A 144179-nucleotide genomic window follows, 5' to 3' on the forward strand; every position below is an offset into this window, starting at 1 on the left:
TCATTGCATAGTCTGCCACACTGAGGGAGTCCTTCCGATGCTGGAGTAACTTCCGGGCAGCCTTTCTCCAGGACACTGGAGCCTCAAAAACTGTTTAATCCTCCACCATGAAACCCTCCAGACTGAAGCATACGGCCGACTGTTGCTCCCAAATGGCCGTAGCCCAGGTGAGGGCCCTCCCGGACATCAGTGTGATGAGGTACACTATCTCAGAGCGGTCCGAGTGGAAGGAGGAAGGCTGCAGCTCCATGACGAGGGAACACAGAGCGAGAAATGCCCGACAGGTGCCCCCCGACTCTCTATCAAAGCATTTCGGGGGAGGTAAGAGGGGTTCCCAGGAAACAGGGGGGATGGCACTGCTACCAGCCGGGTAACTGAGGGGCTGGGAGGTTACCGTGATGGTAGGCTGCCTAGTACACAGCCCATGAAATTGCTCCTGCAATGTGTCCAATGCTAGTTCATGACGTTCAGCCACGGCCTGGAACCCTTCCATTAGACCACGAAGCAACACCTCTTACCTACCAATGGTGGCTCCTTGGGAAGAGATGGCATTGCAGAGCTGGTCCAAGTCTTCTGTGTCAGTCATGGCCAGTTCGTACTATCACGTTATAAATCAAATTAATTTATATAGCCCTTCGTACATCAGCTGATATCTCAAAGTGCTGTACAGAAACCCAGCCTAAAACCCCAAACAGCAAGCAATGCAGGTGTAGAAGCACGGTGGCTAGGAAAAACTCCCTAGAAAGGCCAAAACCTAGGAAGAAACCTAGAGAGGAACCAGGCTATGTGGGGTGGCCAGTCCTCTTCTGGCTGTGCCGGGTGGAGATTATAACAGAACATGGCCAAGATGTTCAAATGTTCATAAATGACAAGCATGGTCAAATAATAATAATCACAGGCAGGGCTCAGGTCCTCCGAGAGAGAGAAAGAAAGAGAGAAAGAGAGAATTAGAGAGAGCATACTTAAATTCACAAAGGACACCGGATAGAACAGGAGAAGTACTCCAGATATAACAGACTGACCCCAGCCCCCCGACACATAAACTACTGCAGCATAAATACTGGAGGCTGAGACAGGAGGGGTCAGGAGACACTGTGGCCCCATCCGAGGACACCCCCGGACAGGGCCAAACAGGAAGGATATAACCTTGTAAGGTATGACCCAGGTGCAGACAGTGTTGAAGAAACAAAAGTTTATTCGTTAAACAGGGGTAGGCAAACGACAGGTCCAGGCAGGCAGGGGTCAATAATCCAGGGAGGGTGTAAGACACCAGAACAGCAGGCGGGCTCAGGGTCAGATCAGGCAGAGGTCGGTAATCCAGAGTAGAGGCAAAGGTACAGGACGGCAGGCAGGCTCAGGGCAGGCAGGAAAGGTCAAAACCTGGAAACTAGGAAACAGGGACTATAGCAAAGACAGGAGCAAGGGGAAAAGCTGGTATTAACTGGCCCAGACAGAAAACACAGGTATAAGTACACAGGGGATAATGGGGAAGATGGGTGACACCTAGGGGGGGGGGGGGGTTAGAGACAAGCACTATCTCTACGGTGAAGCATGGTGGTGGCAGTATCATGCTGTGGGGATACTTTTCAGCGGCAGGGACTTGGAGACTAGTCAGGATTGAGGGAAAGATGAACGGAGCGTTGTACAGAGAGATCCTTGATGAAAACCTGCTCCAGAGCACTCAGGACCTCAGACTGGGGTGAACTTTCATCCTCCAACAGGACAGCGAACCTAAGCAAACAGCCAAGAAAATGCAGGAGTAGCATCGGGACAAGTCTCTGAATGTCCTTGAGTGGCCCAGCCAGAGCCCAGACTTGAACCCGATTTAACATCTCGAGAGAGACCTGAAAATAACTGTGCAGTGACGCTCCCCATCCAACCTGACAGAGCTTGAGAGGATCTGCGGAGAAGAACGGGAGAAACTCCCAAAATACAGGTGGGCCAAGCTTGTATCGTCATACCCAAAAAGACTTGAGGCTGTAATCGCTTCCAAAGGTGCTTCAATATTGTACTGAGCAAAGGGTCTGAATACTTATGTAAATGAGATATCAGTTTTTAATTTGTAACAAATAAGCAAAAATGTCTAAATACCTGTTTTTCCTTTTAAAATGGGGTATTGCGTGTAGATTGATCATGGGGAAGAATCTTGGGAAAAATGAAGGCGAATATTTTCCGAATGCATTGTACATGCCCTTATACAAGTTATTAATAAAAAAACTGTGTGTCTTGTTCTGCTTCTATTAACTGCTCCTGCATTCGTCCCTTGTCATCAGCAACAGAGCATTAAAAAAAATATGTTTAATTTAACTAGGCAAGTCAGTTAAGGTCTAATTGATTGGTGTCCCTATACCGGGACAGTTGTTGTTAACGTGCGCCAATGTGACTAGATGTTGTTAACGTGCGCTAATGTGACTTGAATGATGTTGTAAGTAACTTTCCAGGGCTTATATGTGCAAAACGCTTAAATTATTGTTAATCCTACTGCATTGTCCAATTTACAGTAGCTATTAGAGTGGAAAAAATACCATGGTATTGTTTGAGGAGAGCATAACAACAAAAGCATTTTATCAACTGGTTTGATACATTCACCTCTGAAGGTAAATCATGTATTTACATTCAGGGGCAGCAAGTGGTTAGAGTGTTGGACTAGTAACTTAAAGAATTAGTTCTTAACTGACTTGTTTAGTTAAATAAAGGAATAAATATTCTTGCTCTGATTTGTCATCCTGGGGGTCCCAGAGATAAAATGTACCACAGTTTTGTTTGATAAAATCCATTTTTATATTCAAATGTAGGAACTGGGTTCTACAGTGTGAACCCCTGCTGTTTCTGGACCCACAGCCACTGCGCCCGGCCATCTAGATGTGTGAAGGTTAGTGTATTTGAAGGTCAGTCTGTTTCTTGTAGAGAAGCTAATTATCCATCATGTATGTCCTTCCTGGTAGTGTGTAAACTTACATTTTTTATTACCATATAATTTTTGTATGTTCTCTATAGTTATGTACTTGAAAATGCATCAATTGACCAATTCGGGACATTTGGGCAGACTTGATTTGTCAAGTTCTGACCTTAGTTCCTTTGTTTTGTAATAAATAGGCCACTATGTCTGAAGCCCATATCAAATCAAATCAACATCAAATCAAATCAAATGTATTTATATAGCCCTTCGTACATCAGCTGATATCTCAAAGTGCTGTACAGAAACACAGCCTAAAACCCCAAACAGCAAGCAATGCAGGTGTAGAAGCACAAGCATATGATTTGATTATGTAAGGTGAGAGTCAGCCCTGGCAGGTGGATGGGTTAACCTGTGGCTGGGACAAACAGGTGCTGAGTGATATGAGTAATGGTGTTTCCCTTTATGCTCAGCCAAAATGCAAATCCCTGAGCAGGCTGAAATTGCATATGTATGTGTGCATGATCGCAGAATAGAATTTCTAGGTAGAATTTCTAGCCAAATAAAATGACTTCATGTAAACTCAACATAAAATTTGTGCTCAATGCACAAAGATTTGTGTATGTTAACTTAAGCTGCATTACTTGTTCAGCATTATAGGGTATGTTATTTTGTATACAACGTACAGTTGAAGTCGGAAGTTTACTTACACTTAGCTTGGAGTCATTCAAACTTTTTTTTCAACCACTCCACAAAATCTTCTTAACAAACTACAGTTGTGGCAAGTCGGTTAGGACATCTACTTTGTGCACAAGTCATTTGTCCAACAATTGTTTACAGACAGATTATTTCACTTATAATTCACTGTATCACAATTCCAGTGGGTCAGAAGTTTACATACACTAAGCTGACTGTGCCTTTCAAACAGCTTGGAAAAGTCCAGAAAATGATGTCATGGCTTTAGAAGCTTCTGATAGGCTAATTGACATCATTTGAGTCAATTGGATGTGTACCTGTGGATGTATTTCAAGGCATACCTTCAAACTCAGTGCCTCTTTGCTTGACATCATGGGAAAATCAAAAAGAAATCAGCCAAGACCTCAGAAAAAAAATTGTAGACCTCCACAAGTCTGGTTCATCCTCGGGAGCAATTTCCAAACGCCTGAAGGTACCACGTTCATCCGTACAAACAATAGTACGCAAGTAGAAACACCATGTGACCACGCAGCCATCATACCACTCAGAAAGGAGATGCGTTCTGTCTCCTAGAGAAGAACGTTCTTTGGTGGGAAAAGTGCAAATTATTCACAGAACAACAGCAAAGGACCTTGTGAAGATGCTGGAGGAAACCGGTACAAAAGTATCTATATCCACTGTAAAACGAGTCCTATATCGACAAAACGTGAAAGGCCCCTCAGCAAGGAAGAAGCCACTGCTTCAAAACCCCCATAAAAAAGCCAGACTATGGTTTGCAACTGCACATGGGGACAAAGATCGTACTTTTTGGAGGAATGTCCTCTGGTCTGATGAAACAAAAATAGAATTGTTTGGCCAAAATGACCATTGTTATGTTTGGAGGAAAAAGGTGGAGGCTTGCAAGCCAAAGAAAATCCTCACAACTGTGAAGCACGGGGGTGGCAGCATCATGTTGTGGTGTGCTTTGCAGCAGGAGGGACTGGTTCACTTCACAAAATAGATGGCATCATGAGGTTGGAAAATTATGTGGATATATTGATGCAACATCTCAAGACATCAGTCAGGAAGTTAAAGCTCGGTCGCAAAAGGGTCTTCCAAATGGACAATGACCAAGCAATCTTCCAAAGTTATGGAAAATTGGCTTTAGGACAGCAATGTCAAGGTATTGGAGTGGCCATCACAAAGCCCTGACCTCAATCCCATAGAAAATGTGTGGGCAGAACTGAAAAAGCATGTGCGAGCAAGGAGGCCTACAAACCTGATTGTTACACCAGCTCTGTCAGGAGGAATGGGCCAAAATTCACACAACTTATTGTGGGAAGCTTGTGGAAGGCTACCTGAAACGTTTGACCCAAGTTAAATAATTTAAAAGCAATGCTACAACATACTAATTGAGTGTATGTAAACTTCTGACCCACTGGGAATTTGATGAAATAAATAAAAGCTGAAATAAATCATTCTCTCTACTATTATTCTGACATTTCACATTCTTAAAATAAAGTGGTGATCCTAACTGACCTAAGCATGGGAATATATACTAGGATTAAATGACAGGAATTGTGAAAAACGGAGTTTAAATGTATTTGGCTGAGGTGCATGTAAACTTCCAACTTCAACTGTATGTATAATATTAGCACAGGTTGTCTAGATATGGGATTAGACCTATTCATTTTGTCTCAGCATAATGGAATGTCTTTTTCTTCATGTTATATTGTACTTTTGAACTTAGATCCTTGTCTGTCACTTAGATTGCACAATGTTGTTCAAATATATGGGGGCTTGACTGTGGACGATCGTCTTAACTTGACTAATAGTGTCATCTTTATGCAACATTCTGGCCCTGACAGTTCACACAAAAAAACGTGGACCCACCTGATGTAAACTTTGGCTATTTGAAAGGCAGATTAATGTAAATTCAAAAGACAATAAGGTTGTCGAATATAGGCTACTCTAGATGAGTGTCATCTTGTTTGAGCACTCTTCACACCATAATGTTGGAGCCAAATCAGAATCCCTGGACAAAGGCACAGACGCTCATTCCTCCCAGATAACAACAAGCCACAGCAGGTACAATGACAACTCAATATCTTACCTTGTCTTGAAAATCCTCAGGCAATGTTATCATTTTGTAATAATAACATTGTCTATTCATGAATATTAGCTTACTTCCTGTGAGGATAAACTTATTTTACACTGTGTTAAACCTCTCCAGAGGTTACTACTTACCTCTTCTCTTGATTTTCTACTCTCCCCCTCTTTGACTTAGAACACAGATCTACCTATTCTTCAGAGAATAAAGTAACAGAGGATATGCAGCAATGAAGGAACCAAACTCCTATTTTCACGACTCCCAGACTTAAATGAATATGATGGTCCTGGGTGTGTCCCACCTGTCTGCCAGTCTAACTGGGAACAGAGGTGTTCAACTGCCTCCTGGCCTGGTCACCAACAACTGGTACCTGTGGCTAGTGGCTGGCGGCCCTTCGGTCCAGGTGAAACAGGAGCTCTTCAACGTCAACCAGTCTTGTCATGAATCTTCTACACACCACTATTGGTCACCAATGTCCTCTTCATCAAAAGTTTGATCATTCATTCGGACAGGGTACACTTTTGTCTTTGCTGAGTTTGGACCTGTTCCAGTGCTGCATCTGTGTGGCGCTCTACCTGGCGGTGATCTACCCTGTGGCCTCCTTCAAGTACAGACCCCTGAGGTACAGGGAGGCATGTGTGTGGCGCTCTACCTGGCGGTGATCTACCCTGTGGTCTCTCTCAAGTACAGACCCCTGAGGTACAGGGCTGCATCTGTGTGGAGCTCTACCTGGCGGTGATCTACCCTGTGGTCTCTCTCAAGTACAGACACCTGAGGTACAGGGCTACATCTGTGTGGAGCTCTACCTGGCGGTGATCTACCCTGTGGTCCCCCTCAAGTACAGACCCGTGAGGTACAGGGCAGCATCTGTGTGGAGCTCTACCTGGCGGTGATCTACCCTGTGGTCTCCCTCAAGTACAGACACCTGAGGTACAGGGCTGCATCTGTGTGGAGCTCTACCTGGCGGTGATCTACCCTGTGGTCTCCCTCAAGTACAGACCCCTGAGGGACAGGGCAGCATGTGTGATCATAGCATGGTTGATGACACTCGGCCTCTTCAGTTCAATGGGTGCTACTGAAGGCTGCATCGAGTTCAACGCTGGTATCTTCGCTGTGATTCTGTTCACTGATGTGTTCTGCAGTGTCTTCATACTGAGCGCGCTGATCAGGTCCGGTAAAAAATGTACTGTCACCTCATGTTCACAATTACGACTTATTCCTGACTGTTTTGCTTGGTTTCACAAGATCTAACCATAAAATATATGTAACACAATTTTAACTTTGCAATGTCATCTCTTAACTTGTATTACATGCTGTATAGCCAGCCTGGTCTCATAGACTAGCCATAACATAGTAAATAGGGCACACTCATATTAGTATGATATTTTACATTTTGTATAGTTACATAAGACAGAAGGTTACTTGATGGGACATTTGAGAAGTGTCTAACTTCATATTCATCATTGCCAGCATCAACATACTGTATGAAATTACTTATTTTTTTACATTTAAACCTTATTTAACAAGGCAAGCGCTACCAATGACATTGTCAGTGTGAATCACATGATTTTTTACTTTTATTTAACTAGGCAAGTCAGTTAATTAAGTACAAATTCTTACTTATAATGACCGACCACCCCTGTCAACTGGGACAAAGCTGGGCTAACTGTGTGCCGCCCTACAAGACTCCCAATCATGGCAGGATGTGATACAGCCTGGACTCGAACCAGGCACTGTAATGATGCCTCTTGCACTGAGATGCAGTGCTTTAGACCGCTGCGCCACTCAGGAGCTGAATCACTTATGATTGGCATTGCCTACTAATTGGATACTAATTGTGTACTAAATACCTGATGATGTCATTGGAAATGCTTTTCTTCCTATATATTTCTTACTACAAAACAGAAGCTCACAATTTTCACAATTAGAAATTTGGAGGTACTGAACACACTTCACAGCCATCTCCTAATGAACCGTCCGTCCATTATCGAGAACCACATAGCAGATGTTTTAACAGGGTCATTAGCAATTGAGTTTTACAGGTATTTCCTGCACCTACCTAGCTCAAACTCTAGACTTCGGATTAAAACTAGTCTATAGAGTCCATAATGTGACCATTGGACATTTTTTTTGAGCTTTTCCGACAATGCTAACACCTTTGTTGGCTGATAATAAGTCATAATAAGTGTATGGAACAAACCTAGGCTACTGTATATAGCTAGCTATATGGTGGTATTCATGCTGAGGTTAATCAAGAAAGGAAAACTAATAATTGTATTAAATAGGTAGATAACATTACCTTTTAACCTATGGCAGAGGTTAAAAAGCCATAACACATACATTTTCTCAACAACAGGTTATTGTCAAAAATATCAAAGGCTGCACTGAAATCTAACAGTACAGCTCCCACAATCTTCCTATTATCAATTTCTTTCAGCCAATCAACAGTCATTTGTGTCAGTGCAGTACATGTTGACCGCATTTTCTCTATAAGTATGCTGAAAGTCTGTTGTTAATTTGTTTACAGAGATATAGCAATGTATTTGGTCAAACGCCATTTTTTTCCAAGAGTTTGCTAGAGCTGGCAGCAAGCTGATAGGTCTGCTGTTACAGCCAATAAAGACTGCTTTACCACTCTTGGGTATCCAAATGACTTTGCCTTCCCTCCAGGCCTGAGGACAAACACTTTCCTATAGGCTCAGATTAAAGATATGACAGATAGGAGTGGCTATAGAGTCAGCCACCATCCTCAGTAGGATGGTAGCTGACGTCTTTTTCCACCCATCTTTTAACCTATATCCAATGACATAGTTAACAGTTTTTGTGGATTGCACTTTGGATACACGTTAACTGACAACACCCAACTTTAAATCAAAACTAGACTTTGAACTGTGCCCAGTGGGAATGCCTAGTTCTGGAGTTGATTCTGATCTTCAATATTTTTGTGTTTTAAAGGAAAACTACACAGAAAAAAAAAAGATTTTACTCAACATGTCAGTGGTTCTGGGACCCTTGGAAATCAAAAAGGATGTGGTTGTCAGAATTTCAAACATTATGTCACTCCATATTATGGCTAATCCTTATGCATGTCTATAAACATATGAATATTATTCAATAATCATTACCATGACTGAATGACAAGCTACTCCTTACTAGCCTACATAATATTACTTTATTACTGAAGTATAACATACTATTAAAACGAACTACACATTTCACAAATCAACTCTCTATATAGTATTATAACGCTAATATTATTAACACTACAGATATGTAACTATATTTTAGATACATACATTTAATAAAAAACATTTCACTCTTTTGAAAAAGGGCGTGTGTTTAAACATAGAATGTATGTTTTTTAAATGAACATATCACATATTGTTTACATGTATGTGAAAATCTATACTGTATTCACTGTGTGATTAGAGCTCCAGAATCCAAACAACAGACTAATACTATGTATGGCTGAAGTCCATATGATTTCATTATGTAAGGTGAAAGTGTCAGCCCTTGCAGGTGGCTGGGTTAACCTGTGGCTGGGTTAGACAGGTGCTGAGTGATGATGCTTATTCAAAATGCAAATCCCTGAGCATGTTGAAATGTAATCTGTGTGTGTGTGCGTGCGTGCGTGTATGTGTGTGTGTGTGTAACATATGCATTTAGGTAATCTGCCTTTTGTTCATGACTAGCTTGCTGTAAACAAATCATACAATGGTGCTCAATGTATCAATGCACACAGATGTGTTTATGTAAAGAATGCAACACGTGACCTGTTAGGAAGAACACAGGACATTGGCTGAAATCACTCATACATGTAGCTGATGTTCGACCGGGTTGGACACAGCCTTCTGAAGGAGAGAGAACCACAAATATTGTGAATCAGGGTCTGACTTACCAAAACAATTAGGGTAGGTCATTTTACATTTTAACATCTCTGAGGATGTTTTCTCATGCTAATTGTTTTACATCTCCTCTTCATGTTTCCGTTCAAACCTCCTGAGACAATGCACAATGCTTTGACTGACATGACAAGAGACATCAAAGTATATTTTATGTATCTTTGCAACAGTATATTGCTTCAGTATTTTGCCAACAATATATTAAAACAAGTCATTCTGATCTTCAATATTTCCGTGTTTTACAAATAATCTACACACAGACACAAATAAACTAGATTTTACTCAACATGTTAGTGTTTTGGGGATCATTGGAAGCATAAAGCATGTGGAAGTCAGAATTTAAAATCTAATGCTTTTCTCTCTATTTACTGACAACTCCTTATACATGTAAACTGAACAGAAACCATGACTGAATGACAAGTTACTACTTACTGGCAACTCCTTATACATGTAAACTGAACAGAAACCATGCCTGAATGACAAGTTACTACTTACTAGCCTACATAATATTACTTTACTACTGAATTATAATACCATACTGTTAAAACTAACCACACAATTCACACATTAACACTGTATAGTATTATCACTCTAGTATTATTAACACTACCGACATGTAGATCTTGATTAATATATTTAATTAAAAAATATTTAATTTGTTTGATTTCTGGTGTTTAAACATAGAATGTATGGTTTTAAATGAATATATCACATATGGTTTACCTGTAAGTACAAGCCTATATTGTATTCACTATGTGATTAGAGAGAGATCCAGAATCCAAACGACAGACTACTAATGTGTATGTCTGAGGCCCATATGATTTGATTATGTAAAGTGACAGAGTCAGTCCTTTCAGGTGTCTGGATTAACCTGTGGCTGGGACAGACAGGTGCTGAGTGATGATGCTTAGGACAAAATGCACATCTCTGAGCAGGTTGAAGTTCCTTTTGTGCGTGTGTTTGTGTGCATGTATGTGCTTGCGTGCAACATATACATTTTTTAATCTGTGTTTTGTTTATGATACGTTGTAATCTGATTCCTTGCAAAATAATGACTTGATGTAAACTAATCACACAATTGTGATCAATTCATAAATGCACACAGCTCTGTTTATGTGTGTGTGTGTGTGTGTGTGTGTGTGTGTGTGTGTGTGTGTGTGTGTGTGTGTGTGTGTGTGTGTGTGTTTATGTAATTAATGCAACATATTGGCTGAAACATGTAGATGATGTTCTACCAGGTCGGACACAGCCTTCTGCAGGAGAGACAACCACGAAAATAATAAGAAAATATCTGATTTACCAAAACAAGTCGGGTAGGTTATTTTACAGTTTAACATGTTATGTTCAGCTAACCATTTTACTTCTCCTCTTTATGTTTTCATTCAGACTTTCTGAGACAATGCACAATACTTTGACTGACATAACAGTAGACCTACGTATATCTAAGTATTTTATGTATGTTTACATCACTATATTGCATCAGTTTTTTCAATATATTAAAACCTAAAGTGATGAATCTTGTAATCTGCCCTCTCTCATATCTCAGTGGGCCCAGATATTGTTCCACAAGGATGAATGACTCTTCAGGAAACCACACTGACCTTGACAAATGGGATGTTTGCGTTGACCAGGGCTACGTTGTGCCAAAGCTGTCCGGTGCTGTCCAGGCCCTGTGCTCCTTACTCGGGATACCAGCTCTGGTCTGGTGTCTCTGGATCTCTCTGAGTGGAAGTCTCTCTGGAGGTCTCAAACCCACCCAGGTCTTCCATATTAACCTGTTTGCAGTGGAGCTGGTGTTCTGTGTCGAGGGTCTCCTAGATGTGATCAGCTACCTATTCATCCTGAAGGCTATAATGTTACGTCAGACTGTGTATTTCCTGTATTACATCTCCTGGACCTGCAGGCCCCTGGTCCAGAGCTGCATCTGTGTGGAGAGATACCTGGCGGTGGCCCAACCTGTGTCTTTCCTCAAGTACAGACTCCGGAGGTACAGGGTGGCGTGTTCAACCACGGTCTGGCTGCTGTCTCTCGCTTTTGCATGTTCTCCAATCGCCTCAATTGGTTATGAAGAAACCTCAGGTTATGTGATCAGTGGTGTCTATTGTCTTGGGGTGGCCATCATTTCTCTCTGCTGCTTCTTCATCCTGCGTGTGCTGAAGCAGCCTGGTCCAGGAGAGGTAGAGGGGGGCAAAGGGGGAGAGAAGAATCAGGGGACAACAGACCCACATAAGATGAGAGCTTTTGGGATCATCTTAACCAACCTTGTGGTTATCTTGGCGAGCTCCATCCCAGTTGTCGTTGGTTACACCACCCTGTCATCCAGTCTTGACTACAACTGCAATGTCATCCCCATGTTGCAGATTGTTAACATCTTCAGTGTCCTGGTCTCACCCCTGATGCACCTCTACAGAGAGGGACGGCTGTCATGCCATAGAGGGCCAGAGACACATTAGACTTACTGTTGCGGGCACTAAAAGCATGTTTTATTTTGACCAACTAATGCTAGGACACGACAGAGCATTGTGTTAAATATGCATTGAATTATAACATTTCTGTCAGTTCCGCTGCTCAGTCTAACTTCTTAGTGCCTGCAACCGTTGAAGTAGATGCGGCGAAGACGTAGAATCCATGTCTCTTATCTCTTATTTGATCCAGTTCTTCTTGTTTTAACAGCCCGTTATCATTAGAGTTGTTGTTAACTAAAGCTGCATCACTTGTTTAGCATTTATAGTGAATGTCTGTTTGTTTTATTAATTATTCATTTGTATTAATTATTAATGATACAGTTAGTACGGGGTGGTTTGATAGGGGATTAGACCTCTTCATTTAGCATCAGCATTAAGTCATGACTTGTGTTCTTCTTAATGTTATGTTCTACTTTCAACTGAGGGTCCTTGTCTGTCACTAAGATGACATAATGATATTTAAATGTACGGGGACTGACTGTGCACGAAACTTGGCTGATGGTATCATTGTGACTTAACATTCTAACCCAGACAGTGTACACTCCTAGAAATACATTTGGGATCCATCTACTCTGGAGATAAAATAAAGTGTGGACCCCCCTGATGTAAACATTGACTTTTTGAATGGCAGATGCATTTCAATTTAAATGTCTATACATTACTCAAATACAGTGTAGTCTAGGCTAGATGAGTGTCATCTTGTTATGAGAACAAGTACTGTAGATGCCAGATCATAACGCCTGGACAGAAGTATAGATGTCCATTCTTCCCCGATAAGAACAAGTTGCAGAAGGTACAGTGAAAACTATTGTCTTGAAATGCCACAGTAACTTCAGTCAATAATGTAATAATGACATTGGCCAGTTCAATTCATTGACCTGTTTTCATACTGAGGGTACTAAGAAGGTCCATGCGATGGAGGGAAGGAGAGAAAGGTTGAAAAAGAGGAGGGAAGGAACCTGAGGAAGAGAAGAGCCTCCTGTAGCGTCCAGATCATCCTACGGACCTTGATACCATCCTACGATCGTCGGCGAAATCATTCAGGATCATATTTCTTAAAGACCACTCAGGTGTATTCTGACTCCAATTACTTTCTCGTTCAACATGTTGGTTAGCTTTACTCAGCCCCTCCTCTACCTCCACAGGACTGGGAAACTAACCTGCATCTGGGGTTAAAGAGAAGGATACTGCACTGTAGGGGAATGTTTGTCTTGCATGTATCAGGTTATCATTCGGTTCTATTTCCTTTAATCACATTGTTCCTGCTATCTAGAGGTTTTGACATGTGTAAGAAGTGGTTCATCATTCAAATAAACAGTGTGTGTAGAGAGAGCAGGGCATAGCGGCTGATTGGTGCGTCTGTGAAATGTTTATCGTATATAGGTGTTAATTAATCTAAGTGGAAATTAGGAAGCTACATTGTGAGAATTTACTATCACCTCATGCTCACAATTCCAACCGATTCCTAACCTTTTTGCTTGGTTTGACAAATTGTAACCCCAAAAATACATACTACTCTTGTTGCTTCCATACTATTGAGTGGTGTTCTCTATTAAATTCTATTGCTGTTTGTTTTATAAGAAGTGTGGAATAAAGGAAATCTGATTGATTCAACAGTTCAGGTCCCTGTCTGTCTGTCACATACGATTACAGCATCTCATCAAACATGTATCGCCCGTCAGTGATGAATGCACCTGTATTGGCTCATAGCAGGATTTTAACAAAACTTTTTTTTTTTTCCTTTAACAAAAATTTTAATAAACGCAACATGCAACAACTGCAAAGATTTGACTGAGTTACAGTTCATAATGGGCTCCCGAGTGGTGCAGCAGTTTACTAAGGCACTGCATGGCAGTCCCATACAGCGGCGCACAATTGGCCCAGCGTCGTCCGGGTTATGTTTTGGCCGGGTTAGGCCGTCATTCAACCGCTGGTGGACATTCCTGCTGTCAGCATGCCAATTGCATGGATCTGGAGAAGGTCTGAATGGAGGAGTGGGCCAAAATCCCTGCTGCAGTGTGTGCAAACCTGGTCAAGAACTACAGGAAACGTATGATCTCTGTAATTGCAAACAAAGGTTTCTGTACCAAATATTAAGTTCTGCTTTTCTGATGTATCAATACTTATGTTATGCAATAAAATGCAAATGAATTACTTAAAAATCATACAATGTGATTTTCTGAATTTTTGTTTTAGATTCCGTCTCTCACAGTTGAAGTGTACCTATGATAAAAATTACAGACCTCTACATGCTTTGTAAGTAGGAAAACCTGCAAAATAGGCAGTGTATCAAATACTTGTTCTCCCCACTGTATATACTGTACCAACAATTTTTTTTTTTTTATCCCCTTTTTCTCCCCAATTTCGTGGTATCCCATTGTTAGTAGTTACTGTCTTGTCTCATCGCTACAACTCTGGTACGGACTCGGGAGAGGCGAAGGTCAAGAGCCATGCGTCCTCCGAAACACAATCCAACCGCACTGCTTCTTAACAGAGCGCGCATCCAACCCGGAAGCCAGCCGCACCAATGTGTCAGAGGAAAAGAGGAAACACCGTAAACCTAACCCAGAGTTTCTGGTGGCACAACTAGCACTGTGATGCAGTACCTTAGGCCACTGTGCCACCCGGGAGGCCCATCCCAACCATTTCTATGTTATAAAGCACCTTTAGGTCAGTTTTAAAAAAGTATTATTTGTACAGCATAAGTGTTAAGGTTTGATGTGATGTGTTTTAGAGCTCTAATGTTTTCTGTGTTGTGAGTTAAGTAGCCTACACCATAATGCAAATGTTTCTAGCAATCACGAAAGCCCTACTCTAACTTCAGGGATAATAATGTTTGCTGTAATAATTATGTTATTAATCAGTTTAACATTGATATGGTAGCGCATGTAATGCTAGAGCAGCCACTCCCCCCTGCATCTATTTCTATGGGTACTGTTCATGACACAAACTGTTCACACACCTCTTGTTGGCTGAGAGAGACAACATTTTGCAGGTTTAAAACATTTCCTGCACTTTTACTCATTTTGCCATGCCTAATGTGTCTACATGTGATATTTGAGTGTGTCAAACATTACAACAAACTCTATGGGCTAAATAACATAGCTAAAAACGTTAGCGTGGGGATTGAAAATGATTAAATTAAGTTAGAAAACATAGGCATTTACATTTTTTGTCTCTTCATTAAACAGTTAGCTTAAAAGTTTTTTTTATAATAATTTCAGGAGTCAGGAGTTTTGAAAGTAACGTTCACAAGTTAAAACGGGTCCCAGTGCAGAATTGTGTGCAACGTCATGTATTTGGTATGATGCTAATCCTACGTCCTTCTGAAATGGTCCTGTCAAGGGGATGGAGAGAGAGGGGAGGAGGAGGAGAGAATTCAAATAAAGGGGTGGTGGAAGAAGAGAGCCTTCATCACCATGTTATAAATACAGAGCTCTGTACCTCAGCACTTTGGATGGTTAAAGTGGATGGTTAAAGTGCAGACTGTCAGCTTTAATTTTAGGGTAAATTTCCCAATGTACAATGTGTCACTGTTCCAATACTTTTGGAGCTCACTGCTCACTTTCCTGAATACGGTTACTCTCACCAAACATGTGTCCTTTTTCCTAGGATTATCTATGTCGAGGCGGACCCTGTTCTAGTGCTTTATCTGTGGGGAGCGCTACCTGGCGGGGGTCCACCCTGTGGTCTTCCTGAAGTACAAACCTCTGAGGTACAGGGTGGGGGGCACATCTGTCGTCTGGCCCAGGGTGCTGTCTTTCTGAAAAAGGTTTGTATATTATCTACCACAATAATCTGTACTATTTTTGTTCCCCCAAAAAATACTTTGACTTTGAGGAAAACCAGCCCAATCGGCCATTATTCACGTGTCTAAAACGGAATCCTGAACTAATAATGTGGGGGGTTTTGTGTTGTTTTGGCATTTTGTTTTACTTTGGACTTTTGGACAGTTCTGGGTACTTACTTATGATATTTTTTTCTGGTTCTTTGAGGTTCTTTTGGGTATCTTTTTTGGGGTTGTTTCAGGTAATTTTGGGTTTGTTATGAGTACCCATTTGTGTTTGTTTGGGGTTGTTTTGGGAACTTTTAGGTTGTTTGGGCTTGTTTTGGGTGATTAGTAGAACCCAGGGAGGGTTCAAATAACAAAGCAAAATCATATTGTCTCTCATGCTGTCTAAGGCAGTAACCTACAGTACATTCCCTTAACAATTTGTTATCCTCATGAAAGATTTTATTTATTTATTTATTTATTTTACCTTTATTTAACCAGGTAGGCAAGTTGAGAACAAGTACTCATTTACAATTGCGACCTGGCCAAGATAAAGCAAAGCAGTTCGACAGATACAACGACACAGAGTTACACATGGAGTAAAACAAACATACAGTCAATAATACAGTATAAACAAGTCTAAATACGATGTGAGCAAATGAGGTGAGAAGGGAGGTAAAGGCAAAAAAGGCCATGGTGGCAAAGTAAATACAATATAGCAAGTAAAACACTGGAATGGTAGTTTTGCAATGGAAGAATGTGCAAAGTAGAAATAAAAATAATGGGGTGCAAAGGAGCAAAATAAATAAATTAATTAAATACAGTTGGGAAAGAGGTAGTTGTTTGGGCTAAATTATAGGTGGGCTATGTACAGGTGCAGTAATCTGTGAGCTGCTCTGACAGTTGGTGCTTAAAGCTAGTGAGGGAGATAAGTGTTTCCAGTTTCAGAGATTTTTGTAGTTCGTTCCAGTCATTGGCAGCAGAGAACTGGAAGGAGAGGCGGCCAAAGAAAGAATTGGTTTTGGGGGTGACTAGAGAGATATACCTGCTGGAGCGTGTGCTACAGGTGGGAGATGCTATGGTGACCAGCGAGCTGAGATAAGGGGGGACTTTACATAGCAGGGTCTTGTAGATGACATGGAGCCAGTGGGTTTTGCGACGAGTATGAAGCGAGGGCCAGCCAACGAGAGCGTACAGGTCGCAATGGTGGGTAGTATATGGGGCTTTGGTGATAAAACGGATTGCACTGTGATAGACTGCATCCAATTTGTTGAGTAGGGTATTGGGGGCTATTTTGTAAATGACATCGCCAAAGTCGAGGATTGGTAGGATGGTCAGTTTTACAAGGGTATGTTTGGCAGCATGAGTGAAGGATGCTTTGTTGCGAAATAGGAAGCCAATTCTAGATTTAACTTTGGATTGGAGATGTTTGATATGGGTCTGGAAGGAGAGTTTACAGTCTAACCAGACACCTAAGTATTTGTAGTTGTCCACGTATTCTAAGTCAGAGCCGTCCAGAGTAGTGATGTTGGACAGGCGGGTAGGTGCAGGTAGCGATCGGTTGAAGAGCATGCATTTAGTTTTGCTTGTATTTAAGAGCAATTGGAGGCCACGGAAGGAGAGTTGTATGGCATTGAAGCTTGCCTGGAGGGTTGTTAACACAGTGTCCAAAGAAGGGCCGGAAGTATACAGAATGGTGTCGTCTGCGTAGAGGTGGATCAGGGACTCACCAGCAGCAAGAGTGACCTCATACAGAGAAGAGAGTCGGTCCAAGAATTGAACCCTGTGGCACCCCCATAGAGACTGCCAGAGGTCCGGACAGCAGACCCTCCGATTTGACACACTGAACTCTATCAGAGAAGTAGTTGGTGAACCAGGCGAGGCAATCATTTGAGAAACCAAGGCTGTCGAGTCTGCCGATGAGGATGTGGTGATTGACAGAGTCGAAAGACTTGGCCAGATCAATGAATACGGCTACGGATCATTTGATCATTTGATCATTTGCCTTCTATGGACTACCTCAGACATCAGTATGTCTGTTAGTTAGCATCAACATAACTATGATCTGTGGGTTGGTGCAGCCCCTCACCTACCTCCACAGAGCTGGGAAACTACCCGGCTGCCTAAGGGGTCAACGAGATGCTAACTGATATAGAACCTCCCCCACCCCCCTCTCTCTCCGTCTCCATTCCAGTTGCTAAAATCACAAATCCACATATCATCACAGAGGGATAAATAAACACCCACACACAGGTGTTCAGGCTGTTGATGCATTTGCCTAATAGACATGTGATTCCTCTCCGTCAGAAAGATGTAAAGTAAATGTGACACACCTCACAGGAGAGACAGGTTCCCACAACACAGGTATGACACATTTTGGTCTTGTTAATATCATGATATTAAGCTGTATGTTGTAATATGAATAGTTGATGTGTTGTACATGACTTGTGATTTAGTACACCCTGTTGAAGAGAAACTCGTCTTGCGTACGTAGACTGTTTTTTGTACAATATCTACTTAAGCTGACTGTATGATGCTACGTTTATAATGTACCATTTTTTGCTGATACATTTAATATTATTACATTACTATTGTTACAAACTGCTAAAGATAACCTATTCTCATGTGTGGATTGGGTTTAGTATACAAAACTGTATGTCTTTGCAACATATATACAGTTTGTTTGTAGTTGAAAAGTTGTAAGAATATTCATTGAAAGGCAATATTTTTTTACATTTGTCTTAATGTTGTACATTTCAGTTGAGAAAGATCACAGATCGAGGGGTGCTGTTGGCTCTTAGAAATTTGAATCAGGGATACATGGGTCATTAGCCAGGTGAAAATGTTTCTCAGTAAATCATTTTTAGTATGAGATGACAGTGTTTACATGTGATTCATGTACATTACAAGTACGTGGCAGTTGTGAAGATATCCTGCCCAGCTGAAAATAATAATAATAATCATATCATCCACTTCAAAAGATTAAACAGTCATTTTCCTCTTCCCTCAAAACAGCTACAAACAGAATAATAACAAAATGAACTCCACCGAGATCAGTTCTGACCATCTCCAGCCAACCAACAGCACTGTTAGCCTGTTGAATTGTCTAGGCTCCCGCAGCTTTACAGGTAGCATTGTTGTCATGATGATAGACTTCACCTTCGGTGTGCCAGCCAATGGGTGGTCTCTCTGGCTCATCTCTAGCGGCGGGTGGAGTCTCATCGAGTCCGAAATCTTCACTTTGAATCTGGTCTCCATGGAGATGGCCAGCACTCTCTTGTTCATGTTGTCGATACTCAACATTTTCACACTGCGTAACCTGTCCTTGGAATTGGCTTTTAATTTCATGTATGGTGTGGTCTTTGCAGCCCGGCCTCTGTTCCAGTGCTGTATCTGTGTGGAGCGCTACCTGGCGGTGGTCCACCCTGTGGTCTTCCTGAAGTACAAACCCCTGAGATACAGAGTGGGGTGTTGTGGTGTAGTCTGGCTCTTAGTTCTGGTGTTCGGTGTAATAAACTACAAAATATTATCTGTATACAATAACTTGGGCATATTCCTCCCTGTACTGTCAATGGACTTGTTCTGCAGCCTCTCCATTCTCAGGGTTCTTAAGAAGCCCGGCCCGGGAGATGGAGGGAAGGAGAAAGAGGGGGGAAACCTGCAGAAGACGAGAGCTTTCAGGATCGTCTCCATCATGCTGGTGATGCTGCTGGTCAACTATGTACCAACGATCATCATGGCACCAATGATACATCTATTTTCAGAGAAGGAAAACCTGTGTGAAATAGCCCCACCCCTTGTCTCCTTCTCCATTATGGGCAGTTCTGTCCAGGCCCTCCTCTTCCTCCGCAGGGCTGGGAAGGTGCCATGTCTCTGTGCAGGCTGGGGTAGCGGGGAGAACAACTAGGATTGTAATAAAGGTAGACTTAGCATATTTGGCCAAATTCCACAGAATGACCCAATCGAGAGGCTTATCTTCTCAGCCCTTGTTGTCACGCAACTATCACATTGAGTGAAGCAAACGTGCATGCGTTCTGAGTGGGTACCACACAAGTGCTGCCTCTTACATCGTGTCAACTCTGTAATATCTGTGGTTCCCACCACTGCTCATATCACTGAGTCTACTTAACGTAAACAGCAGGAAACAGATGTAACTTTAACAGTAGCATGTTTCTGTGGATAACTACAGGGGAATAACATGATAATATGTGACGTTATGTAATTCATTATGAATGTAGAACATTATAATAATCACTTGATTATGTGTAGCGACACTGGTGTTTGATAAGATGGCTATACTTTATTAACTGGGTTTGTTGTCATTGTTTTATCATTTTACGTTAAATGATTTGACAGTTTAAGTCTATACAATCTAAATGAATCATTTCCTCACTACATGAGGTCTTCTTTATCGTGTGTAGTCTCATTATTCATGTTTGAACTACTCATGTCATGCTGATGTTTGGTGTATGTTTGATAATGATGAAATTCAATTGTGAGCTAGAGAAAGATCTAGAATCTGTCTCTTTTGTATTCCTTTTTGGAGCCTTTCTTCCTCAAGTTTCTTGTATGTTATTGTGGTAGTAATGTCAAGCACAGTATAATATAATGATACTGTGTTAAATATCACTGCCCTTTAGGCTACAGTATATGATTACTAACAATACTGAATGATGACACGTGTATTTCAGGGTTAATATGGCATGAATTATTAACTAATACGCCTATTTACACACTTTAGTACTTCACTTGAATCTATTGCATGAGGATACTGTATCTTTACAAACACACAAGAGTTTTTTTCTAGCAGTGATTTGCTTATTTGGCATCAATCTTTACTCAGTCAGAGAGATGCAAAATCTACACCTCTCACTCAGAGGCGATGGGAAATGTTAGTTAAGGTGTGGCTTAATTGAACAATATTAAGCTTTAAATGTGCGGTTATTGGTTGAAATTGCGAGCCGTCTTTGTTCATTTTGTTCGTTTTACACGAAAATATTGCAATGATTTGACTGTTTTATGAGGAAATCAGTGACTGGTTAAATTTCTCGCATAGTAATATTGTGGGTTACTGAGCAGCCTTCATACATATCATTCACAGCATGTTGGTGGTGCCTTAACTGGGGAGAACAGGCTCATAGTAACGGCTCCAGTGGAATAGGTGGAATGGTATCAAACACATCAAACACATGGTTTCTATTGGCTCCGTTCCAGCCATCATTATGATCCGTCTTCCCCTCAGCATCCTCCTGTGACATCGTTACTATATTTGTCTGTACACAACGATCCTGAATGCTCATTGGTTAAAACCGTATACACATAGCCTGGTTCCTCTCTAGGTTTCTTCCTAGGTTTTGGCCTTTCTAGGGAGTTTTTCCTAGCCACCGTGCTTCTACACCTGCATTGCTTGCTGTTTGGGGTTTTAGGCTGGGTTTCTGTACAGCACTTTGAGAGATCAGCTGATGTACGAAGGGCTATATAAATACATTTGATTTGATTTGATTTGATTGATGTATGCAACATGATGGTTTTATGAATGAATGTGTGAAGACAAAGATCAGCCTCAATATCTGTCTATATCAGTCTGGATGAGCCCCACAACTATTCCTGCTGTTATCCTTCTCTAGTCAAAGTATTGTAGTAGTAGTACTAAGAATCACAGGTAGATGGCGCCTAACATCACACACCAAAACAGCAAGTTGCACCTCATCACTCAAAGTAAAAACAACTGAAAACTCCTGACTGTAGGCCTATACTGCCTAATTCCATTGGGTTTGGTGATGGCAGCCCTTTAGTCACCGCACATTAGCCTAATAATATCAGCCTGACAGGTTGGCAGAAGGGAAAAAATATATTTGCATGGGATCGATTACACAATGCTCTCTGCCGAGTAGGCCAAAATGCAGTGTGCTTTAGTCCTTTAGCCTAATGAGTAGTTCCTCCCTTTGCCTAATGGGTCAGTCCTCCCTTTGCCTAATGGGTCAGTCCTCCCTTTGCCTAATGGGTCAGTCCTCCCTTTGCCTAATGGGTCAGTCCTCTCTTTTGCCTAATGGGTCAGTCCTCCCTTTGCCTAATGGGTCAGTCCTCTCTTTTGCCTAATGGGTCAGTCCTCCCTTTGCCTAATGGGTCAGTCCTCCCTTTGCCTAATGGGTCAGTCCTCCCTTTGCCTAATGGGTCAGTCCTCCCTTTGCCTAATGGGTCAGTCCTCTCTTTTGCCTAATGGGTCAGTCCTCCCTTTGCCTAAAGGGTCAGTCCTCCCTTTGCCTAATGGGTCAGTCCTCCCTTTGCCTAATGGGTCAGTCCTCCCTTTGCCTAATGGGTCAGTCCTCCCTTTGCCTAATGGGTCAGTCCTCCCTTTGCCTAATGGGTCAGTCCTCCCTTTGCCTAATGGGTCAGTCCTCCCTTTGCCTAATGGGTCAGTCCTCCCTTTGCCTAATGGGTCAGTCCTCCCTTTGCCTAATGGGTCAGTCCTCCCTTTGCCTAATGGGTCAGTCCTCCCTTTGCCTAATGAGTCAGTCCTTCCTTTGCCTAATGAGTCAGTCCTCTCTTTGCCTAATGAGTCAGTCTTCCTTTGCCTAATGAGTCAGTGTTCCTTTTGCCTAATGAGGGCAGTCCTCCCTTTTCCTAATGGGTCAGTCCTCCATTTTCCTAATGGGTCAGTCCTCTCTTTGCCTAATGAGTCAGTGTTCCTTTTGCCTAATGAGTCAGTGTTCCTTTTGCCTAATGAGTCAGTCCTCTCTTTACCTAATGAGTCAGTCCTCCTTTTGTCTAATGAGTCAGTGTTCCTTTTGCCTATTGAGTCAGTCCTCCCTTTGCCTAATGGGTCAGTCCTCCCTTTTCCGAATGGGTCAGTCCTCCATTTTCCTAATGGGTCAGTCCTCTCTTTGCCTAATGGGTCAGTCCTCCCTTTGCCACATGGGTCAGTCCTCCCTTTTCCTAATGGGTCAGTCCTCTCTTTGCCTAATGGGTCAGTCCTCCCTTTGCCACATAGGCCAGTCCTCCCTTTTCCTAATGGGTCAGTCCTCCCTTTTCCTAATGGGCCAGTCCTGCCTTTGCCTAATGGGTCAGTTCTCCCTTTGCCTATTGGGTCAGTCCTCCCTTTGCCTAATGGGTCAGTCCTCCTTTTGTCTAATGAGTCAGTGTTCCTTTTGCCTAATGAGTCAGTGTTCCTTTTGCCTAATGGGTCAGTCCTCCTTTTGTCTAATGAGTCAGTGTTCCTTTTGCCTAATGAGTCAGTGTTCCTTTTGCCTAATGAGTCAGTCCTCTCTTTTGCCTAATGAGTCAGTCCTCTCTTTTGCCTAATGAGTCAGTGTTCCTTTTGCCTAATGAGTCAGTCCTCTCTTTGCCTAATGAGTCAGTCCTCTCTTTGCCTAATGAGTCAGTCCTCCCTTTGCCTAATGGGTCAGTCCTCCCTTTGCCTAATGGGTCAGTCCTCCCTTTGCCTAATGAGTCAGTCCTCTCTTTGCCTAATGAGTCAGTCCTCCCTTTGCCTAATGAGTCAGTCCTCCCAGAAAGCCATGAAGAAACACACACCATTCTCTAAATGACTTCACGTTTTGTTATTAAGTTCATGCAGTTTTATGTTCTCAAAAAATTTTAAGTTGCGTGATGTTTCCACTTACCTGTGCTCTTGTCGATCAACACAAACGTTTTTTAAGTGCATATTTAGTTTATTCAGGTCTAGTTAGATTCAGCACCTTCTAGCTATTGTCATAATGTCATAGCAGCTTAAAAACAGGTGACAGCGCAAGAGAACACACCCATGGGACAAGCTGTAGGCCTACCTGCTGGGTCAACCAGGCTTCTTACGTAGAAAATGTGTATGAATAAAACCACAAATGTTGCCTTATTCCACATTAAAACGAATGTAGCCTACTTTCAAATAACACACTTGAAATTTTCAGTCAATGTCAGTTGATCTGCTGCACCACATTCACACACAAGGCACGTCACTCACGTCACTCACGTCACTCACGTCACTCACGTCACTCACGTCACTCACGTCACTCACGTCACTCACGTCACTCACGTCACTCACGTCACTCACGTCACTCACGTCACTCACAGCTGCTGAGCTAACAATCCTCTCCTTCTAATTGTGTCTGTATGGTGTCTGTGTGGCAACTAGAATTCTTCAAAGACTTACAAATCATTAACTCTTTATTTGCACACTCAAGGAATAGTATACAGTTACCGCACTTAGACTTTATGTTTAACAGCATAACCGTGAGGCGGATCCTGAAGGGGACTTGAATAGGAGAACCAGTAAAACGGGTGGTAAGATCTGTGTACCTACATGTACGTATTACCTCAACTACCTTGACTAACCTGTGCCCCCGCACATTGACTCTGAACCGGTACCCCCTGTATATAGCCTCGCTATTGTTATTTTACTGCTGCTCTTTAATTATTTATTCTTATCTCTTACTGTTTTGGGGGTATTTTCTTAAAACTGAATTTTTGGTTAAGAGCTCGTAAGTAAGCATTTCACTGCAAGGTCAAATCAAATACCTGTTGTATTCGGCGCATGTGACAATTACAACTTGATTTGATTACATTGTTTAAGCTCTGTGTACTTTTCCTCCAAGACAGGACACCATTGTAGTTGAATGTGCTCGGAACCACAAAAGCCTTACCTCTCGTGATAACATTTAACAGGTGTAGCCTGTGTCTCGCCAGCCTAATGATATGTTATTAGACCTACACCGCCAGCCACCCTCTCACTCAAGAGTAAACACATGTAATACGGTTGTGTGCGTCAAGGGGCCACCATCTCTGGGAAAATGCTACCTCAGTTATGGGAGTTTAGGCGAGAGAGTGAAGCGAGGTAATGCTAGAACAGTGCCATGAGTTAATCCTTACAAATCCTTTAGAGGATGTCAGACAGGTGTGGAAAAGGAGAGAGAGAGAGAGAGAAAGAGAGAGAGAGTGAGAGAGAGAGAGAGAGAGAGAGAGAAAGAGAGAGAGAGTGAGAGAGAGAGAGAGAGAGAGAGAGAGAGAGAGAGAGAGAGAGAGAGAGAGAGAGAGAGAGAGAGAATTAGACACATACCTGAACCTGGTCGGCACACCTGTCTGGCTGGTTGGATTGGCTGAGGGAGGGAGGGAGGTACCAACTGTAAAGTCTGCAGTTACTCCATCATGATGACAACAACCTCAGTCTAACTCTGGATACCTGTTGAGAAAAGACAGAAAGAGAGAAAAGGGGAAAAGTGTGTAACAAGGAACAACAAGATAGAGGAGGGAAAGACTGACAGAAGACAGGACACTGGACATTATCCACCTGGAAGTCTCAAGGACCACAGAACAGGTACTAGGTCCATCTCAAAATGATAAAGTCCTAGCTAATAAGCAAGCGTTTTGCATATATTTTCATGTGGGCCAGTGCATTGTGTGTGTGTGTTTCTCCAATACTAGCCTATTGTACACCTGTCACATGATGGATCACAAGTGGGTTTGTCAGTGGTGCTCAGTTTGTAGAATTGGTATGATAATATTATATTGGAGCTAGCTCATTTCCATTCTCAAAATATACACCAGGAGGAGCCATGTGAATCTGTGAAGAAAGCATAAGCATATGTAAATGTGGGGAAAGTCTCAGGTGGAGACCCAAACTTAGTCCTGAAAAATGTAGAAGTACTGAGACCAGGAAGACGTAGCTACTTTGCATGTGTCTCCTTCAATATCTAATTACATTAGGCCTCAACATAGATGTCACTTAAATATCTAGCTAACAATAGCTAGCAGTAGAGTAAACTCAAAAACACAGACTATTTCCCTAGTACTATTCCACAGTAGGGCTAGCTCCTTCTAGCCAGCTAGCTACTTCTCCAGTAGGTAGCTAACTACAGTATCTAGGCAGGGCTCCGAAATGAAGGGTGTCCTGTTGTCCCGGTGATGATAAAATGTCTGGAATGTCTGGGAAGATTCAAACACTCTGGGACAGTTCTGGGAGGATATATCTAAATTCATACAACTACTGTACATACAAAACACGTAATAATAATACGCTGTTAAAGCTAATGCAAGAGATTAGAACCTTAGCTTAAAATGTTAATGAGCTGTTACGTTTGCACATGTTGAGCGCAGCTATGCGCACTAAACAGTAGGTTATGTGTCAATGTTCCAAATGCAATTCATGGGAACACACTGTTCTAAAGAGCTACATTCAGGCTACACAGAATAGATGTACATACGCTAGTATTCCAATGTTGACCTTTTTACAGGCAATTTTTATGTGAATTTCTGGCTCAGCCCCATTTATCTATTTCAATAGTAGGCTACTCTTATTAGCAAATTCAATTACTGTGAATGACCTAGGTTCTCGAGTAGACCCTCTCTCTCTCTCTCTCTCTCTCTCTCTCTCTCTCTCTCTCGCTCTCTCTCTGCCTCTCTCTCTCTCTGCCTCTCTCTCTCTCTTTCTCTCTCTCTCTCTCTCTCTCTCTCTCTCTCTCTCTCTCTCTCTCTCTCTCTCGCTCTCTCTCTGCCTCTCTCTCTCTCTGCCTCTCTCTCTTTCTCTCTCTCTCTCTCTCTCTCTCTCTCTCTCTCTCTCTCTCGCTCTCTCTCTGCCTCTCTCTCTCTCTGCCTCTCTCTCTTTCTCTCTCTCTCTCTCTCTCTCTCTCTCTCTCTCTCTCTCTCTCGCTCTCTCTCTGCCTCTCTCTCTCTCTGCCTCTCTCTCTTTCTCTCTCTCTCTCTCTCTCTCTCTCTCTCTCTCTCTCTGCCTCTCTCTCTCTCTCTGCCTCTCTCTCTCTCTGCCTCTCTCTCCTTTTCCACAGCTGTCTGACATCCTGTAAGGATTAACTCATGGCACTGTTCTATGTTCATATCAAAACATTAAACCCAATATGTAGACTATTTTAATTTGGGATGGTTCATCTTCATTTTGGGGCGATTTAAATTGCACTTCAGAACGATTCTGGGATGGTGATAAAAACGGTTAATCTATTGGCAGCGGGCAGCAGCAGGCTGTCTACACTCACTGAGAGCTCCTGAGTCTTCCTATGGTTGGCGGTTGCAGTAAAAAAGTACTAATTATATACCACATACATACTGTACATATAATATATAACCCTTGAACTCAACTCTGGATCTCAAAGCCAGTTCCATTGCATTTGTTCATTGATCCCCTCATATTTACTGATTGTGGCTGGATCCGGCACCGACAGAGATGGCCGCCTCGCTTCCTAGGAAACTATGCAGTACTTAGTTTTTCTATGTATTATTTCTTACACTGTTACCCAGGAAATCTGAAGTTTTATTACATACAGCCGGGAGGAACTATTGGATATAAGAGCAACATCAACTTACCAACATTACCACCAGGAATACGACTTTCCCGAAGCGGATCCTCAGTTTGGTCCACCTCCCAGGACAATGGGCCGCAGAAGGGGCAGACGGAGCGGTCTTCTGGTCAGGCTCTGTAGACAGACACATCGCCCACCAATCCCGAGTATACTACTCGCCAATGTCCAGACTCTTGACAACAAGGTAGACGAAATCCGAGCAAGGGTTACCTTCCAGAGAGACATCAGAGATTGTAACATTCTCTGTTTCGTGGAAACGTGGCTCACTAAGGATACGTTATCGGAGTTGGTACAGCCACCTGGTTTCTTCACACAGCGCGCCGACAGAAACAAACATCTCTCTGGTAAGAAGAGAGAAGGGGGTGTATGCCTTATGATTAACGAGTCGTGGTGTCATCATAACAACATACAGGAACTCAAGTCCTTTTGTTCACCTGACCTAGAATTCCTTACAATCAAATGCCGATCACATTATCTACCAAGAGAATTCTCTTCAAGTATAATCACAGTCGTGTATATCCCCGCAGACACCTTGACGGCCCTGAAAGAACTTCAATGGACTCTATGTAAACTGGAAACCACATATCCTGAGGCTGCATTTATTGTAGCTGGGGATTTTAATAAGGCTAATCTTAAAACAATGAATGAGCGACCCGGGCTGGCACACTTCTGGATCATTGTTACTCTAACTTCCGCGACGCAAGCAAAGCCCTCCCTCGCCCTCCTTTCAGAAAATCTTACCACGACTCCATTTTTGTTGCCCCCAGCCAGGTCTGCTCAGGTCTGTTCAACGCTGGTCAGACCAATCTGATTCCACACTTCAAGATTGCTTCGATCACGTGGACTGGGATATGTTCCGGATAGCGTCGGACAATAACATTGATGTAATTGCTGATTCGGTGAGCGAGTTTATTAGCAAGTGCATCGGTGACGTTTTACCCCCATCGACTATTAAAAGCTTCCCCAACCAGAAACTGTGGATTGATGGCAGCATTCGCGCAAAACTGAAAGTGCAAACTACTGCTTTAAATCAGGGCAAGGCGACCGAAAACATGACCAAATAGAAACAGTGTAGCTATTCCCTCCGCAAGGCAATCAAACAAGATCAGCGTCAGTATAGAGACAAAGTAGAGTCACAATTCAACGGCTCAGACAAGAGAGGTATGTGGCAGGGTCTACAGTCAATCACGGACTACAAAAAGAAAACCAGCCCCGTCGCGGACCTCGATGTCTTGCTCCCAGGCAAACTAAATAACTTCTTTGCTCGCTTTGAGGACAATACAGTGCCACCGACACGGCCTGCTTCCAAAACCTGCGGGCTCTCCTTCACAGCAGCCAACGTGAGTAAAACATTTAAATGTGTTAACCCTCACAAGGCTGCCAGACCAGACGGCATTCCCAGAGCATGCGCAGACCAGCTGGCTGGTGTGTTTACTGACATATTCAATCAATCTCTATCCCAGTCTACTGTTCCCACATGCTTCAAGAGGGCCACCATTGTTCCTGTTCCCAAGAAAGCTACGGTAGCTAAACCACTATCGCCCCGTAGCACTCACTTCTGTCATCATGAAGTGCTTTGAGAGACTAGTCAAGGATCATATCACCTCCACCCTATCTGACACCCTAGACCCACTCCAATTTGCTTCCCGCCCCAATAGGTCCACAGACAACGCAATCGCAATCACACTGCACACTGCCCTAACTCATTTCAGCCCTCTCCTGTACTCCCTGTTCACCCATGACTGCACAGCTATGCACTCCTCCAACTCAAATATCAAGTTTGCAGACGACACTACAGTGGTAGGCTTGATTACCAACAATGACGAGACGGTCTACAGGGAGGAGGTGAGGCCCGCAGAGTGTGGTGTAAGGAAAATTATCTCACACTTAACGTCAACAAAACAAAAGAGATGATCGTGGACTTCAGGAAACAGCAGAGGGAGCTGCTCCCTATCCACATCAACGGGACAGTAGTGGAGAAGGTGGAAAGTTTTAAGTTCCTCGGCGTACACATCACGGACAAACTGAAATGGTCAACCCACATAGACAGTGTGGTGAAGAAGGCGCAACCGCGCCTCTTCAACCGCAGGAGGCTGAAGAAATGTGGCTTGTCACCAAAAACACTCACAAACTTTTACAGAGGCACAATCGAGACCATCCTGCCGGGCTGTATCACCACCTGGTATGGCAACTGCTCGCCCACAACCGTAAGGCTCTCCAGAGGGTAGTGAGGTCTGCACAACGCATCACCGGGGGCAAACTACCTCCAGGACACCTACACCACCTCTCACAGGATGGCCAAAAAGATCATCAAGGACAACAACCACCTGAGCCAGTGCATGTTCACCCCGCTATCATCCAGAAGGCGAGGTCAGTACAGGTGCATCAAAGCTGGGACTGAGAGACTGAAAAACAGCTTCTATCTCAAGGCCATCAGACTGTTAAACAGCCATCACTAACAATGAGTTGCTGCTGCCAACATACTGATTCAAATCTCAAACCACTTTAATAATAACAAATTGGATGTAGTAAATGTATCACTAGTCACTTTAAACAATGGCACTTTATATAATGTTTACATATCCTACATTACTCATCTCATATGTATATACTGTATACAGTATATACTGGCCCTGGTCCCTTGTGTGTTGGCCTATATAGTAGTCTACCACATTTTGAGTTCTATCAACTTTAAGTCCTGTGTGACTGTGAGTCTTGTCCCACAAAATACGTGTCTTTGATAGCCAGCTCTGTACATTTATCTGCATCCCAATAGATGATGGAAATGGAAGTATTATGTCATTGATTTCACGTTGCCTAGTCACCTGATAGTTGATGATAAGTAGTACTCAAGGTACAGATGCATGATAAGAGAGATGGCAAGTACCTGTGGATTTTCCTGCAAGAGAACATTAGTATGAGATAACACAGTGAAGGAAGTGAAAAAGTGCATTCTATTTAAACCAGTATGGCTTTGGGTGACCAAAGCCAATCATGTCATTCATGTCATGCATTTTATCAACAAATTCAAACACTACTAACTTATAAAACAAAAGGGCTGATTTGTCCCAAATTTTGATAAAATATTCCGACCTGTCACTTGCGGTCACATTGCGCTTATGAAAATATATATATTATCGTAAGGATGCGGTAGCCTAAACCTACTGGTGATGTTAAACACGTGTTCTTCAATCATGTTTAAGATCTGACATGCCATGCAGCCCAGTGCAGCGCAAGACATGTCATAGGCCAATGGTTAACCAATCATATTTTTCAAATCCTGAAAGGCAAAATTCCAGGTAACCTTGGAGTGGAAAGTTATGCCTTACCAGTTTGCTTCTGAGGAAGAGCTGAAAAAGAAAGTAAGTAGCTGTATTAGGTGGAAATATAGAAGGTCATTTCGTCCAACTTCATTCAAAATATAGATGTTTTTCTTGAGACAATATGTGTGGGTATAGGCAGATGTAGGCAGGTATAGGTATAGGCAGATGTAGGCAGATATAGGTATAGGCAGATGTAGGCAGATATGGGTATAGGCAGATGTAGGCAGGTATAGGTATAGGCAGATGTAGGCAGGTATAGGTATAGGCAGATGTAGGCAGGTATAGGTATAGGCAGATGTAGGCAGGTATAGGCAGATGTAGGCAGATATGGGTATAGGCAGATGTAGGCAGGTATAGGTATAGGCAGATGTAGGCAGATATAGGTATAGGCAGATGTTGCAATTGGAGGATGCATTTGGGCATATTCTATAATGAGATTCAATAGGCTACATCTGTCCGTACAAACGCTGGGAAATGATGACGTAATTAAAATTTGTATTGCTCTCTTCCACCTTAAACCCCATGAGCTCTCTCTCTGTGTGTGTGTGTGTGTGTGTGTATGTATGTGTGTGTGTGTGTGTGTGTGTGTGTGTGTGTGTGTATGTATGTGTGTGTGTGTGTGTGTGTGTGTGTGTGTGTGTGTGTGTGTGTGTGTGTGTGTGTGTGTGTGTGTGTGTGTGTGTGTGTATGTGTGTGTGTGTGTGTGTGTGTGTGTGTGTGTGTGTGTGTGTGTGTGTGTGTGTGTGTGTGTGTGTGTGTGTGTGTGTGTGTGTGTGTGTGTGTGTGTGTGTGTGAGTGAGTGCATATGGATATTTTACATGTGGCACCCCTAGTATTGCTACTGACATTAACCATAAACAAATGAAAGATAATAATAAGTACTAAGAGCATGATTTTGAACATGACATTGTCTAGGTAGTGATTTGTGAAAGTAACATTGTGTGAGCCCCAAATAGCAGTTTAGGTTACAGAGTGCAAACGAGTAAGTGAGGATTACTAGCAGTCTTATTTTGTATTTTAAACATATTGCCTAATTATAGTGCATGTTTAAAGATGTTTCCTGTCAGGCAGAGGCTGTGGCCTATTGATCCTTGTTTTCTCCAACCAGACCAGGTTGTTTTACCATGTTGCCATAGGCGACAGTATCAGCGCTGGTTGAGGTCTCCTCTGTGCTACCGGTCCTACTTCATTCCACCCCCTGTCTGATGTGACAGATACAGGCCTACTGTGTGAGCTAACTAGGGTAAACATCAGTCAGAGTGCACAGACCACATTCTTCTACATTATCTCACAGGCAGCCATGCTTGACTGAGACAAATGTTCCTCTGTGGAGGACACAGTCTGTGTGTGTGTGTGTGTATGTGTGTGTGTGTGTGTGTGTGTGTGTGTGTGTGTGTGTGTGTGTGTGTGTGTGTGTGTGTGTGTGTGTGTGTGTGTGTGTGTGTGTGTGTGTGTGTGTGTGTGTGTGTGTGTGTGTGTGTGTGTGTGTGTGTGTGTGTGTGTTATGTAATACAGTGTTGACAGACATTACCTAAACAAAAGTGACATTTACACATACTCTCAATCCACTTAATACCTGGGAGCTCCTGTCCCCTAGCTGCAGAGATCCAGATAAGTAGCCCTACCAGCCAGCCTTAGCGTCTCACCGGCCCCAGCCTCCAGCCCCAGCCCCATCCCCAGCCCCAGCCTCCAGCCCCAGCCTCCAGCCTCCAGCCCCAGCCCCAGACTCCAGCCCCAGCCCCAGCCTCCAGCCCCAGCCCCAGCCTCCAGCCCCAGCCCCAGCCAGGCTCCCTCTGGGCTGGGAAGATTCCTCTCAACAAACTTTTTAATGACACCTAACACTTGTGTTCTATTGCCCCCTAGCTGCAGAGTTCCAGACCAGTAGCCCTACCAGCCAGCCCTACCGTCTCCCCTGTAGAGCTCCAGACCAGTAGCGCTACCAGCCAGCCCTACCGTCTCCCCTGCAGAGCTCCAGACCAGTAGCCCTACCAGCCAGCCCTACCGTCTCCCCTGCAGAGCTCCAGACCAGTAGCCCTACCAGCCAGCCCTACTGTCTCCCCTGCAGAGCTCCAGACCAGTAGCCCTACCAGCCAGCCCTACCGTCTCCCCTGCAGAGCTCCAGACCAGTAGCCCTACCAGCCAGCCCTACCGTCTCCCCTGCAGAGCTCCAGACCAGTAGCCCTACCAGCCAGCCCTACCGTCTCCCCTGCAGAGCTCCAGACCAGTAGCCCTACCAGCCAGCCCTACCGTCTCCCCTGCAGAGCTCCAGACCAGTAGCCCTACCAGCCAGCCCTACCGTCTCCCCTGCAGAGCTCCAGACCAGTAGCCCTACCAGCCAGCCCTACCGTCTCCCATGCAGAGCTCCAGACCAGTAGCCCTACCAGCCAGCCCTACTGTCTCCCCTGCAGAGCTCCAGACCAGTAGCCCTACCAGCCAGCCCTACCGTCTCCCCTGCAGAGCTCCAGACAAGTAGCCCTACCAGCCAGCCCTACCGTCTCCCCTGCAGAGCTCCAGACCAGTAGCCCTACCAGCCAGCCCTACTGTCTCCCCTGCAGAGCTCCAGACCAGTAGCCCTACCAGCCAGCCCTACCGTCTCCCCTGCAGAGCTCCAGACAAGTAGCCCTACCAGCCAGCCCTACCGTCTCCCCTGCAGAGGTCCAGACCACTACCTCTACCAGCCAGCCCTACCGTCTCCCCTGCAGAGGTCCAGACCAGGAGCCCTACCAGCCAGCCTTACCGTCTCCCCTGCAGAGCTCCAGACCAGTAGCCCTACCAGCCAGCCATACCGTCTCCCCTGCAGAGGTCCAGACCACTAGCTCTACCATTTTCCCCAGAATGGCTCTCTCCGGGTCGGGTGGCTTCCTCTCTGAGGATCAGTTCATCTGTTCTATCTGCCTGGATGTGTTCACCAACCCAGTCTCCACACCTTGTGGTCACAGCTACTGTCTGGACTGCATCTCCACCTACTGGGATGGTATGTATTGTGGCTTTGTATATACTTTACACTAGCTGAAAAATAAGTGTTTACATAGGTCTATATACTGTATATTACCTGAAACAGAAATGTTCATAGGCCTATATACTGTATATTACCTGAAACAGAAATGTTCATAGGCCTATATACTGTATATTACCTGAAACAGAAATGTTCATAGGCCTATATACTGTATATTACCTGAAACAGAAATGTTCATAGGCCTATAGACCCTACCCAACTTGAAATATAAATGTACATTTGTTTGTATGTACATGAGCCCAATACAGGCAACAACTTACATCCATGCAACCTTATTGGTTGTTTCCTATTAGTAGGCCTATTTCATCACATCCCCATTCAGAGATCAAATGTATTCCGCCATGTGAATGAATGAAATGAACTGTAACTTGTTGTTGAAGGAGGAGGAGGGAAGACGTGTGTGTGCCCGCTGTGTAAGGAGAGCTTCAGGAAGAGGCCGGAACTTCACATCAACCGCACCCTGAAGGAGATCACCGAGCAGTTTAAGAAGATGGCGGACGGATTGGACCGGGGGGCCATGGTGTTTGAAGGAGAGATTGAGAGTCAAGGTTGGGGTGGCGGTGGAAATGAGGGGGTGTCATACGGGGTTGAGCGTCCTCCGGTCCCTCCAAGACCCCCAGGGATGGGTGTGATGCCTGGGGATTTGTTGTTGGAGATGAAGACCAGGTTCCAACGACCTTCGAACTCCAGAACCCCTCCGCCCGTCCTCCACCCCCACCCGCCCTCACCCTTCTCCTCCAACACCACCGCCCTCTCGCCCCCCGCCCCTCCTGTTGTCCCACGCAGATACACCCTGAGCGGGCCGGCTGATTCCTCCACCGACGCGCCTCTCTGTCCTGAACACCAGAGGGGGCTGGAGTTCTTCTGCCGGACAGACCAGACGTGTGGGTGTGCCGTGTGCATGGAGGGAGAGCACCATGGACACCAGGTTATACCAGCCAAGAGAGAGTGGCTCATTAAGAAGGTAGGGAGAGGGACAGAGGTGGAGGAGCAGAGGTGTGTGAACTAATTCTGATGGAGATGTAGGGTACTCCATTTGCAATGCTACTACTGTAGAAATGAAAACATACTGTATTAACCAAAGCTATATAGTCAGTTTAATCAACTCTACACAAAAGAGACTGGGTGTTTTAAAAATATTTAAATTGTGTTAATCACATGCTTCGAGGTAGAGGTAGATATGTACATACTAGGAATACGGAATAAGTACATTGCAGTATGTTGACTCCGGTCTGTTTCTGTATGCAGTCTCAGTTGGAAATCACAGAGGCAGAGCTGAGGGACATGATCACACAGAGAGAAAAGAAGGTGGAGGACATCAGGACATCACTGGAGAATATACAGGTGGGTGTCTGGAACACACACACACAGACACACACACACACAGACACAGCACACACACACACACACACAGACACACACACACACACACACACACACACAGTAAACACACAGACACAGTACACACACACACACACACACACACACACACAGAACACACACACAGACACAGTACACACAGTACACAGACACAGACACAGTACACACAGAACACACACACAGACACAGTACACACACAAGGACACAGAACACACACACAGTCACAGTACACACACACAGTACACACACAGACACAGTACACAGTACACAGTAAATCAAAATCAAAAATCAAATGTATTTATATAGCCCTTCATACATCAGCTGATATCTCAAAGTGCTGTACAGAAACCCAGCCTAAAACCCCAAACAGCAAGCAATGCAGGTGTAGAAGCACAGTGGCTAGGAAAAACTCCCTAGAAAGGCCAAAACCTAGGAAGATACCTAGAGAGGAACCAGGCTATGTGGGGTGGCCAGTCCTCTTCTGGCTGTGCCGGGTGGAGATTATAACAGAACATGGCCAAGATGTTCAAATGTTCATAAATGACCAGCATGGTCGAATAATAATAAGGCAGAACAGTTGAAACTGGAGCAGCAGCACGGCCAGGTGGACTGGGGACAGCAAGGAGTCATCATGTCAGGTAGTCCTGGGGCATGGTCCTAGGGCTCAGGTCCTCCGAGAGAGAGAGAGAGAGAGAGAGAGAGAAAGAGAGAATTAGAGAACGCACACTTAGATTCACACAGGACACCGAATAGGACAGGAGAGGTACTCCAGATATAACAAACTGACCCTAGCCCCCCGACACATTAACTACTGCAGCATAAATACTGGAGGCTGAGACAGGAGGGGTCAGGAGACACTGTGGCCCCATCCGAGGACACCCCCAGACAGGGCCAAACAGGAAGGATATAACCCCACCCACTTTGCCAAAGCACAGCCCCCACACCACTAGAGGGATATCTTCAATCACCAACTTACCATCCTGAGACAAGGCTGAGTATAGCCCACAAAGATCTCCGCCATGGCACAACCCTAGGGGGGGCGCCAACCCAGACAGGATGACCACAACAGTGAATCAACCCACTCAGGTGACGCACCCCTTCCAGGGACGGCATGAGAGAGCCCCAGTAAGCCAGTGACTCAGCCCCAGGTAATAGGGTTAGAGGCAGAGAATCCCAGTGGGAAGAGGGGAACCGGCCAGGCAGAGACAGCAAGGGCGGTTCGTTGCTCCAGAGCCTTTCCGTTCACCTTCCCACTCCTGGGCCAGACTACACTCAATCATATGTCCCACTGAAGAGATAAGTCTTCAGTAAGGACTGAAAGGTTGAGACCGAGTTTGCGTCTCTGACATGGGTAGGCAGACCGTTCCATAAAAATGGAGCTCTATAGGAGAAAGCCCTGCCTCCAGCTGTTTGCTTAGAAATTCTAGGAACAATTAGGAGGCCTGCGTCTTGTGACTGTAGCGTGCGTGTAGGTATGTACGGCAGGACCAAATCAGAGAGATAGGTAGGAGCAAGGCCATGTAATGCATTGTAGGTTAGCAGTAAAACCTTGAAATCAGCCCTTGCCTTAACAGGAAGCCAGTGTAGAGAGGCTAGCACACAGTACACTGAACACAGTACACAGAACACACACGCAGAACACACAGTCACAGTACACACACACACAGTACACACACAGAGACACAGTACACACATACATACCACACATACAGACACAGTACACACACACAGACACAGAACAAACACACAGTCACAGTACACACATACAGAACACACATACAGACACAGTACACACACACAGACACAGAACACACACACAGACACAGCACACTGTACACACACATACAGAACACACACACAGACACAGTACACAAACACACAGACACAGTACACAGAACACATACAGACACAGTACACATATACAGAACACACACACAGACACAATACACAAACACACAGACACAGTACACAGAACACACACAGACACAGTACACACACAGAGAACACAGACACAGTACAGACACACAGAACACACACACACACAGACATCGTACCCACACACACAGAGCGTACTGTGCAATTAATTTTCTCTCTCTCTCTCTCTCTCTCTCTCCCTCCCCTCTTTGTCTTTCCATCCTCTCACCCTGCCCCTCATCATCCCTCTCTCTCCCTCTCTCTCTCCCTCCCCTCTTTGTCTTTCCATCCTCTCTCCCTGCCCCTCATCATCCCTCTCTCTCTCCCTGCCCCTCATCATCTCTCTCTCTCTCTCTCTCTCTCCCTCATCATCTCTCTCTCTCTCTCCCTCTCCCTCTCCCTCTCCCTCTCCCTCTCCCTCTCCCTCTCCCTCTCCCTCTCCCTCTCCCTCTCCCTCTCCCTCTCTCTCTCTCCCCAGGTGTGTGCGGAGCATGAGACAGCAGGCAGCATGCATGTGTTCTCTGCCCTGGTGAGCTCTGTGGAGAGGAGCCAGGCAGAGCTGTTGGAGGTGATAGAGATGTCACAGCGGGCTGCACAGCACCAAGGACAGACCCTCATCAGAGACCTAGAGCAGGTCTCTTTTTATTCGTTAATTTTATTTGAGTGAATGGTTTATTTCAGAGAGAATGGTTTATTTCAGAGAGAGGACAATAATATCAATAGCAGCGAAGGCAGAGCTGACACAATATTATTAAAACGTATTGTACTAGATTTGGGTAAACAGCTCATTTGCATCTTCAGTAGGTGATCAATAAAATACATTCATGCCGCTATCTTTTTTTGCTTCTGATATTGGTGATTGTTGTCTTTGTGACTGTGTTGCTGCAATGGTTGACAAACCAATTCCCTCTGGGATTATTAGTAATAAAGTATTTCTTGTCTTTTCTATCATAGGAGATCTCTGAGCTGAGGAAGAGAAGCGCTACCCTCACCCAGCTAGCCCAGTCTGACGACTACGTACTTTTCTTCAAGGTTAGAGACTCTTTCTGTTCATCACATCTTTTTGTCTTTATTCATCCTTTTCAACAATTTCTACCTTTTTTGAAACCGTTTTTTCCTTTAGTTACCTTAGTTACAAGGTAAGAGGTACTTTTCCTTTCCATTCTCTTCATTTAAAATGATCTTGCTACTTGTTTTTTCTAATTAATTTATTCCTCCATTCTCTTTATTCCTCTTCTCAGACATTCTCCACCCCGCCTCAGACCAGGGATTGGTCGGATGCTGTTGTGACCTCTGACCTCACCTCAGGGGCGGTGCTTCTGACTGTCAATCAAATGGTGGAGCGGTTTCGGGAGGAGCTCAAGAGACTGCCGGAGATCTGTGAGTTATGGCTGACCGTTGTAGAACTCCTATACATTCTATCTATGAGTACTATCAGTTTCAAAGTGGGCAAAACTGGTTGAAATTACGTCAAGATTTTACCACTTTTGCTCGCTGGGTTGTTGCAAGTGACAAATAAAGAATATCACCAATACTGTAGTGTTGAGACGGTCTAATTTTACTTTATGAGCACTACTAGGCTACAATACTGTAGCGTTGTGACTGTCTAACTTACCTTCATGAACACTAATAGGCTACAATACTGTAGTGTTGAGACGGTCTAACTTTACTTTATGAACATGACTAGACTACAATACAGTAGTGTTGAGATGGTCTAACTTTACTTTATGAACACTACTACAATACTGTAGTGTTGTGACTGTCTAACTTTACTTCATGAACACTACTAGGCTACAATACTGTAATGTCGAGACGGTCTAACTTTACTTTATGAACACTACTACAATACTGTAGTGTTGAGACGGTCTAACTTTACTTCATGAACACGACTAGGCTACAATACTGTAGTGTTGAGACGGTCTAACTTTACTTTATGAACACGACTAGGCTACAATACAATATGTAGAGGATGATGTAGACCATCGAATCTCAACTGGTGGGTCGTGACCCAAATGTAGGTGGCAAGCGGTTTTGAATGGGTTGTGTGTGTGTCAGTAAAATAAATAAAACATGTTATGAAAAAATACTCCAGTCTGAACTTAAACAATTTAAACCAGGTAGAGAGTGTGAATAAATGATAATGAACTTACTTTTTTTTTAAATAATTTAATCTCTGAACAGTTTGTCTTCAATCACAGTATTTTCAATATAAAGCTATTAGCAGCACTATTTTGGTTGATTTTGTTGTCTCAAACCAGTGAGTTTATTAACAATCTTCATCAAGAACATGGGCAAAATGTATTTATTGACAATGAAAGAGGTGGGAATGTTGTTCCCTTGTCATATAATTGCTATATTTAAAATCAATACAGAATTCAAAATAGTTTTTCAGATTATATTTTGCAGATTATTTTTCCCAATGCAAATATTGTGTCGTGACAGACAACCTGGTTAATTTGGGGTCCCAAGGCAAAACCAGTTGAGAACCTATAGACCCATACACTGCATTGTCTTTTGTTGGCCAGGTCTGCGTCCTCAACCTCAAACAGACCAATCCGTGGGGAGATATAGTCCAAGTAAGGTTTACACGCTCAAAGTACCATCCCATCTGTATCTTTTAGTGTTAATTATGATCTAATATGTGTCTGATATTGATTAATGCATTCTCTTATGTTTGGCCAGGGTTGCGTCCTCAACCTCAACCAGACCAATCTGTGGGAAGATGTAGTCCAAGTATGATTTTCATTCATGTCTATGTCACACTCAAAGTCCCAGCTCCTCCCATTCTGTGTGTCTAATAATCTATACGGTATTGATTTGATTGATTCTCTTTTGTTTGGCCAGGTTTGCTTTCTCAACCAAACCATGCTGTCGGAAGAAATAGTCCAAGTAAGTCCAAGATAACATTCATGTCTCTGTCACACTCACAGACCCAACAGATGTATAATAATTCATACAGTAATTGATTTCCTGTATTCTATTTTGTTTGGCCAGATTTACCTTCTCAACCAGACCAGTCCCTGGGAAGAAGTAGTCCAAGTAAGATTTAATTCACGGCTGCTTCTGTCACACTCATCCCTTTCCATTTGTTTCTAATAATAACACTGTATTTGATTACATGATACTGTTTTGCCAGGTTTGCGTTCTCCACCTCCACCAGAACACTCTGTAGGAAGTCCAGGTTTGGATTCGTTCCTGTTTCTTTCACACGCACAGGCCCATTCCATATGTGTCAGTTACCAATGATACATAAAGTGTCTAATTAAGGTATAATGACCGAGAAGGCGGTGTTTGGAGGATAAATTGGCACAGGTGTTGTTAGGCCCGAGACAAATATATCCTCCAAACACCGGCTTCGAGGGCATTGTCACTTTTATACAACAGGTTACTAACATATTCAAATAACGATTGACATATTTTCATTAAAAGCATTAACTTGATTAATTTATTCAAACTATTTCATCCTTCCACAAGATATAAGCCGACACAGATCAAGGGTTGCTACCCAAGCTGGCTGGTCGTTCATTCTATCAGTTCGGTTGTCAGAGACGCGACCCAGTCGTTCAATTCTGTATCTATGAATGCGATCCAGTCGTTCATTCTAAATGTTCCATTGCCATACTGGCTGGAAACTTCGTATCCCATGCTTGCTAGCTTGCCAACTACGGCTATCTTACAGTCACGTCAAACACTGCATCCAGAATATCAACAGTAGCTGCATTAGCATTAGTTTAAGCTGTTTTCTAGTGACATTTATTTGGATACATCCACCACAATGAGCTAATGAGGCGCGATTTCGCCTGGCATAGAACATTTTCTATCTCATCAGGACGTTGTTGTTCAGAGGAGCTAGCCAACAACACAATAACTTCCAATTGAAGCTGGAACAACTGCAAACTAGCTAAACTTCGTCTCGTTTTACCTTTTTTCAATTGACATTTCTTGCTATACTGTATACCTAATGCCAGCTGATTCATGATTTAGACTGGCTGAGAAACGCTGCCTGTCTGTCTCATCCCGAATCCCAACACCTTAATTACCATGGGACAGCTGGAGATCGAATTTGAATATTGAAACAATGTTGAAAATGTCAGAGAGACCAACAGCAAGGTTTATACAAATCTCCGCTGTTGAAAACGAAATGTTAGTCTAAAAGAATGTCTAGATGCTTTTTATAGTGGAGATAAAGTTCATAAAGTGCCTGGCTGGGCTGATGAGACAGTGGACTGCGCAGTCTGAAGGAACAGAGTAAATAGGCATTTTAAGGTGACAGATTTAGCCGGTGGTAACTTGTGGAATAGACACCGGCTGGAATGCGATTTTAACCAATCAGCATTTAGGATTAGACCCACCCATTGTTTTATTACACGTATTCTCTTTTGTTTGGCCAGATTGGCTTTCTCAACCTCAACCAGACCAGTCAGTGGGAAGAAATCCAAAACCAAGTAAGGCTTTGATTCATTTATTAACTCAAAGTCCCAGTCATGTGATAAAACATACAGTATTTGATCAGGGGTTAGATGGTTTAACACCTCTCTCTCTCTCTCTCTCTCTCTCTCTCTCTCTCTCTCTCTCTCTCTCTCTCTCTCTCTCTCTCTCTCTCTCTCTCTCTCTCTCTCTCTCTCTCTCTCTCTCTCTCTCTCTCTCTCTCTCTCTCTCTCTCTCTCTCTCTCTCTCTCTCTCTCTCTCTCTCTCTCTCTCTCTCTCTCTCTCTCTCTCTCTCTCTCTCTCTCTCTCTCTCTCTCTCTCTCTCTCTCTCTCTCCAGAGGTGAGGAGAGTGCAGGAATATGCAGGTATGTACTTCCTTCTTCCTGTATCATGTTGTCTGTGTCCATGTGTCAAGCACATTCCTGCTAGTTATAGACACAAAACTGCTGATTGAACTCTTGATTGGTGATTGATGACTTTTTCTCCCTCTTTCTCTCTGCCTCTGTTCTCTCTTTCTCTCCCCCACTTATTCTCTCCCTCTGTATGTCTCTCTCTCTGCCCCCCCCCTCCCCTTCTACCTCTCCCCTCCTCTCCCTCTCAGTGGACATCACCCTGGACCCCCTCACCGCCCACCCACGCCTGCTCATCTCCGACGACGGCAAGCAGGTGCGCTGCTGGGACCGCTACCAGCCCGTGGCGGATGGCCCCGAGCGCTTTGACCGTGTGGTCTGCGTCCTCGGGCGCCAGGCCTTCTCTTCGGGACGCCATTACTGGGAGGTGAGAACAGAAGCAGGGCTAGTTTCATTCCAACAGCCATCGGGCTGAAGAACAGTGGGTCATAATGGGGCCTGATAGATGGAGGGACTGTATGCCAGGGATGATGTGAATATACATGTGCTCACCTTCCAGTGTTGTTGTATAGCATGATGTTGTATTGTAGTGTATTGATTATGATTTGGTGATTTGTATTCGTAGGTGGAGGTGGGTGGGAAGACGGACTGGGACCTGGGCGTGGCTAGCCACTCCATCAACAGGAAAGGGAAGATCATAGTAAGCCCCGCCCACGGCTACTGGTTCCTGAGTCTCCGGGATAAGAAGGACTACGCGTTCCGAACGGAACCGTCGACAGCGCTGGGCCTCAACCACAAACCCAACCGTATAGGGGTCTACGTAGACTGTGATAAGGGACAGGTGTCCTTCTATAACGTGGAAGCTAAGATGCTCATCTATACATTCACCGACAGCTTCTCGGATGTCATTCATCCCTTCTTCAGCCCTTGCACCAATAAGTCTGGCAGGAACGAGGCGCCGCTCATCATTTGTCCTGTCTCGATGCCTCTGGTGGACTGAGATGGGTTTTAGTTTTTTTGTTCATTCCTAAACGTAGTTTCGTTCAGTCTGTCCTTGTTCAATGTTCTTCACTGAGCCAATAGGACGGGACTGGATAGGTCAAAGCAATATGGTGGAAGCTATAGCTGATGCGCCCAATATACCCAGATGTCTCATGTCAACATAGGGAAGGGAACAAGGCCAGAAGAGAGGGAACAATTTTCTGGAATGAAATACAGTCCCTTAGAACCATTCATAATGACCTCCTGTGTTCTATGGAGCTGACCAATGGATAATCTGGATACTGAGTCTGGATTGGACTGATCATTTTGACCAATACAACTCACTACAGTCCATCAGTCTGAGAATGAAGGATTTCACCATCTGTCCTTATCACAGGATGGATGAATCTGTCTATATAGGGTCATATGTGTCTCACATGGCTCCCTATTCACATATAGTCTGCTTCTTTGACCAGAGCCCCATGGGCCCTATGTATTGCATTACTATAGGGAATAGTGTGCTATTTGTGACATAACCACAGTCATTACAAATAAAACATATTACTTGTACATTACAATCCAGTTTTTGAAGAATGTCCACAATAAACCAAATGTAAACTATGTGGACTGGGAGCCACTGAGTAAGACCCAGAGACAAACACAAAGACAAAGAATCCTTTATGAGCCAGTCAATTTAGTCATCATATTCTACACAGAGTGGACAAAACTTTAAGAACACCTGCTCTTTCCATGACACAGACTGACCAGGTGAATCCAGGTGAACGCTATGAGCCCTTACTGATGTCACTTGTTAAATCCACTTACATCAGTGTAGATGAAGGGGAGGAGACAGGATAAATATGGATTTTTAAGCCTTGTGACAATTGAGACATGGATTGCGTATGTGTGCCATTCAGAGGGTGAATGGGCAAGACTAAAGATGTAAGTGCCTTTGAAAGGGGTATGGTAGTAGGTGCCCGGCTCACCGGTTTGTCTCAAGAACTGCAACGCTGCTGGGATTTTCACGCTCAACATATTGGATAGCCTGGGGTGAATGAGACTGAATACTTTTTGGAAAACTATATTAGTGACAGAATATATTTGAATCATGTTGTAATAGGAGTTCAATTGGAGGCTAATCTAATAAATCATTGCATGAATTTTTCTAAAATAACCCTGACCTTGAGTTGTCCATCTTCTTGAACTTTTTAGTACAGTATTGTATAGGCTATTATATTATACCATGTTAGAGCCTATTCAATTAGCATGTTCAATAAGGCTACAAATAAAATATTTATCCAATTGATAGCCTGCATTTCATTAAATCTGAAAGCAGGTATAGTGCCAATACCACAACTATCTAATAGGCAGAATAATTACAGTGTAAACGTGATGTTTACATGAGGAGTGTTGAAAAACCTCCCTCCCCGCGATGCCTGCATCCGCCAATGACTGCAGCAAAGGTCACCGAGAAAGCGACGTACCAGGTATGGCTGTTGTAGACTGCGTCGGTCCGGAGGAGGAGAGCTGGAGAGGAGACTGAGTAGAGCCAAAGGAAATAAGAGATCAGACAAACACAGCAAGCAGCATGCCGTTTGGGATGGTAACGCTTCCCACTGTCCGATACCATCATCACTAAGCATTGAACAAATCTTCAAAGCGGTAAGTGCTTCGATAGGTTTTTTAATTACGTTACACATTTTCATAAACGCTTTCTTGCAGCTGGGAGGAATCCAGTTCGGAGGTTCATATCGTATTGACATCTAACTGGGCGTAGGCTAGGCTATCTGCCGATCTGCCCGTCTGTCTGTCTGTCTGTCTGTCTCTCTCTCAGGCTGAATATATTCGATTTGATTTATGTCACAATGACAATATAACGAATATGTTGTTGTTGTCCAAATATATTCGTTGCAGTTTTGCCCATCCGTTGAAACGACAGCAAATGCAACTCTGTGCCTATGTTCCAGTTTTGATGCGCACTCCATCCAATGGGCATGCAGTGTGTGTGATCATCAACATGGACATTGTAACATTAGAATAAAAACACTGGTGGGCTATGTGATTGAAAGGAACAGCATTGAATTGGCTATATATTCAATAAACAACCCAAGCAGCCTAAGGAACACCTGTTCGCAAGTATTTTGTAATTAGGCTAAAACCGGTCAAAAATGTCCCGGGCGGCGCACGTATCGATGTCCCTCCCTGTTGATGCGGTGGTGGCGGTTCGGGGCTGGGTCGTTCCCAACAGTGCCGCATGTGAATGTAGAACAGTGACAGTGTCCAATAAGGTAGAAGCCTACCAACCGCGATGCCTTTGCACAATGCGTCCAGGTCCCATTGATAACTGCAGTGGTGTAAAGTAACAAAGTAAAATATAGTTTGAAGTAGACTACTACTTCATTATTTTGGGGGGATATCTGTACGTTACTTGAAGCCTACAACAGTGCATTTTGAAAGTTTTCAGACCCCTTGACACTTTCCACATTTTGTTAGGTTACAGCCTTTAAAAAAAATATATATATATATTTTTACTCATCAATCTACGCATAATACTCCACAATAACAAAGAAAAAACAGGTTTGCAAAAAAATTAAATCACATTTACATAAGTATTCAGACCCTTTGCTCGGTACTTTGTTGAAGTACCTTTGGCAATGATTACAGCCTTGAGTCTTCTTAGGTATGATGCTACAAGCTTGGCACATCTGTACTTGCGGAGTTTCTCCCATTCTTCTCTGCTGATCCTCTCAAGCTCTGTCAGGTTGGATGGGGAGTGTCGCTGCACAGCTATTTTCAGGTCTCTCCAGAGATGTTCGATTGGGTTCAAATCCGGACTCTGGCTGGGCCTCTCAAGGACATTCAGAGACTGGTCCCGAAGCCACTCCTGCGTTGTCTTGGCTGTGTGCTTAGGGTTGTTGTCCTGTTGGAAGGTCTGGGGCAGGTTTCCGTCAAGGATCTCTCTGTACTTTGCGCAGTTCATCTTTCCCTTGATCCTGACATCCCCACAGCATGATGCTGCCACCACAATGCTTCACCGTAGGAATGGTATTGGCCAGGTGATGAGCGGTGCCGAGTTTCCTCCAGACGTGACACTTGGCATTCAGGCCAAAGAGTTCAATATTTGTTTCATCAGACCAGAGAATCTTGTTTCTCATGGTCTGAGAGTCCTTTAGATGCCTTTTGGAAAACTACAAGCGGGCTATGTGCCTTTTACTGAGGATTGGCTTCCGTCTGGCCAATCTACTATACATGCCTGAGTGGTGGAGTGCTGCAGAGATGGTTGTCCTTCTGGAAGGTTCTCCTATCTCCACAGAGGATCTCTGGAGCTTTGTCATAGAGGTCCATTAGAGGTCGACCGATTATGATTTTTCAACTCCGATACCGATTATTGGAGGGCCAAAAAAAGCCGATACTGATTAATCAGCCAATTTAAATAAAAAAAATGTATTTATAATAATGACAATTACAACAATACTGAATGCACACTTATTTTTACTGAATATAATACATCAATAAAATAAATTTAACCTCAAATAAATAATGAAACATGTTCAATTTGGTTTAAATAATGCAAAAACAATGTGTTGGAGAAGTAAAAGTGCAATATGTGCCATGTAAAAAAGCTAACGTTTGAGTTCCTTGCTCAGAACATGAGAACATATGAAAGCTGGTGGTTCCTTTTTGGTTCCTCCAAGGTAAGAGGTTTTAGGTTGTAGTTAATATAGTATTTATAGGACTATTTCTCTCTATACTATTCTATTTCATATACCTTTGACTATTGGATGTTCTTATAGGCACTATAGTATTGCCAGTGTAACAGTATACCTTCCGTCCCTCTCCTCGCCCCTACCTGGGCTCGAACCAGGAACACATCGACAACAGCCACACTCGAAGCAGCATTACCCATCGCTCCACAAAAGCCGCGGGGGGAATAACTACTCCAAGTCTCAGAGCGGGTGATGTTTGAAACGCTATTAGCGTTTCAAACCCCGCTAACTAGCCAGCCATTTCACATCGGTTACACCAGCCATTAGGCTGATAGGCTTGAAGTCATAAACAGCGCTGTGCTTGCGAAGAGCTGCTGGCAAAACGCATGAAAGTGCTGTTTGAATGAATACTTACGAGCCTGCTGCTGCCTACCATAGCTCAGTCAGACTGCTCTATCAAGTCATAGACTTAACTATAACATAACACACAGAAATACGAGCCTTTGGTCATTAATATGGTCGAATCCAGAAACTATAATTTCGAAAACAAAACGTTTATTATTTCAGTGAAATACGGAACCTTTCGGTATTTTATCAAACGGGTGGCATCCCTAAGTCTAAATATTGTTGTTACATTGCACAACCTTCAATGTTATGTCATAATTACGTAAAATTCTGGCAAATTAGTTCGCAATGAGCAAGGCTAACCAAACTCTTGCATATACCCTGACTCTGTGTGCAATGAACGTAAGAGAAGTGACACAATTTCACCTGGTTAATATTGCCTGCTAACCTGGATTTCTTTTAGCTAAATATGCAGGTTTAAAAATATATACTTCTGTGTATTGATTTTAAGAAAGGCACCGCATCGATTATATGCAACGCAGGACACGCTAGATAAACTAGTAATATCATCACCATCAGGTTTTCTTCCAGAATGGTCCTGTATTTGGCTCCATCCATCTTCCCATCAATTTGAACCATCTTCCCTGTCCCTGCTGAAGAAAAGCAGGCCCAAACCATGATGCTGCCACCACCATGTTTGACAGTGGGGATGGTGTGTTCAGGGTGATGAGCTGTGTTGCTTTTACGCCAAACATAACGTTTTGCATTGTTGCCAAAAAGTTCAATTTTGGTTTCATCTGACCAGAGCACCTTCTTCCACATGTTTGGTGTGTCTCCCAGGTGACTTGTGGCAAACTTTAAACAACACTTTTTAATGGATATCTTTAAGAAATGGCTTTCTTCTTGCCACTCTTCCATAAAGGCCAGATTTGTGCAATATACGACTGATTGTTGTCCTATGGACAGAGTCTCCCACCTCAGCTGTAGATCTCTGCAGTTCATCCAGAGTGATCATGGGCCTCTTGGCTGCATCTCTGATCAGTCTTCTCCTTGTATGAGCTGAAAGTTTAGAGGGACGGCCAGGTCTTGGTAGATTTGCAGTGGTCTGATAGTCCTTCCATTTCAATATTATCGCTTGCACAGTGCTCCTTGGGATGTTTAAAGCTTGGGAAATCTTTTTGTATCCAAATCCGGCTTTAAACTTCTTCACAACAGTATCTCGGACCTGCCTGGTGTGTTCCTTGTTCTTCATGATGCTCTCTGCGCTTTTAACGGACCCCTGAGACTATCACAGTGCAGGTGCATTTATACGGAGACTTGATTACACACAGGTGGATTGTATTTATCATCATTAGTCATTTAGGTCAACATTGGATCATTCAGAGATCCTCACTGAACTTCTGGAGAGAGTTTGCTGCACTGAAAGTAAAGGGGTTGAATAAAAAAGTTTGAAATATCCAATAAATGTCGTTCCACTTCATGATTGTGTCCCACTTGTTGTTGATTCTTCACAAAAAAACAGTTTTATATCTTTATGTTTGAAGCCTGAAATGTGGCAAAAGGTCGCAAAGTTCAAGGGGGCCGAATACTTTCGCAAGGCACTGTAAGAATGATGGAAGCAACTGTTTTCTTAGGTACCTTTCAATGCTGCAGAATCTTTTGGGTACCTTTCCCCAGATCTGTGCCTTAACACAATCCTGTCTCGGAGCTCTACAGACAATTCCTTCGACCTCATGGCTTGGTTTTTGCTCTGACGTGCACTGTCAACTGTGGGACCTTAAATAGACAGGTGTGTGCCTTTCTAAATCATGTCCAATCAATTGAATTTATCACAGGTGGACTCCAATCAAGTTGTATAAACATCTTAAGGATGATGAATGAAAACAGGATGCACCTGAGCTAAATTTCGAGTCTCATAGCAAAGTGTCTGAATACTTATGTAAATAAGGTATTTATGCTTTTCATTTTTAATACATTTGCAAACATTTCTAAAAACCTGTTTTCGCTTTGTCATTATCGGGTATTCTGTGTAGATTGATAAAAATGAAAATAAATAATATAGAATAATACAGTAACGTAACAAAATGTGGAAAAAGTGAAGGGGTCTGAATACTTTCCGAATGCACTGTACTTTTTATTAGGCCTTATTGTCCCTGACACCAACAGTAGGCTAGGCTACTCGATAATCGAATGCTTAGCAGGACAAGGAAGAATGGTCCAATTCATCCAGTTTTCAAGAGAACATCCTTGGTCATCCATACTGCCTCTGATCTGGCCAACTCACTTAACACACATGCGTTGTTTGTAAATGATGTCTGAGTGTTTGTAAATGGTCTGTTGGTCAGTGTTGGAGTGTGCCCCTGGCTATCCATTAAAAAAAAACAATTGTGCCGTCTGGTTTGCTTTATATAAGGAATTTGGATGGATTTATAGCTTCTACTTTTGATAATTAAAGCTACAATATATAACTTTTTGGGTGACCCCAACCAAATGCACATAGAAATGTGAATGATAGATATGTCATTCTCATTGAAAGAAGTATAAGAAGTGGTGTATCTATTCTATGTGCTCCATTTCTATGCCTCCCATTCTTAATTTTTTTTGTGTGACTTTTACTTTCCGTTTTGCACACCAGCTTCAAACAGCTTCAAATAAAATATGGAAAATATATTTCACAGCAGTTTTCATGGTCCAATGATTCTCTACTTGCTTGTTTTGCCGCATAAACTGAAATTAGGCAAACTATTACAATTTTAGCAACCAGGAAATGGAGTTATTTCTGCATAGTGCATCTTTAAGTGTATTTAAAACCAGATAGTTTTAGATTTCTACTCAAGTAGTATTCTACTGGGTGACTTTCACTTCCACTTCAGTCATTTTCTATTAGGGTCTTTACTTTAACTCAAGGATGACAATTGGGTACTTTTTCCACAACTGGATAACTGTCGATGGTACATTAAGGCCGTTATAAATAGAATGGAATGAGCTTCTCTCTGTTCTGTGTTCTATTTCCTCCCCATTCTAGTTTAGGTTACATAACACTCAAGGCTATTCCCCCTCCAGTGTTTCCGTATTAGGGAGGATTGTGTGAATTAGGCTCGGTACCCAACTCCCAATGGTAAAACTGTAAGAAATGACTCTTTCTAATTTCTTCCTCTAATCCCACCTGGTAAGCTTTGGGGGCAGAGATAAGCTTCTTTAGTGAGCAGGTCAGGGAGTCGTTTAGCCGCGCCTTTGTCTGCAACACTGGACTGGACTCACAGCTGGGCCCTTCTAATGATATTGATAAAGCCGTAGTAGGATTAAATTTAAGGTCAAAGGTTATTGTTGACGTGCGGAACAGATGGCACCCTATTCCACTATTGGACCTTGTTAAAAGAAATGCACTAGGGTACCATTTGGAACTCAGTCTAGGGCTCTATCCAGCGGATTGATACGCTACAGTACCAGAGTAATTTTGGGCAGAAGTTGCTACCTGGCACAGAGCTAAAGAAAATAAACCACTTTACGATTATGACTTTGCCAGTGACACTTTAGTTTAATTGACTTTTACTTTAAGAATATCATAGAATTTTTGCCAAACACCATGCGACAAGTAACCTCAGATGTGACTGCTTTTCCTATTTTGATTCACAGGTCTAGGATCAGCCATCGCTTATACCCAAATCATGACTGTAATTAGAGGGGAAAGTGTTTAACTGACCTAGGGGCTACTTTGTCCTACTTCTAGTTCTAAGAGGTGGTTTAGTCTGAGGGAACTTTTTGGCAGAAAATGACAGAAGCCAGAAGAAACTGTTGTTGAGGAGCTGTCACCTTTACAAAGAAATTGTGACTTGGTCTCTCTTTCTCTCCCTCTTTCACCTCACTCTTCCCCTCTTTCATTCCTCATCTGCTCCCCCCTTTTCTCTCTCCATCTCTCTTGTTCTCCCTCTCTCTCTATCTCCTTACATTGTTCCTTGTCATGTTCTCTGAAGGAGGATAATGATGACATCAAAAATTCAGACTGATACAGTGTGATCCATCATTCCTGGCCTGACGTTGACATGGCAACAGGCAGGAAGGGTGAGTCCTTGACTTCTCTGTCTGTCTGTCTGTCTGTCTGTCTGTCTGTCTGTCTGTCTGTCTGTCTGTCTGTCTGTCTGTCTGTCTGTCTGTCTGTCTGTCTGTCTGTCTGTCTGTCTGTCTGTCTGTCTGTCTGTCTGTCTGTCTGTCTGTCTGTCTGTCCTGTCTGTCTGTCTGTCTGTCTGTCTGTCTGTCTGTCTGTCTGTCTGTCTGTCTGTCTGTCTGTCTGTCTGTCTGTCTGTCTTCTGTCTGTCTGTCTGTCTGTCTGTCTGTCTGTCTGTCTGTCTGTCTGTCTGTCTGTCTGTCTGTCTGTCTGTCTGTCTGTCTGTCTGTCTGTCTGTCTGTCTGTCTGTCTGTCTGTCTGTCTGTCTGTCTGTCTGTCTGTCTGTCTGTCTGTCTGTCTGTCTGTCTGTCTGTCTGTCTGTCTGTCTGTCTGTCTGTCTGTCTGTCTGTCTGTCTGTCTGTCTGTCTGTCTGTCTGTCTGTCTGTCTGCCTGCCTGCCTCCTGCTGCCTGCCTGCCTGCCTGCCTGCCTGCCTGCCTGCCTGCCTGCCTGCCTGCCTGCCTGCCTGCCTGCCTGCCTGCCTGCCTGCCTGCCTGCCTGCCTGCCTGCCTGCCTGCCTGCCTGCCTGCCTGCCTGCCTGCCTGCCTGCCTGCCTGCCTGCCTGCCTGCCTGCCTGCCTGCCTGCCTGCCTGCCTGCCTGCCTGCCTGCCTGCCTGCCTGCCTGCCTGCCTGCCTGCCTGCCTGCCTGCCTGCCTGCCTGCCTGCCTGCCTGCCTGCCTGCCTGCCTGCCTGCCTGCCTGCCCTGCCTGCCTGCCTGCCTGCCTGCCTGCCTGCCTGCCTGCCTGCCTGCCTGCCTGCCTGCCTGCCTGCCTGCCTGCCTGCCTGCCTGCCTGCCTGCCTGCCTGCCTGCCTGCCTGCCTGCCTGCCTGCCTGCCTGCCTGCCTGCCTGCCTGCCTGCCTGCCTGCCTGCCTGCCTGCCTGCCTGCCTGCCTGCCTGCCTGCCTGCCTGCCTGCCTGCCTGCCTGCCTGCCTGCCTGCCTGCCTGCCTGCCTGCCTGCCTGCCTGCCTGCCTGCCTGCCTGCCTGCCTGCCTGCCTGCCTGCCTGCCTGCAACTGATATCGCCCAAACATTAATTAATTTATCTGCCAGCGATTGTCTCTAAGTGAATAGATTTATTCCCTTCCCGCTGTTTGTAAAGCCCTAATGCCATGTCAGACCTAAGTTCTACTGATGGACCAAAACACTAACTCTCTCCCTCTCTCTCCTGCTCTCTGTCTCAATCTCTCTCTCATGAAAGCGCAATGAAAACTTGCAGTCCTATACAGCTGCTTAGCCATGCATGAATTATATGTGTGTGTTCAGTATGTGCCTGTGTGTGTATTTCTGTCCCTGACCGAGTCACGCCCTTACTGCCTCTTCCCCAGGGTCGACCTCAAAGGGAGGAAGTGTGCGTTTCCCTGACGACGAGGATGCCATGGGCTCCCCTGTTCACCGTGAGGACAAAGCCAAGGATTCTTCCATCCCTGCTCTCCCAGAGCCTGATGGGAACTTCCTGGTTAAGGTGGGCGGGGTTTGGAATACGAATGCTCGAATTGCTTGTGCCAAGTTCAGTAGGCAAACATTGTTGAACATTGCAGATTGAAATGTTATGGATAGAGCAGACATGATTCCTTATTCTACAGGTCATAGAGCCATGTTTGTTCTCCATAACATATTTCTACAACATTATGCCCTGCTGAACGCACCCCTGATGGGTACCTACATAAGAACTACTTCATAAGAAGTGTGTGAGTATTTAATAAGTGTTTATATAATTTACACTGTGTTTCTCCTCTCTCTCTCTCTCTCACACACTCTCTCTCTGTTCAGGTAGGGTTCCTGAGGAGTCTGCATCGTTATGAGATCGTCTTCACCCTCCCAGAGGTGCCTGTGCTGGGGAAAGATGTGTGCTCCCTCCCTTCCTCCTCATCACCGACTCCCAGACCCCTCCTCAAAGTCAACCGTGTCACACCCACACCAGAGGGTACGTTGGAAACCAGGGCCGTATACATTAGGGCATGTCAAAGAAAACGTTTCCTGTTTCAATCAATCAGTTTTTATACTGTTCGAAGCCTATTGAATGCGACCCAGGATAGAAACTGAGATGATTGCTTCTGTGTTCCTTGTACAGGATCCAAATCGTCCAAATGGATATGAATTGAGTAAATGGATATATTGGTAAAGATGGGTGCAGTGTAGACCTGAAAGGGGCAGAAAACCACTAACAAGGCATATCTAATCTCCCATGTGCCCCTCTGCCAACAAACATATTAGCACCATAACAAGACACTGTTTCTGTCATTACTGTAACCTACTATCACAGTAACTGGTATGTTATCAAACCTGTGAAACTTGAATGTCTGTCTGGATCACTGGCGAAGGTCTCCTTCCTTCTTCTACCTTTTCTCCCTTGTCCCCAATTAATACGCAAAGGCGACAATTTCCCTACCTCTTCCCCTTTTATCACCTATTCTACATTCTTTAGATCCGCTCTCCATCCTCTGTTCCCCACCAATGCCATCTGACCCATGGAGGGTGAGGCTCTGATCGGAATTACCAGAGGAATATAACCACCAACAGACAGTCATTACCAGAGGAATATAACCACTACCAGACAGTTATTGCCAGAGGAATATAACCACCACCAGACAGTCATTACCAGAGGAATATAACCACTACCAGACAGTCATTACCAGAGGAATATTACCACCACCAGACAGTCATTACCAGAGGAATATAACCACTACCAGACAGTCATTACCAGAGGAATATAACCACCACCAGACAGTCATTACCAGAGGAATATAACCAACACCAGACAATCATTACCAGAGGAATATAACCACTACCAGACAGTCATTACCAGAGGAATATAACCACCACCAGACAGTCATTACCAGAGGAATATAACCAACACCAGACAGTTATTACCAGAGGAATATAACCACTACCAGACAGTCATTACCAGAGGAATATAACCAACACCAGACAGTCATTACCAGAGGAATATAACCACCACCAGACAGTCATTACCAGAGGAATATAACCACCACTAGACAGTCCTTACCAGAGGAATATAACCACCACCAGACAGTCCTTACCAGAGGAATATAACCACCACCAGACAGTTATTACCAGAGGAATATAACCAACACCAGACAGTTATTACCAGAGGAATATAACCACCACCAGACAGTCATTACTAGAGGAATATAACCACTACCAGACAGTCATTACCAGAGGAATATAACCACTACCAGACAGTCATTACCAGAGGAATATAACCACCACCAGACAGTCATTACCAGAGGAATATAACCACCACCAGACAGTCATTACCAGAGGAATATAACCACCACCAGACAGTCATTACCAGAGGAATATAACCACCACCAGACAGTCATTACCAGAGGAATATAACCACCACCAGACAGTCATTACCAGAGGAATATAACCACCACTAGACAGTCCTTACCAGAGGAATATAACCACCACCAGACAGTCATTACCAGAGGAATATAACCACCACCAGACAGTTATTACCAGAGGAATATAACCAACACCAGACAGTCCTTACCAGAGGAATATAACCACCACCAGACAGTCATTACTAGAGGAATATAACCACTACCAGACAGTCATTACCAGAGGAATATAACCACCACCAGACAGTCATTACCAGAGGAATATAACCACTACCAGTCAGTCATTATCAGAGGAATATAACCACCACCAGACAGTCATTACCAGAGGAATATAACCACTACCAGATAGTTATTACCAGAGGAATATAACCAACACCAGACAGTTATTACCAGAGGAATATAACCACCACCAGACAGTCATTACCAGAGGAATATAACCACCACCAGACAGTCATTACCAGAGGAATATAACCACCACCAGACAGTCATTACCAGAGGAATATAACCACCACCAGACAGTCATTACCAGAGGAATATAACCACTACCAGTCAGTCATTACCAGAGGAATATAACCACCACCAGACAGTCATTACCAGAGGAATATAACCACTACCAGACAGTCATTACCAGAGGAATATAACCACTACCAGACAGTCATTACCAGAGGAATATAACCACCACTAGACAGTCCTTACCAGAGGAATATAACCACCACCAGACAGTCATTACCAGAGGAATATAACCACCACCAGACAGTCATTACCAGAGGAATATAACCACTACCAGACAGTCATTACCAGAGGAATATAACCACTACCAGACAGTCATTACCAGAGGCAAACAAAGACCAAAGAGATCAATCCATCAGCTCCCATTTCAGCCATGAATCGATTCAGAGAGAGGAGACCAGAAGAAGAGATTATTTTGCATTGCTCCCCACCCCTCTCTTTTACACCTCTGCTACTCTCTGTTGTTATCAACTATGCATAGTCACTTTAATAACTCTACCTACATGTGTATATATATGTGTATGTCTCGCTATTGTTATTTTACTGCTGCTCTTTAGTTACTTGTTACTTTATTTATTTTTCTTATTCCATCTGCATTGTTGGTTATGGGCTCATAAGTAAGCATTTCACTGTAAGGTCTACACCTGCACATGTGCCCAATACAATTTGATTTGTTTCCCTGGCTTCGTCCCAAATGTCCCCTTGTCACCCCATTCCCTATACAGTGCACTGCTTTCGACCAGCGCCCATACGGCAGGCCCATAGTCCTTTGGACAAAGGTAGTACACAATATAGGGAATAGGGCACCATTTGAATTTTAGGGGGAAAGAATCTGAGCTCCCCTCTGGGCTTTCAGAGTGGCTTCCTGTAAGAGAACCCTGGGTTGTGTCACGGAGAGCAGCCTATTCTATTAACTTGAAACATTGAATGTTCCCTATAGGCCCTGATCAAATTAGTGTACTATATAGGGAATATGGTGGCATTTCAGACAGATTTTATGGTATGTGTGGAAGCTATGGCGAATTACATTGAAGTAATAAATACTCAATAGACTACTGTCTCTCAGTCTAACGTTACTTCTGTCTGTCGGACGCCTTTTTGTCTCTGTCTTCATGTCACTCTTTCCCCGACCATTCCTGTCCTTTTATTATTAACTGTCTCCATCTTTCTCTCCTTCTTTCTGTCTTTCTTTTTTTCTCTCCCTTTCTTTTTCTACCTCTGTCTGTCTCCCTCCCTCTCTCTATCCATTCCCTCCCTCTCTCTCTCCCTCTCTCCATCCATTCCCTGTCTCCCTCCCTCTCTCCATCCATTCCCTGTCTCCCTCCCTCTCTCCATCCATTCCCTGTCTCCCTCCCTCTCTCCATCCATTCCCTGTCTCCCTCCCTCTCTCCATCCATTCCCTGTCTCCCTCCCTCGCTCCATCCATTCCCTGTCTCCCTCCCTCTCTCCATCCATTCCCTGTCTCACTCCCTCTCTCCATCCATTCCCTGTCTCACTCCCTCTCTCCATCCATTCCCTGTCTCCCTCCCTCTCTCCGTCCATTCCCTGTCTCCCTCCCTCTCTCTGTCCATTCCCTGTCTCCCTCCCTCTCTCCGTCCATTCCCTGTCTCCCTCCCTCTCTCTGTCCATTCCCTGTTTCCCTCCCTCTCTCCGTCCATTCCCTGTTTCCCTCCCTCTCTCCGTCCATTCCCTGTTTCCCTCCCTCTCTCCGTCCATTCCCTGTTTCCCTCCCTCTCTCCGTCCATTCCCTGTTTCCCTCCCTCTCTCCGTCCATTCCCTGTTTCCCTCCCTCTCTCCGTCCATTCCCTGACTCCCTCCCTCTCTCCGTCCATTCCCTGACTCCCTCCCTCTCTCCGTCCATTCCCTGACTCCCTCCCTCTCTCCGTCCATTCCCTGACTCCCTCCCTCTCTCCGTCCATTCCCTGTCTCCCTCCCTCTCTGCGTTCATTCCCTGTCTCTCTCCATCCATTCCTTGTTTCTCTTGGTCCATCTGCCATCTCCTGCTATCTCCCTCCCTCCCTCTAGGTGGGGTAAAGGTGACGTGTGAGTACATCACCCACCAGGAGGGGGTGCTGCAGGAGGAGCTGACCCTGGTCAGCCGGGGGAAGAAAGACCAACGTCTGCGGGTCAGACTACAGGCCCGGGTCATGGGTGAGTTACTCCTGTGTGCCTGGTCATGTGTGGACACAGTCATACACACAGAAACACACACAGTGACACACATACTGATCATCTGGGCAGTAACCCTGTGTTAATAGGGGAAATATCTGCAGTTAGTTACCACTTACTTATGGTATTTACAGTAAGGCATACTGCTGAGTTAAATGCTATTATGCAACAGCTATTATGCAACATGTCAGTGTTAAAGGGTGGACAGCACCCTCCGGTGGACTAAGAGGTCTCTGCAACTTCCTCTACATCACACACTCACTATGATCCTTTACTCAGCAAAATAACAGTGACTCTTCCGCTCTCTTTCTCAATCTCCCTCCCTCTCTCTTTCTCTCTCTCGCCCTATCTCTTACCCACCAACCCAATCTACCCCACCCTCTCCCTCCTTCCCTCTCTCTTTTCCCTATCTCTCCCTCCATCCCCTTCTCCCTCTCTCTGTAGATCGTCACCATGGTACTCCTCTGCTGCTGGAGGGGGTGCGGTGTCTGGGGGTGGAGAAAGAAAAAAGGAAATGAGCCGTCTGTCCCTTTATATCTTCCCCCTCCTGTAGAGACCAGCCATCATCCATCCCTTTATATCTTCCCCCTCCTGTAGAGACCGGCCATCGTCCGTCCCTTTATATCTTCCCCCTCCTGTAGAGACCAGCCATCGTCCGTCACTTTATATCTTACTCCTCCTGTAGAGACCAGCCATCGTCCGTCACTTTATATCTTCCCCCTCCTGTAGAGACCAGCCATCGTCCGTCACTTTATATCTTCCCCCTCCTGTTGAGACCAGCCATCATCCGTCCCTTTATATCTTCCCCCTCCTGTTGAGACCAGCCATCGTCCGTCCCTTTATATCTTCCCCCTCCTGTAAAGACCAGCCATTGTCCGTCCCTTTATATCTTCCCCCTCCTGTAGAGACCAGCTGTCGTAGTGGAACAAAACCAGCACTTACCTGCACTTAGCCACACACATGCATGCACCCGTAGTGGCACACACACACCTGAGGAGGCTGATGGGAGGTGCTATAGGGACAGCTTAGTGTAAAGACTGGAATGGAACATGTGGAACGGTATCAAACATGTAGAAACCACGTTTGACTCTGTTCCATGAATTCCATTCCAGCCATTACAATGAGCCCATCCTCATATAGCTCCTCCCACCAGCCTCCTCTGACACACAAACACACACACAAACTGCTTTTTTGTGATTAGCCCTGTAATGAAGACCAAGGTGTCCATGATCACTTATAGTTCCCAAAATGTAAAATGACACATTCCTCAGTGAGGTAGCCAATGTGTTTCCAACATCCACTGTAGGTCCATTATATAACCAGGCACTGCAGCTCCTTTGCTTCTCGTCCCTTCTGTCGTTCTGCAACAAGAGCCAAGCGTCAACCAGCCTTAAACGATCAGAAATATGATTAACATTTTAATTGTGCACGTCAATATAACCTGTCATTGTATTAGGATTTACACTGAGTGGACAAAACAGTAAGAACACCTTCCTAATATTGAGTTGCACCCCCCCATTCACCCTCTGAATGTCACACAGACACAATCCATGTCTCAATTCTCTCAAGGCTTAAAAATCCCTCTTTAGCCTGTCTACTCCCCTTCATGTACACCGATTTGAAGTGTATTTAACAGGTGACATCAATAAGGAATCATAGATTTCACTTGGATTCACCTGGTCAGTCTGTCATGGAAAGAGAAGGTGTTCTTAATGTTTTGTCCCCTCGTTGTACAGTATGTGTTCTGTGTGAGCGCCACCTTTGACCAACTATGTAAGAGTATGCCTTTTAGTCTGTGTCCTGCAAAATTGTCTCTGTATTGTACTAGATTCTCCTATATCTCTGTCAGTAAATAAAATATAATCTCAACTGTTAACCTGTAGATGTACACTATTGTTTTCCAGTGTTCTGCAATTCATTGTGTCCTACAGGATCCATATCATTTTCTTTGACTCATGATAAGGTATATTATATATATATATATACATTGTGGTTGTTGAAGACTAGTGGTGGTGTTCAAGTGTAGACGACAGCCACCAAGATAATGTAATGGAGATGGTGTCGGAGAGGGCAGAAACACTGGAATCGAGCCAGCACAGAACTGGTCCACTGGCTCAATTCCCAGACTCTTTGCCTTCATAAAAAAACAAGACAGTTGAGCTGAGAGTTGAAGACGGGTAGAAAACACAAACCACACTTCATAGAAGAAGCTCTTTTTTTTTTCTTTCTTATTTTATCTTACCGGAGTCAATAGTTTTTGCTTTCTACTTCCTAACATATTTTAGTCCAAGATACAAGTATCTGAAATATATATCCAAAGCTACCTCCCACAAACCCTGACTCTGCCCTTTGGTTTCCTTATCTGGAGATCATGGGTAGGTCTAAAGTATGATCGGATATCAGCCTCCTCTTCAGACGCAGGCTAAGGATCAGGAGCTGTGAGCTACTAAATAGACCATGTTTCTCCTGTATTAGTAGCTTCTGGGGTTAAATTCGGCACCTCCTAGGTGCGGCCCAGAATACGGGACGAGTTTAGTGGTTCATTGTGAAGAATACAGCGAGGAAACGGTTACTGATATTTCTGTGGCTGCACAGGATCTAAGAGCAAACCTTTCAAACTGTGCAGATATGAGTGAAGTTAGGACTCTGAGTGGTAAGGTTCTGTTTAAAGTCTTGGATATATTCTGTTATTGTCTACACAAATGTTTTCTAAACTAAAAATACTGCTGTAATTAGTCAATTTATTACAAATGAATGCAGCCTAATTACGTTGAGCTCGTTATAATTATAATAATAATCGTACTGATTATTTCTCATGCAATAACTGAGATTCTGAATGTATAAATCAGACATACTCCGTGGGTGACGAAGGTCCAAGTTTACTCAATAGCGTCCTGAAATCAACTGATTTCCTGAAATCAAATGGCTCCTGAGGGAAAATCTTATTTGACGTAGCAAGTCTACAGTACACAGTTACAGTACACTCCCTGGTATATTATGTGCCTCTGGAATGCAGAAACACAAGTTTTCATTCAGTCTACTCCATGTTCGATGAGGAGATAGGCAATGAATAGGTTTGTTTGCTTTTCATGGTATTGTTTGGGAAGTAAGCCATTGTCAAATAACCATGACACTATTCAAATCACAAGTTCATATGAGAAGCTGAAGTTCCGGGTAAGTATGACTCTCAAATGAAATGTACTGCATGTGCAACCACTGCTGAGTCATCGAGAGGAGGTGTCTGATCTTGTATCCCTGGACCATAGGAGAGAGTAACCAGATGACCGTTATCCTCTTTGGCTATTGTAGAAACTCTATCTTTCTACTGCATGGGAATGCACAGTCTGCCTATTGAAGGTGACACAATATGATACGCCTTTTCGACAAACAACATAACTACCACGTTTGGGAAACAATACATTTTCTACGAGAGTATCCCAAGTGGTTTCTATACAGAGGAGAGGTATTAGTCTGTTGTGGTCATATAGGAATGTGTGTTTACTAGACCTGGTTCTCTATGATTTGGACAAGAAGTCCGGTACATTGCTTCCGCTTGTTTCAATGCTGAGAGTTTCAGAAAGGGAATGAAGTTAGCGGGAGATTTTGATACACGGTTAAAGAGCATTTGACATTTGAGTCATTTATCAGATGCTCTTATCCAGAGCGACTTACAGTTAGTTAGTGCATTCATCTTATTAAGACAGCAAGGTGAGACAACCATATCACAGCCACAGTAAATACACTTATCCTCAATAAAGAAGTTACTGCTAAAGAGCGGTTTTTCGGATCTTTCCTCTCACCCCTCTCGCTTCGTTTTCTTTGTCAGGAACCTGAATGCTGGTGTGGAGACAGGATGAGTGACACCACTGTACCGCCTGAGGGTGCAGAGAGTGGGAAGAGTGAACATGTCCGCCAATGGCTGCATAGTAGTCCCACCGCCCCACAGGAGTATAATGAGGACGTTGCAGGGTCAAGTCTTCTCTGCCCTGGTAAACAGGGCTTGGTGGCCCAGGATGAGAGAGCAGAGTCACCTAGCTGTCTGTCAATGAAGAGTGATCACTCAATGGGTCAGCCAATCAACTTCCACCGAGGACATGGCACAAGAGACAAAAGGTTTGGGCCTGTATTCACAGTCTCAGAGTAGGAGTGTTGCTATAGGATCAGCTTTGCCTTTTAGATCACAGTGAATAATATTATATGGACAGAGGGGAACTGATCCTCAATCAACACTACTACTGTGAGACACTTTAGGCCTTTTCACACTGAAATGTTCTTAGCCCTGGGCTAAGACTGACCCTGGGCTAACTTAATTATTTAATTATGCCAATGTGCTTTCATCAATTGAAAGCCCTTAATCTATTTTATGAGAATTTCTAAGATTTCTTGTTTGCATAAAATAGACGCAGACCAGTCTTTCAATAATAGGTAATAGAATTTATTCACGGAGCGCGCTCCCACTTAAGCACGTGCAGCAGTTTATATACAGATCATGACGTCATTTCATTGCTTTAACAGAATCCCCTCCTCTTGACCGGGACAAAGTGAGGTGAAAAGTTCATTCTAACTTACTAACACACTCCCAGATAACTTTTGACCCCTCAACATTATCGATCACCACTGAACTGACAGTTTTAATTAACAGAAAACCTAGGAATGCACTCACTGCCTTATCTAAAAACCCCAGAGCTAAGTTTCTGTAGGGTCAACCATAGGCTAACGACCTTATGTGTTTACACAGTCCACAACCCATTCGTTTCTGCCTAGTTGGAATGGTGTTCATTAACTTTAATTACTCCCTGTCCGTGTCACACAATCCCTTCTTATGAACTCATATTGTTAATCAGATATAATAAAACAGAGTATAAGTTTACTTAGTTACAGTTCTATTTAAAATGGTGATATTGTTTATTCATTTATCCATAATAAATCCAATCTTTTTTTGTCGGGTTTTTGTCCTCAGATGGAAGGATGAAATAGTATAAATGTACTTATTAAAATAGCAGAACTCATCACAAGCATATGAAAATGAAGTGAAAATGCAGATATTGTGATTGGACAGTGAAATATTCTATGCGTTTTTCTTGACCCCCGTTTCACACGGGCTATTTTGGCACCGGGTTTCTGGGTCTAGTCCTACAAAGTTGGACCTAACCCTGCTCCGGAGCAAGGCCAGCTAGCCCTGGGCTAAGGTTGGTGCTAGAATGTGTAAGTGTGAAGACTTGCATAGCCCTAGGCTAAAATCTCAATAAACCCAGGGATAAGGAGACTCGTGCAGTGTGAACACTGCATACGGATGAATATGGGTCCCGATTTCCAACTGTCTTTACAAGCTATGTTATAGGGTTAGGGGACTGACTGTATATTTCACAGGGAGGGTGCAGAGTCACCTACATCCAGCTGTGTGTCAATGAGGAGTGACCGCTCAATGGATCCACCGATAAACTACAAGAGAGAGTTTATTCCCAATCACAGGTCATTTATGATTTTCATAATGAGGACGTTGCAATGTGTCAATACGTCCAACAATCGACAAAAGACAAAAGGTCTGGGCCCATTTTCACAGTCTCAGAGTATACTCTAGGAGTATTGATTAGCATCAGTTTTGGTTAGCATCAGTACTGATTGGCTTCAGTTTTGATTAGCATCAGTTATGATTAGCATCAGTTATGATTAGCTTCAGTTTTGATTAGCATCAGTTATGATTAGCATCAGTTTTGATTAGCATCAGTTATGATTAGCTTCAGTTTTGATTAGCATCAGTTATGATTAGCATCAGTTATGATTAGCTTCAGTTTTGATTAGCATCAGTTATGATTAGCATCAGTTATGATTAGCATCAGTTATGATTAGCTTCAGTTTTGATTAGCATCAGTTTTGATTAGCATCAGTACTGATTAGCTTCAGTTTTGATTAGCATCAGTTTTGATTAGCATCAGTACTGATTAGCATCAGTTTTGATTAGCATCAGTACTGATTAGCATCCGTTATGATTAGCATCAGTTTTGATTAGCATCAGTTTTGATTAGCATCAGTACTGATTAGCATCAGTTTTGATTAGCATCAGTACTGATTAGCATCAGTTTTGATTAGCATCAGTTTTGAATATTATTTTGCATATGGTTTGATGACGGTTGAAAGCTCAGCCACAATTAAATAAATAGATTTTCATCTGTCTGGAAAAGTGCAGCGACTTTTTCCTGTTTCTCCAGTTTAGCATTTTGACTCCAGCACCCTCACCAAATTGGTTTGGGTGGGTGGTAGATTCTGCCTATTATCTATTAGATCATAATAGATCTACTCGGAGACACTTTGAATATGTGATTTCTAATAGACATCTTGCAGATCGGTAAAAGTGACTGTACATAAGCATAGGATTGATTAAAAACACACCTCAATTATTTTGTTTGCAGGGAGGGAGCAGACTCACCTACGCCCAGCTATCTGTCAATGAAGAGTGACCAGTCAATGGGTCCATCTTCAAGGTCATTTATGATTTTAATTAATAGATGATTTTTTAAATAATTTAAAGTATCTAAAGTGTGTCATGTAGGAATTCATTACTATAAAAAAAAAATCAACAAAATTAAAATGCACAATACCTTGCATGTATGTATAAAAAAACACATTTGAGGTGATCCAAAACATCAATTTGTTTAATTTCAAATGAATGTATTTGCACCAATCGTAGGATGATGACATCAGACACAACACAACTGTCCATTGGTGGAGTGCATGCAACAATGGTATGTTTGTAAGTTTTACGCTGAAACTCTATGTATGCATAGTAAATGTATATTCAGTGTATTGTTCTTAGTTTCAATAATAATAAGCAATAGGCATTGGTGATTTGGCAAATAAAAAATATCAACTATATGTGCAGGTACAGTAACTGTTAATTGGTTTAAAAAGAAATACAACTGCCTATGGTGATGATCGTTTTTATTTCTTGGGTTTTCAGCATACTGAACATCATGGCATGAACAGAGTCAGCAACCTCAGAGAATTCCCACAGAGAATCGAAGACTGGACGAAGGAGCATGTGAAAGAGTGGCTAATTAGTAGCCTCAAACTCCCTGAGGTCGCAACAGAACTTTATGAACAGGACGTGTGCGGAGCTAGCCTGGTTTGCATTGAGAAACAGGACTTGACTGATTTCGGGGTTAAGTTTGGGCCTGCGATTCAAATCATAAAAAATGTAGAGATACTGAGAAACGACTTGGAGAGTGTAGGGAGAAGCATGAGATCCCCTGAGAGTGATCCCTTCAGAAGACAGGAGAGATTTAGATTTAAAGCCATACCAGAAGCTAGGATGGGGTCACATGAGGAAACTCTGGATTCTGACAGTGTGAAATTGGAGTCGGTGGCGCCAAGTCTAAGCTCATCATGGACATCAGTGGAAGAACTGAGACATTCCGGTTCAGATGTTGCATCCCCCATTCTTCAGCCAATGGTAGAGTCGGAATCCATTCCAGCTTATGGAAATATGGAGGACAATACGAGACAAAGTGAGACGTCCATCTCATCATTTGACCACTTAAGAGAAACTGCTCCAAATCTGGAGAAGAGAATATGTCCCCCACGTCCCTTTGACCAAAACGACCTATCGTTCACATACATACAAAATGATACCTTCCCCCCTGAATCCGGTCCAAGCAATCTCATTGACCCGGTACATGAGTACAAGCTCCTGCCAAGCACAGAGGAAGCCAGTGAGATAGATATTCTGGAAAAGTTCAGCAATGAAGTGTTTCGTTTTTCCGCAGCCTGCATGAACTCTCGCACCAATGGGACCATTCATTTTGGGGTGACAGGCGGGCACGGACACATGCATGGACAGGTGATTGGGCAAAACCTGCCATCATTCAATATGTATACAGACAGGTTTGACATGCATCTCAAGGAACACTTTGGAGAAGAAACAAATATCGCAAGAGCATGCATCAGACCTCCAAAATTCTTTCAGGTTCAACGTCTAGATGGCGCGACTTCAGACAAGTGGGTGATAGAAGTTGATGTTGTCCCAAGTTATTCACAGACTCAAGAGAAGCTTTTCTATACCTCAATAATATCTGAACAAAATGGAGAAGAATACAAAACTGAATGTCTATTTATTCGACAAGGTCCAAAGAGCATCAACATTCTTGCAAACAATAATCCCAGAAGTCTACAGGAGAAGATGAGAGGTTTGACAGAGGAAGTCAAATGTTGGTCATCAGCACGTAAGTCAAAAGAGGAGAGCAACTGTCAGCAGATAACCCAAAACCAAAACCACCAAGGTCAGAGGCTAAAACAATTGATTACTCATGGGAGAGACACACTTGAAAGCTCATTGCAAGTTATAGTTGTCACAAACAAGTGCCACCCCAGTCTTCATGAACATTTGGGGTTTTTGAAGGAGATGAAGTTGTTTGCAGTGCTGGAGTTTGACCCAGAATCTGACATGAACGGGACATGCAGTTTCTACAGAACAGATCGCATAGCGAATCTTCATTACCCTCGAATGTACAATACTAATGACAATGTCTCCACTGTTATCGGAAAGCTGAACTTGTTTAAGCAGACAAGCTGGGTCTTTTGTAATGGTCGAGCAAATGAGGTCAGTGAAGCAGACAGACCTTTCAGTACCAGTGAATGGCTGAAGAAACGTGCTGGAGAAATCAGCGATATGGTTTCATTTCTCTGCAATCCAGACGTCTTGTCGAAAGACAGACTACTTGTGGTGTTCATGCTTCACTCAGGAGTCACTGACATCTCATGCCCTATACTTGAGGCCTTTTGTGCGATCTATCGCACTCTTGAGGGTGAGGATAATATGCTCTGCATATGCAAAGATTCAAATGTATTCAGTCAATGGAGAGACATGATAAACACTCGCTGCAAAGTGGATATTACTAGTAAATGTATCTACGAATTGAGCCTGACTGAAATCGACTGCACCATCAGGAAAATCAAAGAACCCCAGACACGGTCCTCTAGGAGATATCTGCCATCTTCTGGCTCCAGTTCAGTCCTCCTGACACAAAAAGACGAAGAGCTGATGACCGTACTTGATATACTGAGTGAAAATGAATGTGAGAACACTGAAATTGAAACCAAAGACACTTTTGAGGAATTCAAGACCAACACGGAGGAGGACTTTTACAGAGGCGGACAAGTGACTTGGTGGAACTTCTACTTGTCCGAGAGGCCAGGTTGTCTGCCATTCATCAAACGTGACAAGTATGAGGATCTTCACAACCTGATCACACCTACAGAGGGGTACACATCACCATGCATAATAATAAACCTCTTCCATCATCCAGGATGTGGTGGAACAACACTGGCCATGCACGTTTTGTGGAACTTGAGATGTAAATTCAGATGTGCTGTTCTGAAAAACACCACAGCACAGAACAGTGAGATCGCAGTCCAAGTCACACACCTGCTGACCTGTGGCAAAGAGAAGCAGTTGAGTTATTCTCCTGTTCTACTCTTGGTGGACAACTGGGAGGACGTTGAAGACCTACAGAGATGCATACTAAGTGCAGCCAACGAGAAGAAGAAACCTGACACTCTGATGGTCATCATACTGAACTGTGAGAGATCCCAGATTCCAGCAGAGAGCTCCAGAAACAGCCGACTTGACAATGTGTTCATGATCAACAAGCTCTCCACCAAAGAGCAGAGCTTCTTTGAGGTGAAACTGAAAGAGCTCAAAGGTCACCATCAAAAACCTGAAACGTTCTACGCCTTCATGATCATGACAAACAATTTCAGTGAGAAGTACATCAAGAATCTGGTGTGCAACACCCTGAAAGACCTTGACACCTCCAGAAAAGAAGGACAGCTATTTTCACTCTTAGCTTTGCTAAATACATATGTGAACGGCTCCTACATGGCCCTGTCCCTATGTGAGGATTTTGTGGGGATTAGGAATGCTCTGTGGGGAAAAGAGACACTTGAGGACAAAATGAACCCATACTCCACGCTACTGATGCGCTTCAACATTGAAGAGCACGGCACTTATCAGGCAGTTCGGTTTCTACACCAAATGATTGCAAGTAATTGCCTCAAAGTCCTCATCGGAAAGCACAAGCTTCAACTGGGGGAAATAACAACCAGTCTGTTACACTGTGACTTGCTGTACAAATCTGGCATGGGTAAGGACATCCTGGTTCAAAACATCCAAAGTATGCTGATCACGCGGCAACGAAAGGAACTTGGACATGACAAAGATACACTCTTCTCTCCTTTGATTGAAGACATACAGACGGATGAGGGAACCAGCCAAATCAAAGAAGTTCTTGTAAGAGCAACAATGAGATTTGACAAAAACGCAACTCTGCCACAAGCTTTGGCAAGGCATTTCTATCTGAAAGAGAAGGATTATATATCTGCTCTGCAATGGGCCAAGGATGCACAGCAGAAAATGTACAATTCTTACATTGCAGACACATTGGGACAGGTGTACAAAAGCCACCTGAAATATGAAATTGAACGTGCTGAGGAGCTCACTCCAGAAGGGTTAGACAAATGCCTAAAATTAGCATTTCAGGCCACCAAAGCATTCAGAGATTCACAGGAACTCGCAAAGAAGGATGAGACAATGGATTCCCTTGATCTGCCCAACAGAAAGAGGCAACGAACCTACAACACATCTGGGTATGTCGGTGAAATGGAAGTTTCAATGATTGTTTTTGATATCATCAAAGATATTCCTTTCTTCAACAAAAGTGACGCACTCCAGCGAGACAAAATGCTGCAGTTCCTCAAAAACCACTTGCCAGTGAGTGATTTTCATGAAACAACAAACAGTACAAATGATCAATTCATTGCTGTTCTGTCAGACCACGAGAAATTCCTGGTCTCTTTGAAGCCACGGCTGAAGGAGATGTTCAGTTTTTTTGAGAACTACTTCACATATCTGAAGCCAAGGTCAATTGAGAAGGAGACAGCAGAGGACAGAAACAAACGGAAAGTATCAGAGCTCTTCAAGAAGTACATTCACATCTTCTGTTCCTCGGGAGAAGAGAGAGCCTCTGAAAGGGCCAGTAAACCAAAACTGAGTCTCCGGCAGGAGATAGAGGAGCAGCGGAACTATTTGGAGCAAAAGCGAGCAGATTCATTTGCTGGTCTTCTCCAGTATCTGAATGAGAAGAATGGGAATCAAATTGAATTAATTCTGAAGAAATGGCAGTTCATTGTTCAAAATTCTACACGGAAACTCATGGCTGACCGGATCAATTTCATCCTTGCAAACATTGTTCTTCACTGCATTAAGCAAAGCTCAACATTGCTGAAGAGGTACGAGGAGCTGGTCTCCCTTCTCAACGAGGCACTGCAAGAAGAGGGAACCCATTCAAACTGCACAGAGCTGTACTACCTCTCAATGTTGCTGATGTGGCCAAGAAAGGACAACCTGCTTGAGAGCACCACAACGTTCAAAAACATTGGCACGTATGTCACTTCATCGAAGAAATCTTTCCATCGTCGCTTCTCCCACATATTTCTGGCGAAGAGTTGCATCGCACATTTCTACCTCGGGAAATCAAGAGGACTGAGGAGAATAATTCACAAAGGCAGGCTTGATCAGTTGCTGTACAAAGAGGGACCCAAAACATCACACAAGAAGGCCTCATCCAAAGATAGACCCCCAAACCCGCATCAACTGTGGCAAAGTGGAGCAATATGGAGGGATCCTGAGATACAAAACCTGTTACAACGGGTCAAAGGGAAAACGGAAAACGGTGACATTTATGTTTACTACGGGGGCAATCTGAAAATCTCAGTGCGTCCAGTATACCTTGGTGGAGTCCGGAGTGGATGCAGTACGGAGGAGGTCTCCTTTTACCTTGGATTCACCATGGAGGGACCCGTCGCTTATGACATAAAGTATGAAAATGACCGGTAAACAGCTTACCATCAGGCAGACTGAGGAAGGGATGCAAGCGTTTGCACTTAGGGAAAGGAAAGGCTTCCATTGAAGTTATATAGGCCTATAGGGTTTGACTGGGGTGAATGTCTGTGAACCAGCACAGAATCACATTAGGTAAGATACCAGTGTGCTCTTGTCACTGTGTGAGGAAACCCAACCTCAACCACCTGCATATAATCAAAGCAGAGAGAACAGGTGTCGGGTGACATTCAGCAATGAATCATTCATGCTTTTAAAGGTGAAACAATGACAATCAATCTTGCATCAGAATGGTTTGTAATGTCTCTTAAGTCCCTCTAATTTGGTCTCTAAGTCCCTGTAATTTTGTTTCTAAGTCCCTCTAATTTGGTCTCTAAGTCCCTCTAATTTGGTCTCTAAGTCCTTGTAATTTTGTCTCTAAGTCCCTGTAATTTGGTCTCTAAGTCCCTGTAATTTGGTCTCTAAGTCCCTGTAATTCTTTCTCTAAGTCCCTGTAATTTGGTCTCTAAGTCCCTGTAATTTGGTCTCTAAGTCCCTGTAATTTGGTCTCTAAGTCCCTGTAATTTGGTCTCTAAGTCCCTGTAATTCTTTCTCTAAGTCCCTGTAATTTGGTCTCTAAGTCCCTGTAATTTGGTCTCTAAGTCCCTGTAATTTGGTCTCTAAGTCCCTGTAATTTGGTCTCTAAGTCCCTGTAATTAGGTCTCTAAGTCCCTGTAATTTGGTCTCTAAGTCCCTGTAATTCTGTCTCTAAGTCCCTGTAATTGTAACATACAGTACTATACAGTAGCAGACCAATGAACAAGGATTGTAGACCTATAAACCATTTGCATCTATTCAATGCTTTAAACATGTTTTATGGTTTTGCATTGTGTTTATTGAAACTACGGAATGATTATTATGTTACAAGGCATATTGACTTTCTGCAAGTTATGTATCTTCTTCAGATGTTTGTCTAAATACATTCAATTGTGTGGTTATTTGAAATTATATGCTACATTATTTACAAGAGAAAATAAATTAGGAGAAAACCTATTGTCAATGTTTGTTAATGGAATAAAGAGAATTGCATACTATATATATATATACAGTATATACCTGTATATATTTGAGGATATTTTTTTCCCCTGAATGTTCTGTAAAACAATTATGATTCTATAAAAAAATGTTACCTGCATGTCTTGCACCCTACTGAAAATATTTTAATATGTGACACTTTTCAAATCAAATCGTATTGGTCACATACACATGTTTAGCAGATGTTATTGCGGGTGTAGCGAAATGCTTGTGCTTCTAGCTCCGACAGTGCAATAACATCTAACAACATATACCCAAAACACACAAATCTTAAGTAAGGAATGGAATTAAGAATATATGCAGATATGGACGACCAATGTCAGAGCGGCATGGACTTAGATACAGTAGAAAAATATAGAATTAAGCAATAAGGCACGAGGGGGTGTGGTATATGACCAATATACCTCGGCCAATATACAATTTTGAACCTGGTAGTGTGCCAAATGAATATTCATAACCTACATTAAAGCACTGTTTGATTTACCAGAACATGTTTCATGTGCCACTGGCTTTTCTATATCTTACCATCTGCCAATGTTCAGCTGGAAAACTATACAAAATGGCCATCCCTGGAATATACTGGTCCTGATCAGTAGGAATGTTATTTTTCAAATAGAAACACAGCAGGCAGATAGAGACTATCTATCATGATTTTATTAATTTGCTACAAAAAAAAAGGATTTTGCTGTTTTAGTCACTGAAATACAGTTTGTCAGAATAACTGGTCTGACACCACCCTCTACTGGACCAACACAAATCACACACTGTCAGTGTGGGGCCGATTACGTGTTAACTAGGTATTCTTGTGATTTTTTTTTATACAATAGGGTCCCCCAAAGAAGTGTGTGAGGTGCTGATTGTGAGAATGTAGACTTTCTCTCAGTCAAGCTGTCCAATACAATAACGGTTGTTGTAGACAACATGTAGTGTCCGTATGCTTGTGTACTTACTGTATCTGTCTGTCTGCCATTTTCTCACATTACAACGTAATTAACTTCCAAAACCAATGTAAAGTAAAGGGTTCCCAAAAGTTTCCAAAACTATAGCCCAACAGACTTAGCTAGCTACTGCTACTCCTTTATAGCCGCACGACAGCAAGCAAGATATAGTAATAAACAATTATTCTAAAGGGAGCTAAGAAAGTAGGCTATTTACCGGATATCTAAATGAACGCAAACCAACGCAAGGTTCGCTATTATGAAGGCATTTCTTTATAAAACATAATGAATAGCAAACGTTTGGCATGGCTTTATGCAATGGTTGCGTAAACCACGGGTAATGTTCTTCTTCATTTTTCCAATGTATTATAATTGTAGTATTCCCCACAATATTTATGGTTAAACAATCTACAGTAAATTGTCAGGTTCATCTACTGGTAATTTGAGTTAAGTCCTGTATGTCAGGATGGCCGAGCGGTCTAAGGCGCTGCGTTCAGGTCGCAGTCTCCCCTGGAGGCGTGGGTTCGAATCCCACTTCTGACATTAATTTTTGTAATGTAGATGCAATATGCCTTTGTAACATATTTATATTCCACAGGAAATGAATGTCAAAAAATGTTGTTCAGTGTTATAACACTTTGACCCAAAAATGAAAGGTACAGATCAACCATTTTACTTCTTTAAGGTTTTTGTTTCCTTACATTGAAAGCAGTCTATGACTGTGAATGAGTCACTGCAATACACACTATGATTTGGTAAACTAACCTCTGCACTGATTTTGCAACATGTATAAATGCAAAGACAATAGTTAAGCATGGTGTTGTGCCAATAAATTATATATAGACTAGATGACTTATAGGGGGCGCTGTGTTGAAGCCAAACATTCCTCCATTTTGGCACTCCCCTTGTTTGTAATTAATATTTTGGAAGCTATAGAAATGCATTTCTTAATGTCTACATTTGTTTTTGCCACATGTATTATATTACAGACACCTAAATGCATACTTTACAATTATATTATGTGAGGTAAACATACATATAAAAAATCTATATATATTTATTATATTACTAATGTTACTATCCCCAGTACAACAAAAAAATACTTAAAAACATGTCATTTTGTCCTGAAACATTTAAAGCTGCAAAGGGTCACTTTTTTGGGTGACCCTACAAAATTCAGACAGAAATTTGAGTTATAGATCTGTCATTATCATTGAAATCAATTCTAAGAAGCTTAGATCTATGCTATGTGCACAATTTCTATTCTTCCCATTCTTAACTTTCATTTCTGCATCTTTTACTTTTGATTTTGTTCACCAGCTTCAAACAACTGAAAATACAATATTTTTGGTTATTGAAAACATATTTCACAGCTGTTTCGATGGTACAATGACTCTCTACGCTATACTTGCTTGTTTGATCACAAACGTATATTAGGCAAACTATTAGAATTTTTGCAACCAGGAAATGGCAGAGACATTTCTGCATAATGTCCCTTTAAAATGATCTAGGCTATTATGATGTTTTGAAGCCATTCATACAGTTTTCACGTTGCATGTACACACATACATAGCTAATTCAATTGATAAATGAAATAAAAAGTCACGGTAACTTAGCCCAGAGTTTAGATTCTACGATCAGTGTTTATTCATGGATGCAAAGGGAAGCCAGGCTTCCCCCGCAATAAACATACAATTATTTATCCTTGTCTCTCTGTTTTTCAAACTTTTCCTTCAATTTGCAAGAGGCTGAATGTATCTCACCAGAGAAAGCATCAGAGCGAGCGAAACAAAGGCCATCTTGCTCTGTATGTGTAGCCCGATTATCGGATGCTGTCTTGACAAAAAGAGTATGACATTGTTGCCGCCCGTAGCATTGGATGCAAGGGAAGCCAGCAAGCATTTGGCCTCCCCTGATTAAAAAAATAAATAAAAAATGATAACCAATCAGCGTTGAGCTAAACTGAGTGAGCTCAACTGTGAATGGCTCGAGCACACAAAAAAAGGAAGCCAGTTTGGATTTGGCTTTATCTCTTTTTAACGTTGTCCTCCAGTGGCTAGCTAGCTAAAATTGTCCCTTTCTTAAATTAACAATGGATTTAAATAGGGATTTGGAGTTGTGATTTTACTTAATTCTCCATACTGGACAATGATTATAACAGAGATTCGGATCCAACCATAAATTCATACATTGTCCCCCTGGCCTGAGGGGATGGAAGTTAAATATGTAGCTAGATGTAGTAGGCTAATGTTAACTAACAGGCCTCGCGCATCGTTGCCCATGAAAGGAATTTAGGCTAGCGAGCAAGCATTTTAGCCAAATATATACATATTTCCATTAGAGAACTCCTACTGTGAAGTGTGCATGTGCAACAACTCAATTCGCCCTCCTTCTAAACAATGCAGTTTTTTGAGACTTTGGCAAAGGGCAGTCTACAAAACCTTGTGTACTCTGTTCGTAAGAGATTTTAGTTTTGTGAACAGAGAACAGCATGGAGGTCGAATGTTTCATCGATGACAAAATTAGCAGAATGCCGGCCAAAATCCAACTCGCTCCATCTTCTCCCACTGCCGGACACTGGGCTTCCTCTGGTGAGTGGAAATGCCAAATGGATACTTCAGATTTATACATCTGGTGAACCGTCTGGCTCATTGCTCTACCTGTTTGTGTGCTGTATGAGAGTCATAGACCGTTTTGGCCACATGAAAGACAGGAGGATGTCTTTGGCGTTTCTCTACAAGTAGGGTGAGTCAACATGTTTTTTCTACTTGCTCGCACGCACACACACACACACACACACACACACACACACACACACACACACACACACACACACACACACACACACACACACACACACACACACACACACACACACACACACACACACACACAATCAGTGTCATGCACAGCCACATCATATTTAGCTAACAGGAATGTGGCAGGTACTTCATGTTTTTGATGGAAGACCAGGTGTGTTGCATTTAGGCAATCACTGAACTGATCAATTAGCTGGTATGGTGCCTCTTTGGAACAAAATCCTGCTGGACATAAGAGACTCCAGGAACAGGGTTGCCTTCCCCTGGTCTACACGAAGGGACTAGTTAGGGGTTGTTTTTGAACAGGGACTCTTTTTTTCTACGAGAACCCTTCTTCATGCAAGGCACTTCTGATTAGCGTTGTTACTGTAAGTATCATCATTTGGGAATTACCAGCTTTAATAAACGGTGTTGTGATAATGTGTTATTGTCACACAGGACTAGGTGTATGTGCAGGAATCAGACGCAGAGAGAGAGAGTAACGGAGTAAAGTGCTTTACTATTGCACACCAAACTGATAAGCCCAATAAAATACAGGGCGCAGGATACTATACTAGACAACCCAAAACCACAGGGTGTCCAGTATAGAAAACAAAATACACCACGACCTAATATGTACACACGTAACAAAAGACAATCCTGCACAAAACAAGGGCGGGTCAAACTACTACATATAGTTAAGCTAATTAAACCAAAATATACACAGGTGAAACTAATAAGACAAAACCAACAGACAAACGAAAAAGGGATCGGTAGCGGCTAGTAGGACGGTGACGACGACCGCCGAGCACCACCCGAACAGGCAGGGGAGCCAACTTCGGCGGAAGTCGTGAGTTATTTAAAGAAAAATGTCCTCACTGAATAAAAACAAACATTGAGTGGAATATCTGCTCTTTGTCTTTAAATATCATCACATGATAATCTATGGTTCTAGTCAATTCAGTTTAATTTAATTCAACTGACACAGCATCTGTTCCTCCAAACACGGCTCCTGCTGCATGAAACACCCTGTTATTTTCTGTTTTTTAAATGTTTTGTGTGTAGCTGATGTGTAGTCCGGTTGGTGATGTAATGAACACAGAACAGAAACCACATTGGTCTCAATAATCTTTATTGATCAGAAAAGTGAGCTAGTTAAACTTTCAGTAGTGATAGGTTCTAAGTTCTGGTACAAATTCCATCCGGATTGTTCTTTTTGATCTGTTTTATGTCACTCTAGTAGCTCACAATAGAGTTCCTTATTAGATCTGAGTTCCTTATTATATCTGAGTTCCTTATTAGATCACATTTTCCGTCAGCAGGACAGTGCTGACCATATTTGAGACGAAATTGGTAGATTGCTCTTGCGCCTCTTTCAGCACCTCTATGACTTTGTTAAATGTATCTGCCTCTATTCCACCTTTTACAGGAGTGTCGGGACCCCAGGACGCCATTTCAATAGTTTTCATTTATGTGCCTCTCCCAACAATGTCTTGGGTGTTTAGATATCCTCACCCACAGCACTATTAGCCTCTATTAAAATGTTTTCCGGGTAGTGATACCCTCTTCCCCAGATTGTAGTGACAGTATAGGTCCCTAATCATTTGGTCACGGGACCTAATACTTTGTGATAAGAACCACACTGAAGCATCTGCGATTTACTACTGTAGAATATGGGAGACCTAATGTCTTAGGTCACCATTCACATTACCAGATAGTGACAATGTCTCCTCCTTGACAGCAACTACTGCCGGAAAACGCCTATAACATTATCTACATACTACACAAACAATACAGACAGTTTAACAGTACATTTCTGGTGGCTAAAACCTAACCTTCTGGTGGCTGAACCCCTTAAGGGGCTCCAACCAGTTGCATGTATACAATGGGCTTACTGAATAAATCCAGGCTTTCTAGGTCGGTTTCCCATCATTTATATTCAGCCTACAACCCTCATCTCCCAAAGATGTCATAATCAGTTGAAACAGCTATACGAACTTTGCCTATCTCGTTTTTGTGTACCGGCTCCTGTTCCACTGATTCGGACTGTAAATTGTGGTAAATCCTGCCGACAATGCCAATTGTTCTGGTACAAATTCCAGCCGGACTCCAAAGAAAGCTCAAGCTAGATTATTTGCCACACTGGTGTCACGACTTCCGCAGACGCCCTCCCTGTGGCGATAGAGGAGCGCGTCAAGCAGCACGCGACCATGTTGCAACATCTGGGCACCGCCATGGATCGTGTGCTGCAGACGATGGATCGTTTGGAGAGAGGAGGGGGTCTTCCAGCGCCTCCACCAGCCCCACTACAGCAGTCCCCACTGTCCACCCCTCCTTCACTCGGTCCCAGCGGGATTCGGCTCGCGTTCCCGAGGGAGTATGATGGGACGATTGCGGATGCCAGGAGTTTCTACTCCAGCTGGGGTTCCTACTCCCTCCAGTGTGAGGGAGACGCGGCGTTGGACCATTACACAGAGTTCACCCGCCGGCTTCGGGCAGTTTTCAACCACCCGCCTGAGGGTCGAGCGGCGGGTGAATGTCTGTTCCACCTGAGGCAGGGGACGAGGAGCGCGCAGGACATTTCCAGCATAAGGCGCTTGTAGATTCAGGCGCCACTGGGAATTTTATTGACCGTTCATTTGACCATAGTTTAGGGATCCCCATTGCTCCTGTGAATATCCCCTTCCCTGTGCATGCCCTAGATAGTCGACCATTGGGGTCAGGGCTGATTAAGGAGGCCACCGCTCTACTAGGCATGGTTACGCAGGGGAGAATCTGTCTCTTCCTTATTGATTCTCCTGCATTTCCCGTTGTGCTGGGCCTACCCTGGTTGGCCTGTCATGACCCCAATATTTTGTGGCAACAGAGGGCTCTCAAGGGGTGGTCACGTGAGTGCTCAGGGAGGTGTTTAGGGGTTTCCATAGGTGCTACTACGGTGGAAAGTCCAGACCAGGTCTCCACCGTGCACATCCTCTCTGAATATGCCGATTTGGCTACAGAAGGCAACTTAATTACCACCCCATCGACGGGGGGATTGTGTGATAAATCTCCTGGTAGATGCTGCACTTCCCAGGAGTCACGTGTATCCCCTGTCGCAAGAGGAGACGGCAGCTATGGAAACATACAGTATGTCTCAGAATCTCTGGCCCAGGGGTACATTCGGCCCTCCTCAACTTTATTTTTTGTGAAGAAGAAGGATGGAGGTCTGCGCCCGTGTATTGACTATCGTGGTATCAACCAAATCACTGTGAGGTACAGTTACCAGCTGCATCTCATAGCCAGTGTGATGAGTCAATGCATGGGGCGCACTTCTTCACAAAATTGGATCTCAGGAGCGTTTACAACCTGGTGCGTATCTGGGAGGGAGACAAGTGGAAGATGGCATTTAGTGCCACCTCCGGGCACTATGAGTACCTCGTCATTCCGTACGGGTTGATGAATGCTCCATCAGTCTTCCAGGCCTTTGATGACGAGATTCTCCGGGACCTGCAGGGGCAGGGTGTAGTGGTGTATATCGATGACATTCTGATATACTCCACTACATGCACGGAGCATGTGTCCCTTGTGCGCAAGGTGCTAGGTCGACTGTTGGAGCATGACCTGTTGAAAAATATACGCAAATAGAAATCAAAGCTGGATGATGTTCAGAGACAGAAGGGAGGGTTGAGAGGAGCTGAAGGGTGGGACTAAAAATAACAAGATTGTCAAATATACTGTGTATTTATATAGTGTGTATAAGCTGGAACCTAAGTGTTGTAAGTAGAAGCCTAAGTGTTGTTGTCCATTAAATTACTCCAATTAGGGGAGGGGTGTAAACCCAGTACAACGTAAATTCACACTCACATAACCACGGTTCAATGAACTTAAAGGTGCATTCAGCTGACTTATGTAACCTGAATAGTCTACTTTATGTAACCTGTATAGTCTACTTTATGTAACCTGTATAGTCTACTTTATGTAACCTGTAAAGTCTACTTCATGTAACCTGTATAGTCTACATTATGTGACCTGTATAGTCTACTTCATGTAACCTGTATAGTCTACTTCATGTAACCTGTCGAGTCTACTTTATGTAACCTGTATAGTCTACTTTATGTAACCTGTATAGTCTACTTTATGTAACCTGTATAGTCTACATTATGTAGCCTGTATAGTCTACTTTATGTAGCCTGTATAGTCTACTTTATGTAACCTGTATAGTCTACTTTATGTGACCTGTATAGTCTACTTCATGTAACCTGTATAGTCTACTTCATGTAACCTGTATAGTCTACTTTATGTAACCTGTATAGTCTACTTTATGTAACCTGTATGGTCTACATTATGTAGCCGGTATAGTCTACTTTATGTAGCCTGTATAGTCTACTTTATGTAACCTGTATAGTCTACTTTATGTAACCTGTATAGTCTACTTTATGTAGCCTGTATAGTCTACTTTATGTAACCTGTATAGTCTACTCTATGTAACCTGTATATTCTACTTTATGTAACCTGTATAGTCTACTTCATGTAACCTGTATAGTCTACTTCATGTAACCTGTATAGTCTACTTTATGTAACCTGTACAGTCTACTTTACGTAACCTGTACAGTCTACTTTATGTCGCCTGTATAGTCTACTTCATGTAGCCTGTATAGTCTACTTTATGTAACCTGTATAGTCTACTTTATGTAACCTGTATAGTCTACTTTATGTAGCCTGTATAGTCTACTCTATGTAACCTGTATAGTCTACTTTATGTAACCTGTATAGTCTACATTATGTAACCTGTATAGTCTACTTTATGTAACCTGTATAGTCTACTTTATGTAACCTGTATAGTCTACTTTATGTAACCTGTATAGTCTACTTTATGTAACCTGTATAGTCTACTCTATGTAACCTGTATAGTCTACTTATGTAACCTGTATAGTCTACTTTATGTACCTGTATAGTCTACTTATGTAACCTGTATAGTCTACCCTATGTAACCTGTATAGTCTACTTTATGTAACCTGTATAGTCTACTCTATGTAACCTGTATAGTCTACTTTATGTAACCTGTATAGTCTACTTTATGTAACCTGTATAGTCTACTTTATGTAACCTGTATAGTCTACTTTATGTAACCTGTATAGTCTACTTTATGTAACCTGTATAGTCTACTTTATGTAGCCTGTATAGTCTACTTTATGTAACCTGTCTAGTCTACTTATGTAGCCTGTATAGTCTACTTTATGTAACCTGTATAGTCTACTTTATGTAACCTGTATAGTCTACTTTATGTAACCTGTATAGTCTACTTTATGTAACCTGTATAGTCTACTTTATGTAACCTGTATAGTCTACTTTATGTAACCTGTATAGTCTACTTTATGTAACCTGTATAGTCTACTTTATTTAACCTGTATAGTCTACTCTATGTAACAAGGAATAGTCTACTTTATGTAACCTGTATAGTCTACTTTATTTAACCTGTATAGTCTACTCTATGTAACAAGGAATAGTCTACTTTATGTAACCTGTATAGTCTACTTTATGTAACCTGTATAGTCTACTTTATGTAACCTGTATAGTCTACTTTATGTAACCTGTATAGTCTACTTTATGTAACCTGTATAGTCTACTTTATGTAACCTGTATAGTCTACTTTATGTAACCTGTATAGTCTACTTTATGTAACCTGTATAGTCTACTTTATGTACCCTGTATAGTCTACTTTATGTAACCTGTATAGTCTACTTTATGTAACCTGTATAGTCTACTTTATGTAACCTGTATAGTCTACTTTATTTAACCTGTATAGTCTACTCTATGTAACAAGGAATAGTCTACTTTATGTAACCTGTATAGTCTACTTTATTTAACCTGTATAGTCTACTCTATGTAACAAGGAATAGTCTACTTTATGTAACCTGTATAGTCTACTTTATGTAACCTGTATAGTCTACTTTATGTAACCTGTATAGTCTACTTTATGTAACCTGTATAGTCTACTTTATGTAACCTGTATAGTCTACTTTATGTAACCTGTATAGTCTACTCTATGTAACCTGTATAGTCTACTTTATGTAACCTGTATAGTCTACTTTATGTAACCTGTATAGTCTACTTTATGTAACCTGTATAGTCTACTTTATGTAACCTGTATAGTCTACTTTATGTAACCTGTATAGTCTACTTTATGTAACCTGTATAGTCTACTTTATGTAACCTGTATAGTCTACTTTATTACCTGTATAGTCTACTCTATGTAACCTGTATAGTCTACTTTATGTAACCTGTATAGTCTACTTTATGTAACCTGTATAGTCTACTTTATGTAACCTGTATAGTCTACTTTATGTAACCTGTATAGTCTACTTTATGTAACCTGTATAGTCTACTTTATGTAACCTGTATAGTCTACTTTATGTAACCTGTATAGTCTACTTTATTTAACCTGTATAGTCTACTCTATGTAACAAGGAATAGTCTACTTTATGTAACCTGTATAGTCTACTTTATTTAACCTGTATAGTCTACTCTATGTAACCAGGAATAGTCTACTTTATGTAACCTGTATAGTCTACTTTATGTAACCTGTATAGTCTACTTTATGTAACCTGTATAGTCTACTTTATGTAACCTGTATAGTCTACTTTATGTAACCTGTATAGTCTACTATGTAACCTGTATAGTCTACTTTATGTAACCTGTATAGTCTACTTTATGTAACCTGTATAGTCTACTTTATGTAACCTGTATAGTCTACTTTATGTAACCTGTATAGTCTACTTTATGTAACCTGTATAGTCTACTTATGTAACCTGTATAGTCTACTTTATGTAACCTGTATAGTCTACTTTATGTACCTGTATAGTCTACTTTATTTAACCTGTATAGTCTACTCTATGTAACAAGGAATAGTCTACTTTATGTAACCTGTATAGTCTACTTTATTTAACCTGTATAGTCTACTCTATGTAACAAGGAATAGTCTACTTTATGTAACCTGTATAGTCTACTTTATGTAACCTGTATAGTCTACTTTATGTAACCTGTATAGTCTACTTTATGTAACCTGTATAGTCTACTTTATGTAACCTGTATAGTCTACTTTATTTAACCTGTATAGTCTACTCTATGTAACCTGTATAGTCTACTTTATGTAACCTGTATAGTCTACTTTATGTAACCTGTATAGTCTACTTTATGTAACCTGTATAGTCTACTTTATGTAACCTGTATAGTCTACTTTATGTAACCTGTATAGTCTACTTTATGTAACCTGTATAGTCTACTTTATGTAACCTGTATAGTCTACTTTATTTAACCTGTATAGTCTACTCTATGTAACCTGTATAGTCTACTTTATGTAACCTGTATAGTCTACTTTATGTAACCTGTATAGTCTACTTTATGTAACCTGTATAGTCTACTTTATGTAACCTGTATAGTCTACTTTATGTAACCTGTATAGTCTACTTTATGTAACCTGTATAGTTTACTTTATGTAACCTGTATAGTCTACTTTATGTAACCTGTATAGTCTACTTTATGTAACCTGTATAGTCTACTTTATGTAACCTGTATAGTCTACTTTATGTAACCTGTATAGTCTACTTTATGTAACCTGTATAGTCTACTTTATTTAACCTGTATAGTCTACTCTATGTAACAAGGAATAGTCTACTTTATGTAACCTGTATAGTCTACTTTATTTAACCTGTATAGTCTACTCTATGTAACAAGGAATAGTCTACTTTATGTAACCTGTATAGTCTACTTTATGTAACCTGTATAGTCTACTTTATGTAACCTGTATAGTCTACTTTATGTAACCTGTATAGTCTACTTTATGTAACCTGTATAGTCTACTTTATGTAACCTGTATAGTCTACTTTATGTAACCTGTATAGTCTACTTTATTTAACCTGTATAGTCTACTCTATGTAACAAGGAATAGTCTACTTTATGTAACCTGTATAGTCTACTTTATGTAACCTGTATAGTCTACTTTATGTAACCTGTATAGTCTACTTTATGTAACCTGTATAGTCTACTTCATGTAACCTGTATAGTCTACATTATGTGACCTGTATAGTCCACTTTATGTAACCTGTATAGTCTACTTTATGTAACCTTTATTGTCTACTTTATGTAACCTGTATAGTCTACTTTATGTTACCTGTATAGTCTACTCTATGTAACCTGTATAGTCTACTTTATGCAACCTGTATAGTCTACTTTATGTAGCCTGTATAGTCTACTCTATGTAACCTGTATAGTCTACTCTATGTAACCTGTATAGTCTACTTTATGTTACCTGTATAGTCTACTCTATGTAACCTGTATAGTCTACTTTATGTTACCTGTATAGTCTACTCTATGTAACCTGTATAGTCTACTTTATGTAACCTGTATAGTCTACTTTATGTAGCCTGTATAGTCTACTCTATGTAACCTGTATAGTCTACTTCATGTAACCTGTATAGTCTACTCTATGTAACCTGTATAGTCTACTCTATGTAACCTGTATAGTCTACTTTATGTAGCCTGTATAGTCTACTTTATGTTACCTGTATAGTCTACTCTATGTAACCTGTATAGTCTACTTTATGTAACCTGTATAGTCTACTTTATGTAACCTGTATAGTCTACTTTATGTAACCTGTATAGTCTACTTTATGTAACCTGTATAGTCTACTTTATTTAACCTGTATAGTCTACTCTATGTAACAAGGAATAGTCTACTTTATGTAACCTGTATAGTCTACTTTATTTAACCTGTATAGTCTACTCTATGTAACAAGGAATAGTCTACTTTATGTAACCTGTATAGTCTACTTTATGTAACCTGTATAGTCTACTTTATGTAACCTGTATAGTCTACTTTATGTAACCTGTATAGTCTACTTTATGTAACCTGTATAGTCTACTTTATGTAACCTGTATAGTCTACTTTATGTAACCTGTATAGTCTACTTTATGTAACCTGTATAGTCTACTTTATGTAACCTGTATAGTCTACTTTATGTAACCTGTATAGTCTACTTTATGTAACCTGTATAGTCTACTTTATGTAACCTGTATAGTCTACTTTATTTAACCTGTATAGTCTACTCTATGTAACAAGGAATAGTCTACTTTATGTAGCCTGTATAGTCTACTTTATGTAACATGTATAGTCTACTTTATGTAACCTGTATAGTCTACTTTATGTAACCTGTATAGTCTACTTTATGTAACCTGTATAGTCTACTTTATGTAACCTGTATAGTCTACTTTATGTAACCTGTATAGTCTACTTTATGTAACCTGTATAGTCTACTTTATTTAACCTGTATAGTCTACTCTATGTAACAAGGAATAGTCTACTTTATGTAACCTGTATAGTCTACTTTATTTAACCTGTATAGTCTACTCTATGTAACAAGGAATAGTCTACTTTATGTAACCTGTATAGTCTACTTTATGTAACCTGTATAGTCTACTTTATGTAACCTGTATAGTCTACTTTATGTAACCTGTATAGTCTACTTTATGTAACCTGTATAGTCTACTTTATGTAACCTGTATAGTCTACTTTATGTAACCTGTATAGTCTACTTTATTTAACCTGTATAGTCTACTCTATGTAACAAGGAATAGTCTACTTTATGTAGCCTGTATAGTCTACTTTATGTAACATGTATAGTCTACTTTATGTAGCCTGTATAGTCTACTTTATGTAACCTGTATAGTCTACTTTATGTAACCTGTATAGTCTACTTTATGTAACCTGTATAGTCTACTTCATGTAACCTGTATAGTCTACATTATGTGACCTGTATAGTCCACTTTATGTAACCTGTATAGTCTACTTTATGTAACCTTTATTGTCTACTTTATGTAACCTGTATAGTCTACTTTATGTTACCTGTATAGTCTACTCTATGTAACCTGTATAGTCTACTTTATGCAACCTGTATAGTCTACTTTATGTAGCCTGTATAGTCTACTCTATGTAACCTGTATAGTCTACTCTATGTAACCTGTATAGTCTACTTTATGTTACCTGTATAGTCTACTCTATGTAACCTGTATAGTCTACTTTATGTTACCTGTATAGTCTACTCTATGTAACCTGTATAGTCTACTTTATGTAACCTGTATAGTCTACTTTATGTAGCCGGTATAGTCTACTCTATGTAACCTGTATAGTCTACTTCATGTAACCTGTATAGTCTACTCTATGTAACCTGTATAGTCTACTCTATGTAACCTGTATAGTCTACTTTATGTAGCCTGTATAGTCTACTTTATGTAACCTGTATAGTCTACTTTATGTAACCTGTATAGTCTACTCTATGTAACCTGTATAGTCTACTTTATGTAATCTTCAAGAGGGATATGTTGGTCACATTCATATTCTTCACTTTATTGAGTGCTTGCATGTCTTCTGTTTGACTCCAAGTTATATCTGGTACATTGTCCTGTCTTTATACAGTATACAGTATACTGTATATTCTGGTAATGGGAAAAATGTGTAGTTGTTCACTTTTGGTTGCTTGACAAAAGCACATTTAAAAATAGAATATGACGATGAAGGGATGAGGTTTGAATGTAAAGGGCAACATTTTCTGTGAGCACTGAGGGTCTGTGAGACGGTGATGATTATTTAGTCAGATTTAAAGTGTAAACAGTGTGAAAGTGCATTGCCCCCAATGCAATCAAGTTGTTATAATCCAAACGTATTTACTTAAAATGCTATGTTTCTTTTAAAAAAGGGGGTTGTGATATTTCGCTGTGGATAAGTGTCTTCTTACTGAGGCTACTAAGAGTAGTTTTGAAGCAATGCATTTATACACGTGTCTTGTTTTGCTTTGTATACAATAATAAAATGCAGTACGACAGGATCTTTCTACATGTGTCTCCATCCATGATTATATATCACAGTCTCAAGGTTCATGAATTAACAGGATATGGAGCAAACATCGCAATTATCACAACACATAGGTTTAAATCTGGCTTTTTTTTGGGGGGGGGGGTGCTTTCCTAGTGATTTTACCCACACACCACTACACATACAGTACAAACTCCAGTCAGCCACACTGGAATTGAATAAAACCGACACCATCTCAGCTTCTGTGTGTTGTTTTTTGTAAAGCTGATATTTACTATGGGTTGGGTTTGGACAGACAGAAATTATACAAGTCTTACAGAGTGTAAATGATTAATAAAGTGTCAAATAGATTTTTAAATGAAGAAGACACAAACCATTAAAGCAATATTTTTCCAGCATCAATACAATGTCCATGAAAATAAGCAGCCATTTTTTACTTTACATTTTACAATACTGGGTGGATGCAACAAAAACAAGTGGTCAAGTTGAGTTTTCAGTGACCCTTTACTTTACAGTGCCATGAAATAGTTATGAATTGAATATGAACTATTTGTTCTTAGATAGTCATTCATCATGCTCCCAAGGAGGGAATGGGAGATGTATTATGCCTACTGTAAAGGGGAGTCGTGCTGTAGTTCATGTCTTATGTAGGCTGACAGGCAGAAATACATGTCCTCATTCAGGGAAATATAACATTCTTGACTCTCAAAATGTGCAGTAAGTCAATCTTTATGGTCGTCACTAAGAGTCACAAGCAAAACTTGTGTTAATTATGTAAGTAGTAAAGCTAAAGGACATTTCTGAACATCCTATCCTGTAAATTGTGAGAGGAGAGAATAGTTAAAAACGTCTTATGGCTGTAGGGGCAGTATTGAGTAGCTTGGATGAAAGGGGTACAGAGGTGCCCAGAGTAAACGGCCTGCTCCTATGTCATAGTTGCTAATATATGCATAGTATTATTAGTATTGGATAGAAAACACTCTGAAGTGTCTAAAACTGTTTGAATTATGTCTGTGAGTATAACAGAACTCATATGGCAAAAATCTGAAGAGTTCCACTTCCTTTTTGGATATTTTCTGTTGGTGCCAGATTTTCAACCAAGCTCTCATTGAAAATACAGAGATATGGATGGGTTTTCACTTCCTACGGCTTCCACTAGATGTCAACAGTCAATAGAACTTTGTCTGATGACTCTAATGTGAAGGGGGGCCGAAGGAGACAGTAATGAGTAATAACTTCCATGAGGTGCCCACGCATAGAACTTGCGCGTTCATGTGAGAGGGAGCTCCGTTCCATCGGTCAATTGAAGTCGATGTAATTCTCCGGTTGGAACGTTATTCAAGATGTATGTTAACAACATTCTAAAGATTGATTCAGCACATCGTTTGACATTGTTTCTACTGACCGTAACGGAACTTTTTGACATTTCGTCATGTTATAGTGGACGCGCTTTGAGACTTTGGTTAGGGGGTTTGGTAAACAATTTGAAAGTAGCTAATTGGACATAAATAACGGACATTATCGAACAAATCAAGCATTTATTGTGGACCTGAGATTCCTAGGACTGCATTCTGATGAAGTTCATCAAAGGTAAGGAAACATTTATCATGTATTTTCTGGTTTCTGTTGAGTCCAACATGTCGATAATTTGGCTATTGTTCTGAGCTCTGTCTCAGATTATTGCATGGTTTATTTTTCCGTAAAGTTTTTTTGAAATCTGACACAGCAGTTGCATTAAGGAGAGGTATATCTATAATTCCATGTGTATAACTTGTATTATCATCAACATTTTTGATGAGTATTTCTGTTGACACGATGTGGCTATGAAAAATCACTTGATGTTTTTGCAACTAGTGAATCTAACGCGCTAATGTAAACTCCGATTTTTTTATATAAATATGAACTTTATCAAACAAAACATGCATGTATTGTGTAACATGAAGTCCTATGAGTGTCAACTGATGAAGATAATCAAAGGTTAGTGATTAATTTTATCTGTATTTCTGGTTTTTGTGAAAGCCATCTTTTGCTGGAAAAAATGGCTGTGGTTATTGTGGTTTTGTGGTGACCTAACATAATCGTTTGTAGTGCTTTCGCTGAAAAGCATATTTGAAATCGGACAATTTGGTGTGATTAACAACAAGATTACCTTTAAAATGATATAAGACAAATGAATGTCTGAGGAATTTTAATTATGAGATTTCTGTTGTTTGAATTTGGCTCCTACACTATCACTGGCTGTCATCATATCGATCCCGGTAGGGGGATTGCAGCCATAAGAAGTTTTTCATGTCTGGTGTTCTCTGTCTTGGCTGAAGAGCTTGGCTGCCCTCCAGTGTTACCAGGTAGAATGTCTCTCAATGTCTTCTTCTTCCCCCTTCTTTTTCCAGCCAGGCCAACTTTCACCCTTTGCCAGTTCTTCATGAATACTTTCTACTTTTTTTATGGCTTAATTTTGAGTGCCCTCTAGTGGCTGTAGTAATATGGTTAAACCCCTTAATTTGCCACGATTATTTGCCACAGTTTTAAAAACACTTTACATTGTACATTCTACAATCTATTGGGGAAATCACCAACGTTTCGGCATCACAGTTCCTTCTCCACTGTGCCTTCTTCACTGTTCCTTCTGCACTGTTCCTTCTTCACTGTTCCTTCTTCACTGCTCCTTCTGCACTGCTCCTTCTCCACTGTGCCTTCTTCACTGTTCCTTCTTCACTGTTCCTTCTCCACTGTGCCTTCTTCACTGTTCCTTCTGCACTGTTCCTTCTTCACTGTTCCTTCTTCACTGCTCCTTCTGCACTGCTCCTTCTCCACTGTGCCTTCTTCACTGTTCCTTCTTCACTGTTCCTTCTCCACTGTGCCTTCTTCACTGTTCCTTCTGCACTGTTCCTTCTTCACTGTTCCTTCTTCACTGCTCCTTCTGCACTGCTCCTTCTCCACTGTGCCTTCCTCAGCCCCGTCACGGACCAGGATGTCTTGCTCCCAGGCAGACTAAATAACTTTTTTGCCTGCTTTGAGGACAATACAGTGCCACTGACACGGCCCGCAACCAAAACATGCAGAATCTCCTTCACTGCAGCCGAGGTGAGAAAAACATTTAAACGTGTTAACCCTCGCAAGGCTGCAGGCCCAGACAGCATCCCCAGCCGCGCCCTCAGAGCATGCGCAGACCAGCTGGCTGGTGTGTTTATGGACATATTCAATCAATCCTTATCCCAGTCTGCTGTTCCCACATGCTTCAAGAGGGCCACCATTGTTCATGTTCCCAAGAAAGCTAAGGTAACTGAGCTAAACGACTACCGCCCCGTAGCACTCACTCCGTCATCATGAAGTGCTTTGAGAGACTAGTCAATGACCATATCACCTCCACCCTACCTGACACCCTAGACCCACTCCAATTTGCTTACCGCCCAAAATAGGTCCACAGACGATGCAATCTCAACCACACTGCACACTGCCTTAAACCATCTGGACAAGAGGAATACCTATGTGAGAATGCTGTTCATCGACTACAGCTCAGCATTTAAAACCATAGTACCCTCCAAACTCGTCATCAAGCTCCAGACCCTGGGTCTCGACCCCGCCCTGTGCAACTGGGTACTGGACTTCCTGACGGGCCACCCCCAGGTGGTGAGGGTAGGTAACAACATCTCCACCCCGCTGATCCTCAACACTGGGGCCCCACAAGGGTGCGTTCTGAGCCCTCTCCTGTACTCCCTGTTCACCCACGACTGCGTGGCCACGCACGCCTCCAACTCAATCATCAAGTTTGCGGACAACACTACAGTGGTAGGCTTGATTACCAACAACGACGAGACGGCCTACAGGGAGGAGGTGAGGGCCCTCGGAGTGTGGTGTCAGGAAAATAACCTCACACTCAACGTCAACAAAACTAAGGAGATGATTGTGGAACAGTAGTGGAGAGGGTAGTAAGTTTTAAGTTCCTCGGTGTACACATCACAGACAAACTGAATTGGTCCACCCACACAGACAGCATCGTGAAGGCGGCGCAGCAGCGCCTCTTCAACCTCAGGACGCTGAAGAAATTCGGCTTGTCACCAAAAGCACTCACAAACTTCTACAGATCCACAGAGAATCCTGTCAGGCTGTATTTTAATTTATTTGACCTTTATTTAACTAGGAAAGTCAGTTAAGAACAAATTCTTATTTTCAATGACAAGCCTAGGAACAGTGGGTTAACTGCCTGTTCAGGGGCAGAATGACAGATTTGTACCTTGTCAGCTCAGAGGTTTGAACTTGAAAGCTTCTGGTTAGTAGTCCAACGCTCTAACCACTAGGCTACCCTGCCGCCACGTATCACTGCCTGGTACGGCAACTGCTCCGTCCACAACCTTAAGGCTCTCCAGAGGGTAGTGAGGTCTGCACAACGCATCACCGGGGGCAAACTACCTGCCCTCCAGGACACCTACACCACCCGATGTCACAGGAAGGCCATAAAGATCATCAAGGACAGAGAGAATACAGTAGACGGCACGGGTCAAAATGATTGATTGATGACCCTACGTCATGATGACGCGTGCATGTTTAAATATGGGCCCCCGCCCCGTCCCCCCTGGTCGTGTGGTCATGTGTTAGAGGGTGTGTGTTATTTTATCTCTATATGTCCGGCTTTGAAGTAGTCCAGGTGATTGATGAGTAGGGGTCTGGTGGAACTGGGTGGTTTGAGTGTTTGAACTTTTGGGGATCATGTATGTCCCCCACCCCCAGGTTTTTTGCCCTTATGTTTGTTATCTATGAAGCAGGTGTGTGTGTGTGTGTGTGTGTGTGTGTGTGTGTGTGTGTGTGTGTGTGTGTGTGTGTGTGTGTGTGTGTGTGTGTGTGTGTGTGTGTGTGTGTTAGAAACAAGGTCCCTTGGCATTGTGTCCATTTCAGGCTTTAAACAACAATTACACAGCCATTTAAATAATATTTCTCAGCCTAGTTTCCTATCTAGTTCTCTTTACATGTACAGGCACAGAGCTTCCAGATAGCTCCAGCCTAAGGATTTTCAGTGCATGTACACCTGGGGAGATTAGAACCCCAAAGAAAAGATCCTAAAGGTAATTTCAGGTTTATCATGACAGCCATTTTATGAAAGGCCTTTACTTATGGCTAAACAGCTTCTACACAGCTTATTAATTAATGCTGGGGGATGAAAGTAGGTGTTTCTAGGAGGGCTTAAACAAATCTACAGTGAAACAAACATGTACACCTTACAAACATATTTTATTGACTTTTAAAAAGACCACAGTAACATGACAGAATTGGTGCAAATGCAATGAAATCTGCTAGGGGATATTAAATGTACAACAGTAGTATTAGGTAACAAGCAATACGTGTTAAACATGTGGCACATGCAATCATGACAGCCTCTTTATGAAAGGCCTTTAATTAGGTGTTTCTAGGAGGGCTTAAACAAATCTACAGTGAAACAAACATATACACTTTACACACATATTTACTGACATTTAAAAAGACCAAAGTAACATGACAGAATTTGTGCAAATGCGACGAAATCTGCTAGTGGATATTAAATGTACAACAGTAGTATTAGGTAACAAGCAATACGTGTTAAATATGTTTTACATACATCCACGACTGACAGGTTTCACAAACTACATTTTAAGGTTTTGTCAGAAAGCTGTAACAGGCCTCATTCAAACGTCTAGAGATTAACCTAGAGACACCAAAAACATCACCGCTTAGAGCAGCTTGGAGATTATTAGCCATGTAAGTGGGGAGCAAAAGAGCGGATTTAACCAAATCTGTACAAACCCCGACACGGGGTATGATAACTCTGACGCGTACGTCTAATGATTATTGTAGATGTTTACAACTGAGGGAGTTGACAGTAGGCCAATGAGATGTATAAAGGAAAATTGACATAACGGACCTCAAAGACCAACAGCCTACTTAATAATATAGAATGCAGGGGTGTGTACTGAACATGTAACCATTATAAAACAACAACAAAAATGTACCGAAACACCCCCTAGTTAGGGACAGAACGTGGACAGAACGTGGAGCATATACTTTAACACTATGTTACCACAGCTTTAGCGAAAACCCACAGCCCCGAATATTTAGCGGCCAGGACAGATTAAAAAAGAGATGTGAATAAGTGAATCCCTCCTAATAGATATTTCTGAAGGCTACGGGACATAGGTGATTGGGAAGCGACTGTTAGACATAGATTATCAGAAACAATTTATAGTCTTTCCTACAATGGTATGTTATAAAGTTTGTAATAATGTACTGTAGACCTCCAATGTTTTTGCATAAAAACACTAATGATGCATGTTTAAATAGTAGTACAATTGGGGTAATTAATTCTAACATGTCTTTAAAACGTTAGTACTATATATTTAGGTATTAAATCAATGGTTTTAAAACAGTATCTCACCCTTTAACGATGGGAAAATGTCCTTTCCAGCCATCAACCCGGTCTGTCACGAAGAAAAAGACATGGAAATCAGGGTGCGTGCTTGAGTGTGCGGTACAACAGTAGGCCTCCAATGTTTTTACATAAAACACTAATGATGCATGTTTAAATAGTAGTACAGTTTGGTCATTAATTCTAACACGTCTTTAAAACGTTTGTACTAAATATTTTTGGAATTAAATCACTGGTTTTAAAAATGTATCTCACCCGTAACTATGGGAAAAGGTCCTTTCCAGACATCACCCCGGTCTGTCACGAAGAAAAAGACATGGAAAATCAGGGTGCGTGCATGAGTGTGCGTGTGACGGAGCAGCAGGAGTGTGTGTGTGTGCGTTTCAAAAAACAAAAGGGTTTGTGTGTGGGTTCAACAAGGGGTCCCCAGCGCTCTATCTGTAGAGAATCGTTTGAAACCAAGGTTTGCACTATTGGCCATATGGCATGTCAAGATATCGGCCGACCGCCCAGGGTTAAACACAGATATCTAATCAACGCACCAGGACCTCTACCAAATCGTTTGCAGACAGAAAGGCTCTATGAATTCACAGCCTTTTGGTCTCTAAACCAAAAACGTACAGGGGGGGTTGCATATGGGATATCTCTCGGAACTCATTCCGTACTTTCGATAGTTAGGGACAGAACGTGAAGCATATACTTTAACACTATGTTACCACAGCTTTAGCGCAAACACACAGGTCCGAATATTTCGCGGCCAGGACAGATTAAAAAAGAGATGTGAATAAGTGAATCCCTCCTAATGGATATTTCTGAAGGCTACTGGACATAAGGGCTTGGGGAAGCGACGGTTAGACGTAGATTCTCAGAAGCAAACTGAGCCCTGTCCTTTACGTAGCCCTTCACGATCACACTTTTTTTGTTTTAGGCGTAAGTCCAAATAATCACATACCCAAGAATATTTATATATTAAAAAAAGGAAAGTGGGCACTCTGAACGACTTCGTAAGACAACAGGCAGCAGTCCCAGGACAGATAACATAGTCTGTGAAGCCCTCATAATGGATATTTCGGGAGCTGAGTAAGTAAAAATATATTTTAAGTTTTGTTTGAATATTATCGTGATATTATTGTAATATTAAACACGAGTTATTTGTTTTTTAAACAGGGGGGACAACGATTTATTTATTTTTTATTATTTTTTAATTTAATTCTTTAGGTATGATGGACATCGGACACATAAGTCACAAGGGTGACTTGGATGCATTAGGGACTCTGAACGACATCGGAGGAACCGATGAAACACGGACACCAAGGGTGACTTGGATGCATTAGGGACTCTGAACGACAACGGAGGAACCGATGAAACAGACAGTATTATGTATTTTTTTGTATGAAAGGTCTATGAACGTTGGAACATCTACAACTATTGAAGATGCAAAAAGGGGTTTTCAGAAATACATTGGGTTTGCAGATATGTATTATTATAAAAATATAACATTTTATCATCATCTAAAACACTTTAAAGGAGCTCTAATTCAAACATGCAAGGATATATATGATACGATTACCCACTTTAAAACTGTTGCTGCAATATCACCTCTCAATGTGTGTACATTTCAAGCTTTCAACAACAATAAACCAACCAGCTCAATAATGTTTCTCAGACTTACACACTGTTGAGTTTTCCTAGTTAGTAAAGAAATAACCACTAAGCTGTATGTCCAGTTTGTCTTTTTCTGTGTTGGGCCTGATATGGTTTTCAATCAGAGGCCGGTGTTAGTCGTTTGTCTCTGATGGGGAACCATATTTAGGTAGCCTGTGTTGTCATTGTTGTGTGATTGTCTATGTTAGGTGCTTGTGTCAGCACATTTGGTATATAGCGTCACGGTCGTTGTTCATTTATTGGCTTGTTCAGTTTACTTTGTGTTTTTGTCATCCATTAAAACGATGCATTCACACCACGCAGCGCCTTGGTCCGCTTCTTATTACCAATGACGCTCGTGACAGCTTGATCTGATCCTCAACCCTATTACGAAAGCATATAATGCACAGTCATAGGCAAAACCATAAAACTCTGACAAGAAAACAATGAAACCCTTAACACGACTACACGCATTGCCATTATTTTAGTTAACATTTTAGTTAACTCCGATGTCGTTCAGAGTCCCTAATGCATCCAAGTCACCCTTGTGTGTCCGATGTCCATCATACCTAAAAAATTAAATTAAAAAATAATAAAAAATAAATAAATCGTTGTCCCCCCTGTTTAAAACACAAATAACTCGTGTTTAATATTACAATAATATCACGATAATATTCAAACAAAACTTAAAATATATTTTTCACTTACTCAGCTCCCGAAATATCCATTATGAGGGCTTCACAGACTATGTTATCAAATCAAATCAAATCAAATTTATTTATATAGCCCTTCGTACATCAGCTGATATCTCAAAGTGCTGTACAGAAACCCAGCCTAAAACCCCAAACAGCAAGCAATACAGGTGTAGAAGCACGGTGGCTAGGAAAAACTCCCTAGAAAGGCCAATACCTAGGAAGAAACCTAGAGAGGAACCAGGCTATGTGGGGTGGCCAGTCCTCTTCTGGCTGTGCCGGGTGGAGATTATAACAGAACATGGCCAAGATGTTCAAATGTTCATAAATGACCAGCATGGTCGAATAATAATAAGGCAGAACAGTTGAAACTGGAGCAGCAGCACAGTCAGGTGGAAGTTGAAACTGGAGCAGCAGCATGGCCAGGTGGACTGGGGACAGCAAGGAGTCATCATGTCAGGTAGTCCTGGGGCATGGTCCTAGGGCTCAGGTCAGTTGAAACTGGAACAGCAGCATGGCCAGGTGGACTGGGGACAGCAAGGAGTCATCATGTCAGGTAGTCCTGGGGCATGGTCCTAGGGCTCAGGTCAGTTGAAACTGGAACAGCAGCATGGCCAGGTGGACTGGGGACAGCAAGGAGTCATCATGTCAGGTAGTCCTGGGGCATGGTCCTAGGGCTCAGGTCCTCCGAGAGAGAGAAAGAAAGAGAGAAGGAGAGAATTAGAGAACGCACACTTAGATTCACACAGGACACCGAATAGGACAGGAGAAGTACTCCAGATATAACAAACTGACCCCAGCCCCCGGACACATAAACTACTGCAGCATAAATACTGGAGGCTGAGACAGGAGGGGTCAGGAGACACTGTGGCCCCATCCGAGGACACCCCCGGACAGGGCCAAACAGGAAGGATATAACCCCACCCACTTTGCCAAAGCACAGCCCCCACACCACTAGAGGGATATCTTCAACCACCAACTTACCATCCTGAGACAAGGCCGAGTATATCCCACAAAGATCTCCGCCATGGCACAACCCAACGGGGGGTGCCAACCCAGACAGGAAGACAACGTCAGTGACTCCACCCACTCAAGTGACGTACCCCTCTAACAATGAGGGTTCAACAAGCCCCTGGAACCTCAACTTTGTCCTCAGGAAAATGTAATCCATGTAGATTACAATGAAGACATATCTGGTACAATCATCACGCTACTGAATTAACATTATCAATCGTTTGATGGTACAATGCAGTCTACAGTCAATGTACACTAAAAACTAACCTAGAAATACACGTAGCAACCTTTGGATAAAAATGGAAGCTCTGGACTACACAGTTCTGTCACGCCCTGACCATAGTTTGCTTTGTATGTTTCTATGTTTTGTTTGGTCAGGGTGTGATGTGAGTGGGCATGTTGTATGTCTAGTTTGTCTGTTTCTATGTGTTTGGCCTGATATGGTTCTCAATCAGAGGCAGGTGTCAGTCGTTGTCACTGATTGTGAGCCATATTTAGGTATCCTGTTTTGTCATTGTGGGTGGTGGGTGATTGTTCCTGTGGCAGTGTCTGTACGGGACTTTTTCGTTCGTTTCACTTTGTTGTTTTGTTCAGTGTTCAGTTTGCTTTATTAAAATATGGAAACTTACCAGGCTGCATCTTGGTCCTCCGATCCTTCCTACTATTCCTCCTCAGAAGAGGAGGAAGACGAGCGTTACAGAATAACCCACCACCAAAGGACCAAACAGCGTCGTAACGGGCAGCAGCAGCCACAGCGGCGGCTGAAATCTCGAGAGGAATGGACATGGGAGGACATTCTAGATGGCAAGGGATGTTACACATGGGAGGAGATTCTGGCTGGAAGGGATTGCCTGGTGGAGGTGGAGGCAGCCAGGAGAACGGAGGCAGTAGGAAAAGGGAACCGGCGTTACGAAGGAACACGGCTGGCTAGGAAGCCTGAGAGGCAGCCCCAGAAAATTATTGGAGGGGGCACACGGGGAGTGTGGCTAAGTCAGGTAGGAGACCTGAGCCAACTCCCCGTGCTTACCGTGGAGAGAGATGGTCCTGGCAGGCACCGTGTTAGCCTGGAAAACGAATTACAGATTGTGGCTTTCATGCTCATCTCAAACTGTACTAGGCAGCACTATGCACATGACTAAAGACTAATCCAACAAATTCGTTAATACATTTTGGAATTTCAGGCAACATCGACTGCGATGGCGACTTCACAATGTGAAAAACAGGACTGTAAGTTCATAATGATGACATTAGGTTTACATTATTGTTTATTCTCACAATGGTGTTGGGGATTGTGTAAATTCAGGTGATTTACCCCCCCCAAATGTTCAAAGTACAACATGCCATTTTGAAAAGTCACTAGACTCCATACTGTGTTTAATTAACTGTTACTCACCTTGGTGTATAATGATTTTTTTTTACAGAACATAAGTCCATCTCAACTACCTCACACCCCAGCACATTGACTCGGTACTCCTTTATATAGCCTCGTTATTGTGTTACTCTTTTTGAGTGAAAATATTTGTCTTACTTTTTAACACTGTTGGGATGGGCTCGTAGGTAAGCGTTTCACTGTAGTCTACACCTGTTGTATTTGTCACATGTGATCAATACATGTGATTTAATTTGATTATGTTCATTTTGATCTGTTGGATTTCATCTAATTTTGTAACCACAAGACTGAAAAAATAATGTAATTTCAAAGGTAATAAATAACTTATGCCTACAGTTGTAACGATGTTAGTCTGAGAAAGAAGGAGAGGACCAAGGTGAAACGTGGTACGTGTTCATGATTTTTAATAACACTGAACACTAGAACAAAAAATAACACCGCGGAACAAACAAAACAGTCCTGTCTGGTACAGAGACAGAAAACAACTACCCACAAAACCAACATGGAAAATGGGAACCTAAATAGGCTCCCCAATCAGAGACAACGAGAAACAGCTGTCTCTGATTGTGAACCAATTCAAGCCACCATAAACCTACAATCCCCTAGACCATTCCAAATCCCCATAGATAGACAACACCCCTAGACAAGACAAAACCCCCTAGACAAATACAAAAACTAAACAAACCACCCTTGTCACACCCTGACCTAAACAAAAAATAAAGAAAACAAATATAACTAAAGTCAGGGCGTGACAACAGTCCCTTACTAAATCAGAATTTTACCTACCAGGTGTTTATCTACCCATTTAATTTACTCACTGATCATTCGTTAAGAAACATTTTCCTAAACATATAATAGCCTGCATTCAGGCTCAAACATTAAAATCCAACTGCAAATGAGCTCTTGCTCTGGTTGACTGTGCAACTGCCTGGGTATACAGGCCAAATACACTGACAGTTGTTTTGTGCTGTTGTCACGTTCTGACCATAGTTCTTTTGTGTTTTCTTTGTTTTAGTGTTGGTCAGGATGTGAGCTGAGTGGGCATTCTATGTTGTGTGTCTAGTTTTCACCTTTCTATGTTTGGCCTGATATGGTTCTCAATCAGAGGCAGGTGTTAGTCATTGTCTCTGATTGGGAACCATATTTAGTTAGCCTGTTTTGTGTTTGGGTTTGTGGGGGGTTGTCTTCTGTCTTTGTGTTCTATGCACCAGATAGGACTGTTTCGGTTTATTGTTATATTGTTTATTGGTTTATTGTTATTTTGTATTTTGCAGTGTTCATGGTTTTGTCGTTATTAAACATGATGAACACTAACTACGCTGCGTCTTGGTCCGATCCCTGCTACACCTCCTCTTCAGACGAAGAGGAGGAAATCTGCCGTTACAGCTGTTTACTTTTTATTTTCAATGAATCCTATCTGAATTGTGATTTGTCTATGTGATCTTTAGCAATATGTTGATGCATACTTGTTAATTAGATTACAGCGAGCTCAAGCAGAAATGAGAGAAGAACCAGCATGATGTCTCCTTTACAATGTAAGTTAGGCCTAGTTTGATTAAAAAATCTAGGTGTTAATTAACACATACAGTAAAACAATAAGGTGGATTTTATGGGCTTGAACTAAAATTATGTTTGTTTGATTTGTAGTTTCCGAGCTGAGGATTGTTCTGGTGGGGAAGACTGGAGCAGGGAACACCATCCTGGGGAGAACTGAGTTCAAAGTAGATTTTGCTGCAGAGTCTGTGACCAAACAATGTGATAGGAGCAGTGAGAGGGACATTGCAGTCATTGACACCCCTGGTCTTTTTGACACTCATCTCCCAACTGGTGGAATGCATCGCCCTTTCCTCTCCTGGACCCCATGTCTTCCTGCTTGTTGTCTAAATTGGTCGTTTTACAGACGAAGACCACACCGCTGTTGTAAGGATCAGGAACATCTTTGGAGAAGTAGCAGTGAGACACACCATGATTCTCTTCACCCATGGAGACACACTGGAGAAAAATAAGAAAAGCATTGAGGAATTTATCCAGGTGGCTGGTGAAGGTCTACAGCAGCTCATTGAGACATGTGGAAACAGATACCACGTCTTCAACAATGAGAACACAGACAACCGTGAGCAAGTAAAGCAGCTGATGGACACAGTTACAGCCATGGTGAATGAGAATGAAGGGAAGTGTTACACCAATGACATGTACCAACAAGTGGAGAGAGCCATACAGAGGAGAGAGGATGAACTGAAACAGGGGTATGAAAAAGAGCTGATAGAGAAGGAAGACCTGGAGTCAGAATTGGAGAGGACAAAGACTTGCTAAAAAAAGAAGAGAGAAGGCAGAAAAATACTTTGAAAAGAAAAATATTGTTGTTGAATTCGTTAGAAAATCTACTGAACGCTGTACCACACACTGATGTTCTACACACACATGTTGTAAAAGAGCCGAGCAGTGGCCAACAGTCTTTTGCATAGATTAACATGGAACTCAGGAAGACCTGGTTCTGTCTTCCCGTGCATCCTTTGAACCTTCTGTATACACTGCAAGACAATAATACAACTGATTACTAACATATGGATCAACTATTGTTCCTACATGATCTTCTTCTCACCACTGTTTATTTTCTTCTATCAGGCCAAAATCAACATGTGGTCTTGTATAAAACCATGGTGGCACAATTCCTATTGCCACAGATGGACCTATAACAAGATCCCGGAGTCCATATTCATCAACCCTTTTCTGAATCTCTGGGCAAAATAGCCTCTTGATATCGTTCATATTCCCAGCAGTCTTCCAATACTGTCAGCTTTTTTTTGCATTGTTGTTTGCTGTTATTCTTTTGTCTTTTTCCTCTTTAGTTCATTTTACTTGCTTGTAGGTGCATTGGAGGTTTCTTGGGGGGTGGGGAATGGAATTCATTTTTATTTTATTTTCTATGGGGGAGGTCTCGGATGGTTGAGGGAGAGCTATTGGAGAACTGTGGAGGGATCTTGGAGGGTTCGGGTACCCGTTTTTTTTGTAGGCCTGGTGGGAGATCTGTTGACGTTCCCTTGAGCAGGGTGCTGATCCTGGATGCTTTTGTGTGTCGCTCTGAATGGGATTCTGTTAGATGACTGGTGTGGTGTAGTTGTTGAGCGGCTTCACTGCAAGTATATTATATGTTTTGTAAATTGAATAAAATAATACATTTTCTTTTATATATATATATATATATATAAATAAACAAAGTGAGGGAGTCCAGGTGAGTCCAATGAGCGAAGCTGCCCGTAATGATGGTAACAGGTGCATATAATGACGGGTAGCCAGGGAGGGGGAGCAGTGGAGAAATGTTGTTACTATCTGAGCTCTGTCTCAGATTATTGCATGGTGTGCTTTTTACGTAAAGTTTTTTTATACATCTGACACAGCAGTTGCATTAGGAACAAGTGTATCTTTAATTATTTGTAAAACATGTATCATTCATCAAAGTTTATGATGAGTATTTCTGTTATTTGACGTGGCTCTCTGTAATTACTCCGGATATTTTGGAGGCATTTCTGAACATGGCGCCAATGTAAACCGAGATTTGTGGACATAAATATGCACATTATCGAACAAAACATAAATGTATTGTGTAACATGATGTCATATGCATGTCATCTGATGAAGATGTTCAAAGGTTAGTGATTCATTTTCTCTCTATTTCTGGTTTTTGTTTACAACTATCTTTTGCTGGGAAAATGGCTGTGTTTTGTACTGAGCTAATATAATTGTTTGGTGTGCTTTCCCCGTAAATCATTTTTGAAATCAGACATGTTTTAACAAGAAATTTGTGGAGTGGTTGAAAAACAAGTTTTAATGACTCCAACCTAAGTGTATGTAAACTTCCGTCTTCAACTGTATAATATTCTTAAATAACAGAACATGGCCAAGATGTTCAAATGTTCATGAATGACCAGCATGGTTAAATAATAATAATCACAGTAGTTTCGAGGGTGCAGCAAGTCAGCACCTCAGGAGTAAATGTCAGTTGGCTTTTCATAGCCAATCATTTAGAGTATCTATACCGCTCCTGCTCTCTAGAGAGTTGAAAACAGCAGGTCTGGGACAGGTAGCACGTCCGGTGAAAAGGTCAAGGTTCCATAGCCGCAGGCAGAACAGTTGAAAATGGAGCAGCAGCACGGCCAGGTGGACTGGGGACAGCAAGGAGTCCTCATGCCAGGTAGTCCTGAGGCATGGTCCTAGGGCTCAGGTCCTCCAAGAAAGAGAAAGAAAGAGAGAATTAGAGATAGCATACTTAAATTCACACAGGACACTGCATAAGACAGGAGAAGTACTCCAGATATAACAGACTGACCCTAGTCCCCCCGACATATAAACTAATGCAGCATAAATACTGGAGGCTGAGACGGGAGGCGTCAGGAGACACTGTGGCCCCATCCGACGATACCCCCGGACAGGTCCAAACAGGATGGATATAACCCCATCCCCTTTGCCAAAGCACAGCCCCCACACCACTAGAGGGATATCTTCAACCACCAACTTACCATCCTGAGACAAGGCCGAGTATATCCCACAAAGATCTCCGCCATGGCACAACCCAACGGGGGGTGCCAACCCAGACAGGAAGACAACGTCAGTGACTCCACCCACTCAAGTGACGTACCCCTCCCAGGGACGGCATGAAAGAGCACCAGTAAGCCAGTGACTCAGCCCCTGTAAGAGGGTTAGAGGCAGAGAATCCCAGTGGAGAGAGGGGAACCGGCCAGGCAGAGACAGCAAGGGCGGTTCGTTGCTCCAGAGCCTTTCCGTTCACCTTCACACTCCTGGGCCTGACTATACTCAATCATATGACCCACTGAAGAGATGAGTCTTCAGTGAAGACTTAAAGTTAAGACCGAGTCTGCGTCTCTTATGGGAATTTTATGAATAATGACTAAATGATGTATACATTTAACCTGTAATTATAACAAAAATAATTATATCCTGTCTGATGAATCATGTTTGTCCATAAGAAAGAGGGACTGTTGGTAGGCAAGGAACTATACCAGACAACTTGTGACCACTGTGAAACTGATAACAGGGATGGAAGTCTCCCCACCCAGGGAGGGGAGAGACCTTGGGCTTGTAGTAGATTGTATAACAGGTGGCGGACAATGTATGGGAAGAAGCTTGTGAACTATGTTGCCATTGTATCTGAGAGGAGGAGGGAAGTTTATGACGAAATGTGAGGTACAGTATATAGACCAATGTACCAGAAATAATAAGCAGAGCTCTCTAAATAAACATTCCTGACAATTGTAGCTGGGCCCCCGCTTGATTCATTTCAACCAGTTTCTTACAAATTCTGGGTTTCAGGCTGAGTAATTAATTCAATTGGGTATTATGAACTACTGAGAACAAAATTCTCGTAACAGTCTCTCACATGGGTAGGCAGACCATTCCATAAAAATGGAGCTCTATAGGAGAAAGCCCTGCCTCCAGCTGTTTGGATTCTAGCAGCCATATTTATGAAGTTTATTTGGTGCTTTATCCGGGCAGCCGGAAAGTAGAGAATTGCAGTAGTTTAACCTAGAAGTAATAAAAGCATGGATACATTTTTCTGCATCATTTTTGGACAGAAAGTTTCAGATTTTTGCAATGTTACGTAGATGGAAAAAAGCTGTCCTTGAAACAGTCTTGATATGTTCGTCAAAAGAGAGATCAGGGTCCAGAGTAACGCCGAGGTCCTTCACAGTTTTATTTGAGACGACTTTACAACCATCAAGATGAATTGTCAGATTCAGTAGAAGATCTTTGTTTCTTAGGACCTAGAACAAGCATCTCTGTTTTGTCAGAGTTTAAAAGTAGAAAGTTTGCATCGATCCACTTCCTTATGTCTGAAACACAGGCTTCTAGCGAGGGCAATTTTGAGGCTTCACCATGTTTCATTGAAATGTACAGCTGTGTGTCATCCGCATAGCAGTGAAAGTTAACATTATGTTTTCGAATTACATCCCCAAGAGGTAAAATATTTACTGAAAACAATAGTGGTCCTAAAACGGAACCTTGAGGAACACCGAAATGTACAATTGATTTGTCAGAGGACAAACCATTCACAGAGACAAACTGATATCGACAGATGAGATCTAAACCAGGCCAGAACTTGTCCGTGTAGACCAATTTGGGTTTCCAATCTCTCCAAAAGAATGTGGTGATCGATGGTATCAAAGGCAGCACTAAGGTCTAGGAGCACGAGGACAGATGCAGAGCCTCGGTCTGACGCCATTAAAAGGTTATTTACCACCTTCACAAGTGCAGTCTCAGTGCTATGATGGGGTCTAAAACCAGACTGAAGCATTTTGTTTACATTGTTTGTCTTCAGGAAGGCAGTGAGTTGCTGCGCAACAGCTTTAAAAAATTTTTTGAGAGGAATGGAAGATTCGATATAGGCCGATAATTTATATTTTCTGGGTCAAGGTTTGGCTTTTTCAAGAAAGGCTTTATTACTGCCACTTTTAGTGACTTTGGTACACATCCGGTGGATAGAGAGCCGTTTATTATGTTCAACATAGGAGGGCCAAGCACAGGAAGCAGCTCTTTCAGTAGTTTAGTTGGAATAGGGTCCAGTATGCAGCTTGAAGGTTTAGAGGCCATAATTATTTTCATCATTGTGTCAAGAGGTATAGTACTGAAACACTTGAGTGTCTCTCTTGATCCTAGGTCCTGGCAGAGTTGTGCAGACTCAGGACAGCTGAGCTTTGGAGGAATACGCAGATTTAAAGAGTCCGTAATTTGCTTTCTAATGATCATGATCTTTTCCTCAAAGAAGTTCAGGAATTTATTACTGCTGAAGTGAAAGCCATCCTCACTTGGGGAATGCTGCTTTTTAGTTAGCTTTGCGACAGTATCAAAAATACATTTCGGATTGTTCTTATTTTCCTAAATTAAGTTGGAAAAAATAGGATGATCGAGCATGTAACGGCGTTCGTCTGTTGAAGGAGAGTCGGACCGAAATGCAGCATGGTGGTTACTCATGTCCTTTAATGAAGAATAGCGATACATGAAATAACTATATATATATATATAAACAAAACAACAAACGGAACGCGAAAACCTATTACAGCCTATCTGGTGAAACTACACAGAGACAGGAACAATCACCCACAAACACACAGTGAAACCCCGGCTACCTAAATTTGGTTCCCAATCAGAGACCACGAGAATCACCTGACTCTGATTGAGAACCGCCTCAGGCAGCCAAGCCTATGCTAGACACACCCCTAATCAGCCACAATCCCAATGCCTACAAAAACCCCAATACGACAACACAATAAGCCCATGTCACACCCTGGCCTGAACAAATAATTAAAGAAAACACAAAATACTAAGACCAAGGCGTGACAGAGCAGCAATGAGGGCTCTTCGATACTGCACGGTACTGTCTTTCCAAGTTAGTCGGATGACTTCCAGTTTGGTGTGGCGCCATTTCCGTTCCAATTTTCTGGAAGCTTGCTTTAGAGCTCGGGTATTTTCTGTATACCATGGAGCTAATTTCTTATAACAAATGTTTTTAGGGGTGAAACTGCATCTAGGTGTAACGGTTTTCTTGTGTCGAAGGAGAGGCGGAGCAAAACGCAGCGTGGTTATTATACATGGTTCTTTAATAAAGAAACTCTACATGAATAGACTAACAAAACCAAGAAACGTGAAAAACCAAAACAGCCCTATCTGGTGCAAACACAGAGACAGGAACAATCACCCACAAAACCAACACCAAACAGGCTACCTAAATATGGTTCCCAATCAGAGACAATGACTAACACCTGCCTCTGATTGAGAACCATCAGGCCAAACACAGAAACAGACAAACTAGACACACAACATAGAATGCCCACTCAGATCACACCCTGTCCAAACAAAACATAGAAACATACAAAGCAAACTATGGTCAGGGTGTGACAGTACCCCCCCCCCCCCCTCAGGCGGGAGACTCCGGCAGCGCCGGACAGGCGGGAGACTCTGGCAGCTCCGGACAGGCGGGAGGCTCCGGCAGCGCTGGAGAGGAGGGAGACTGCCCAACCTTACCCGGTTGAATGCTCCCGGTCGCCCTGCCAGTGCGGCGAGGTGGAATAGCCCGCGCTGGGCTATGCAGGCGAACCGGGGACACCGTGCGCAAGGCTGGTGCCATGTAAGCCGGCCCAAGGAGACGCACTGGAGACCAGATGCGTAGAGACGGCTTCATGGCACTTGGCTCGATGCTCACTCTAGCCCGGCCGATACGCGGAGCTGGTATGTACCGCACCGGGCTATGCACCCGCACTGGGGACACAGTGCACTCCACCGCATAACACGGTGCCTGCCCGGTCTCTCTCGCCCCCCGGTAAGCACAGGAAGTTGGCGCAGGTCTCCTACGTGGCTTCGCCACACTTCCTGTGTGCCTCCCCCCAAGACATTTTTGGGGCTGACTCTCGGGCTTCCATCCACGCCGCCGTGCTGCCTCCTCATACCAGCGCCTCTCCGCCTTCTTCGCCTCCAGCTCTTCTTTGGGGCGGCGATATTCTCCAGGCTGTGCCCAGGGTCATTTTTCATCCAACTCATCCTCCCATGTCCAGTACTCCTCGCGTGCTCCTGCTGCCGCTGCCTGTCACCACGCCGCTTGGTCCTGTTGTGGTGGGTGATACTGTAACGGTGTTCTTGTGTCGAAGGAGAGGCGGACCAAAACGCAGCGTGGTTATTATTCATGATTCTTTAATAAAGAAACTCTACATGAATAGACTAACAAAACCAAGAAATGTGAAAAACCAGAACAGCCCTATCTGGTGCAAACACAAAGACCGGAACAATCACCCACAAAACCCAACACCAAACAGGCTACCTAAATATGGTTCCCAATCAGAGACAATGACTAACACCTGCCTCTGATTGAGAACCATCATAGAATGCCCACTCAGATCACACTAGGGTATTGCACAAGGTTAAATTGAGTTCCTCAGTTAGCTGGTTAACTGATTTTTGTCCTCTGACGTCCTTGGTTAGGCAGAGGGAGTCTGAAAGGGCATCAAGGAATCTTTGTGTTGTCTGAGAATTTATAGCACGACTTTTGATGCTCCTTGGTTGGGGTCTGAGCAGATTATTTGTTGCGATTGCAAACGTAATAAAATGGTGGTCCGATAGATCTACAACATTTATTCCATGGGACAAAACTAGGTCCAGATTATGACTGTGACAGTGAGTAGGTCCAAAGACATGTTGGACAAAACCCACTGAGTCAATGAATGCTCCAAAAGCCTTTTGGAGTGGGTCTGTGGACTTTACCATGTGAATATTAAATTCACCAAAAATGTGAATGTTACCTGCTATGACTACAAGGTCCGATAGGAATTCAGGGAACTCAGTGAGGAACGCTGTATATGGCCCAGGAGGCCTGTAAACAATACCTATAAAAAGTGATTGAGTAGGCTGCATAGATTTCATGACTAGAAGCTCAAAAGACGAAAACGTCATATTTTTGGGGTAAATTAAATTTGCTATCGTAAATGTTAGCAACACCTCCGCCTTTGCGGGATGCATGATGGATATGGTCACTAGCATAACCAGGAGAGGCCTCATTTAACACAGTAAATTCATCAGGCTTAAGCCATGTTTCAGTCAGTCCAATCACATCAAGATTATGATCAGTGCTTAGTTCATTGACTATAACTGCCTTTGAAGTGAGGGATCTAGCATTAAGTAGCCCTATTTTGTGAGGCATCACAATCTCTTTCAATAATGCAGGAATGGAGGAGGTCTTTATCCTAGTGAGATTGCTAAGGCGAACACCGCCATGTTTAGTTTTGCCCAACCTAGGTTGAGGCACAGACACAGTCTCAATGGGGATAGCTCAGCTGACTACATTGTCTATGCTAGTGGCAGACTCCACTAAGCTGGCAGGCTGGGTAACAGCTTGCTGCCTGGCCTGCACCCTATTTCATTGTGGAGCTAGAGGAGTTAGAGCCCTGTCTATGTTGGTAGATAAGATGAGAGCACCCCTCCAGCTAGGATGGAGTCCGTCACTCCTCAGCAGGCCAGGCTTGGTCCTGTTTGTGGGTGAGTCCCAGAAAGAGGGCCAATTATCTACAAATTCTATCTTTTGGGAGGGACAGAAAACAGTTTTCAACTAGCGATTGAGTTGTGAGACTGCTGTAGATCTCATCACTGGGAGGTGGCCAGAGACAATTACTCGATGCCGACACATATTTCTATCTGATTTACACGCTGAAGCTATGTTGCGCTTGGTGACCTCTGACTGTTTCATCCTAACATCGTTGGTGCCGATGTGGATAACAATATCTCTATACTCAGTTTATGTCTCAGTTGTTGAATCTTGTTATGCTCACACAAATATTTAGACATGTTAAGTTTGCTGAAAATAAACGCAGTTGACAGTGAGAGGACGTTTCTTTATTTGATTAGTTGTTTTACTCTGTTGAGCATTTTGGAGGTAGTCTGATGAAACCAGCCAGAGACAGTGTAGGGGTCCACCTACTTGACCTGGCCATATTAGAGCTTGCTACACCTGCTACAGTGCTGCTTGATACTACTGTATACTAACTTGGTATTGTCACTAAAAAGGAATGGCCCAGTCTTTTAGAATATCAACACATTTACAATCATGGGACCTTACTCTTATGACCTCATGGGTTTCATAATTCAAAGAAAGCCTCATTGTCCACACTATGCACTGAGGTCAATGGAATTCATTTATTTGGACAATGTACAATTAAAACATCTCAAAGGAAATTTGAACCCTTCTCACATCTTGTATAAACTTGGTCTTTCAAATTCATGATATTTTGTGGACATCATTGGGCCCTGAGTTTAGTCAGAATTTATCACAAACAACTTTATAGAAAGAGGGAAGACTTCACCAGTTACAAAACAGAATATCTGTTAGCAAATCAACTGATTCGTTGTGTCAATTCTGAGTAGGAATACAGAGACAAGCTGTGAATCACAAGCGATGTTTAACACGGGATATGTGCTAAAAACACATCTTCCTTATCAACATGGAGAACAACTAATGCATGCATGTCCTCATTAACTACAGTTCACAAAGACAAGGGCTTTGGTGTAAGAGCTCTGCTTGAAGCTTTAGTTCATGCGGAAATACATGTAGATAGGTAACAAATGGTTTATAATTCATCATCAGGAAGAGCTCCCACAACCATGCTGTGATTTTATCGACCATGAGAAAACATTGTTTGGCTTAAAATAAAGCAATGTAGGTTAAATTTAACTTTGCCAACAGTCTCACACAATAGGGCAGTTCTCTGTAACTTTCACTGCTGCTTTTGGGCCAACTGCAGCTCCTACTAGCCCAACTACTACTGCCCCTATAGGACCTGCTACCCCCCCCACTAATGCCCCTACTGCTGACCCCACTAATACACCTGTTACCCCCCCCCCCAGAACAGCCAGTGTGTAGAATGTTTTGCTAAATGTATTCCTATTGGTTTCATTAAATGTTTGCTTTTGATTCTTTCCTGTTAATTGGTCTACTTTGTCTAAAAGCTTCTTGACCTGACCTGCATTGTCTGTATCATTATTGTTGAACACATGGTAACGTCCTCCACATTTCTGGACCAGTTTCTCTAGGTTTTGGTCCACTCTGATAAACTGATCTATAGTATTGTTCTTCAGTTTGTCTCCATAACTAAAGAGCACTATGGTATAATCACTGACAGAGGGACTTAACATCTTCTCCAGTGTCTCCATCACTCTCTTCTCTTGCTCTGTGAAGCGGCCCAGCTGAATGACCAGTAGGAAGGCATGGGGACCTGGTGTAGAGAGAGACAAAGACCTCTCCATTTCTTTTCTGACTTCCTCTTCAGAGAGGTCACTGTTGAGGAGACCTGGAGTGTCCACCACCATCACTCTCCTCCCACACAGCTCTACTTCTCTGCTCTCACTCTTCAGGGTCAGTGGCATGAAACTGACCCCAGATTCAAACACTTCTTGGCCCATGATGGTGTTTCCTGCTGCACTCTTCCCCACTCTGTCCAGGCCAACCAACACCAGTCTCAGATCATGGCCAACGTCATCTACTAAAATAAAGAGTCAGATGAGAGAAGAGCGTATATATAAAACTATATCCTCTATTTTACAGAAGATGTCACGTGAAGCATCTCTTTTTCAAGTGAGTTATGGCCGATTAAGTATTTGGAACAGCATTGTGCATTTGATGTGTCAGTAAGGATGTTAAATAAGAAATACAAAACAGCCTACAGGCTCCCGAGTGGCGCAGCGATCTAAGGCACTTCATCTCGGTACTAGAGGTGTCACTACAGACCCTGGATCAATTACAAAATGTATCACAACCGGCTGTGATTGGGAGTCCTATAGGTAGGCACATATTTGGCCCAGCATTGCTAGGGTTAGGCCGGGGTAGGCCATCATTTGTAAATAAGAATTTGTTCATAACTGACTTGCCTAGTTAAATAAAGGATAAAAATACTTGACATTTTAACAACTACTAGTGAACATTATGAAATCAACATTACAGCAAAAGGAAACGTTCTGTCATGATAATTCTATGTATTTTATACTGAGCGTATTAGTGTCTGGGTTATGTATTTTATACTGAGCGTATTAGTGTCTGGGTTATGTATTTTATACTGAGCGTATTAGTGTCTGGGTTATGTATTTTATACTGAGCGTATTAGTGTCTGGGTTATGTATTTTATACTGAGCGTATTAGTGTCTGGGTTATGTATTTTATACTCAGTGTATTAGTGTCTGGGTTATGTATTTTATACTGAGCGTATTAGTGTCTGGGTTATGTATTTTATACTCAGTGTATTAGTGTCTGGGTTATGTATTTTATACTCAGTGTATTAGTGTCTGGGTTATGTATTTTATACTCAGTATATTAGTGTCTGGGTTATGTATTTTATACTGAGCGTATTAGTGTCTGGGTTATGTATTTTATACTGAGCGTATTAGTGTCTGGGATATGTATTTTATACTGAGCGTATTAGTGTCTGGGTTATGTATTTTATACTGAGCGTATTAGTGTCTGGGATATGTATTTTATACTGAGCGTATTAGTGTCTGGGTTATGTATTTTATACTGAGCGTATTAGTGTCTGGGTTATGTATTTTATACTGAGCGTATTAGTGTCTGGGTTATGTATTTTATACTCAGTGTATTAGTGTCTGGGTTATGTATTTTATACTGAGCGTATTAGTGTCTGGGTTATGTATTTTATACTGAGCGTATTAGTGTCTGGGTTATGTATTTTATACTGAGCGTATTAGTGTCTGGGTTATGTATTTTATATTGAGCGTATTAGTGTCTGGGTTATGTATTTTATACTGAGCGTATTAGTGTCTGGGTTATGTATTTTATACTCAGTGTATTAGTGTCTGGGTTATGTATTTTATACTCAGTATATTAGTGTCTGGGTTATGCAGTCAGTAGTACTGTATGTATTTTATACTCAGTGTATTAGTGTCTGGGTTATGTATTTTATACTGAGCGTATTAGTGTCTGGGTTATGTATTTTATACTGAGCGTATTAGTGTCTGGGTTATGTATTTTATACTGAGCGTATTAGTGTCTGGGTTATGTATTTTATACTCAGTGTATTAGTGTCTGGGTTATGTATTTTATACTCAGTATATTAGTGTCTGGGTTATGCAGTCAGTAGTACTGTATGTATTTTATACTCAGTGTATTAGTGTCTGGGTTATGTATTTTATACTGAGCGTATTAGTGTCTGGGTTATGTATTTTATACTGAGCGTATTAGTGTCTGGGTTATGTATTTTATACTCAGTGTATTAGTGTCTGGGTTATGTATTTTATACTGAGCGTATTAGTGTCTGGGTTATGCAGTCAGTAGTACTGTATGTATTTTATACTCAGTGTATTAGTGTCTGGGTTATGCAGTCAGTAGTACTGTATGTATTTTATACTCAGTGTATTAGTGTCTGGGTTATGTATTTTATACTCAGTGTATTAGTGTCTGGGTTATGTATTTTATACTGAGCGTATTAGTGTCTGGGTTATGTATTTTATACTGAGCGTATTAGTGTCTGGGTTATGCAGTCAGTAGTACTGTATGTATTTTATACTGAGCGTATTAGTGTCTGGGTTATGCAGTCAGTAGTACTGTATGTATTTTATACTCAGTGTATTAGTGTCTGGGTTATGCAGTCAGTAGTACTGTATGTATTTTATACTGAGCGTATTAGTGTCTGGGTTATGCAGTCAGTAGTACTGTATGTATTTTATACTCAGTGTATTAGTGTCTGGGTTATGCAGTCAGTAGTACTGTATGTATTTTATGCTCAGTGTATTAGTGTCTGGGTTATGCAGTCAGTAGTACTGTATGTATTTTATACTCAGCGTATTAGTGTCTGGGTTATGCAGTCAGTAGTACTGTATGTATTTTATACTGAGCGTATTAGTGTCTGGGTTATGTATTTTATACTGAGCGTATTAGTGTCTGGGTTATGTATTTTATACTGAGCGTATTAGTGTCTGGGTTATGTATTTTATACTGAGCGTATTAGTGTCTGGGTTATGCAGTCAGTAGTACTGTATGTATTTTATACTCAGCGTATTAGTGTCTGGGTTATGTATTTTATACTGAGCGTATTAGTGTCTGGGATATGTATTTTATACTGAGCGTATTAGTGTCTGGGTTATGTATTTTATACTGAGCGTATTAGTGTCTGGGTTATGTATTTTATACTGAGCGTATTAGTGTCTGGGTTATGTATTTTATACTGAGCGTATTAGTGTCTGGGTTATGTATTTTATACTGAGCGTATTAGTGTCTGGGATATAAAGTCAGTAGTACAGAATGTATTTTATACTGAGCGTATTAGTGTCTGGGATATAAAGTCAGTAGTACAGAATGTATTTTATACTGAGCGTATTAGTGTCTGGGGTATAAAGTCAGTAGTACAGAATGTATTTTATACTGAGCGTATTAGTGTCTGGGATATAAAGTCAGTAGTACTGTATGTATTTTATACTGAGCGTATTAGTGTCTGGGATATAAAGTCAGTAGTACTGTATGTATTTTATACTGAGCGTATTAGTGTCTGGGTTATGTATTTTATACTGAGCGTATTAGTGTCTGGGTTATGTATTTTATACTGAGCGTATTAGTGTCTGGGTTATGTATTTTATACTGAGCGTATTAGTGTCTGGGATATAAAGTCAGTAGTACAGAATGTATTGTATACTGAGCGTATTAGTGTCTGGGATATAAAGTCAGTAGTACTGTATGTATTTTATACTGAGCGTATTAGTGTCTGGGTTATGTATTTCATACTGAGCGTATTAGTGTCTGGGTTATGTATTTTATACTGAGCGTATTAGTGTCTGGGTTATGTATTTTATACTGAGCGTATTAGTGTCTGGGTTATGTATTTTATACTCAGCGTATTAGTGTCTGGGTTATGTATTTTATACTGAGCGTATTAGTGTCTGGGTTATGTATTTTATACTGAGCGTATTAGTGTCTGGGATATAAAGTCAGTAGTACTGTATGTATTTTATACTGAGCGTATTAGTGTCTGGGATATAAAGTCAGTAGTACAGAATGTATTTTATACTGAGCGTATTAGTGTCTGGGATATAAAGTCAGTAGTACTGTATGTATTTTATACTGAGCGTATTAGTGTCTGGGATATAAAGTCAGTAGTACTGTATGTATTTTATACTGAGCGTATTAGTGTCTGGGATATAAAGTCAGTAGTACTGTATGTATTTTATACTGAGCGTATTAGTGTCTGGGATATAAAGTCAGTAGTACTGTATGTATTTTATACTGAGCGTATTAGTGTCTGGGATATAAAGTCAGTAGTACTGTATGTATTTTATACTGAGCGTATTAGTGTCTGGGATATAAAGTCAGTAGTACTGTATGTATTTTATACTGAGCGTATTAGTGTCTGGGATATAAAGTCAGTAGTACTGTATGTATTTTATACTGAGCGTATTAGTGTCTGGGATATGTATTTTATACTGAGCGTATTAGTGTCTGGGTTATGTATTTTATACTGAGCGTATTAGTGTCTGGGATATAAAGTCAGTAGTACTGTATGTATTTTATACTGAGCGTATTAGTGTCTGGGATATAAAGTCAGTAGTACAGAATGTATTTTATACTGAGCGTATTAGTGTCTGGGTTATGTATTTTATACTGAGCGTATTAGTGTCTGGGATATAAAGTCAGTAGTACTGTATGTATTTTATACTGAGCGTATTAGTGTCTGGGATATAAAGTCAGTAGTACTGTATGTATTTTATACTGAGCGTATTAGTGTCTGGGATGTAAAGTCAGTAGTACTGTATGTATTTTATACTGAGCGTATTAGTGTCTGGGATATAAAGTCAGTAGTACTGTATGTATTTTATACTGAGCGTATTAGTGTCTGGGATATAAAGTCAGTAGTACTGTATGTATTTTATACTGAGCGTATTAGTGTCTGGGATGTAAAGTCAGTAGTACTGTATGTATTTTATACTGAGCGTATTAGTGTCTGGGATATAAAGTCAGTAGTACTGTATGTATTTTATACTGAGCGTATTAGTGTCTGGGGTATAAAGTCAGTAGTACTGTATGTATTTTATACTGAGCGTATTAGTGTCTGGGGTATAAAGTCAGTAGTACTGTATGTATTTTATACTGAGCGTATTAGTGTCTGGGATGTAAAGTCAGTAGTACTGTATGTATTTTATACTGAGCGTATTAGTGTCTGGGATGTAAAGTCAGTAGTACTGTATGTATTTTATACTGAGCGTATTAGTGTCTGGGGTATAAAGTCAGTAGTACTGTATGTATTTTATACTGAGCGTATTAGTGTCTGGGGTATAAAGTCAGTAGTACTGTATGTATTTTATACTGAGCGTATTAGTGTCTGGGTTATGTATTTTATACTGAGCGTATTAGTGTCTGGGGTATAAAGTCAGTAGTACTGTATGTATTTTATACTGAGCGTATTAGTGTCTGGGGTATAAAGTCAGTAGTACTGTATGTATTTTATACTGAGCGTATTAGTGTCTGGGGTATAAAGTCAGTAGTACAGAATGTATTTTATACTGAGCGTATTAGTGTCTGGGATATAAAGTCAGTAGTACTGTATGTATTTTATACTGAGCGTATTAGTGTCTGGGATATAAAGTCAGTAGTACAGAATGTATTTTATACTGAGCGTATTAGTGTCTGGGGTATAAAGTCAGTAGTACTGTATGTATTTTATACTGAGCGTATTAGTGTCTGGGATATAAAGTCAGTAGTACAGAATGTATTTTATACTGAGCGTATTAGTGTCTGGGTTATAAAGTCAGTAGTACAGAATGTATTTTATACTGAGCGTATTAGTGTCTGGGTTATGTATTTTATACTGAGCGTATTAGTGTCTGGGATATAAAGTCAGTAGTACTGTATGTATTTTATACTGAGCGTATTAGTGTCTGGGTTATAAAGTCAGTAGTACAGAATGTATTTTATACTGAGCGTATTAGTGTCTGGGATATAAAGTCAGTAGTACTGTATGTATTTTATACTGAGCGTATTAGTGTCTGGGATATGTATTTTATACTGAGCGTATTAGTGTCTGGGATATAAAGTCAGTAGTACAGAATGTATTTTATACTGAGCGTATTAGTGTCTGGGATATAAAGTCAGTAGTACTGTATGTATTTTATACTGAGCGTATTAGTGTCTGGGATATAAAGTCAGTAGTACAGAATGTATTTTATACTGAGCGTATTAGTGTCTGGGATATAAAGTCAGTAGTACTGTATGTATTTTATACTGAGCGTATTAGTGTCTGGGTTATGTATTTTATACTGAGCGTATTAGTGTCTGGGATATAAAGTCAGTAGTACTGTATGTATTTTATACTGAGCGTATTAGTGTCTGGGATATAAAGTCAGTAGTACAGAATGTTTGTTTTTTTCTTGTATCAAATACAATAAAACAAACACATCTTTACTTGTTTATTTTTTTGCTTTTTTTTTCATATTTGTATGTGTAGTCATTTAGCAGAGTTGCTTACAGTTAGTGCCTTCATCTACATTTTAGTCATTTAGCTGAGTTGCTTACAGTTAGTGCCTTCATCTACATTTTAGTCATTTAGCAGAGTTGCTTACAGTTAGTGCCTTCATCTACATTTTAGTCATTTAGCAGAGTTGCTTACAGTTAGTGCCTTCATCTACATTTTAGTCATTTAGCTGACGCTCTTATCCAGAGAGACTTACAGGAGCAATTAGCATTCGGTTCCTTGCTCAAGGGCACATTGTCAGATCTTTTCAAACTAGTTGGCACAGGGATTCAAACCAGCGACCTTTCAGTAACTGGCCCAACACACTTATCCGCTAGGCTACCTGCATCTCTTGCACACACATGCACTCACACATTATTTTTAAAACGTTTATTCTTTACTTATTTCCAACACAATTAATTTGACGTGTTATCATCTTGCAATAAGAAAATATTCAAGGTAAAAGTAACATTTGATGTTTAAATGAGCATTTTGTGTTTTAGCAATCAATTAGTATAACATTAATTGTAATGAATAGCCAGGAGGACAATGAACAAAATCTGTCATTTTTAAGAATACATTATTTTCATAATTACGCCAATCCAATGATAGATGGTGGTGGAGTAATGTTACACATTCTCATTGTATAATGCATTTTTTTTGTGAAGTTCCGATGAGAGCTGCTCCAGCTCCTACTCCAAGTCCTACAACTCCCCCTACTACTGCACCCACTGGACCCACTGCAGCCCCTCCCGCTGCTCCTTGCAGAGCCGAGCCAATTACACTTGATCCAAGTGCAGCAGCAGCAGCTGTGGAGAGTACGAATACACGTTTAATGAATGTGTTACTTTCCTCAGCTTTCTTTCTAGCTTCTACTTCCTGACGCTGTTTCAGTTCTTCTTCAGCTTCCTTCAGAACCTCTCCTTTATGTTTTTCCTTCAGTTCTTCCATCTCTCTGTGATTCTTCTCTTTATTTTTTTTCAGGATCCTCTCTTTCTCCTTTTCAATATCTCTCTCAGCCTCCTGGAACATCTCATTGCAGTAGAAGTTTCCTCCATTCCAATTTACCATTTTTCTTATCTTCTCAAGCAGTTCAGTAACCTGAGTGCGATTTCTGCATTCGTTGTCTTCATTGTTGTTGAATACATGATATCCCCCTTTACATTCCTGTACAAAAGCATGAAGATCTTTGTCCCCGTGCAAAAAGTCTTCAATTGTTTTTGTCTCCTTTCCCTTTTTCGCCTCCAGTAGATCTCCATGAGTGAAGAGCACAATTGTATATGTTGCTGACTGTTTTCCAAAAGTTTCCTGAAGGAGCTCCACTGTTTTCTGCTCTTCTTGTGTGAATCTACTCAGCTGGAGCACAATCAGAAACACATGGGGACCAGGAGCAGAGAAGGAGATGCACCTCTTGATCTCCAGCAGTATATCATCTAGGGTGTAGTTGGTGTCAAACAAGCCTGGGGTATCAACAACCGCTACACGTTGCCCATGTACTTCTCCTAAGATCTTGGCACATTTGGTTGTCACAGAGGAGGGAGATATATCTGATTCAAAAACATATTTCCCCAGGATGGTGTTTCCTGCTCCACTCTTTCCCACTCCAGTTCTTCCAACCAGAACAATCCTGTATCTGCCGTTGAAGTTCTGTTGGATTAAATTGACAAGGATGTTACCTTTTAAAGAGATGTAGTCTTCATATTCATCTTGTTAGCACATTGTGAGGAACAGCTAAATTTTTCAGTTTCACACTTCTTCTTGACACAAAGCAGGAAGTACTTCATGATCTGTACAAAATAATCTGTGAGCGTTGACTATATGTGCACTCAACATGCAGTGTTTATTTATTTATATTTAACTAGGCAAGACAGTTAAGAAATTCTTATTTACAATGACGGCCTACCCAGACCAAACCTGGACGACGCTGTATCAATTGTGCACCGCCTTATGGGACTCCTAATAAGAACCGAATGTGATACAGCCTGAATTTGAACCAGGGACTGTAGTGACGCCTCTTGCACTGAGATGCTGTGTCTTAGTCCGCTGCGCCACTCAGGACAGTGGGGCACGCTACTCTGAAAATATAGCTTACCAAGCTACCAATTACTTCAGAAATATAGACCTAGTTTGTTTAATTAAAGTTACTTTTAAGAAGTATTTCATTACATTTCAATCTGAAATGTCATATAATACAACGGCAAGAACACATCACAATGAAGTCAGATGTTACACTCGATACCGGTACCCTTGTATATAGCCTAGTTATTGTTATATATTTTTTTATTACATTAGTTTAATTAGTAAATATTTTCTCAACTCCTATTTTCTTAAAACTGCATTGTTGGATAAGGGCTTGTAAGTAAGCATTTCACAGTAAGGTCTACACCTGTTGCATTCGGTGCATGTGACAAATACAGTTGAATTTGATCTGTGTGACAGTCGGTAGTTCCAGTAACCAGCTACACGGCAAAAAAGTTAAACTCATGAAAACTCTGAATTTTTGTATTTAGTTAAACTACCACCAAACTACTGTGAACTACTCCCAAACACTGTCAACATGTAATCGTAAATGTCATTAACCACAGTTCTGTTTTTGCTAAGATGACTACCATCAACAATAACAAAACTCTTGTTACTTTTCTTTATCAATGGTAGGCCACAGTACAAAAATACATGTCTAATCCATATATTTATTTTTACGGTATTTATAGCAAATGAGATAGATACAAAAAAGAGAGGGGGGTGCTCTTAAACAGAGATTTCCAATCAGTATATGTTTACAATTCAAATCAAATAAATAAATAAAAGTACTATATCTAACTCACAGGAGGTGGGTGGCACCTTAACTAGGGAGGACGGGCGAGTGGTAATGACTGGAGCAGAATCAGTGGAATGGAATTAAATACATCAGGTTTTTGATGCCATTCCATTTGCTCCCTTCCAGCCATTATTATGAGCTGGTCTCCCCTCAGCAGCCTCTTGTGATGTAACGAGAATCTCTAGTCCCAAATAAAGTGTTACCTAAGTATTTATAAAAAATCCTCTGTTTTTAATGAGTTACTAAACTGACTAATGTAATGTAAATAATGATGTTAAAAAAGTTAAGCAGTGGGGTGACAAAAATAATGCTCCCCACTGCTGTGCGTTGTTATATTTCTGGAATGCATGGAATTCAAAGGAAAAAGCACAGAAAAAATATCATCAATACCCTTCTATTTTAAACCATTCAGTTCAGTTCCAATCCTGGTACACTAAAGGCTACTCACCAGGCTGATAAACTTTGCTGTTCATTTTTGGAGTGAAGATCTGTCAGTCTCAAGTGCTGTGTGAGAGTAGTAGTAGTAGTAGTCGTAGTAGTATCTATGCTCTTGAAAGGATACTGAAGAACTTCAATGTGAGAGTGTGTTAGCCCATTTCTTTTATACAGAATTTCTCAGGTGCCCACCCCCTGACACACCCATAGGCTTTCTGTTCACCGACATACATTTACTGAATTCCTTTCCCACTATTTATGGCTGTCACTGGGGTAGAGAGGAGTGGGCAGGAGGCAGGAGGCAGCCACAGGTTTAGAACTACTGAATTTATTAAAGCGCTATATATATATATAGCGCATTAATAAATTCAGTAGTCCCCACTACAGTCCCTATTCTATATATATATATATATATAAAAAATATAATATGATATATATATAGAATATATTATAATATATATAATATATATAATATAATATACATAATATATATATAATATATATATATATATATATATAATATATAATATATATATATATAAAATATAATATATATATATATATATAATATATATATTAGAATATAAAATATAATATAAAATATATATAAAATATATATAAAATATAAATATATTTAAAATTAAAATAAAATATATATATATATATATATTATTTTTTTATATATTTATATTTTATATATATTTTATATTATATTTTATATTCTAATATATATATTATATTATATATATATATTATATTATATATATTATATTATATTTTATATATTATATTTTATATATATTATATATATCTATTATATTTAATATATATATATTATATTATATTATATTTTACATATTATATTTAATATATTATATATATATATATGTATGTAATGTATGTAAAAAAGCAGGACAAACCCAAAGTGCAAAATAATAAAGTACTCAGGAAATAATAGGAGGGATTCCAAGACACGTGTATAAATGCATGGCTTCAAAACTACTCTTAGTAGCCTCAGTAAGAAGACACTTATCCACAGCGAAATATCACAACCCCCTTTTTTTAAAGAAACATAGCATTTTAAATAAATACGTTTGGATTATAACATCTTGCTGATTGCATTGGGGGCAATGCACTTTCACACTATTTACACTTTAAATCTGACTAAATAATCATCACCGTCTCACAGACCCTCAGTGCTCACAGAAAATGTTGCCCTTTACATTCAAACCTCACCCCTTCATCGTCATATTCTATTTTTAAATGTGCTTTTGTCAAGCAACCAAAAGTGAACAACTACACATTTTTCCCATTACCAGAATATACAGTATACTGTATACTGTATAAAGACAGGACAATGTACCAGATATAACTTGGAGTCAAACAGAAGACATGCAAGCACTCAATAAAGTGAAGAATATGAATGTGACCAACATATCCCTCTTGAAGGTTACATAAAGTAGACTATACAGGTTACATGAAGTAGACTATACAAGTTACATAAAGTAGACTATACAGGTTACATAAAGTAGACTATAGAGGTTACATAAAGTAGACTATAGAGGTTACATAAAGTAGACTATGCAGGCTACATAAAGTAGACTATACAGGCTACCTAAAGTAGACTATACAGGCTACCTAAAGTAGACTATACAGGCTACCTAAAGTAGACTATACAGGCTACCTAAAGTAGACTATAGAGGTTATATAGAGTAGACTATACAGGCTACCTAAAGTAGACTATAGAGGTTATATAGAGTAGACTATACAGGCTACCTAAAGTAGACTATACAGGCTACCTAAAGTAGACTATACAGGCTACCTAAAGTAGACTATAGAGGTTATATAGAGTAGACTATACAGGCTACCTAAAGTAGACTATAGAGGTTATATAGAGTAGACTATACAGGCTACCTAAAGTAGACTATACAGGCTACCTAAAGTAGACTATACAGGCTACCTAAAGTAGACTATACAGGCTACCTAAAGTAGACTATAGAGGTTATATAGAGTAGACTATACAGGCTACCTAAAGTAGACTATACAGGCTACCTAAAGTAGACTATACAGGCTACCTAAAGTAGACTATAGAGGTTATATAGAGTAGACTATACAGGTTACATAAAGTAGAATATACAGGTTACATAGAGTAGACTATACAGGTTACATAGAGTAGACTATACAGGCTACATAGAGTAGACTATACAGGATACATAAAGTAGACTAGACAGGTTACATAAAGTAGACTATACAGGCTACATAAAGTAGACTATAAAGGCTACATAAAGTAGACTATACAGGTTACATAAAGTAGACTATACAGGTTATTTACCAGGATTTGGAGTGTAGATGAGTAGATCTGTCAGGTGTGTTAGATAGTAGAGGGGTGTCACTACATTCCTCAGTGTTTGTTTATACTGTAAGCTTATGGTGTCTGTCAGGAACGCCACACCAGACACACCCTTATGTATTCTCTTGGCAGTTAGTCACGTTGTAAAATCTGTGTCCTTGGTAACTCAAAGCAGAATGAGAAAAAAACAACACAGTTATTGGCGGCTTGAAAAAATGTATGTGTTGCGTAAGTTGTTTTCTATGTCAGCTGAATGCACCTTTAAGTTCATTGAACCGTGGTTATGTGAGTGTGAATTTACGTTGTACTGGGTTTACACCCCTCCCCGAATTGAAGTAATTTAATGGACAACAACACTTAGGCTTCTACTTACAACACTTAGGTTCCAGCTTATACACACTATATAAATACACAGTATATTTGACAATCTTGTTATTTTTAGTCCCACCCTTCAGCTCCTCTCAACCCTCCCTTCTGTCTCTGAACATCATCCAGCTTTCATTTCTATTTGACATATATTTATCAACTGTGCTGTGATGTTTCACAAAAGTTCAGAACCAAAAGTCATACACCCAATGTTTATTTAGGTATATGTGGGTCTTTTAACAACATCGGTCATGCATCTTGTTGACTTTCATCCAAGGACATCTCAACTTGCATTACAAATCCTCAACAACAACAAAAAATCCTGTGACTTGTACTTAGAGAGATCATTCCTTTAAACGCATCCTGATACAAACAGGAAACAAGTTGTGGACGAACCAGAAACATTTTAGGAAGTGCATCACCTTCCTCACTTTCCCCTCCTCTCATCTCTCCCATCCTTGTTATTGTCTCACAAATCCCTCCTGTCTCTCCTATCACCCCTCTTGTGTCTCTATGACCCCACTTGTCTCTCTATCACCCCTTCTGGCTCCCCTATCTCCCCTCCTCTCCCTCATATCACCCCTCATGTACATCCTATCTCCTCTCCTGTCCCTCCTATCACCCTTCCTCTCCCTCCTATCACCAATACTGTCTCTCCTATCACCCCTCCTGTCCCTCCTATCAATCGTCCTATCACCCCTCCTGTCCCTCCTATCACCCTTCCTGTCCCTCCTATCACTCCTCCTGCCCCCCCTCCTGTCACTCATCATCCCACCTGTCCCTGCCATGGTTACACCTTCCTGATTTGGTTGTTTCATTTGTCAGTAATTATTTATTAAGTCACACATTGTAGTATTTAATTTGTAATAGACAGTCTACCTCTTCTCTACTTTAAGGCCAAATTTCTCTGACAGAGAGCAGTGAATATTTGCACGTAGTCTGCCTCCTGTCCCTCCTTTCACCATGGGAACACCTTCCTGAAAACAATACAACTATGCTTTGCTCATTAAACCTGTTCTGCCTGTTCATGTCCAAAAATATTGGAATGTTCCAATGTACCAAACAGGTGAAAAGGTCACACATGCATCATCCAGGGTTGACATGACCACATTTCTGGTTGGTCCATAACTTGTTTCCTGCTTGTAACAGGGTGTGTTTTTTTCTTGTTTCTGGTAGATGAGCTCTAATATTGCAGGTGGATTTTGTCTTTCATCAATGTAATTGTCTGCTAGATTACAAATCCCCCATATATATTATATTTTGTCTTTGATATTTTCCCCTGACCCTTCCACCCTTCCCCTAATTGGAGTAATTTAAAATACAATAAATATTTGTTTATTCTGAACTGGAATAAAAAGCATTATGCTTCAATCAGTTTATTCCAGTTCAGAATGAAAATAATTACTTGTATTTTAACAGCAACAGTTCCAACCTAGACCTGTTTTCAACAATAATTTGTACAGTAAGTTGTACAGTAGGCCTGATCAATTTTCATCTTCATCTGTACTGTTAGGGTAGCTATCTAGCTTGCTTTGGCTAACGTTAGCTATTAGCTGTGTACAAGCCCAGGGGATTGTTTGAAAGAGAAACTCGCATCTACTACTATGAGAGAGAGTACTCCCTTATTTCTGTGGATGTTTGGTCAGGACGTGTGATTATATTAACTTGTTCGTTTTGAGAGACTCATTACTAAGCACTTCCCCACACAAAACACATTGTGGGCGCGCCTCGTTATTTTTATGAAACCAAGAGAAGAAACTCATCGCTGTATTTGCGTTTCATGATGATTGACCTCAGTCAGGACTTGATGGCGAGTGGGAATGACAAGTCAGTGGCTGACAGCACATCATCTGCTGCTGAACGACAGCGCTGAAGCTTGTGGGTTTCGGAGGGATCTTCAAGAAAACTGCAGAAAAAAGGATCCGGTAACCCGCGAAACACACGGGCATCTCCCACACATGCAGCTGCTAAACTGAGCAGAGACCGTTGCTAAGCAGAGAGCGTTGCTAAGCAGAGAGCGTTGGTAAGCAGAGACCGTTGCTAAGCAGAGACCGTTGCTAAGCAGAGAGCGTTGCTAAGCAGAGAGCGTTGCTAAGCAGAGAGCGCACTGAACAGTGAGTGCAATTGCACTTGGCCAAATCAATTCCAGTAATCAATTAAATAATTATATATTTACTCTTACACGTCGCGACCCATACTTTAAGAAAGGCTGATCTAAGGATCTTTGTGATGCTTTCTCTCCTCCTGTGTAATAGAGTAGAGCTATAGAGTTGTGTAATAGTTCATGTAGGTGGATGCCATGTGCAATCGGTTGTGCTAAGACAATGAGAGTTAATGACTATAGATACTGGTATGTATGTGTATATTCTGCTGTACTAAGACAATGAGAGTTAATGACTATAGATACTGGTATGTATGTGTATATTCTGCTGTACTAAGACAATGAGAGTTAATGACTATAGATACTGGTATGTATGTGTATATTCTGTTGTGCTAAGACAATGAGAGTTAATGACTATAGATACTGGTATGTATGTGTATATTCTGTTGTGCTAAGACAATGAGAGTTAATGACTATAATCATAATACACTATGTGGAAGTTCTTCTTCCCCCTTGATATTCAATCATATTATGTTTTAATTGAATTTCCCTTTTAAATCTCTGAAACTGTGGAGATCTTAGCTCTGTCTCAATTAATCTTTCCTTCAGTCCTTGCATCCTCTCTCCTCGACCCCTTCACAAAACTCATTGGATAATATGTTCCAAGTGGAGGGACCTTGACCTTCTCTTCTAATAGGGTTGACAAGGAGGAGAGGAGATAGGATGCGAGGAATCCCAGTGCTTTCACAGTAACTTGGCCTAGACCTCAAAGAACAAGCAAAAGCACACGTGTGAAGTTTCCCCTAGAAATACCTCTTGAGAAAGATTACGACCCACATTTCCCACACAAGACCCTGAATAACTATCCACACTGATAGAAAAAAAGCCCCTTTATGTCTAGCCTATTGTAGGCTTGCTAGCTAGCCTTTTGTAAGGTCAATAGCTAGCTTATTGTAAGGCCTTGTGGGGCCTACTCTAGGTCAAGAAAGATCACCTGTTTACAAGAAATTGTATTTGACTTCAAATAATTCACATGGTACCACAGTGGAGTGTTAGGGGGAGTCCTTATAATCCTGACCAGTCTTCCACTTCTCCTTTTCTTTCACCATACGTTCCTCTTTTTATCTTTCACTATCCTTGTTGTTGTTGTGGAATATGCAAACTGTATGTCAAATCTAAAGAATGTGCTGCATTAGCAGACTCAAGTCAGGGCCCGTATTTGTCACGTCTCAGAGGAGAAGTGCTGATCTAGGATGTGTTTAGCCTTTTGATCATATGATGACACTGTCAATTATCTTGTAATCTTTTTGGCTAACCACATTAGAACAGTAATCTTTAAGGACATGAACTGGCAGTGGTTTGAGCAAAGTATACTGCTATTGTTTTCAGGAATGTAAACCTATGGCAGGGCCAGGAGGGGTGGAAGGAGAAATGGGTGGGATGATGAGAGAGATAGGAGGGATGATAGGAGGGACAGGAGGGGTGATGGGAGACAGGAGGGGCGAATGGAGAGACGAGAGGGGGGATAGGAGAGACGAGAGGGAGATAGGAGAGACGAGAGGGGTGATGGGAGAGACAAGAGGGGTGAAAGGAGAGACGAGAGGGGGGATAGGAGAGACGAGAGGGAGATAGGAGAGACGAGAGGGAGATAGGAGAGACAAGAGGGGTGATAGGAGAGATAAGAGGGGTGAAAGGAGAGACGAGAGGGGTGATAGGAGAGACGGAAGGGGTGATAGGAGAGACGGAAGGGGTGATAGGAGAACAGGAAGGGTGATGGGAGATTGGAGGGACGGCGGCAAGGGTGATAGGAGAGACAGGAAGGGTGATAGGAATTGACAGGGAGGGGTGATAGGAGGGACAAGAGTGGTGATAGGAGAGACAGGAAGGGTGATAGGAATGGACGGGGAGGGGTGATAGGAAGGACAAGAGGGGTGATAGGAGAGATGAGGGATGATAGGACAGACGAGAGGGGTGATAGGACCGACAAGAGGGGTGATAGGAGAGTATGGAGAGGTGATAGGAGAGACAGGAGGGGTGATAGGAATGGACAGGAGGGGTGATAGGAATGGACGGGGAGGGGTGATAGGAGGGACAAGAGGGGTGATAGGAGAGATGAGGGATGATAGGAAAGACGAGAGGGGTGATAGGACAGCCGAGAGGGGTGATAGGAGAGTATGGAGAGGTGATAGGAGAGACAGGGTGGGTGATAGGAGGGACGAGAGGGGTGATAGGAGGGACAGGAGAGGTGATAGGAATGGACAGCAGGGGTGATAGGAATGGACGGGAGGGGTGATAGGAGGGACAAGAGGGGTGATGGGAGACAGGAGGGGCGATTGGAGAGACGAGAGGGGGGATAGGAGAGACGAGAGGGAGATAGGAAAGACGAGAGGGGTGATAGGAGAGACAAGAGGGGTGAAAGGAGAGACGAGAGGGGAGATAGGAGAGACGAGAGGGAGATAGGAGAGATAAGAGGGGTGAAAGGAGAGACGAGAGGGGTGATAGGAGAGACGGAAGGGGTGATAGGAGAACAGGAAGGGGTGATAGGAGAACAGGAAGGGTGATGGGAGATTGGAGGGACGGCGGCAGGGGTGATAGGAGAGACAGGAAGGGTGATAGGAATTGACAGGGAGGGGTGATAGGAGGGACAAGAGTGGTGATAGGAGAGACAGGAAGGGTGATAGGAATGGACGGGGAGGGGTGATAGGAAGGACAAGAGGGGTGATAGGAGAGATGAGGGATGATAGGACAGACGAGAGGGGTGTTAGGAGAGACAAGAGGGGTGAAAGGAGAGACGAGAGGGGTGATAGGAGAGATGAGGGATGATAGGACAGACGAGAGGGGTGATAGGACCGACAAGAGGGGTGATAGGAGAGTATGGAGAGGTGATAGGAGAGACAGGAGGGGTGATAGAAATGGACGGGGAGGGGTGATAGGAGGGACAAGAGGGGTGATAGGAGAGATGAGGGATGCTAGGAAAGACGAGAGGGGTGATAGGACAGACGAGAGGGGTGATAGGAGAGTATGGCGAGGTGATAGGAGAGACAGGATGGGTGATAGGAGGGACGGGAGGGGTGATAGGAGGGACAGGAGAGGTGATAGGAATGGACAGCAGGGGTGATAGGAATGGACGGGAGGGGTGATAGGAGGGACAAGAGGGGTGATAGGAGAGATGAGGGATGATAGGTCAGACAAGAGGGGTGATAGGAGAGTATGGAGAGGTGATAGGAGATCCAGGAGAGAAGATAGGGGTGATAGGAGAGACAAGGGGGGTGAAAGGAGAGTATGGCGAGGTGATAGGAGAGACAGGATGGGTGATAGGAGGGACGGGAGGGGTGATAGGAGGGACAGGAGAGGTGATAGGAATGGACAGCAGGGGTGATAGGAATGGACGGGAGGGGTGATAGGAGGGACAAGAGGGGTGATAGGAGAGATGAGGGATGATAGGTCAGACAAGAGGGGTGATAGGAGAGTATGGAGAGGTGATAGGAGATCCAGGAGAGAAGATAGGGGTGATAGGAGAGACAAGGGGGGTGAAAGGAGAGATGGGAGGGGTGATTGGAGAGTTGTGAGAGGTGATAGGAGAGACGAGAGGGGTGATAGGAGAGATGTAAGGGGTGATAGGAGAGACAGGAGGGGTGATAGGAGACAGGGGAGACAGGAGGGGAGATTGGAGAGACGAGAGGGGGGATAGGAGAGACGAGAGGGAGATAGGAGAGACGAGAGGGGTGATAGGAGAGACAAGAGGGGTGAAAGGAGAGACGAGAGGGGTGATAGGAGAGACGAGAGGGGTGACAGGAGAGACGAGAGGGAGATAGGAGAGACAGGAGGGGTGATAGGAGACAGGGGAGACAGGAGGGGGCGATTGGAGAGACGAGAGGGGGGATAGGAGAGACGAGAGGGAGATAGGAGAGACGAGAGGGAGATAGGAGAGACTAGAGGGAGATAGGAGAGACAAGAGGGAGATAGGAGAGACAAGAGGGGTGATAGGAGAGACAAGAGGGGTGAAAGGAGAGACGAGAGGGGTGATAGGAGAGACGGAAGGGGTGATAGGAGAAACAGGAAGGGTGATGGGAGATTGGAGGGACGGGGCAGGGATGTGTGATGTGAAATCACATGATTTCATCATAAAATGTTTTGGCAGTGAGTGTGTGTAATGTGAGGTGTCCTACGATGAACGTCAACAAGATGCATGACCAGCATTGTTAAAAAGACCTCCACAAAGATCCATCTAACTGAAGTGTCTGCACACTGACAGACAGTGATGCACTAAACAAACAATGGGTGACTATGGGTGACTACTTTACCACATGGAACACAACAATGGTTTCAGTTCTGTCCCCTCCTCATAACCACCATTAACCACAACTAAACTGTTTTAATTGAATCTGAACATACCAGTTGATATCTAAAAGAAACAATAGCAAAGCACTCGCCGCTACTGTTTTGGTAGAGATATGAGGTACAGGCCTGGAGAAATGTAACCACTCTCAAGTTCATAGACAGAGCTATGGCTACTACAAGGACTGACCATCCATGATATAAACAAGTACAGTTGAACCATGTGTTGAGGAAATACAGTGTTACTTTACATTTACATGTGTGATGTGCATGTCTTCATTAACCCAGGTGTATGTATCTGTCTCCAGGTGCAACTCATTATAATTAGGGGCGGGGCTTGGCTGATATATACCTTGCGTACAAGTAGAAAAACACGTTGACTCACCCTACTTGTAGAGAAACACCAATACCATCCTCCTCTCATTCATGTTAATGAAACGGTCTATCACTCTGTCATACAGAACAGGCTTTCAATTTTTGTTGTCCTAGGCTACCTGGATAAAATGCTTGCTCGCTATCCTAATTTCCATTCATGGGCAACGTCAGCTAGTTAACATTAGCCTTCCACATCTAGCTACATATTGAACTTCCATCCAGGCGCACAAATATGTATGAGTTAATGGTTAGATCAGAATCGCCATTATAGTCATTGGCCAGTACAGAGAATTAAGTAGAACCACAAGTCCAAATCTCTATCTCCATCCATGGCTAATTGAGGATAGGGTCCATTTTAGCTAGCTTGTAGGGTCGCTAGCTTAATTTAGAGTGGCTATTGTAACTAGCCTTTGGTAGGGTTGCTAGCTAGCTTATTGTAAGGCCTTGTGGGGCCTGCTGTAGGTCAATGAAGATAAGCTGTTTTACAAGAAATGCTATCGGACTTCAAATAAGTCACATGGTTCCACAGTGGAGTGTCAGGGGGAGTCCTTATAATCCTGACCAGTCTTCCACTTCTCCTTTTCTTTCACCATACGTTCCTCTTTTCATCTTTAACTTTCACTGTTGTTGTTGTGGAATATGCAAACTGTATGTCAAATCTAAAGAATGTGCTGCATTAACAGACTCAACTCAGGGCCGTATTTATCATGTCTCAGGATTGTGTAACTACGGAAGGGACAAGAGGCGTGACAGGAGAGTCAGGATGGGTGATGGGATAGACAGGAGAGGTGATAGGAGACAGGAGGGGTGATAGGAGAGACAGGAGGTGTGATGGTGTTACGTTCCCCAGTTTATGTGTTGTAGTTTGTGTATTTGCATGTGTTTATTTCAGGAAATGGCTACCTGAAATCCCTCAAGGAGCTGATTGGTCAACTCCAGGGCTAATTGGAGAGCTGACCCCGCCCCCTCATCAAGACACAGCTGTCTCCAATTACCCATTCAATCTGAAGCTATATAAAAGCCTGTGTTCTGTTCAGGAGAGAGAGATTTTTAGAGGTTGATTTTTCTGGGAGGTCATTGCAGTGATTTTGCTAGAGAGATTTGCTAGAGTTTTTCTGGGAGGTCATTGCAGAGATTTTCTGGGAGGTCATTGCAGAGATTTTGCTAGAGAGATTTGCTAGAGTTTTGGAGGTAGGGATTGCTGAGAGAGATTTTGATAGAGGTTGATTTCGCTGGGAGTTCATTGCTGGGAAGTTGGTATGTTTTGTGAGTTTGTTGCTCAGATAGAGCTTATTTGATGTCCTTTGTTTCTTAGTTTGTTTGTGAAATTGTTTAATATTCTGTTTCATTTGTTCCCAGGGGGAAAGGGGAAGGCACCTTGGGAGTGTTTAGGCTAGAGGCCCGCGGGCATACATATACCCGTAGTATATTCATTGTCTAGGCACACTAGGTAAGACCTGGGCGGACCGCCCCCTGTATTTTGGTTAGGGCACCAGGTGGTGCTAAATTAGGTAAGTAGTGGGTAGGCAGGTAAGATAGGAGGGGGGGGAGGGGGGGGGGGGGGGCTTTGAGATTTACTTTCTTTGCTTTGGTTCTGTCCAGCCCCTTTTCCCCATATTACCGTGTAAAGGAATAAAGTCCTTGTAAACGGTACCACATTCTGCCTGTTGTCATCCTTACTCGCACCTACATTCCATACCTTTTTCGCTTCACGGAGAGTTTAATTGTAGCAGGGTGTTGCGTTCCCTCTTCATAGAGGCGTGCGTAACAGATGGGAATGACAGAAGAGGTGATAGGAGAGACAGGGGGGGTGAGGGGATAGAGAGGTGATGTGAGAGGTGATGTGAGAGGAGGGGTGATAGGAGAGAGAGGAGGGGTGATAGGAGAGAGGAGGGGTGCTAGGAGGGGTGATGGGAGAAACAGGATGGGAGAGGCAAGATAGGTGATAGGAGAGACAGGAGGGGTGATAGGAGAGATGAGAGGTGATAGAGGAGAGGAGGGGTGATAGAGGAGAGAGGAGGGGTGATAGAGGAGAGAGGATGGGTGATAGGAGAGAGAGGAGGGGTGATAGGAGAGAGAGGAGGGGTGATAGAGGAGATGAGGGGTGATAGAGGAGATGAGGGGTGATAGAGGAGAGAGGAGGGGTGAGAGGAGGGGTGATAGGAGAGATGAGAGGTGATAGGAGAGAGGAGAGGTGAGAGGAGGGGTGATAGGAGAGAGGAGAGGTGATAGGAGAGAGATGAGGGGTGATAGGAGAGAGGAGGGGTGATAGAGGAGGGGTGATAGGAGAGACAGGAGGGGTGATAGGAGAGACAGAAGAGGTGATAGGAGGGGTGATGGGAGAAACAGGATGGGTGATGGGAGAGGCAAGATGGGTGATAGGAGAGACAGGAGGGGTGATAGGAGAGACAGGGGGGTGATAGGAGAGAGGAGAGGTGATAGGAGAGAGGAGAGGTGATAGGAGAGAGGAGGGGTGATAGGAGATAGGAGAGAGGAGGGGTGATAGGAGAGAGAGGAGGGGTGATAGGAGAGACAGGAGGGGTGATAGGAGAGCCAGAAGAGGTGATAGGAGAGAGGAGGGGTGATAGGAGGGGTGATGGGAGAGAGAGGAGGGGTGATAGAGGAGATGAGGGGTGATAGAGGAGAGAGGAGGGGTGATAGGAGAGAGAGGGGGGGTGATAGGATAGATGAGAGGTGATAGGAGAGAGGAGAGGTGAGAGGAGGGGTGATAGGAGAGAGAGGAGGGGTGATAGAGGAGATGAGGGGTGATAGAGGAGAGGAGGGGTGATAGAGGAGGGGTGATAGGAGAGACAGGAGGGGTGATAGGAGAGACAGAAGAGGTGATAGGAGAGAGAGGAGGGGTGATAGGAGAGAGGAGGGGTGATAGAGGAGGGGTGATAGGAGAGACAGGATGGGTGATAGAGGAGAGAGGAGGGGTGATAGGAGAGAGAGGAGGGGTGATAGAGGAGATGAGGGGTGATAGAGGAGAGAGGAGGGGTGATAGGAGAGAGAAGAGGGGTGATAGGAGAGATGAGAGGTGATAGGAGAGAGGAGAGGTGAGAGGATGGGTGATAGGAGAGAGGAGAGGTGATAGGAGAGAGATGAGGGGTGATAGGAGAGAGGAGGGGTGATAGAGGAGGGGTGATAGGAGAGACAGGAGGGGTGATAGGAGAGACAGAAAAGGTGATAGGAGGGGTGATGGGAGAAACAGGATGGGTGATGGGAGAGGCAAGATAGGTGATAGGAGAGACAGGAGGGGTGATAGGAGAGACAGGGGGGTGATAGGAGAGAGGAGAGGTGATAGGAGAGAGGAGAGGAGAGAGGAGAGGTGATAGGAGAGAGGAGGGGTGATAGGAGAGAGGAGGGGTGATAGGAGAGAGGAGGGGTGATAGGAGAGAGAGGAGGGGTGATATGAGAGACAGGAGGGGTGATAGGAGAGCCAGAAGAGGTGATAGGAGAGAGGAGGGGTGATAGGAGGGGTGATGGGAGAGACAGGAGGGGTGATAGGATAGACAGGAGGGGTGATAGGATAGACAGGAGGGGTGATAGGAGGGGTGATAGGAGAGACGGGGGGTGATAGGAGAGACGGGGGGGGGTGATAGGAGAGACGGGGGGGGGGGTGATAGGAGAGACAGGGGGTGATAGGAGAGACAGGAGGGGTGATAGGAGAGGCAGGGGGTGATAGGAGAGACGGGAGTGGTGATAGGATAGACGGGAGGGGTGATAGGATAGACGGGAGGGGTGATATGATAGACGGGAGGGGTGATAGGATAGACAGGAGGGGTGATAGGATAGACGGGAGGGGTGATAGGATAGACGGGAGTGGTGATAGGATAGACGGGAGAGGTGATAGGATAGACGGGAGAGGTGATGGGATAGACGGGAGAGGTGATGGGATAGACGGGAGAGGTGATGGGATAGACGGGAGAGGTGATGGGATAGACGGGAGAGGTGATAGGATAGACAGGAGGGGTTATGGGATCGACAGGAGAGGTGATAGGAGAGAGGAGGGGTGCTAGGAGAGACAGGAGGGGTGATGGGATAGAGAGGAGAGGAGAGAGGAGGGGTGATAGGAGAGACAGGAAGGGTGATGGGATAGACAGGAGAGGTGATAGGAGAGACAGGAGGGGTGATAGGATAGACAGGAGGGGTGATGGGAGAGACAGGAGGGGTGATAGGAGAGACAGGAGGGGTGATGGGAGAGACAGGAGGGGTGATGGGATAGACAGGAGGGGTGATGGGAGAGACAGGAGAGGTGATGGGAGAGACCGGAGGGGTGATGTTAACTGAATTCAGAGCTTGTGAAATTATCCCAAGGCAAAACAGATTGTTATGAACACACCCTTCTGTCCGTCTCCAGCTTCTGTCCGTCACCCTTCTGTCCTCTCCTACTTTATTTCTCAGAATGAGAACGGGTTGTATTTTACCTTTATTTAACTAGGCAAGTCAGTTAAATACAAATTCTTATTTCCAATGACGGCCTACAACTGCCAAACCAGAACAATGCTGGGACAACTATGCAGCGCCTGATGGGACTCCCGATCACGACCGGTTGTGATACAGCCCAGGATTGAACCAGGGTCTGTAGTGACGATTATATCACTGTGACGCAGTGCCTTACACCGCTGCGCCACTCTGGAGCCCCAGGGCATGGTTTGAAAGGTTAACTTTTATTCTATTACAGTACGATAAGGTCTCCATGTGTTTCAAGTGTCCACATGATGTTTCAAGTGTCCACTGATTATTTTGGACCAAACCTCAAATTCAAATTGCGAGTTGAAACCGTTTGTCAGAGGAAGAACTGATCTCTCATCTTTGTTGTTGTGAGTGGTAGGTGGAGGGACTTGGGAGAAAGAGGCGAAGTGAGAGGTTTCACTCTCGCCAAAATCTGTCCAAAATAAGCCCAATAAGCCCAAGGTGTGGATGGCTGAGGTCTCGTGCAGAGGTTTCTCTCCATTGATTTAGCTAACTAGCATTAGCTGTAAATTAGCTGTAAACTGGTCGGGGTGGCTTGTTCGCATTGGGTGTGCAGTTGTAACTTGCTTGTATATCTAACTAACAAACAAACAAATATATGCACTGTCAATCAAAGACGCAGTGCCCAAGTCTCATCACATCAATCCTCAGCACTTAGAAAAGCATATCAAGCGAAGGGTTTTACGCATGCTCAGTTCTTGGGTCTCGAGCACTGCTCGAGTGGACATTTTGAAATGGAAGTTACAGAACTCCCTCGTGTGCTTCTGTAATGGGGAAAAGTCCTCAATTAAACTGACATTAAATGTGGAGAATGATACATTTGCATTTGTTGGTCATCAATTAGCCTTTTAAATGCTATTCCTATGTAGCCTACCATTTTATACAATAAATATGTGGAAATGATGATATCACTGGAGTCATTGTAAATCAATTTGTGCCACTTGTGTAGCCTACCTGGAGCTGGCAAATGGATTTAATAAATAGCCAATAACTTCAGTTTATTTTTGTTGTTGTAGCCTTGTGTTATTATGCAATTATTAATGGCCATGTTTAGTTAATGAAATTGGAAGTTATCAACTGTGATCATGGTAAGAATTCTATCGCAATTGCATTAGATTGAAGGTAGATCAGTCAGATTAGGCTACACAGAAAAACAAATATACAATGCTGTTGTTGACAAGCATAGGCCTAATTAGGTCATTTCCATATTTGTTTTAGTGATTTCGACTCCAGCCTAGTTGCCTATTCCAGCAGGCTAACGGACAACGGAAGCACCTAGAAAGCGCCTCGCCTTGCTGAATAAATGAGTCTGTCAATTTTAACTAAGCAAGCTGCTAAATCGTTCGTCTTACATCTTGCCTAGGCTACTGTAGGCTATCTGAAATTAGATGAGGGCCTATCAGGGGTTATAGGCTACCTGCATCTAGCTAACCAAACCATGGAAAAGTTGAGTTATAATCATAAACCCAGCCAATGGCTAGTCTTAACATCTGACACTGTCACGTCCTGACCTTAGTTCCTTTTTTATGTCTCTGTTTTAGTTTGGTCAAGGCGTGAGTTGGGGTGGGCATTCTATGTTTTGTAGTCTAGGTTTTTTATTTCTAGGTGTTTGTCCTGGTATGGTTCCCAATCAGAGGCAGCTGGTTATCGTTGTCTCTGATTGAGAACCATACTTAGGCAGCCTGTTTTCCCATATGGGTGTGGGTAGTTGTTTTCTGTCTTTGTGTGTCTACATCAGACAGAACCGTTTCGTTTGTTCCACTTTGTTGTTTCTTTGTTCTAGTGTTCAGTTTCTTTATTAAATCTACCATGAACACGTACCACGCTGCGCCTTGTTCCTCTTCACCTTCTTCCACCTATGACAACCGTTACAGGCACATAACAACGGCACAAATGCCATTCGTTTTTTGGAAGTTTAATAAGGGCAAATCATTTTTCTCTTGCAACATATTCCCCAAAAATAATTGTCACATTTGCTCGCAATAATTATTATTGATGGAAAACCCAATTTTGTTTCTTGGGTCGTTAGAAGTTAAGTCGAGATTTCTTCTTAATTCGCTCGATGACGTTATGGAAAAATGGTTTATTGGCTAAATGTGGCAACTCCTTTCTAGCTGCGAACACTACTCTTTGGGCTAGTTTTCAGGCCTTGTTGGCGGGTTTTGAAAAGTCATTGGGCTATAAATGTAGGCTTGACCTGGCAACCCTGATTGTGTATGTGTTCCATTCAGAGGTGAATGGACAAGACAAAATATTAAAGTGCCTTTGAAAGGGGTATGGTAGTAGGTGCCAGGCACACCGGTTTGTGTCCAGAACTGCAACGCTGCTGGGTTTTTCACGCTCAACAATTTCCCATGTAAATCAAGAATGATCCACCACCCAAAGGACATCCAGCCAACTTGACACAGCTGTGGGATGCATTGGAGTCAACATGGACCAGCAGGTGATCCTAATGTTTGGTATACACAGTGTATGTAGACCTACTTACAATATGACATTTCCTATTTAAAGGTTGTATATGAAAAAAGAGGTCATGGAGAAGGAAACCCTTCACCAGGCAAGATAGTATTGTTTTGGATCAACAACAACAAAATGCACAATAAGAATTTAAAACCAACAGTTTGCAAAGGACTTTTGAACATTCTGGACGTTGAACGTTCTGAAACAATGGCATTCTGTCACTGGGAATAGCCTAATGTAAGCAGGTGTGAAAAGAACCACCTGAGCGGGATGCCCCACCTCCTGGTCTTGAGGAGAAGAATAAAAAACTGACAGGGTTCTATTCTGCACTGTTCAGCCAATCCAGTACATGTAGAGGAGGAGTTAAGATGGAGTGTCACAATGAGGGGATTTGATTAATGGGTGAATCGGGCTAAGAAAATCAGGGATACCTTGCCAGGGTGAGCTGGGTGCCACGGTCAAAGCCGACAGCGAAGTCAGCTGAAAACAAAAGTGACGAATGTCAAGCAAGCTTAGTAATAAGTTGTGATGACACTGAATTCTAAGTGTTTTATTTAAGTAATAAGGCATGAGGGGGTGTGGTATATGGCCAATATACCACAGCTAAGGGCTGTTTTTAGCACGACACAGTGCAGAGTGCCTGGACACAGCCCTTAGCCAGGGTATATTGCTATTATAAACTGGTTACCAATGTAATTAGAGCAGTATAAATAAATGTGGTATATACCCGTGGTATATGGTCTGATATACCAAGGCTGTTAGCCAATCAGCATTCAGGACTCGAATCATCCAGTTCATAAAGAAACATATCTTAACTTCCCAAGGAAAACGACTGAAATTGGATTTAAACAAGACATGTTTTATGTTCCTGAATGATTCATCATGATGTTCTGTTGATATTATGGCTCTATTAGAGCTAGGCGCTCTGCCCTCACCGCTTTTGCCCGGTGACGTGAAGCCCGGTTTACCCCCCGGGTCAGTATAATAGAACTCCCTCCTTGTTAACAGCGAGACTCTCGTCCAAAAGCGGAAGTTGCATCACAGGCTATCTTCCTTTTCCCATGAATACAGGATGCATCCGATTGTGAGGCTGCTCAGAGAGCCTGTCAGGCAACCGTGCATATTCAGATCAAATGTTATTAGTATATTTCTATAGTACTATAGAAGAGGCCATATAAATGACAAGGAAAAGGATTCATACATTTTATGAAACCGATAGCATATTGCCTCATACCAGAATGAACATGGACCTGCCTATTCATTCATATATGTACCTGATGTTAGAAATCAAAATATATCTCTTCCTGCATCCACATGTGATAGGCCTGTGATCAATGGCTTGCACTTCACCGTTGCAACATTGATCATGCAATGGATGCATGCACAGTCATGAGTTAAATTGAAGTCTATAACCTTACCTACTTTATTCGATAAAAACCACCGTAAAAAAAATCATCAACTCATTAATTGGAATATAACAGCAGGCCAAAGATAAGCTACCTCTTTTGAGCTATTGATTTATAGTATTTTTCTGTTGTCAACACTTTCTACCACAGTACAGTTGTCACGGCAGATTTCCTCCTCTTCGTCTGAAGAGGGGTAGCTCAGGACTGAGGGGCAGCTCTGGACTGAAGGGCAGCTCCGGACTGAGGGGCAGCTCCGGACTGAGGGGCAGCTCAGGACTGAGGGGTAGCTCAGGACTGAGGGGCAGCTCCGGACTGAAGGGCAGCTCTGGACAGAAGGGCAGCTCCGGACTGAGGGGTAGCTCAGAACTGAGAGGTAAGCTCAGGACTGAGGGGCAGCTCAGGACTGAGGGGCAGCTTAGAACTGAGGGGCAGCTCCGGACTGAAGGGCAGCTCTGGACTGACTGACGGCTCTTGCAGCTCCTGGCTGGCTGACGGCTCTGGCAGCTCCTGGCTGGTTGACGGCTCTTGCAGCTCCTGGCTGGCTGACGGCTCTGGCAGCTCCTGGCTGGTTGACGGCTCTGGCGGCTCCTGGCTGGCTGACGGCTCTGGCAGCTCCTGGCTGGTTGACGGCTCTGGCAGCTCCTGGATGACGGACGGCTCTGGCAGCTCCTGGCTGGCTGACGGCTCTGGCGGCTCGTGGCTGGCTGACGGCTCTGTAAGCCCCTGGCTGGCTGACGGCTCTGGCGGCTCCTGGCTGAATGGCAGCTCTGGCGGCTCAGGACAGACTGGCGGCTCTGGCGGCACAGGACAGACTGCCGGCTCTGGCGGCTCAGGACAGACTGGCGGCTCTGGTAGCTCAGGACAGATGGGAGACTCTGGCGGCTCAGGACAGACGGGAGACTCTGGCGGCTCAGGACAGACGGGAGACTCTGGCGGCTCTGGAGGTACGGGAGACTCTAGCAGCTCTGGCCAGATGGGAGAATCTAGCAGCTCTGGAGAGACGGGAGACTATAGCAGCTCTGGTGAGACGGGAGACTCTGGCGGCACTGGAGAGGGGAGTCTCTGGAGGAGCTGGAGAGGAGGAAGGCTCTAGCAGCACCTGTAGGCAAAAGCCGGAGAGACAGCCTGGTGCGGGGGCTGCCACCGGAGGGTTGGTGCGTGGAGGTGGCACTGGATAGACCGGACCGTGAAGGCGCGCATTGGAGATCTTGAGAGCAGGGCTGGCACCATCCGCCCTTGCTGGATCTTCACCCTAGCCCCGGCAGATGTGGGGAGCTGGGATGTAGCGCACTGGGCTAAGCACACGTACTGGGGATATTGTGCGTTCCACCGCATAACATGGTGCCTGGCCAGTACAACGCCCGCCACGGTTATCACGGCTAGGAGCGCTGTAGCGCTGAGCTGGCACAGGACGTGCAGGGCTAGGGAGGTGCACAGGAGGCCTGGTGCATGAGGCTGGCACAGTCTTCACCAGACGACTAGCACGCACCTCAGGACGAGTATGGAGAGCTGACCCAGGTGACATCAAATCCCCGACACGCTTCATCGGGCGGATGTCGTGCCTCATGCACCAACACAGCACCTCCCTCATAACTCTCTCCTCCAATTTCCCCATTAACTCCTTCACTGTCTCTGCTTCGCTCACCTCCAACACCGCCCTGATCGGCTCTGGTTTCCTCCTTGGCTCCTTACGGTAAACAGGGGGAGTCGGCTCAGGTCTGCTATCATCTTTGCAGCAGTGCTGATCACAGTAGTGGTCATATACAAGATGAAAACATGTCCTCCTCTGGAGGAAGCAGTAGTGCTAGCCAGTAAGACAGGAGAGACACTTTGGGAAATGGTGAAGGATAGTATAGCTGGGAAGGCATTGCTTCTCACAACAGCAACAGGAGGAACAATGTACATAATCATTAACCTAATAATGAGGAGATAGATGGTTGGAAAATACTACCATGTCCCTCATATGAGAGGGTCAAATCAAATAAATCACATCTGGTTGACTTTCTTTTTGAATAAGAAGAGTATTAAGAGCATTCTCTCCTGTTTTAGAGAATAGGTGTTGGGTTTTACCAGAAAGACATTGGATTATATTGGCAAAAGAGAAATGCTCACTAACAGGGATGTAAACAAATGTGTGCACTACATTTGAGAAAAATACGATTTTTGTGCTTATGGAAAATGTCTGGGATGTTTTATTTCAGCTCATGGGACCAACACTGGACATGTTGCATTCATCATTTTGTTCAGGATATACACATCTACTGTATAATAATTTATAATGGGTTATTTCTGAACATTTTTTTCTGTAGTAAAATATGTTCATCATACAGTATTCAAAGGACTGTATATACTTATTCAAACCAGTTGTTTTCATATTTGTAATCAAGTATTATGCATTTAGTCTTTCATGTCTTTGAACTGTGAAAGGTTAATGTGCAACAGTAACATGCTCAAATGTTGTCTGTTGTTGGGGTCACCTGTCACATCTACTCCCGCTGACCGGTTCCGGCACTCAACATCGCACTCAACACCACTGGTCCTGGCAACCCATCTTTACGCACACCTGGCAACCCATCTTTACGCACACCTGTGTCTCATCATCAGTCACACCTGGACCAGTGATGACAACTTAGCAATTTTGTTGCTAGATTTAGCAACTTTTCAGACTACCCTGGCAACTCCTTTTCAAACAGCACCTAGCAACACATTTAGCTACTTTTAAAAATGTATTTTGAACTTTTAGCAACTTTTGAAAAGTGACTCAAATGCTAAAATGCATGCATTTTCCCTCTAAATGACACAAAACGATTTTCTCGGTCACACACTCAGTCACAACACACGTGCCTAGCTGCAAAAATGCATTGTGAGTGATGTCAGCAGCAGCGCTCAGCTCGTGCACCGGCAGCAGCCGGGCAGCAGCAATTTCCGCAAATTACAAGTCATTGTTGGCTGACAACAGCAGCAGGTTCGACGAGCCAAACCCAATGAATATAGTTGGTCATGAATGTTTGATCTTGAACAGAACTTACAACATCCATCAACATCTCAATCAAAATTGTACAGCCAGAAGTACAGAAAAGAGTGGGAGTCCGTACCTGAACAAATGTCAAATCATATTTTTTTCAGAGATGGCCAGTCAATTTGAGTAACTTTATTGTGTATTCCACATAATGACGCAGTTTTACGTTATCACGCAATGACATCACAATGTCATTAAGCAACTTTTAGCAACAAATCAACCTGCCTCTAGCAACTTACCCTGAACAGTAGTTGGCAACACTGACCTGGACTTCATTACTCCATTGATTACTTACTGTTTATACTCTTTTGTCATAAGGGAGTATTGTTTGTGTTTCCATGTCAGACGCTTCTCTTGATTTGTATTGTTCCATGTTTTGCATTTGGCACCCAGCTCTTTGTCTCAAGAGTCCAGTCTGCCTTTCACAGCCCTTATTGTAAAGACAACATTGTAAAGACAAGTCCTTTTTCCAAAATTGATTTAGGTACATTTTTGTGAAGGGGTATGAGAGTTGTGATATGGGTCATTTAATAGTACAATCATTTAAGGGATCAATACATTTCTATATTGCTTCCCCAGTATCTGCATGAACCACCAGGCCAAGTGTTTTTGTTTGACCCTGCTGGACAGAAAGAGGAGGAATCGAAACACGCTGCATTCAAATTCAGGTCTAGTTATTCCATTGTACTGGATCTAATACATATTAACATTTTACGTTCATACATTCATAAGTGTAATAATTTTTTATGACATACTGTGAAAATTATCTTGGCTGCTGGCTCTGTCACATTCAGACATGTGCAGAGCAGGCTGAAAGGGGAAGAGTAGCTCTTGACTTGAACCACAGTGGTTTTCTGTAAAGAGAGAGTCATCCAAAAGGCAAAGACACACCCCTTGACTTTCAGTTGGCATTGTTGACCTGTATGTATTCTCTCCTGATTGGCTCTGTGGTGCACAGTCTGGCAGTCTGACTAAAGTGCCAGAGGTATGAGGAGAGACATCCTCCTTTGGATTTATGGGAATTTATATTTCCAAACACTTTGGATCCTATTCTTGGACAGTTAGAAGACACAATGCATCAATGCAACAACAACCAAACATATCACTAATTACTGTCCATGAGTAACCTCAACCTTGTGGGTCTGTGGGTGTTTGGGCCAATAAAGTGCCAACTCAATTCTACCACTGACTAGTCTCTCATGCCCCTATGAACGGGGACTCAGGGCAATAGTTTTTCATCTAAACCAGACATTTTTAACTGGAGTACACTAACCCCTAATTGGGGCTCTTTTCTTGACACACAGTAGCAGTTTACCAGATAAGAAGTGAAGGAGATCAAACAGTAGATTGTTGTAAGTGTGTATTACATCCTGTGCTGCCCCATTGTCATGTCCATTCTGGATTCTGACTGGTAAAATTATAGCTGAAAAATGCCTCTTTGTATGTGTTTACTGTATGTGTTATGTCCGCCCTACATGTAGTGTTGGTACATGGAATATTCATCAACTGCATATATCATAAATTGCTATTGCAAATAGAAGTATTATGTTCAACAACTGACATTTTCAGATATTATTTTGACAAACACACTTTAACACACTTTGGTGTGTTAATTCTCTCTTGTCCTAAATTTGGTTGGCACTGTCATCTGTGATATGACTTTATTTAAGTACCTACTGATGAAACTGTCACTTAATAGTTATTTCTTAAAGTCTACAAACGCTCTACATTTATTCACTCTGTGATAGGGTTGGGTCCTATATGCTACTTTTATTCATGTCCTGTAAATGGTTCAGTGCCTATAATTTAGGCTGTATGTAGCATGGGGCATAAAGGAAATGGCCTCTAATAGATTATAGTGAGAAGGAAAACAGCATTCAAATGTGCCTGTGTATTAATTTGCCTATAAACTAATCACAATTCCATGTTCACATAAAAAGAGAATACTTCAAAATGAGAAGATCCTGCCATGGAAAAGACGACTGGGTGGACAAAGTGGAAAGCAGGAGAAATAACTCCCACCATGCAGCAGGACACCTTCAGCTATGGGGTCTTTCTAATGGAGGTTTGATGGTTATATTTTCAATAATGAATGGTTAGCTGTTTATGTGACAATTAGGTCAGAAACTATATTTTATTGCACAGAACTTCCCCAACATCCCCTCCCAAATTGATATAGAACCTTCACAAAAACACATGGAGCAACTGTGAAAAGAAATGGCTGAGGATATACTAAAAACGTATGGTATGTAATGACATTTAATTCAAAGTAAATGTACATTTGTATTTTTATGTAGTTGTGTGGGACAGCCATATGTTCAGTTCATGCCTATGATTTCAGAGTTCAACAAAGCCAACAACTGCTTCATGTGTGCCACTGATAAAGAGGCCCAAAGACTGACTGGGTTAGTCACTTTATTTAACATGTTTATAGTCTTTTGACAAGACCATTTATGATATAACACAATGGATGGCTAATTCGTCATTCTGCATTGATATTATTTATAATGTGTTACACTTTGTTTTGATTGAATGTTTTGCCGGCCAATGGTGGTTCCATGTGCTGTGCCTAGGAATGAAGACAAAAGAGTTCAACAGAGTAAAGAACACAAACTGGAAGTGCTGTCTTTGTTGTTGAAAATGTATGCTGTACCCCATCCACACTGAAGAGGCTCTGATATGTACATCAACCAGGGTTAATGTATGCTATACCCCATCCACGCTGAAGAGGCTCTGATATGTACATCAACCAGGGTTAATGTATGCTATACCCCATCCACGCTGAAGAGGCTCTGATATGTACATCAACCAGGGTTAATGTATGCTATACCCCATCCACACTGAAGAGGCTCTGACATGTACATCAACCAGGGATAATGTATGCTATACCCCATCCACACTGAAGAGGCTCTGACATGTACATCAACCAGGGATAATGTATGCTATACCCCATCCACACTGAAGAGGCTCTGACATGTACATCAACCAGGGTTAATGTATGCTGTACCCCATCCACACTGAAGAGGCTCTGAAATGTACATCAACCAGGGTTAATGTATGCTATACCCCATCCACACTGAAGAGGCTCTGATATGTACATCAACCAGGGTTAATGTATGCTATACCCCATCCACACTGAAGAGGCTCTGACATGTACATCAACCAGGGATAATGTATGCTATACCCCATCCACACTGAAGAGGCTCTGACATGTACATCAACCAGGGATAATGTATGCTATACCCCATCCACACTGAAGAGGCTCTGACATGTACATCAACCAGGGATAATGTATGCTATACCCCATCCACACTGAAGAGGCTCTGACATGTACATCAACCAGGGTTAATGTATGCTGTACCCCATCCACACTGAAGAGGCTCTGAAATGTACATCAACCAGGGTTAATGTATGCTATACCCCATCCACACTGAAGAGGCTCTGATATGTACATCAACCAGGGTTAATGTATGCTGTACCCCATCCACACTGAAGAGGCTCTGATATGTACATCAACCAGGGATAATGTATGCTATACCCCATCCACACTGAAGAGGCTCTGATATGTACATCAACCAGGGTTAATGTATGCTATACCCCATCCACACTGAAGAGGCTCTGATATGTACATCAACCAGGGTTAATGTATGCTGTACCCCATCCACACTGAAGAGGCTCTGATATGTACATCAACCTGGGTTAATGTATGCTATACCCCATCCACACTGAAGAGGCTCTGACATGTACATCAACCAGGGTTAATGTATGCTGTACCCCATCCACACTGAAGAGGCTCTGACATGTACATCAACCAGGGTTAATGTATGCTATTCCCCATCCACCCTGAAGAGGCTCTTAAATGTACATCAACCAGGGATAATGTATGCTGTACCCCATCCACACTGAAGAGGCTCTGACATGTACATCAACCAGGGATAATGTCTGCTATACCCCATCCACGCTGAAGATGCTCTGATATGTACATCAACCAGGGATAATGTCTGCTATACCCCATCCACGCTGAAGAGGCTCTGATATGTACATCAACCAGGGTTAATGTATGCTATACCCCATCCACACTGAAGAGGCTCTGAAATGTACATCAACCAGGGTTAATGTATGCTGTACCCCATCCACACTGAAGAGGCTCTGATATGTACATCAACCAGGGATCATGTATGCTATACCCCATCAACACTGAAGAGGCTCTGACATGTACATCAACCAGGGTTAATTTATGCTGTACCCCATCCACACTGAAGAGGCTCTGATATGTACATCAACCAGGGATAATGTCTGCTATACCCCATCCACACTGAAGAGGCTCTGACATGTACATCAACCAGGGTTAATGTCTGCTATACCCCATCCACACTGAAGAGGCTCTGACATGTACATCAACCAGGGTTAATGTCTGCTATACCCCATCCACACTGAAGAGGCTCTGATATGTACATCAACCAGGGATAATGTCTGCTATACCCCATCCACACTGAAGAGGCTCTGACATGTACATCAACCAGGGATAATGTCTGCTATACCCCATCCACACTGAAGAGGCTCTGACATGTACATCAACCAGGGATAATGTATGCTATACCCCATCCACACTGAAGAGGCTCTGATATGTACATCAACCAGGGTTAATGTATGCTATACCCCATCCACACTGAAGAGGCTCTGATATGTACATCAACCAGGGTTAATGTATGCTGTACCCCATCCACACTGAAGAGGCTCTGATATGTACATCAACCTGGGTTAATGTATGCTATACCCCATCCACACTGAAGAGGCTCTGACATGTACATCAACCAGGGTTAATGTATGCTGTACCCCATCCACACTGAAGAGGCTCTGACATGTACATCAACCAGGGTTAATGTATGCTATTCCCCATCCACCCTGAAGAGGCTCTTAAATGTACATCAACCAGGGATAATGTATGCTGTACCCCATCCACACTGAAGAGGCTCTGACATGTACATCAACCAGGGATAATGTCTGCTATACCCCATCCACGCTGAAGATGCTCTGATATGTACATCAACCAGGGATAATGTCTGCTATACCCCATCCACGCTGAAGAGGCTCTGATATGTACATCAACCAGGGTTAATGTATGCTATACCCCATCCACACTGAAGAGGCTCTGAAATGTACATCAACCAGGGTTAATGTATGCTGTACCCCATCCACACTGAAGAGGCTCTGATATGTACATCAACCAGGGATCATGTATGCTATACCCCATCAACACTGAAGAGGCTCTGACATGTACATCAACCAGGGTTAATTTATGCTGTACCCCATCCATACTGAAGAGGCTCTGATATGTACATCAACCAGGGATAATGTCTGCTATACCCCATCCACACTGAAGAGGCTCTGACATGTACATCAACCAGGGTTAATGTCTGCTATACCCCATCCACACTGAAGAGGCTCTGACATGTACATCAACCAGGGTTAATGTCTGCTATACCCCATCCACACTGAAGAGGCTCTGATATGTACATCAACCAGGGATAATGTCTGCTATACCCCATCCACACTGAAGAGGCTCTGACATGTACATCAACCAGGGATAATGTCTGCTATACCCCATCCACACTGAAGAGGCTCTGACATGTACATCAACCAGGGATAATGTATGCTATACCCCATCCACACTGAAGAGGCTCTGACATGTACATCAACCAGGGTTAAAGAGACAGTTAACACGGTGAAATGTTTTGTACTTATTTGAAGTAAAGTGTCTGTTGACATGTTGGAAAAGATTAAAGGTTTACAATTTCTGTTAAATTGTCAATGTTAAATTTGTATTCATTGATTTACTGGCCACCACTACTGTGGTTACATGTTCTATATATGTATTGACCAGCAAACCCACTGCAGCCTACCTCACTAGCTCACTCTCCATCCCTGCTTTAGACAATTAATAACATGACTTTCATACTTTGCCATTTTCCTTTATGGTTGATATTAACGATGAAAGGAGATATTATCTGTCTCTCTCCTATTGTGTACCGCTGTTAAATAGATATTCTCTGTCTCTCTCCTATTGTGTACCGCTGTTAAATAGATATTATCCATCTCTCTCCTATTGTGTACCGCTGTTAAATAGATATTATCCATCTCTCTCCTATTGTGTACCGCTGTTAAATAGATATTATCCATCTCTCTCCTATTGTGTACCGCTGTTAAATAGATATTATCCATCTCTCTCCTATTGTGTACCGCTGTTAAACAGATATTATCTGTCTCTCTCCTATTGTGTACCGCTGTTAAATAGATATTATCCATCTCTCTCCTATTGTGTACCGCTGTTAAATAGATATTATCCATCTCTCTCCTATTGTGTACCGCTGTTAAATAGATATTATCCATCTCTCTCCTATTGTGTACCACTGTTAAATAGATATTATCCATCTCTCTCCTATTGTGTACCGCTGTTAAATAGATATTATCCGTCTCTCTCCTATTGTGTACCGCTGTTAAATAGATATTATCTGTCTCTCTCCTATTGTGTACCGCGGTTAAATATATATTATCCGTCTCTCTCCTATTGTGTACCACTGTTAA

General features: G+C 42.5%; 4 protein-coding genes, 1 non-coding gene and 1 pseudogene across 9 annotated transcripts; 5 read left to right on the top strand and 1 right to left on the bottom strand.

The window, feature by feature from the left end:
* The first annotated feature begins 24901 nt into the window (after positions 1 to 24901).
* Positions 24902 to 43687, top strand: btr01 (bloodthirsty-related gene family, member 1). 2 transcript variants are annotated; one of them, XM_031815057.1, is made up of 17 exons: positions 24902 to 25127; positions 32307 to 33098; positions 33197 to 33417; positions 33840 to 34423; positions 34708 to 34803; positions 37232 to 37387; positions 37708 to 37785; positions 37995 to 38133; positions 39279 to 39329; positions 39436 to 39486; positions 39598 to 39642; positions 39748 to 39792; positions 39890 to 39934; positions 41145 to 41198; positions 41520 to 41546; positions 41783 to 41958; positions 42157 to 43687. In XM_031815057.1, exons 3-17 carry the CDS (start codon positions 33279 to 33281, stop codon positions 42529 to 42531), a joined length of 2061 nt encoding a protein of 686 aa, XP_031670917.1. In that variant the 5' UTR covers positions 24902 to 25127; positions 32307 to 33098; positions 33197 to 33278; the 3' UTR covers positions 42532 to 43687. The 2 variants fall into 2 exon arrangements, with proteins under 2 accessions (XP_031670917.1, XP_031670918.1); XM_031815058.1 differs by lacking the exon at positions 39598 to 39642 and having other exon boundaries at positions 32307 to 33417.
* A 199-nt stretch (positions 43688 to 43886) lies between these two features.
* Positions 43887 to 58653, top strand: adisspa (adipose secreted signaling protein a). Of its 2 annotated transcripts, XM_031814996.1 has the most exons (6): positions 43887 to 44174; positions 50539 to 50626; positions 52053 to 52189; positions 52498 to 52651; positions 56628 to 56753; positions 57216 to 58653. In XM_031814996.1, the coding sequence occupies exons 2-6, from the start codon at positions 50608 to 50610 to the stop codon at positions 57287 to 57289; spliced, it is 510 nt and encodes a 169-aa protein (XP_031670856.1). In that variant the 5' UTR covers positions 43887 to 44174; positions 50539 to 50607; the 3' UTR covers positions 57290 to 58653. The 2 variants fall into 2 exon arrangements, with proteins under 2 accessions (XP_031670856.1, XP_031670857.1); XM_031814997.1 differs by lacking the exon at positions 50539 to 50626 and having other exon boundaries at positions 43953 to 44174.
* Positions 58654 to 59187: 534 nt separating this feature from the next.
* Positions 59188 to 69754, top strand: LOC109877612 (sterile alpha motif domain-containing protein 9). Of its 3 annotated transcripts, XM_020469825.2 has the most exons (5): positions 59188 to 59424; positions 60598 to 60884; positions 63182 to 63253; positions 63460 to 63514; positions 63730 to 69754. In XM_020469825.2, exons 2-5 carry the CDS (start codon positions 60625 to 60627, stop codon positions 68659 to 68661), a joined length of 5319 nt encoding a protein of 1772 aa, XP_020325414.2. In that variant the 5' UTR covers positions 59188 to 59424; positions 60598 to 60624; the 3' UTR covers positions 68662 to 69754. The 3 variants fall into 3 exon arrangements, with proteins under 3 accessions (XP_020325414.2, XP_031670840.1, XP_031670841.1); XM_031814980.1 differs by lacking the exon at positions 63460 to 63514; XM_031814981.1 differs by lacking the exons at positions 63182 to 63253; positions 63460 to 63514.
* Positions 69755 to 71136: 1382 nt separating this feature from the next.
* Positions 71137 to 71219, top strand: trnal-cag (transfer RNA leucine (anticodon CAG)). The gene has a single exon. It is a non-coding gene; the product is annotated as a tRNA-Leu (tRNA).
* Positions 71220 to 75684: 4465 nt separating this feature from the next.
* On the top strand, positions 75685 to 98555 carry LOC109876836 (GTPase IMAP family member 4-like; annotated as a pseudogene).
* Positions 98556 to 113379: 14824 nt separating this feature from the next.
* LOC109876499 (GTPase IMAP family member 7-like) lies at positions 113380 to 120207 on the bottom strand. The gene is made up of 2 exons (XM_031814570.1): positions 119943 to 120207; positions 113380 to 115126 (listed from the first exon to the last, which is right to left on the bottom strand). Exons 1-2 carry the CDS (start codon positions 120205 to 120207, stop codon positions 114090 to 114092), a joined length of 1302 nt encoding a protein of 433 aa, XP_031670430.1. The 3' UTR covers positions 113380 to 114089.
* Between the last annotated feature and the right edge of the window lie 23972 nt (positions 120208 to 144179).

The sequence above is a fragment of the Oncorhynchus kisutch genome, unplaced genomic scaffold, assembly GCF_002021735.2.
Source record: "Oncorhynchus kisutch isolate 150728-3 unplaced genomic scaffold, Okis_V2 Okis07a-Okis12b_hom, whole genome shotgun sequence".
Taxonomy (NCBI): domain Eukaryota; kingdom Metazoa; phylum Chordata; class Actinopteri; order Salmoniformes; family Salmonidae; genus Oncorhynchus; species Oncorhynchus kisutch.

Coding starts and splice junctions, on each gene's coding strand:
- btr01 (XM_031815057.1), top strand. CDS start 33,279: ATGGCTCTCTCCGGGTCGGGTGGCTTCCTCTCTGAGGATCAGTTCATC. Junction 39,487..39,597: donor TGTGGGAAGATGTAGTCCAA/GTATGATTTTCA, acceptor TTGTTTGGCCAG/GTTTGCTTTCTCAACCAAAC. Junction 41,959..42,156: donor CGGGACGCCATTACTGGGAG/GTGAGAACAGAA, acceptor TTGTATTCGTAG/GTGGAGGTGGGTGGGAAGAC.
- adisspa (XM_031814996.1), top strand. Junction 52,190..52,497: donor ATGGGAACTTCCTGGTTAAG/GTGGGCGGGGTT, acceptor CTCTCTGTTCAG/GTAGGGTTCCTGAGGAGTCT. Junction 52,652..56,627: donor TGTCACACCCACACCAGAGG/GTACGTTGGAAA, acceptor CCCTCCCTCTAG/GTGGGGTAAAGGTGACGTGT.
- LOC109877612 (XM_020469825.2), top strand. CDS start 60,625: ATGAGTGACACCACTGTACCGCCTGAGGGTGCAGAGAGTGGGAAGAGT. Junction 60,885..63,181: donor CATGGCACAAGAGACAAAAG/GTTTGGGCCTGT, acceptor TTTTGTTTGCAG/GGAGGGAGCAGACTCACCTA. Junction 63,254..63,459: donor TCAATGGGTCCATCTTCAAG/GTCATTTATGAT, acceptor CACCAATCGTAG/GATGATGACATCAGACACAA.
- LOC109876499 (XM_031814570.1), bottom strand. CDS start 120,207: ATGGCAGGGACAGGTGGGATGATGAGTGACAGGAGGGGGGGCAGGAGG. Junction 115,127..119,942: donor AAGGGGTGATAGAGAGACAA/GTGGGGTCATAG, acceptor TCTCTTTAAAAG/GTAACATCCTTGTCAATTTA.